Raw genomic sequence first — 144,179 nt, forward strand, 5'->3', positions numbered from 1 at the left:
AAAGAAAAGAGAACTAAACGAAAATGACTAGAAATCACAGAAAATAGAAAATTGCATTAGACAGATGGTGAAAGGGTTTGGACAACAAAACAAACAAACTAAACTGGGGTTACGAACCTAGAACAAACCTAGACAGCGCTAAATAGGTTACTATGACTAAACAAACTAGGCAAAATAAAAGGATAGAAAGGTTTGAGTCACAAGACAATATCCGGATTACAACCCTGAAATAACCCGGACATCAGAAATGACAACAAAATAAACCACCAAAAACTCCTCACTAGCTAACCAAGAAAAGAGCGTCTTTCCAATCATCAAACTCAACATATTAGCCACTGACTTCTGCATCAACAATACTAGGACCTTCACACGTCTCCATCACATTGTTCTTAACATATTGCCTTTGGGTTCCCTTTGCCTGCTCGTTCTTAGGATCAACCTCTGATAGCGCTGAAAGCTTAGTAGCACGTGGACCTCCGAGGCTCCCAGAAGAATTCTCACATTCCTTTTCCGAAAAAACCATACCCACCATATGCGTCTCGTTATGCACATGCGATGGACTTTGGCTAGTGTCTGCTACATCTGGATTTTGCACGACAATGTCGCCTGCATCAATAAGCTTCTGAATCGCATTCTTCAGATTCCAACACTTCTCTATGTCATGCCCCGGGGCATCTGAGCAATAGGTGCACCTTTGAGAAAAATCAAACTTCTTTGGAAGAGGGTTTGACATTTTTATCTGGGTCGGCTTCAACATGTCCAATTTCCTTAGCCTCTGGAACAGACTGGTATATGACACTCCCAATGGAGTGAATATTTTCTTCTTCTGTAACCTCTCGTTCTTAAAGGCTTGACTGGGCCGGAAACCTGATCCAGGGGGTTTTCGATAGGCTCGTGGGGGTAGATAGGCATTTTGTGGAGCTGGGTACTGGGAGAGTGATGTACGACTTTGGGAGTTCTGTGGAGAGAAGTGGCATTGGAGAGGATCATTTGGTGCATAAGGATATCCACGGGGACGATATCGAGGCTGGAAGTGTTGATCGGGAAAGCCCATTGGATCATCTTTTCTGTTTCTCTTTCTTCCACCCAAGCTTACTGGGATGTTCTGAATGTTTTTCGAACAACTCATGATTTTGCCTGACTTGATTCCCTCTTCTACTAGCTCCTCCATTTTTAACACGTCATTGAAAGGCTTCCCCAGGGCCGGGATCAAATGACTGATGTAGGTGGGCCCCTGTACTTGTAGGAAAAGCTCAACCATTTCTTCTTCACCAATCGGGGTATTGACTCGAGCAGCCTGCTCCCTCCATCTGAGCCCAAACTCTCTAAAGCTTTCCTCCGTCTTCTTTCCCATTCTAGATATGGAGGAGCGGTCTGGGTAACGCCTGATTTGTATTGAAAGTTTTGAACAAAATCTTGAACCATGTCACCCAATGTAGGCCACTTACCAACATCTTGGCGATTATGGTATTCCAACACTGCCCCAGTCAGGCTCTCACTGAAGTACGCCATCAACAAATCATCTTTCTTGCCAACACTTCTTATTTTACTACAATAATCCCTCAAATGGGTTACTGGATCCCCACACCCATTATACAAGTTAAACTTTGGAACTTTAAACCCCGCAGGCAGACGAACGTCGGGGGACACAGACAATTCTTTGTAAGACATGCTACCCTGGTCTCCCGTTCCTTGCTTGTTCTTTAAGGACTGTTCTATGCCTTTCAGCCTTCTGGGTATCCCATCTCGCCCCTTTCTTCCTGTGAACTTTTCATTTTCAATATGAGGCTCATCCCGCGAGCCCTGCTTGTATGAGTTGGGAAACTTGTGGGCAACCTCTGAGGGGTAATATTGGGCATCGTGAGCTTTGAGTGGGTGTTCATTGTTGGGTATGGTAGATAAGACCAGAGGGTAATTTTTGGTAAAGGTAATTGGAAGATGAGTGATGGAGATACTAGGGTGGTTGGGAAAGCCATGATAAGCGGGTGGATCTAGAGAGTATGGGGGATCATCTGACACTGTGACCGGTGTTTGGGTAAGGGTAGCATTTAGGAAGCTAGGTGGTGGCAGGGGTGGTGCCTTCCCAGTCATCCAGGCCTGATACATGTCCGCCATATGTTGTCTTAACATCCTCACCTCTTCAACCAACCTATTGTCATGTTCAACAAATTGCTTTTGGGCACCTGTATCAACCAACTCAGTTTTGTTGTTGTCTGTCATTGCCTTTTGACTTTATGTTGTGGAGAGGAGTTACTACTTCGAGGATCACAAACCAACCACCTTTCTGCTATGAAGATATCAAAAGGAACAAAATGGGGTCATCCCGTTAGCGTTAGGGCATTTAATACCAGAAATATCACATTGTGTGCAATGCACCTAGTAACAATTAATGGTTCTAGAATGACTTCGAGGGTCATAAGGTCACTTGGCATCATCCCAATATGTCCATTTGAATCTTCTCTTTTCTTTTCTTTTCTTTCCTCGCACTTCTTAGCTCGCTCATTTTGTTTCCCCTTTTCTTTCTGATTGTCGCTCTTTTCTTCCTTCTCAAATCTCACCTCCCATAATTTCACCATCTTTTTCTCTCTATTTTTCTTTTTTTTTTCTTTTCTTTTAAAAAAAATGATTCGATCGAACCCTATGTAGGTTGCCTACGCATCATGACGCCGCATGAATCAGATCTTTGCGTAGTTCGGGAAGATCAGGAATAAAGGAAACAAACTGACGTTCTCTGTTTCTTTTTCTTTTTCTTTTCTTTTTACCTTAATGACTACTCTACTGAGAAAAGAGAAATAAATGAAGCAAATCTTTTTTTTGAATTTTCTAAACTTAATGTTCTATAACTTATTTTAAACTCAAGCTTAACGGATTGTTTTTCTTTTCTTTGAAGCAAATACTCTATTAAGGAAAAACTCTAGAAGAGAAAGATATTTTTTGATTCCTTTTTTTAGGAAGAAAATCTAAAGAGTGAACCACAGAAAAATATTTAGAATTTTCATTTGATATTCTGATGCAAGGTTTCGAAACAAGCAATGAAAAAGATAAAATAAAATGTTTTTGGATTTCAATTTTGATTGCCTAAAGAAGAATTTCTAATGATAAACAAAGGATAAAATATATTTTTTCTATGTACAATATCCTAAAGTTCTAATGAAAATAAAAAGAATTTTTTTCATTTTTCACTAATTTCCCCAAGAAACACCTCAAAAGAAAATCTTTTTGGATTTTGGAATTAATACCTTAAAGAAGAATTTTTAAAGAAGTACTAAAAGAAAATTCTCTTTTTTTTTTGAATTTTGGTCCTAATATAGTAGAGGAAATATAAAAACAATTCATTTTAAGTCCTAGATATTAATTGCCTAAAGGAAAAACAATCTCAAAGGAGAATTTTTTTTATTTCTAGAATTAAAACGCAAAATTTCTTCTTTTTTTTCTGGATTTTCGACTTGTAACACATTTCCACATACAAAATAATAAATATAATAACAAAAGACTCGGAAAACTTAACCTGACTATTACAAACTCTAACATCACCTAAAAGACTAAATACTACTATATAGGACTAGAAAATAAAACAAAAACAATTGACTCAAAAACATAAAATGGCTCCTCGAGCAGCTCCTGAATGCAGTGATCCTGGAGTATCTGTCATGCTCAAACTCCAGTAAGTAGATCCACACCTGTATGAGAAAACTTAAACTAGCACTATGTGAGACAATAACATTCTCTAAGACACATGCAAGACATGATTGAGGCTATTTTTGCAAAATGGCTTATTTGGCCAAAAGGTGGCTAGAAGTGCAAAATTTGGCTATGACCCCGCAAAGCCAAGAACCTAAGATTCACTAGGAAGATCGGACCCTATGTGAGTTGCCTACGTATCACATCCCGAAAGACGAGAATCAGGTATGCGTAGTTCGGGCAGATAGGATACGGGCGAGAAATAAAAATAACAACTAATTTAGAGAAAATATGATTTTTTTTCTTTCTCTTTTTTTGAAAAATGATGAAACATGTAAACTCTTTTTTTTATTTTCTTTTTTCCCTTTTTTTATTTTTGAAAAATGATGAAAAAGTAAAAAATCTTTTGAATTTTCCAAGCTCTTTTTTTTTCTCTTAACAAAATGTAACAGAAATGTAAACTCTTTTGAATTTCTTTATTCATTGTTTTTTTTCCTTTCTTCATTTACCCTCAACTATCATTGGTCCGCCAAATGACCCTTTTACCCTTGAATAAATGCAACATGTAGCACATAAGATGCATCAGGATGGTTTTTTATTTTTTTGGGGTATATCTGTCCTAGACGGACCCAACCCTAGTGTTGAGTCCCATAAGTCAAGTGCACATGATGCAAACAAGCATTCCTACTAGGGATTCGGCATGAAGCTGAGTTATTCTGGGTTCAAAACCTGGGTATTTGTTCTAGACTTGTGTACTCGAGCGGACAACTCGAGCCGAAGAGGGGGCTACGTACCAGGAACCAAAAGACCATCCGGCTTAGTAACTTGTCCGAGCCTCTTTCTTATTTCAAGATATGGCACTAACAGATCAAGGAGTCTCGACTAGTGAGCATATCCCCGAAGATGAGAAAAGAAGGGTTTCGTAGCAGTTTATATACAGTTCAGATAATATCAAAGCGGTAAAAGCATCATTTAGCACATTAGGCCCAAGCATGTAATCAGATAACAAATAAATCCAAATACAACAATTCATCTAAGCTCGAATTCTGAACCCTGAATCAGAGATTCTGGGTTCGATCCTTAGCAGAGTCGCCAGAGCTGTCACACCTCTTTTTTCACTTACATCCCCCGAAAGAGAGTATAAGGGACTTTTTTCCAACTTAAAGTGACAATCGAAATGGGATTATTTATTAAAAGATTCAGAGTCGCCACTTGAGAGCTTTATGGTGTCCCAAGTCACCGGTTCAAATCCCGAATCAAGGAAAGATTGACTCTGTATTACAGTCTGCGAACCAGAAATCCAGATAAGGAATTCTATTAACCCGGGAGAAGGTATTAGGCATTTCCGAGTTCCGTGGTTCAAGCACGATCACTCAACTGTTACAATTGACCTATTATCTGATTTTAATACATCTTTGAAACCTATGTGCATTTTAAAACTATAAACGCTTTTAATTAATTTTAAGAATAATTCAACGTCACATAAATGCACCCGCAGCCCGCGACACATTTTATATAACGTTGTTAGGATTTGGATTTGGGTCACATAAATGCGCACCCGAGTTTTAGTAAGGTAAATTATTAACTAGCTCGCCTAAAGCAAGCTACGCATTTGAATTATTTTCCTAATCTTTGAGATTGTGATAAGGCCAAATTTATGAACAAGATATTATTGGGGTCAAAGGCTAGCTAACATGATCTATTACTTGGCCTAGACTCTTCATGGTTCAAGACACACCTTATGGCCCATTCTTATTCCTTGCAAAAAAAAAAAAAAAAACTCCAATTTTTTCATTTACCCAATTAAAAGCAATTATTCAAGAATACAGACTACACATATCACAATCGAAATAAAACTAATTAAAACAATTTAAATGAAAATTAAGACATACTACTCAAACAATGTAGAATCACAAATCAACCAACACGCGCACCAAGCTATCATAACACAATAAAATGAGAATGAAAATTGAGAGATTGACCTTTTATTGATGAACCAAGTTGAAAATTATAAATCAATCGGGTTAAACAAAGCAACAATCCTCGGACCGAAACACCGAAATTACAAACCAGAACCTCGAATCGACATTGTTCCAACTCCTAACACCCGATCGATTCTAAAGTTGCACACAAACTCCACCACGTGCAGCTCCACCGAGTTGAACACACTCACCTCCACGCTTTGTATTCTCCATGTCCGAGGAATATTACCACCAAAACATCCTCACTTTTTAAATTACTAGTACATCCTTACTTTTTAAATCAATTGTCTGTATTTATCTCGAAATTCGAAACTAATAGAGTAATTCCATGAAGGGAGTTCCAGTGGAGTACTTGTAGTTATAAAGTAAGAGATACAAATTAAAGGTGTAATGTAAATGTAATCACGAAAAAAGAAAGAGAACCCAATTTTGTTAAGAACCTACAAACGGAAAAAAGACAAAGAAAGATTCATGTCCACAGCTTTTCGTTACCCAATATTTTGTTCTTTGAATTGATACAAATTGAGAAGACGATAGCTTTGAAATCGGAAAAAACTAGAAATTTGAGGTTGAAATGAAGAAATTCAAGACCTTTGCTACTGACCGCAGCTTCAATTACTGATGCTGCTCTCTTTTTTAGTGTAGGAAATCTTTTTTCTTAGCTAGGTCTAAGTCTAGGAATTGAAATCTTAAGGGTAGGGTTTCTATAATTGGGTATTTTATATGGAAGTGGGAAGGGATGATGGTCATTGGATTAGAAGGAAATAGATGGCTAGGATTAAATTTTGCACTTAAATGGGTTAATGGGTTGGGAAGAATGGGCTAAGAGTAATTGGGTTGGACCATGTCTTTTTTTTGTGTTTCAATTTTGGGCTAAGAAGACTCCAAAAATTATTAATTAAAATCATAGCTATACTCCCTTAATATAAGATAACTATGCTACATGATGCAAAAATAAATTCTAATTAATTAAACTAAACTATATTAAAACATGAAACTATTACATATTTTTTGTATTTTGCAAGATTATATAAAGATAAAATTAAAGTACTGTTTTTTGTATATATTTTTTTACTTTATGAAAGGTACATAAAATAAAAATATTTTTTGTAATTTTCATTTTCTTGTAGTAAAATAAAGTAAAAGAGTAAAAATGAGTTGAAATAGCTATATTGGGCCTAAATTAAATATTTACGTGCTAAAATATGAAAAATCTTGGGGAGGGTCAAAAATCACATGTCTACAGTAGAAATAGGGAGTTCCCAAGGTACATGGCTAGGTCTGACAGAGCCTAGTGGACTACCCTAACCCTGAATCAGGGTGTCATCTAGCTGTCTCATCCACATATCTTTGTTATTAATGTATTTTGTACTATGTTGGGATTTCCCTCCTATATAAAGGGGATCCTTGTCATTTTGTAATTCCCTGTTGCTTCAGTTGCTCCACGCGAAATATACAAGAACATTTGCTTTGCTCTCTAATACATTCTCTTGATATTATTGCTTCCATTTATTATCTTCATTATTGTTCATCATTTATTGATTATCATTGGTCATAAAGTGCTTTCGTTGATATTATTATAAATGTTAGTCATACTTCGAACACCTTCAATAGCTCCCAGCCGAGCTCCGGAATCGACCTCAAAGCTCCTGAATCGACAAGCTCGAGGCCCCGATTGTTAACCTATCGGTTTGGTTATCACCCTACTCCTTACTCTTATCTCATTTCTAAACCTCACACATAGCATCAACTATTTACCAACTAGTATAAAAATAGATCACGTATTTTTAGAGTTCCATAATCAAATTTAATTATTATTACCTTTTTCACGGTAAACATATATTTTAGTAGGCAATAAGCCTTTGGTTTGTTTAATGCCACGGTTTTTTTCAAAAGTAGTTTTTGTGTGAACCGAGTGACTCGTCCCAATGATGGATGGCGTGACAACCTTCTTAAGGAAACGAGTCTGTTTGTGTTTAGGTGATAATAGTAGTAATAATGAATAAAAAGACCTGATTAATTCAAACTCGAAGAGTCAAACATGCTTCATTTGGTACTAGCACATTTAACTACGTGCTTATGGTTAGAGACAAGGATTTTTTTAAAGGAAATAGCTCTAATTAGTGACTTTGTGACTCTTGTGTTTACTTTGATACCATCGAGTGGTTTAATTGGACCATAGTGATCTTCAATCTCGAATGTGGTTGTTGTGGACCCTCAAATCTATACTCTTTAATAATCTAGTAGGGTGAGGGGTGAGATGCTTTGTTGCTAGTCCGAGTACTTGTGCGGAAGGTCTAGAACTTGCCTAGAATGTGTTTTAAGGCCAAATCGTAAGTTTTGCATGGCTTGAGAACTGATTGTAGGTTTCCTTGACCCGTTTGAGTTTTCTATTGCCTACCAATGATGTCATACCTAGTCAACCCCTTCGAGCCTTTAGCCTTTCTCATTTGGAAACGATGTTACAAGCCTTTACTCGTTCTATAGTGACCTCTCTTGGCACCCGAACTTTCCTTAACACTCATGTGAAACAATCAGCTAAAAACATAAGTTTTGGGGAGAGACGAGGAAATTGAAAAAAGGTATCAAGGCACAAAAAGAGAAAAAGAAATGACGAGAAGGAAAAACAAAAGAAAAGAAAAATACAAAAAGAAGAATGCAAAAAGTGAATAAATGAAAGAGTTGAAGGGATTCAAAAGAAAGGCAATGATCCCAAATATGGAGAAATATGCATGAAATGATCAATAAAGAGTGATGTTAAGTCTATTTAGTTCCCCAAGGAAAATAAATTGCCTCAAGGAATCGGCAAAGTGTGAGCCAAGAATTGAAAGATGGAGTGCTTAAGAAAGGTGTAACCATTTATCCATATTGTATCAATCCCTAATCCAAAAGCCTTCATTACATCCTGAAAGAAGTCCTACTTGATTTTGAGCCGAGTGAGCTACATTAGTGGTGATTTACATGAGAGGAAAGCTTATGGTACCGGAAGCCATATTTGTGGCCATCTCTTGAGAGAGATGAGTGAACCTTTCGTAAATTTTTGAATTGAGTGCTAAATTCTTGAGTGGGCGTGGAAAATGGAGAGTAGAGAAGAAGGAGTTTAGGATCCACCAGTACCTACAAGATAGAGCGAAAGTCCTTGATGAGCAAACTCAACTCTTGATGCTCGAATGTCACATTGGAGCTATATGTGCATAAATGTCTAACTTGTTGCCTTGTCAATAATGCATGAGTGGTGTGAGTAATTGTTGGTCAAAACCACTTTCTGACCGAGAGGTATTGAGTGGGTAATTGAGTGTTGATAGTTATAATACACCCCGATCAATACAAATATTAAGGTTTATATCCCATTAGGCAAACACTTAGGAAACGGTCATAGTCCTAGGCTTTTTACAAACATTGAAAAACAACAAAAAAATCTTAGTTTCATTTCTCAACTTAACAATCTTAGTTGAAAATAGACATAGAAACAACCCCAATTTGTGGAAGTATAAATTGAGATAGTTCAAACTCACATACTATAATATATACTCCTAAATCCTATATATAGCTCCCTGAGGAAATCGACTCTGACTCTTGTTGAAAATCGTCCCGACTCTTGTTGGATATTAGTATTGCAATCGACCGTTTCATATCCTTTATTTGAGGTGTGAATTGGACGAGATCAAAGATCAGCATCGGCATCAACCTCTTTATCTTTGCTTCTTTACGGACCTCCGCCGAAGAGAAGGCCAGATTTTTTAGAGGATTTAGTAAAAGAAGCCATGATAATAAAGAGTTTATGGGTTAAGAGAAAAGAAAGTCGGAAAGAGATAAAAGCAGAAGAAGATTACGAGCAAAGAAGGTAATAAACTTATGAGGGCTTTGGAAGTGAAAGAGGTAAGATGTTGAGTATAAGTAAAGGTATATACGGCAAAATTCATGGTTATAATTACCTCGAGTACGGGCAAAAATATTGTTGAATCGCGGGGCAACACGTATTCGGGGTATTAAATGCGAGGAGACATGCGTCTTATCAAGCGTTAGAGACTGTTCAGAAGGTTTCAGAAAATTTTCCGCCAAGAAAGGAATTTTCATCAACTTCACGATAATACAAAGATGTGCCACCAGAAAGCAGGTGGACTATCTTTATATCGTAAATTGATCTATATTAAATGATCGAATGATTGCATGACATGTGTAACCAAATGCAGACAGAAGATGAATCGAGTAAGAACCAAGACCAGGGATAACATCTGCAGTTGGTGTTGGATAGATCCCAAAGGGAAAATAATCAATGGGAGCAAGTCGAATGTTGTCACCAGATGGCATTTAATGAAGAATACTCCCTAGTATTAAATAGGCAGCCGTTGCAGAAACTTTTGGCATTCATGATCTGCCGTTACATATTCATCAATGGCCCTCTCTATTGTCATTTAAGAGGGGCTTGATTCTAGGATCTTATTTCCTAGGTATAGCAATAAATAGTGGCTTCAACAATCATTGTGAAAAACATGAAATCTTGGGCAAAACTTATGCTACATCCCATTCTCAAGCTAAAAGAATATAACTTTACTTTCTGTTTTATATTGCTATTATCTCTGTCCTCTGAGGCATCGCTCTCGGAGCCAGACCTACCATTTCCTTTGATTTATACGCTAAGTCTTGTCTTTAATCTTATTTATTTATCATTTTTTGATCAAATCGGTTCGCTTGTGTATAAACCACGTAACAAATTTAATGGTATCATTTTACGGGTAAACAGTTAAAATTTTAAGTTGTATGTATTGACGATTCAAAGTTACTAGCTCGAAAAATAAGGTGTATTACTTTTTATAATAATTTAAAGGCCAAATGCATATACAAATCATTAAGCTTGGCCCGATTTTTCATTTTGGCACTTTAACTCAGCCTTGTTCAATTTTGGCCCTCCAACCCCATTTCTTTTGTTCCACTTTGACACAAAAAATTTTCTCTCAGGTAAAAATGCAGCGCGTGCAAATACCCAGCTGCTACCCCCCTGCAAATTTTTTTTATTACTTTTTTTTGTAATTTCAAATTATAATTTTTTTCGTTTTTTCTGCCCACATCACGGGGAAAAAAATATTTTTTATATATATTTTCAGTAATAACTACGGGTTCAACTGAACCCATAACTTTCGACGCAGAGTAAAAAATTCGTATGTAAAAATTCATTAAAATTGTAAAAAAAAAAATAGATATAAACCCATAACATTTAAAAATATAATGGATTTTTTTGTTCCACTTTGACACAAAAACTTTTATCCCAGGTAAAAATGTAGCGCGGAAAAATACCCAGCTACTACCCCCACCCCCCGCAATTTTTTTTGTAATTTCAAATTATTATTATTTTTGTTTTTTCTGTCCCCTCCCGTGGAAAAAATATTTTTTATTTTATATTTTCAGTAATAACTACGGGTTCAACTGAACCTATAATTTTCGATGCGGAGTAAAAATTTGTATGTAAAAATTCATTAAAATTGTAATATATATATATATATAAACCCATAACTTTAAAAATATAATGGGTTCAATGTTAAAAACATTAAAATTGAATCCATAGGATATAAATTCTGGATTCGCCTCTACGTTGGGAGTATGAAATTTGGCTTAAAAATGGCTCTCACGCGCCTACAAGGATGAGGCAAATCACACATGGAATCTAGTCAGCTTTTGTGTCAAAGTGGAACAAAAGAAATGAGGTTGGAGAGGCAAAATGAAACAAGGCTAAGTTAAAGTGCCAAAATGAAAAACTAGGCCAAATTTAATGGGCTGTCTATGTATTTGGCCTACGTGAATATTAGTAAAAATATTCTTTATAAATTCGATGTATAAAAATTAAATTCCAAATTGGAAAAAAGAGTTTTAGAAAGATCTTTTGATTGTGAATCGGACAGAGCATGTGAACACCAATCACAATGTTTCCAATTAATTCGAAGTAACAGTGAATGCTTGCTGATCCAGTAACCTTGGAAACATCTGCATCTGGCCTGCTCATGCATCTGCTGTTCAATAAACTTCACATCCGAAATACTGGTAACTAAATATTCATTTATTGACTGGACTAGGATGAGTTTTTTTCTTAGTATTGAACTTAACTTTTAAGTCACTGGACCTTTCGATTGGGCACTACAGCAAAAGGCTCATTCTAGTTTGTTAGTTTCTGCCTTAATATAGTCCTACCAGTAGTGCTAGGACTATTTTTGTATTATCTTATTCATGATTCTTTGCTATTACATGTTGTGTCATTCGTGTATATTACCTTAATGTATTATTGTTACTATTGTTTGCTACTTGTTGCCTTATATCCACTGTGCCTTGAGCTGAGGGTCTATCGGAAACAGCATCCCTATCTTTATAAGGTAGAAGTAAGGTCTGCGTATACGCTACCCTCCCCAAACCCTATTTATGGGAATACACTGTGTTTGTTGTTGTTGTTGGATTTGCTCAAATAAAACACTAGCCTTCGTACTGCCCAAAAAAATTATGACATCATTGGGGCAAAAAGATCAACTCATTTAAATATACTCAGAAGATGTTTGAAAGTTATTTCTAAAAGAAACTATTTTAAGCTCCAAATAATAATTCTATCATTTCTTTTATGGCGAGAGAAGAATATTAGTTGGACGCATAAATTGGAATGGTTAATGTAATATATCGCATTGGGCTATTTTGTTTTTTTAGATGGTGTGGGAAATGAGACAACCGTCCCCTTTATGAATTTCTTTATCTCTGGATATTTTCCCTTCTCTCATTTTTGTTCCATAGAGGAAATATTTGTTTCTACTATTGATTATGGTTTTTTATTTGATAAAATTTAACTATTTCAATTAATTGTCTACATCTTTGCTCAACTTGCTACATCGTAAAGATTACAAATGAGTTATATTCTAGAGATGGGTTTAAGAATTTAAAACAAGTGGATGGATGGTCGAGAGTAACTCTATATCTACAACTCTTTTGTGAAAACTTAGTAAAAAGCATCCACACTTTTTAAATTCTTTTTTACATCCATTGTCTGTTCACAAGGCTAGCCTTTACAGGAGTTGTACATGAAAAATGTCGACGACTTAACCTAATAATTACTAACATTATTGAATTAAAAATTATCGAAAATTATAATATATATATATATATATATAATTCATATATGATATGTATGCAATCGTATAATTGATGTATAATTTCTGTATACAGTGACGTACGCAGGATTTTATATAAGCAATGTCACAAATTGAAAAAATAGGCAAATGAATAAATCACTATAACGAGAAGCAGTATCATTTTCTATACGTATCCCCAATATTTTTTTTTTCTTTTAAATATCTAGTGAAAAATTTCAACCAAGCGATTTCCGTGATACTACATGGTATTAGGTGCATATGCCTTCGTCTGTGTATAGACTAGAAAAAGTAAATAATAAATTTACCTTTTTGTGTAAGGATTCCAAATGTTAACAACTAAAATGTTTGGTGCTGTTCGGAGCCCGAGTATTCTAGCCCACACAAATAACAGCCTGGGGAACAAATGGGCCCATGATAAGTAATGGGCCTGTTTCCTAGTCTTGAGGGTGATTGACAGGAATGGCCTCCTAATGGGCTGGTCTTAGATGAGTGTCCCAAAATTGACGGTAGCATTTGCATCTATATTCGCTTTTTGTGTCAGATTTTAACTTGTACTCGTTTTGCAAAAAAAATTGCAAGCGTACCCGGTTTTTCACATAACTTCAGCATACGGGGCTGAAGTAGCAAAGACAATCACGCAAAATTTCAGCATTCTAGTACCCGGGCGTGAAGTTCAGCTCTAGAGTTGAAGTTTTTGTGTTGTAACTGGGAAACTTCAGCTCTTGAGCTGAAGTTTTTGTGTTGTAATTGGCTACTTTTAACTCCCTCTTTGTAATGCACATAACACATGAGTATCTGGCGAGCATGTTTACTTGACCAAAATGGGATATTTCTATAACCACCGTGTCATCGTCCGTGGGAAGTCGTTGCTTCCATGGTTCCCCATCTATCCTCATAAATGTATGCTCAACAGCACCATTGTGAAACTCAAATTGGATTCTCTTATCCTACAGATATATAATAGAGAACAACATTATAAATCCATGATAAAACCAAAGAGCATTAGCTTCTCTGTATTATGAACACTTATTAACCAAAGAACTTAACAAAATGCACTAGAGAAACACATTGACGAATTGATCAAACATATTTTCGTCTTAAGAATAAGAGCTGAAGTTATTAACTGCTACTCCCAGGGTGAAGAAAGATTTTCGACGCAAAATCAATAAAAAAAATAGGCTCTGCATTTTGTCTTTTGTTGAGAAGAAGAAAACGAAGGAGGAGAAGAATGAGGAGAAAGGGGCTGAAGTTATTTAAGAAGTGGGTACAAGTTAAAAGTTTTTTAAAAATGGGTATAGGTTAAATGGGGGCGACCAAATAGGGCGCCCCGTGCAATTTTTACAAATATAACCCGCTCATTCGCACATAAGTATTGCTCTTCAGCATTTCTCTATCGGATTTGTAGAGTTTTATGTTATATTTACTCTATTTATCTGTTAAGTTGTTCATCAAAGTCTACCGATTTGGCATGATTTTACTCTTTAGAGATTTCTCTATCGGATTGGAGAGTTTATGCTATATTTACTGTAGCTATTTATTAAGTTGTTTATTGAAGTCTACCCGATTGACATAATCTTTATGTATTATTTTAACAAAGTGTTATTCGAATTTGCAATTTTAATTTCGATGAAACCACCCCAAATCTACTCCAAATGATCTTAAATTTAAAATAAATTTAGCTTTCAAATACCAATACAAGCAGTTCCTAATCACCAATTCAGTCAAATAATACCAAATCAAACCAGTGGTCTTCTTCAATACTTTTTAAGGTCCAATAATGGAGTTCTGAGTTTTCTACAATAAATTATTAAGTTGGTATTTGAACTAAAATTTATGCATAAATTATTAATATTCAAACAATTTTAATTATAATGGGTCATTAACCTTCTACTTTCCACCACGAAACAGAAATTTCAAACATTAAATGTTAAAAAAAGTGGTGTTCAAGTAAAAAATAGGAGCATATTTTGCTAAGAGCCTAAGACCATAAAAAACATAGACATTCCGTCAAGGCCTATCCCATTGGGAGACACGTCATGCAATTTTTTGTAATCTCGACCCAATGTTCGTCATTTCCTTTATAAATTTATAAGCTAGCTACTTATTGGAGTTAGATTATAGGTTTTCTAACAAATGTTTCTTTTCTGCAATACATACCACTACGACACGACATGATAAATACCATAAAAGAATATAATTCTTATAGTGCTCTAAATTTTAGAAACGATTTGTTATTTATAAAGGAGATAAGTAATTAAGGTTGAGTATATAATCGGTTCTAACAAAGAAAAAGATAGACTTTGGAAAAGAAAAAGAAAAACAAACGCTGTTTGGCATTCATAAAGAGATTGTGTTCCTGCTTCAAACAGTATGACTAATTTTGTGTGAATAAATTTTTCTTCTGACATATTGAGTCGTAAGCCTCGATAGGTGTGTTCGTCGATCGGTAAAGTATGATATTTAAACGTTTTGATTTGGTATTTGATTTCTTAAAATGTTATATCAATATCATACAACAACAACATACTCAATATTATCCCACTGCTATACCAATACCATACTTAATTAATTATATAAATTCAATATGGTTTGGCTTTTTTCCTTTCGGTTTCGATTTATTCGGCCTGATAACTTCGGTTTGTTCGGCTCAAATATTAACTAGTGCATAAAATTGTAATATTTTTAAGGTACTCACAAATACGAAAGTAAAAATATTATAATATAGTAAAAAAAATGAAAACAGAAAATACTAAACCTAGGCGTCAGAAAGGTTGAAACATAAGTAGGGAACCATAGAAAACGGGGAAAACAAGTATAGTGAGAAAAAAAGTGGTAAAGTCAAAGAAGACTATAAAAATAACTGAAACTAAAATTTATTTCGGTATTTTATTTTTAAATACCTAATACCAATTTTTTCAACTGAAACTAATACTAAAATATCGAATACCAAATATTAATTTTTTATTATTTTGGTATGTTAATTCGTATTTACCCAATTATGCACAACCTTAACCCTAAAGTGTCAGTGGACAATTATTTTGAAGACAAAGAAAGTGGTTATCACTAGTCAAAACAAAAAATATCTGAGATAAAAAAAAGGAAAAAAAAAAAGAAGGGAATTTGACGACCACATCATTGAAAATTGCAGAAGATTAAAAGATTGGAATAAAAAAACTTAGATTTTCAACTTTCTATGACTATAAGGTATATATGAATGCAAAAAAAGAAAAAAGAAACGACATCTGTATGCATGCATCCACTAATTCATTGCTAGTACAGTTACAATTTCTTCAATCAGTTGATGTGCAGAAATAAAACATATACTTAAGTTCTAAACAGCAAAATTAATTAGGAACTTTAAGCCATATGTTAATTACTCACCTTATAAAGCAGATGAATTAATTTTTATTTATACATGTATAGCTTTCATAAAATTAAGCACTATCTTAAAGTGCAAGTAAATGCAATTATCTAAATCTAATTACCAGCTCTTCTGCCAGGAGAAGAGCTAACAACATAAATTTTAATGTCCGTTTCCATTTTCCAGTAGAGTAACTGATGGCTAGCGTATAAATGAAGCTTAAAATTAGCCAAGTTTCATAAATATATTAAACTTCCAAATTAAATAGGAATTCAAATAGCCATTCTATTAATTAATTTTTTTTCCTTATATATATGTAACTCAATGTAATTGTCCAGTATCAGTTTTTTTGGATAGGAAGATTGTTTCAAAATTCCAAGGCCAACTTTATACTTTGCTTTACTAAACCGAGGCATTAGGTAAGTTTGATGGGTTCTTTTTCTTATTTGTGATTCAACTTAACATGCTGACAGTACATAGTATTACGCTATTCGTATAATTTAATCTATTGTATCATAAGTCTTATATTTTACATAATATAAAATCAATTCCACTCATTATAAATAGTTGTTATAATTATTTTTAAGTGACCTGACAGTACTACGAAAAAATAAGAATTAGCTACCACTAGTCGCTAATACGCTGCTAAATACCCTGTCGCTAAATAGAATTTTTCAATAACCTATTGTCAGATAGGATTAAAAATGAACTTTTTCTATTTATCGACGTAATTTTCCCGTCGCTAATTTTTTGTTCCTTTTTCTTTTTGGTAGTGAGTGTTAAAAAATTTATGCTTAGTTAAAATTTTCTTTTCTCTCATTTTTGTTAGCATATTGGTTCTTTTATTCTTATTATTGTTAAATTTTTTTTTGGGTGCTTTTGTATAAAGGACAGCCGAATTCCACTAACGGAGAAGCAAAATATTACTACCATGCAGCTAAAAGAGATGAGACTTGGTTTATTTGCCTTATTGACAACATTATTCTGGGGTTTAGAGAGCCACTCTTCTTCTCATTTCGATGCAATAGTAGCAGCAGATGGAAGTGGAGATTTCAAATCCATAACAGAAGCATTACAAGCAGCTCCTAATAACAGTGAAACAAGATACAGCATCAAGATTAAACAGGGAATTTATAATGAATATGTTTTTGTTGATAAACATAAAACTAACATTACATTTATTGGTGATGGAGTGGATCTCACGATTATAACAGGATCTAAAAGCAATGGCACTGGCTTCAGAACTAACGAGACTGCAACTGTAGGTCAGTTGTCTAATGACCTCTCTCCTTTTAAAAAGAAATAATTTTTAAACTGTCAATGTATTTTATTCTTTTATACGATAACTTGACTTATTTTTGCTGTAGGGTATTAATCCCACTTTTTCTTATTAGCGGTTACATGCATGTAATTATCTTCTCTGTAATTTGATTTGATTCTTTTACACTATTAGTGCATAGGTAGAAACGAATTCACGATTTAAACTTGATGGATTCAACTTTTAATCGTTCTTAACATTAAAGTGTTTATATTTAAAATTATGTGTTCAAAATTTAATTTTCTTTGGAATTTAGTGATTTTTACTAGTATATATTTATGTTTTGTCGAAAATATTGGATGTAGTTAAACGTAGAGTATATAAGCTTCATCTACTTATGTTTATAGAAGTTAAAATACTATCGGTATAATTTAACATGTTGTAGTAAGTAAATTACCTTATTTCCTGTATGCATTACTAATCTCACTTTATAATGTAAAATTCTTATACACTAAACATCCAGACAATATATAGTAGCAAAGATCTAGCAACCCTAATACTACTACTACTACTACAATAACAACAACAACGATTAACCCAGTATAATTCCACAACTAGTGGGGTTTGGGGAGGATAGTGTGTACACAGATCTTACCCTACCCTGGGGTAGAGAGGTTGTTTCCGATAGACCCTCGGCATCCTTCCCTCCAAGAACTCCCTACCTTGCTCTTGGGGTGACTCGAACTCACAATCTCTTGGTTGGAATTGGAGGGTGCTCACCCTAATACTGCATGCATTAATGTTGTTTTTGAATTATTATGAAGATCATATAAATAATCTTCTTTTTTTATTTTTTTATTTGTTACCTTTCTCAAAAAATAATTGATACAAATAATCTTCTTTTTTGGTTAAAAGATGTACATGGCTACGGGTTCGTTGCACAAGATATCACATTTCAAAACACTGCTGGACCATCTCTGCATCAAGCTGTTGCAGTGAGTATTGAAGCTGACCATGTTGCATTCTATAGATGCAAGTTCGATGGTTATCAAGATACACTTTACACAAGAAAAGGTGTCCAATTTTTTAAAAATTGTGATGTCTATGGTACTGTTGACTTCATATTTGGTAACGCTAAGGTCATTCTACAAGATTGCAATATCTATGCAAGAAAACCTGAAGATATTCAACATGAAGTGACAATAACTGCCCAAGGAAGAAAACACAAAAATGAAACTACTGCAATTGTCCTTCAAGGTTGTACAATAAACGTCACACAAGATTTGCGCGAACATGAACCAAAGGTAATATTGAATTGTATTACCATCTCATCTAATTATATCCTTTTTTTTCAACCGTGTCAAATGTTGTCATAACGCCTACTTAATTATGTAATAATATTATGTCTCAAACAGGTACGAGTCTACCTTGGTAGACCTTGGAAAAATTACTCTCGTACGATCGCCATGTCAAGTTATCTAGATGGGTTCATAGATCCTCAAGGTTGGACTCTATGGAATGGAAAACCCTCAGATATATATTTTGCTGAGTATAATAATAGAGGGCCAGGAGCTGACACAAATCGAAGAGTAAAGTGGGAAAGAAATATTTCTGATTCTGAAGCTTCTAATTTTACAGTTCGAAACTTTCTTCATGGAGATGAATGGATACCCTCAGCAATCCCATACACACTTGATCTGGTTTAAATTTATAGAGCATTTACTACTCTTTCCATTTAGAAAATAAATATTTAGTTTCTTTACCCAAAAGAAGAAAGATAGGATGGTGCGCACTTTCTCCTTGTGTACTTTATGTTGTTCCACACGAAAATAAATGCAGAAAATTAATTCCAGGACCCCGATTTGCCACTTGAATTGGTGTGAAAAATCTTAGTTCAATTTCCTAGAAAATTTGCTCAACGAGAGGTGTTGGTAAAGCACTGGATATTTACGAATTTTGGAAGTTTTTTCCATAGTTACGTTAACTCCTCAAAATACCAAAAATGATACAGAAAAAACTTAAAAAGAAGGACGACTCTGCTGGGGATCGAACCCAGAATCTCTGGTTTCGTAGACCAGCGCCTTATCCATTGGGCCACAGAGTCATCTTATTGAATTCGCTCCTATTCTTTATTATAATAGAATTTTATTATATTCACTGGACCAGTTTTCATACACTGATCGTAAAAGAGAATTCTAGAGCCCGTTTGGACATAAGAATTTTTTCATTTTTTTCGAAATCAGTGTTTGACCATAAAATTTTTTATTTTTCACTTGAAGATGAATCTTGGAATTTTTCAAAAATTTGAAAAACTCCAAATAACTATTTTTCAAAATTTTCACTCAGGTTACTCATGAAACTTCAAAAACAACTCAAAATTATATTCATGTTCAAGCACAACTCTAATTTCAAATGTCATTTTCATTTAAAAATAATTACTTTTTTTTTGGAATTTTACAATTCTTATATCCAAACGCCCACTTAAAATTATTAAGGCATTTCAAATCCAATAGGACTTATACATGTAAATTGTAACTTTAATTTGTCTATTTTCTTATTAAAAAAACTGTCCGTTGTAACTAATTAGTAAGTGTGTTTCAAGAATATAGAAGAGATGCATGCCATGGTATAAGTGGTTAAAACTTTATTGGTAATAAAATCCTATTCACAATTAATCTTTTAATAAGTTTCTTCGCGAAAAGTATATACCTTCACAAATGACTTTACCCTGTCGCCTATCACATCTTTCTCTCCAATAAAATGGATGTGAGAATAACTTTTTTGTTACGAATAGAATTCTATTTAGAGTGAATGTCTATTTTGTAGAGAATTTTACTTTGTGGCTAAGTTATTTTTCCCTTATAAATAGAGGGGTCTTACCCCATTGTAAATTATTCCAAAATTCAATAAGAATTCTCTCTCTCTTTCTCTACAATATTGTTTTCTACTTTTATTGTTTTATAACACGTTATCAGCACGAGACTCTACCGTCTCAAGAAGATTAAGGTACAACTTTTCTCCTCTTTTAATTATGACTGATATTATGAAAAGAAAGTTCGTTGCCCTTGAAATTTCGGGCAAGAACTATATGACATGGGTGTTGGATGCTGAAATCCATTTAGATGCAATGGGTCTTGGAGACGCCATTAAAGACAAAACTAAAGCATCCACCCAAGACTGTGCTAAGGCCTTGATTTTCTTGCGTCATCACCTTAATGAATGGTTGAAAATAGAATATCTCACAGTCAAAGATCCACTTGTTTTGTGAAATGGCTTAAAGGAAAGATATGACAATTTAAAGTGGTCACTCTTCCACAAGCACGATATGATTTGGCTCATCTGAGGCTCCAAGACTTTAAGTCTGTTTCTGAATATAATTCTGCAATGTTCAGAATTACTTTTAAATTGAAATTTTGTGGAGAAACTATCACTGATTATGATATGCTTGAAAAAACGTTCACAACGTTTCATGCCTCCAATATGATCTTGCAACAGCAATACAGAGAGAAAGGTTTCAAGAAGTACTCTGAGTTGATTTCTCTTCTCCTTGTGGCTGAGCGAAAAAATGACTTGCTCATGAGAAATCACGAAAATCTACCCACTGGGTCTACACCATTGCCTGAAGTGGATGAGGTGTATTCCTATTATGCTAAGCGTGGAAAAGGCCGTGGCCCTATTCGTGGTCGTGGTCGTGGTCATGGTCGTGACCGTGGACAACGAAGAAATTTTCCTGGTGTTAATCACCCCCAAAGAAAAATAACCACCAAAAGTGGAAAGGGAAAGATGAGAAACCAAAGGCAAATGGTTCAGAAACCGAATGTTATCGTTGCGGTGGAAAAGATCATTGGGCAAATATTTGTCATGTACCAAGACATTTGGTTGAGCTTTATCAAGCATCTCTAAAGAACAAAGGCCCTGAAGCTAACTTTGTCTATGACAATGAATTTGGCATCACCCACTTAGATGTGGCAGACTTCTTTGAGCGCCCTGATGGGAAAATAGACCACTTGATCGGTGATGGATCCGTGGTTAAAGATGGTTGAGTAGTTTAATTTTTATTTTTGTCTATTCATAGTAGTTAGTGAATAAATATCATGTAATCATAGTTCTTTACATGAGTAGTAGTCATTAGCTTTATTTGTTTTATAAAATTGTGTTAGTTCGTTTCGATTAAATATTGTTCTACTATTCGTTTTAAACAATGTTTCAGTTTATTTAGTCTTCTGGTTTTGTTTTTAACAATGCGTGCTCGTTAAAAACGTTGGAACACTTTGGTTGCTGGTGGAAGTAGTAAAACGTTAGTATCCATATGTTGTGCATTCATGCATATATATGTAACGCACAGAACTTATTCTAGCGTGTGAATATATTGATAATAAAACTGTTATTTCATAATACAGTATGTATTGTAAACCATCAATAACTTTGTAACATTGTATGTATGTGAATACATGACTAACTTATTTTTAAACGTAAGAATTATAGTCCAATTGTTATCATCAATATTTAGCTATAAGTAAACTGTATAAACATGTTTCGTAAGTGATTTGCACACTTGATCACTTAAATTATTATAGTTATTTTTTGTTGTTGTTTATTTTACGATATTGTGATGGTATAACCAGCTTAATATGAATGTATAATTGTTTAATGTAATTAGTGTTGATACTCAAAAATCGGGAAACGGTCCATTCATTCAATTTTTTATTTTTCTTTATTAAATACAAAAGTAAATAACTTATACATGTAAATAAATTTGTTATAATTGTATTAATCATATGTGTTGTGTACTTATAATGGTTTCTGATCACGCCCAACTATGCTTTTTAAAAGGACAATGCGAACGTTGCAAATATAACCTGAGTATTTATGCCAGAGTCGAATTCACAGAGAATTAACCTATCAATTACTTTCGTTGGACTTACTAAATTCTTTAGAATCAACTTCCCTAAACATTGTGAATAACAGTTGATGATATATTTAATAACTAAGATTGAAAGTCAATAAACAGTTGTAAACTAATTAAGCTTAAGTTGTGAACAATAATGAGAAGGTTCTAAGGTAGTGATTTCTCCTATTGATGGAATCTCTTCTGTTTATGTTTCATATAGATTTACCAACACATCTCTATCAACCATGAACACTTTTTTTACCGTGAATCTCTCCCGAGTAATTACGATAATTTACTAGACGCACTCTCCCGAGATACGCTAGCTGGCTTTGTTTATTACAGTTCACTTTAGATTGCACCCAAGACTTCGTTATCCATAATCCCGCCTTTAAACCCGCAGTTATAGATCCCTCTTATACTTTGGGAGTGATGTTGTTCAACAATCACCTAAATATGCACTCTCTCCCGAGTCATGCACACTAATTAGGCACAGCTAATTGAGGATCTTGTCAATTAACTACAACAAACACGTAGTTTAACAAATAGAGATTAAACTCGCAAACTATATTAACATAATCAAGAAGCTCATCCTTCAATAGGTTCCATCAAAACCCTAGACAAAAGATTTAGCTACTTATGACAATGGGTAAATAAACTATGAAAATATTCATGATCAAAATTGCAAGAAAAATAAAGAGAAGAATAAAATATGATGTTTTGGGTGATCTCTCACACTTGTTTCTCTTGCCAAAGTACATTCTAAAACATTACATGCCTCCCTTGGACGAGTTCTATTGTTTAATATAGGGTTTTGGGTTAAAAATCCCGTGTTTTGCACTTCAGTCCCTCAATTTTCCGCTTCCTATCAAGGTCCTACCGTGGTTACGCCAGGACCGCGGCCAACTAGCCTCTCAGAATTCGCAACAGCCTTCTGCCGCGGTCCGACCGCGGTTACGCCGGGACCGTGGCAGTCCATCTCTAGTTCTGGTTTTGCTGCCTTCGCATGGTGCACTTAGCGGATATTGCAAGATTGGCCTCGTTTTCTCCGTAATTGATCCCAAAAGTACTCCATAGACTTATTTTATTGTATATAGCCTGCAAAGCATGAAAAGCACTAATCAGAGCATTTTGTTATCACTTTTTACCATAAAAACTATACAAGAAGGTGGTTCTTTAGGGCCTAATTATAGTCAAATTCACCTATTATCAACACCCCACACTTAAATCTTTGCTCGTCCTCGAGCAAGTTGAACCACACTTCTAGGCCTAATCGTTTGATGCATTACCCAGTTTATGTCACACCCGCCATTATGAAAGAACAACCTAAGCAGTGCAACAACCACACCTCAGATGAAGACTCTAATGACATGTCACACTCGTGCTTACTCTAGTTACTCTAAACAGAGGTAAAAACTCACTTTTTCTTCCTGAGTCACATGCCCTCACATCATATTTCTGAGAGAAGTTCCACACATATAAAATCAAGCAACAAGGAACTATAGATAGAACGAATCCACTCACTCTCAGCAAAGAACATTCACATGACACACAGATATACCATAAGCTTGCCCTTAGTGTAATACTCTACTAATCGAGTTGTTCAGTCCAAGATCAAGAGGTCTTTATTTGGTTATAATGTAGACTAAGGGATGGGTAGGATATATTTGGATATAGTGACTAACCTCCCTAAGCACTTTTAATACAATCGTTCCCTTTATTCCAATTTCCATGTTCAACCCAATCATTCTTCCACACTTGTTTCATAGTCTACCCTCACTTTTCTTTAGGTGCCACTGGCCTCTCTTTTTTTATCTTTTTTTAGCTGCCATTGCACCATTCAAGTATTTTCCTGATTTTCCTTTTCCCACTCCATTACTACCCCACACTTTGACTTTTATATGCTCTTTAACGATTCAAGTGCTTCTAGGAGGTACAAGTTCAAACTATTCAAACACAGGGATGTAGGTTATTGTAAGGTTATCAAAGAACAGGCTTCAGGCTCGAAAGGGTTAACTATGGCAATATGTACAGGTGGATTCATAATTATACAGCCTACACAAGGAACTGCCTCAATCATCTCTAAGGCCAAACAACTTCTATTTCGCTTTGCAAACACACAGGGCAAGTTCTAGGTATCGCATGCAAGCACAGAATACAAGTATTATCTCACACACACTTGGCATGTAACTCATTCCAATTAGTTTGTCAACACACTCACGTGAGCGTTCAAGAAAGACAAGGTGTGCAGAATTAAGGCATAAAATTACGAGTCTACAAACGAGCCTAGACATCTCACTCTCAAGTTCATTTTAGTTATTTGCAGGTGTGTACATTACGGGTTGCATTCTTACCTTCACCCATCTTAGTCCAATAGATTCCTAAGGGTCCTAAAAATATTAAAGAAAAATCTACCTAACCCGGTTCAAGAAAAGCCCTTGGAAAAGAATCGTGGTCAAAAGAAAAACCAAAGAGGAATTACTACACTACCTAAAAAGAAAAAAAATAATCTAAATGGACTACTTCCCTCAAGAGTACTGTCCAAGTGGTCCGTCCTTAGGAAGAGTCTCCTACATTTATTTATTTTACAACCAATGTATATGTACACTAACAATACACCACTAAATCAAGTCTCTCACCCCACACAAAAAGAATATAGCATGTCCCCATGTCATAACACAAATAAAGTGCAGAAGGGTGAGAAGACTTCCCTGAGCGTCACTCGAAGTCGGAGACGGTGCTGGGATCCACATGACAAGCCCTCCCCAAAGCACAGAACCAAGCTATCATCCGGCTCTCAGACCTAGCATGCTGCTGAGACATGGCATCCATACGCACATGCAGGCCATCCACCGAGGCGCGAAGATCTGCCACCTCTTCCTCCAAAGAATGCAACATGGGTCGGCTGGACTGTGATCTAGAGAACCCTGCCCCAGTATGGGGTCGCCGAGAGGATCCGGCTCCATCATAGGATCTCCTGGATGGTGCCATAGGTGCTGGGGCGTCATCCTCATCATCAAGCTCAATAGTTGTGGGTGCATCTCTGCCCACTGTGATCTTTGAAGCTCTGAATGCCGCTTTTGTAGGCAAAGCTCCATCTGTAGGATTGGTGGGGACACCATCCAGCAGACACAACCTCGTCACAAGTGAGGGGAAGTAAAACCCTTTAGATAGCAGAGGTAACCAAAGGATCATTTCATCTCCAATAATTCTCGCCACATCAAAGTCTTTCTTGGTGACGAAGCACCACACCAATAGAGCCTGTAGGTGGTTCACATCTGTCGTGTTGCCCGTGGGCAATAACTGGCTGCAAATAATGGTTAACCAGCACTTAGCCTCATGTGTGAACGATTTGGAGTGAAGGGTAATGTTTTCCTGTAGCCAGATTGGTCGACCCCCTGCGCAGATTGTCTCAATCATAGTGTCCCAAGTGACCCCTTGGGCGTCGTGGTAATGATCAATGTCACCAGTGAACTGGGGCAGCTGCAAGACCTGGCGAATCTTCAGAATTAAGGCATCTACCACCCTGCCCCGCACAATCACATACCGGCATAAATGTTTCGGGCAGTTTGCGTAGAACTCCCGGACTATCATCGGGGTTGCCATCTCAGGTTCATCAAACAAGAACTCCATCTCCCTCCATCTGATTTTCTCATACATGTCTGCTTTTTCCATACGGGGGGCAGCCCTGTCAACAGGAATCTCAGGGATAAAGCTTTTGGTGGCCTTAGCATGAAACGCGTCCTCTGCCTCCTGTGACTGGAACCTGGTGGGATCATATATTGGCATTTGGGAAGTGCTTGCCGAGCTCTTTTGCCTTTTTCGAGCCATATTACCTGCAGACAATTCAGGGTAACAATCAGATGCATCCTAATATGTGCCAGTCGGATGGGTACTCAGACTTCGCCACCCGATGGCACCAAACAGTTTCCTTTTGTCAAACAATGCCAGTATACCCAATTAGTAAGGTGCCCAAAGTTGACAACCTCCACTATTTCCCTCACACCACTATTAATTCTACAATTCCGCCATATAATACCCCACACAATCTCCCACAAGTGAATCATGTCAAATTCTACCACCACCACAAACTAAGAAGGGCACAAAGTGCTCAAAACTTTTACAACACACCCCCAATTTTCGGCCATTCAGACCCCTCCACCAAGCGTCACCCTAAAAAATTTGTTTAGGCCTCCAAACCTTCTAAAAATCACCCCCAAGTTAAGCACAATGAAAACCCAACCATTTAAACATCAATCATGGCCAAAAGAAGCAAATAATGGAGAAAAGGAAAGAAAAGAAAGAAAGAAAAAATAATAAAATATTTACACTAAAACACTACACTAAGTTATGTAAAAGAAAGAGAAAAGAATAGAGAAACTTACCTTGAGGATAAATGGAAGGGATAGGTGGTGGAGAGAGAGAGATGGAGAAGAAAGGAGGGGCAATAATGGGGGTTTGGGGGGTAAGAGAGTGTGAAAGAGAGAAGAGAAGATAGAAGGAGATGGGGGAATAGTGGGGGGTTAGGTTTATTAAAAAGAGGGGGGAAAAGGAAAAAGAAAAAGAAAAAAACAATTCTGCACTTACCTGGCCCACGCTGGTCTGTCGCGGTCCTACCGCGGTTACGTTGGGACCGCGGTAGACCCTTTTCAGAGGGGGTATTTGATCGCGGTCCTACCACGATTATGCTGGGACCGTGGTAGACTTATTTCAAAGAAGGTCCTTGACCGCGGTTACGCTGGGACCGCGGTTTGGGCATGTTCCTGCTACTACTTTTTTTTATGCATTACACTTACAACACATTCGTGGGTTGCCTCCCATGCAGCGCCAGATTTAACGTCGCGGCACGACGCAGATGAGCGTATTTAAGGCTCGCTCGACCTCTATGGTTCAGTCAGGTGTAGCTCAGACACTTCCTTTGGTTCGCTCATGCCCACATATAGTTTCAATCTCTGCCCATTGACTCTAAATGTACGAGAGTCTTTCTCTGTGGCAATCTCGACAGCACCTGAAGGGAAAACTTCGACCACTCTAAATCATCGTGACCTGAGTTTACCCGGAAATAGCCTTAATCGTGAGTTATAAAGCAACACCATATCTCCAGGATTGAAATTTTGCTCCACAATGTTCTTGTCGTGCAACCTCTTCATTCTTTCCTTGTACAACCTTGTGCTCTCAAAAGCAAGATGTCTGAACTCGTCGAGATCATGCAATTCTGTGATCCTCGTTGTGCCCGCAGCCTCGATGTCTAGATTCAGCTGTTTTAGTGCCCGCCACGCTCTATGTTCAAGTTCCACTGGCAAATGGCAGGCCTTCCCGAACACCAACTTATATAGTGACATACCAATCGGTGTTTTAAAAGCAGTTCTATAAGCCCAGAGTGCATCATCTAACTTTTTTGCCCAATCAGTTCTTGTGGCGTTCATAGTCTTGGTTAGCACACTCTTTATCTCTCTGTTGGACACTTCAACCTGCCCAATAGTTTGCGGGTGATAAGGGGTAGCCACCTTGTGGCGTACATCATACTTTGCAAGTAACTTCTCGAAAGCTCTATTATAGAAGTTAGTGCCTCCATCACTGATAATCGCTCTTGGTGTCCCAAATCTGGTGAATATGTTCTTCTTCAAAAAACCCCACCACCACTCTTGCATCATTAGTGGGCAACGCTGCAGCTTCTACCCATTTGGACACGTAATCCACAGCAACAAGTATGTACTTATTGCCATAGGAGCTGACAAAGGGACCCATGAAGTCAATCCCCCAGACATCAAACACTTCCACCTCTTGAATTGGGTTCATGGGCATCTCATGGCGACGGGAAATGTTCCCAGTCCGCTGACATTCATTGCAGCCCTTCACCCATTGGTGCACATCTTTAAACATTGTTGGCCAAAAGAATCCGGCCTCAAGCACTTTCGCAACTGTCCTGACCCCTCTAAAATGTCCTCCATAAGCCGATGCGTAACAAGCCTGCAAAACAGAAGATTGTTCTATCTTGGGGACACACCTCCGGATCATATTGTCACCACAAATTCTAAACAGGTAAGGCTCATCCCAATAATACATGCGGCAGTCACGATAAAACTTTTTCTTTTATACAGATGAAAGGTCATAGGGAACTATACCGCAGGCCGGGTAATTTGCAAAATCTGCATACCATGGCGCTTTCTCAAGATTAGTAGCGAGCAGCTGCTCGTCTGTAAAGGTTTCCAGAATATCTTCAACCTCAGCTGCATTTTCAGCTCCCTCAAGTCGTGATAGATGATCAGTGACTTGGTTCTCTGTGCCCTTACGGTCACGAATTTCAAGGTCGAATTCTTGCAGCAATAACATCCAACGAATCAGGCGCGGCTTAGACTCCTTCTTCTCAATCAAGTACCTGAGAGCTGCATGATCAGTGTATACAATTACCTTAGAACCAATCAGATATGATCTGAACTTTTCGAAAGCAAACACCACAGCCAACATCTCCTTCTCAGTCACAGTATAGTTCAGCTAGGCTCCACTCAGCGTTCTACTAGCATAGTAGATTGGATACATCAGCTTGTCCTTCCGTTGTCCCAGCACTGCCCCCACTGCGTAGTCACTGGCATCACACATGAGTTCGAATGGCTGCTCCCAGTTGGGGGCAACAATGATAGGTGTTGTGACCAGTCTCTTTTTCAGCTCCTCGAATGCTACCCTGCAATCATCAGAAAACAAGAAAGGGTGATCTTTTTCTAACAACTTACAGAGAGGGTTGGCAATTTTTGAGAAGTCTTTTATGAATCTCCGGTAGAAACCGGCATGCCCAAGGAAGCTTCTGATTGCTTTGACTGAAGTTGGAGGAGGTAGCTTTGCTATTACATCCACTTTAGCACGAACCACCTCAATTCCTTTGCTTGACACCCGGTGCCCCAAGAATATGCCTTCTTGTACCATGAAGTGGAACTTCTCCCAGTTCAGAACCAGGTTAGTCTCGATACACTGTTTCAGCACACGCATCAGATTTATCAGGCACTCATCAAATGAATTCCCCACCACTGAGAAGTCATCCATGAACACCTCCATTATGTCCTCTATCATGTCAGTGAATATGGCCATCATGCACCGTTGGAATGTGGCGGGTGCGTTGCATAGGCTAAAGGGCATCCTCCGAAAGGCATAAATTCCATAAGGACAAGTGAAAGAGGTCTTCTCTCTGTCCTCCGGTGCAATATAAATATGGTTGTATCCTGAGTACCCGTCTAAAAAACAGAAGTGCGACCTCCCTGCCAGTCTGTCTAACATCTGATCAATGAAGGGAAGTGGGAAGTGGTCTTTCCGGGTGGCTAGATTTAGCTTTCTATAATCCATGCAAATTCTCCAGCCTGTGACTGTTCTTGTAGAGATCAGTTCATTGTTATCATTCTTAACTACCGTCATGCCACCCTTTTTAGGTACATATTGAACTGGGCTAACCCAACTGCTGTCAGAGATTGGGAAGATAATTCTCGCGCCTAACCACTTTATTACTCCTTCTTCACCACTTCCTTCATGTTAGGGTTCAGCCTTCTTTGGTGTTCCTTGGAAGGTTTGTGTCCCTCTTCCAGTAGAATTTTGTGCATATAGTAGGCGGGGCTGATCCCCTTTATATCTGTCATGGTCCACCCAATGGCAGTCTTGCACTCCTTAAGTACCTGCAAGAGTTGTTGCGCCTACACATCTAACAAACTAGATGAGATAATAATAGGTAATGTGGAGTTAGGTCCAAGGAATTCATACCTGAGATGGTTGGGCAATGGCTTTAACTCCAGCTTTGGTGGTTCTTCGATAGATGGCTTGGCTGGAGGAGTCTCTCGATTTTCCAAGTGTAAGGGCTCAAATTCTAGAGTTCTATCCCAGAACCCTCTACCCTCTAATGCCAACACCCATTCCGCCACTTCCTCTCCATTCACCTCATCCAAATTCATCAAACATGCAGCAAGGGGGTCCTCAATGGTTAGCACCTCATCATCAGTCTCCACGATTACATCCACGGCATCAATAAGAGAACAATTGGCGAATTCACTTGGTCGCCTCGTAGATTTCTGCACATTGAATGTTATCTCCTCATCGTTCAATCTCATCTTGAGCTCCCCGGTTTCACAATCAATGACAGCTCTCCCTGTGGCCAAGAATGGTCTTCCCAAAATTATGGGAATCTCTTTATCCACTCTGCAGTCTAAGATCACAAAATCTGCAGGGAACACAAATTTCCCTACCTGAACTAGCACATCATCCAGTATACCAGAGGGTCGTTTCACTGTCATGTCAGCCAGCTACAACAACATAGAGGTGGGTCTAGCTCTTCCAATGCCCAACCTCTTATAAATCGCCAGGGGCATAAGATTGATGATGGCCCCTAGATCACACAGTACTTTAGCAAAAGCAAAATTATCAATAGTGCATGGAATTGTAAAGCTCCCTGGATCAGATAGCTTTTTTGAAATTGGTCTAGTCACCACTGCACTACATGTCTGAGTAAGAGTAACTGTGGCCAAGTCTTGGAAATCAAACTTTCGGGACATCAAGTCCTTCATCATTTTTGCATACTCAGGCATCTCCTTCAAAGCTTCAATCAATGGTATGTTTATCTGGATTTGTTTCAGCATTTCGAAGAACTTCTTGTATCGTTCCTCCTTTTGATACTTAGCCAGCCTCTGAGGGAAAGGTGCAGGAGGTCTCTTCTTCCCAATCAACTGGGATTGATCCTTATTAGCTGCTACATCAACTACTGGTTCATGGACTGTCTCAACTTCTTTCTCGGTCGCATTATGGATACTATTTTCTTCCTGGGCGGGCTGGACTGGCACCTCCGTCAGTTTTATTGACTCATCCAACTCAATGGGCACTGGTATAAGTGTCTCAGCTTGTCTAGTTTCTTGAGCTCTCTCTTGCTCTACATCCAGATCTCTGCCATTACGTAGACTTACCGCCATCAGCTGCTTTGGGCCTTGATCTTTTGGATTTATCTGGGTGTCTGTAGGTAGTGTCCCATGAGGACGATTGCTCAGAGACATAGAAATTTGGCCAACCTGCACTTCAATATTCTTGATTGATGCATCATGTGCATCCACTCCCTCATTAATATTTGCATTAGACCTAATAACCTGTTGCATCATTGCCTCAAGTCTAGCAAACCCATCTTTCTGCCTTCCACCATGTTGCTGCTGAGGAGGGTGATACCTATGCTGTTGATACTAATTATTATATCCACGTGGCCTTGGGTAAGGTGCCATATTGTTAGGGGGTCCCATACCTCTCATGTTTCCATTGTTGAACTGTGGATGGACTGGCCTGTATTGCTAATTTTGCTGGGCCCAATTCTGACCACCTTGTCTCTGGCCTCCATAATTAGACACATAATTCATGTCTTCAGGGTAGTAGTGATGATCATGTTCTGCATTCCATTGGTTACCGATTGGCTGACTAATGCAAGATGCGCACAAACCCCTATTGGTAGTATCTACGATGTGTACCTGCTGTTTCTGCCCTGACTCTTCCACCTTTTTGGTGAGTATACTCATCTGTGTCAATAAGGTGGCCATATTTTCAGCCATAGAGTTGGATGGATCTAAGGGCACTGAGTGAACCACTGGAGTGATAGGTGCATTCCTGGTTGTCCATCCCAAATTTTGTGCCATCTTGTCAAGCAGACTCTGGCCTTCTCTCCATGTTTTGCTCAAAAATGCTCCACCAGCTGAAGCATCAACAATGTTCTTCACGCTATCTGACAATCCCATGTAAAACCGCTGCCCCAACATCAGATCTGGAATACCATGGTGCGGGCATATAACCAGCATCCCTTTAAAGCGCTCCCATATTTCATGCAGTGTCTCCATTGGTCTCTATTTAAAACTCAAAATTTCATCAATTTGTTGGGCAGTCTTATTGGGTGGGTAGAACTTGTTATGGAATTGCCTGACTAACTCATCCCAAGTTGTTATAGAATTTATGGGAAGTGAATTTAGCCAAGTCTAGGCAGCTCCTGTCACTGAGAATGGAAACAATAACAGCTTGATTACTTCAGGAGTTACGTTGGCCTGCCTTTGGGTTTTGCAGATAGAGAGGAAGTTCTTCAAGTGCTGCTAAGGATCTTCGACTTGCGACCCCGAAAATAGTCCCTTGTTCTGCAACAAGTGCAGCATGTTATTCGTAATTTGGAATGACTCAGCCTGTATCTGTGGAACTACAATGGATGTGGACAGATTTTCAGCTGTGGGTTGTGCCCAGTCATAGAGAGCAGCCTCTGGCACTATTGGTACCGCTGGGTTTTCCTCGTGATCCCCCATGACTGTTTCAAATTGTGCAGTTGTTAGTTGTTGTTTATTTTTCCGATTAGCCGATTCAAGGCCTTGAAAACTTTCTCGGGATCTGATAATACTTCAAATACTTCACCAGATCTCGATGAGTTTCTAGGCATGCACCTGTGCAACCAAGTCAAAAAACGTTAAAATTTCAATGTAAAAATTTGGTATAGAGAAAAAATGACTACAATAAGAATTTTTGTACTTCTTTCAATTGTAATTGATAACACCGTTAATTCCCCGGCAACGACGCCAAAATTTTATCACGCCCAACTATGCCTTCTAAAAGGACAATGCGTACGTTGCAAATATAACTTGAGTATTTATGCCCAGATTCGAATCCACAGAGAATTAAACTATCAATTACTTTCGTTGGACTTACTAAATTCTTTAGAATCAACTTCCCCAAACGTTATGAATAACAGTTGATGGTATATTTAATAACTAAGATTGAAAGTCAATAAACAGTTGTAAACTAATTAAGCTTAAGTTGTGAACAATAATGAGAAGGTTCTAAGGTAGTGATTTCCCCTATTGATGGAATCCCTTCTGTTTATGTTTCATATAGATTTATCAACACATCTCTATCAACCATGAACACTCTTTTTACCGTGAATCTCTCCCGAGTAATCACGTTAATTTACTAGACGCACTCTCCCGAGATACGCTAGCTGGCTTTGTTTATTACAGTTCACTTTAGATTGCACCCAAGACTTTGTTATCCCTAATCCCGCCTTTAAACCCGCAGTTATAGATCTCTCTTATACTTTGGGAGTGATGTTGTTCAACAATCACCTAAATATGCACTCTCTCCCGAGTCATGCACACTAATTAGGCACAACTAATTGAGGATCTTGTCAATTAACTACAACAAACACGTAGTTTAACAAATAGAGATTAAACTCGCAAACTATATTAACATAATCAAGAAGTTCATCCTTCAATAGGTTCCATCAAAACCCTAGACAAAAGATTTAGCTACTTATGACAATGGGTAAATAAACTATGAAAATATTCATGATCAAAATTGCAAGAAAAATAAAGAGAAGAATAAAATATGATGTTTTGGGTGATCTCTCACACTTGTTTCTCTTGCCAAAGTACATTCTAAAACATTACATGCCTCCCTTGGACGAGTTCTATTGTTTAATATAGGGTTTTGGGTTAAAAATCCCGTGTTTTGCACTTCAGTCCCTCAATTTTCCGCTTCCTATCAAGGTCCTACCGTGGTTACGCCAGGACCGCGGCCAACTAGCCTCTCAGAATTCGCAACAGCCTTCTGCCGCGGTCCGACCGCGGTTACGCCGGGACCGTGGCAGTCCATCTCTAGTTCTGGTTTTGCTGCCTTCGCATGGTGCACTTAGCGGATATTGCAAGATTGGCCTCGTTTTCTCCGTAATTGATCCCAAAAGTACTCCATAGACTTATTTTATTGTATATAGCCTGCAAAGCATGAAAAGCACTAATCAGAGCATTTTGTTATCACTTTTTACCATAAAAACTATACAAAAAGGTGGTTCTTTAGGGCCTAATTATAGTCCAATTCACCTATTATCAGTTTCTTTTCTTTTATCTCTGAAATACTAATATTTATTCATATATTTCTTTTGTATGTCAAACAATAGGAAGCAAATATGGATATCTCACAAAACAAACTTGGATCAAAGTTCAATTGTAAAAATATTTGTTTAATTGATTCATGTACGACACATACAATATTCAAAGAGAAGAAATATTTCTCTCATTTAAATATGTGTAAGGCAGATGTTATTACAATTTTTGGTAGTAGTAAATTAATTGAAGGCTCTGGAGAGCTACTATAACTCTGCCTAAGGGAACAATACTTATCATAGAGAATGCAATGTTCTCCTCCAAGTCCAAGAGGAACTTGTTGAGTTTTAAAGATATCCGCCAAAATAGATATCATATTGAGACAATAGATGAGAATAATCTTAAATATCTCATCATTACCAAGAATGTCTCTGGCCAAAAGAGGGTTATTGAGAAGTTCTCATCTTTATTTTGTGGCATGTATTGGACAAGAATTAGTGCAATTGAGGCACATTCTACCGTAAACCAAAAGGTTATTGATTCCAATACTTTTGTACTTTGGCATGATCGATTGGAACACCCTAGATCAATTATGATGAGACGAATTATAGAAAACTCAAATGGGCATTCATTAAAGAATTTAAAGATTCTTTTAAATAATGAATTTTCTTGCACTTCTTGTTATTAAGGCAAGTTAATTATTAGACCATTACCAACAAAGGTAGGAATTGAGTGTCCTACATTTTTGGAACGTATACAAGGGGACATTTGTGGACCTATTCACCCACCTAGTGGGTCGTTTAGATATTTTATGGTCTTAATAGACGCATCTTCTAGATGGGACCATGTGTACCTATTGTCATCTCGCAACCTCGCGTTTGCAAAATTAATGGCACAAATAATTCGATTACGGGCACAATTTCCCGATAATCCAATTAAGTCTATTAAACTTGATAATTCTGTTGAGTTTTCATCCCAAGCATTTAATGATTATTGCTAATCAATTGGGATAAAAGTGGAACATCATGTAGCTCATGTTCACACTCAAAATGGTCTTGCAGAGTCTTTACTTAAACGTCTGCAATTGATAGCAAGACAGTTACTCATGAAAACGAGGCTGCCCACTTCTGTTTGGGGTCACGCCATTTTGCATGAAGTAATGCTAGTTCGTCTTAGACCGACAAATTATCATAAATATTCCCCATTGCAATTAGTTTTGGGTCATGAACCTAATATATCCCATTTAAGAATTTTTGGATGCGAAGTATATGTGCCTGTAGCACCGCCATATCGCACCAAAATGGGTCCCCAAAGAAGGTTAGGAATATATGTTGGGTTTGAATCGCGTTCCATTATTCTCTATCTTGAAACATTAACGGGGGATTTATTCACTGCTCGATTTGCAGACTGTTGATTCGATGAGACACTTTTCCCAAAATTAGGGGGAGAAGTTGGTGAAACCAAACGGAAAATTTTGTGGAAAAATCCATCATTATCTCATCTTGATCCACTTGCTTCTATTTATGAAAAGAGGTGCAAAAGATTATCCATTTGCAGAGAATAGAAAATTAAATGCCAGATGCATTTACGGATTTGAAAAGAATAACAAAATCACATATCCCTGCAGAGAATGTTCTAATCCGTATTGATGTCCCTGTTGGACAATCTTCTAGTGTCATAGCTAATGAGTCAAAAGCACGCCTAAAACATGGCAGACGATTAGGTTCCAAAGATCGAAATCCTAGAAAAAGGAAAACAAATGATCAAAATGACACTACGAAAGAATCTCATGAAGAAATCCATAATCTAATAAATTCTGAGATTCATGAGGAATCCACTGAGCCCAAGACTCAAGAAAATAAGGAACTATCAATAAATCCAATCAATATTGAGACAAATTTAAATCGAGTGGATATAGTGGTGGATTATGTCTTTGCATATAATGTTGCATCTAGCATTATACAAGAAAGTGAGGATCTTGAACCTCAATCTGTTGGAGAATGTCGACAAAGACTTGATTAGCCAAAATGGCAAGAAGCAATCCAATCAGAGTTAAATTCACTTGCAAAACGTGAAGTTTTTGGGCCTGTAGTCCAGACACCTAATGGTGTTAAGCCTGTTGGCTATAAATGGGTCTTTGTACGCAAGAGAAATGAGAAAAACGAGGTACAAAGATATAAGGCACGCCTTGTTGCACAAGGATTTTCACAAAGGCCTGGTGTCGATTATGAAGAGACATATTCACCCGTTATGGATGCTATAACTTTCCGTTATCTCATTAGTTTTGTTGTCCATGAAAAGCTTGACATGCATTTAATAGATGTGGTTACCGCCTACCTTTATGGCTCACTTGATAATGAGATATACATGAAAATTCCTGAGGGATTTAAAATGCCTAAAACAAATAATTCAAAGTCCCGGAAAATGTTTTCAATCAAATTGCAAAGATCGTTGTATGGTCTAAAGCAATTAGGACGAATGTGGTATAATCGTCTTAGTGAGTATTTATTAAAAGAAGGCTATATAAATGATGCCATTTGCCCATGTGTTTTTATAAAGAAAACAACATCGGAATTTGTTGTACTTGCCGTATATGTTGATGACATAAACCTTATTGGAACTCCTATAGAACTCCAAAAGGCAATTGATTATTTAAAAAAGGAACTCGAGATGAAAGATCTCGGAAAGACAAAATTATGTCTTGGTTTGCAAATTAAACATTTGGTAAATGGAATTTTTGTTCATCAATCTGCCTACATAGAAAATGTATTGAAACAGTTTTACATGGATGGAGCACATCCATTAAGTACTCCGATGGTTGTTCGATCACTTGATGTGAATAAGGATCCATTCCGACCTCAAGAAGAGAATGAAAAGCTACTTGGTCCTGAAGTACCATATCTTAGTGCAATTGGTGCACTAATGTATCTTGTTAATACTACAAGGCCTGACATAACTTTTTCAGTTAATGTCTTAGCAAGATATAGCTCTGCTCCTACAATGAGACATTGGAATGGAATCAAGCACATATTGTGGTATCTAAAAGGGACTATCGATATAGGCTTATTTTATGTCAATAATTGCAATTCTGATCTTGTTGGTTATGCTGATGCTGGGTATTTATAACCCACACAAGGTTCGATCTCAAACAGGTTATGTGTTTACCTGTGGAGGCACTGTCATATCTTGGCGATCGACTAAGCAATCAATTGCGGCTACTTCATCTAATCATGCTGAGATAATTGCTATTCATGAAGCAAGTCAAGAGTGTGTATGGTTGAGGTCTATAATACGTCTTATTCGAGATAAATGTGGTTTGAAATGTGACAAACTACCCACGATTTTGTATGAAGACAATGCAGCATGCATAGCTCAATTGAAGAGAGGATTCATAAAAGGAGATAGGACAAAACACATTTCACCAAAGTTATTTTTCACACATGATCTTCAAAAGAATGGTGATATCAATGTGCAACAGATTCGTTCAAGTGATAATATGGTTGATTTGTTCGCAAAATCTCTACCGACGTCAACTTTCAAGAAGCTAATATACAAGATTGGGATGCGAAGGCTCAAGGATGTGAAATGTTGCTCTCATCAGGGGGAGTTTAATGCGCGTTGCACTCTTTTTTCCTTACAAAATTTTGTCCCACTGGGTTTTCCTTACAAGGTTTTTAACGAGGCAACCAAAAGGTGTATTGTTAGATATGTGTACTCTTTTTTCTTTTCTAGAATTTTTTTCCCTATTGGGTTTTATTTTAGTTAAGGTTTTATCGAGGCACATTACTTATTGAGTAGACATTCAAGGGGGAGTGTTATGAATAGAATTCTATTTAGAGTGAATGTCTATCTTGTAGAGAATTTTACTTTGTGGTTAAGTCATTTTTTCCCTATAAATAGAGAGGTCTTACCCCATTGTAAATCATCCCAAAATTCAATAAAAATTCTCTCTCTCTTTCTCTGTAATATTGTTCTTCAACTTTTATTGTTTTATTACAAATTTTTTTGTTTTGTTTTGGTTATCGTTAAATTTCAAGGAACCTTAACTTTTGCAATTCATTTAAAAATAAATTTAAGAGAAGCAGTGAATGACCCTAATAATGTTCATATTATTTATCTTTTATAAAAAATTCAAACCTTTTGAAAAAGACATTTAGCAACTTAATTTAACCTTAAGAGTATTTGTTTGAAATACCGTTTATCTCATATTTAAAATGTCGCACTTAATTAATATTTCACTAATTTGAGCAGTAAGGGTGGATCTTAAAAAATAATAAATGCGTTTTCTTTTCTATAAAGCGTCAAATATTTTAAAATAAATTTAATTTGTAAAATAACTAATATTTGGGATGAATGTTAAAAAGTTCATGAAAGTTGTAACTGGGTTGAAGCTCCAATATTACTTTATTTTTGTGACTCACTTTTCTTTTTAATTTGTTTCTGAAGAGAATGTTACCTTTATATATTTAATAATAATTGGTGTTTAAACTTTTTATTTTATCCTTTATGATGATTCATACCTACAAAAATATTTATAGCATATTTTAAACCATAAGTTTCAAAAGTCTTTTTTCTTTAACTTTGCATCCAATCAAATCCGTCAAAAATATTAGAACAGATGAAGTAACTGATACAATAATAATTTGAACACCCATATTTAAAATCTTATTAGATTCATAGTTTTTTGTCCTTTTAAGATGTTTGCACATCCCTTAAAAAAAATATTTAATAGCCCTAATCACGATAATTTTGTGCAAACCACCCTTTATCTCTCTTAACTATATGTCACTTGAGTAACGCTCCATAAATTAACAGTCATGGCAATTTATTTTTTTTTCAAAAAGGTAATAAATCATTTTTTTAACTTCAAATATTTCAAAACCACTAATATTTGGAGGTATTATTACTTTTAGCCCGCGTCAGAAACTATTTACGATTGATAACCGAAAACTATATAAAACTTATATAATTTTTGTATATAATATACAAAATGTATATAGTCATTTTTTTCCCCCTAATATTTGCGTTTTGAGGCGGGCAAAGAGGTCCATCCGCAAAGGTTCCTCTCTTCTTGTCTTGTAGCGTGCGGCCATGTGTGAGAGGTAGTTAGGATGGCAACAACTCGGATGATAAATTATTAAACAAGATACGTATAAATTTTAAGACCAAGAAAAATCAAACTGGTAGTTGTATCGAATAGAATCAGAATTAACGAATTAGAACAACACAAGCCAATATTATTTAATTTAATAAACCAATTGACTCTCAAAGTCAGTCACCAAAAACCAACTCTTCCATTGTTAAACATCTACTATATTCTATACTCACAAAACCCAAGTCAAAGTCATCTTTGTTTCTCTCCCTACAATCTTGATCTCTTTGTTCATTTGATAGTACAGCAAAACAAAATTTACATCAAAGATCTACTTTGTCACAGCCTTTTTAGGCATTATTTCTTGGCTACGTGAGGCCAAGAGGATTTAATTGAATATATACAAATTGTTGACTTCCCTTAGAATAAGAAAAGATTTCACTGCAGTGACAAAGTGTTGATGGCGGATATAGTGAAGCAAATCCTGGCAAAGCCAATCCAATTGGCAGATCAAGTGACTCAGGCAGCTGATGTCGCAACTTCATTCAAGCAAGAATGTGCTGAGCTCAAGTCCAAAACAGAGAGGCTGGTCGTGCTGCTTCGTCAAGCAGCACGAGCCAGCAACGATCTCTACCAACGCCCCACGAGGCGTATCATTGACGACACTGAACAAGCCCTGGAAATGGCTATATCTATCGTTACCAAATGTTGCGCTCAGGGACTAATGCAGCGCGTATTTACCATCATCCCGTCTGCATCTTTCCGCAACCTGTCTTCACAGCTAGAGAATTCCATAGTTAATGTTTCGTGGCTCCTCCGTGTCTCCGCCACAGAAAGCGGAGATGAGTATTTGGGCCTTCCTCCTATTGCCGCTAATGAACCTATATTGTGTTTTATTTGGGAACTTATAGCGATTTTATATACTGGTTCGGTCAATGATCGATCTGAAGCTGCTGCATCATTGACTTCACTAGCTAAGGACAATCATCGGAATGGAAAATTGATCGTTGAAGAAGGTGGAGTTGGACCATTGTTGAAATTATTGAAAGAAGGAAAATTGGAAGGTCAGGAGAATGCTGCAAAGGCAATTGGACTATTAGGACGTGACATTGAAAGCGTCGAACACATGGTGCATCTTGGTGTATGCTCAGTGTTTGTGAAAATCCTCAAAGAAGGTTCAATGAAAGTTCAGGCTGTAGTGGCTTGGGCAGTTTCTGAACTTTCTGCAAATTACCCAAAATGTCAGGATCTCTTTCATCAGCATAATATAATTAGATTACTTGTTAGCCATCTCGCCTTTGAGACAGTCCAGGAGCATAGCAAGTATGCTATAGCTAGCAAAGCCACGTCGATTCATGCTGTCGTTTTTGCTAGTAATAATAATAATAGGGGTAGTGTGACTAGTGTGCACAAGGTGAATGATAATAATGATGATGTAAACCATCACCATCAGCACAGTGTTTCTACTACAGGGGTAAGTAGTAAAGGGCGAGAACTCGAGGAGTCTGTTACTAAGGATTATATGAAGGCAATGGCTGCAAGAGCTCTATGGAAACTAGCCAAGGGAAATTCATCTATTTGCCGTAGCATTACTGAATCAAGAGCACTGCTTTGCTTTGCAGTGCTGTTAGAGAATGGGACTGAAGATATTCAGTACAATTCAGCTATGGCAGTAAAGGAAATCACAGCTGTGGCGGAGCAAGATTCTGATTTGAGAAAGTCAGCATTCAAGCCTAATTCGCCCGCTTGCAAAGCTCTTGTTGATCAACTTGTGAGAATCATCCAAAAAGAAGATTTAAATCTGCTTATTCCGTGCATTAGAGCTATTGGGAATTTGGCTAGGACTTTTCGAGTTACAGAGACGACGATGATTAGCCCATTAGTAAAGCTGCTCGATGAACGAGAAGCAGAGATTTCAAACGAAGCAGCCACTGCACTCGCAAAATTTGCGTGCAATGATAACTACCTTCACATGGATCATTGCAAAGCGATCGTAAGCATGGGAGGGGCAAAGCATTTGATTCAACTTGTTTTCCTTGGTGAAAAAATAGTTCAGAGTTCTGCATTACTTCTGTTATGTTACATTGCATTGCACGTCCCTGATAGTGATGAGCTAGCTCAATCCGAGGTGCTTTCAGTGCTAGAATGGGCGTCGAAGCAGGCATACTTGAACCAAGATGAAAAGGTGGAGACATTGTTGCATGAATCCAAAAGCAGGCTTGAACTCTATCAATCCAGAGGATCAAGGGGATTCCGTTGATTGCATCTGTGACTTGATGTGCATAATTTGCATTTTGTTAGATGAGATATTCTGTTTCTTGTTTTTAAATGTCTTCCTATTTCCTATGGTCATGGAATGTATATAAAATAAACTTTTTTTCCTGCAAAAATTTTGTTTAAGAAGACCTCAGGAATCCCCTCTGCTCTGTTGAAATCCCCAACTCATTTGGGACTGAGGCGCAGTAGTTGTTGTTGTAAGCTGTATTATTGTATGTAGGACTAGGATACAGAATCTGTTACTCTTGCAATATATGAATAATCATTTTCTTCGGCTTTGTGATTTTCCTTTCATTCTGTTTAAGGGTATTCACTCTTTTTTCATTAGAGTTGCTGAAATTCACCATATGAAATTTTAACGATTATAGTGATGTAAATTGTAATGAAAATAATCGCGGGGCGAGAACAATATTAGTATACCTATCAACGCAGCGGAAGAATTGTTGAATTCACCATCAAAAGAATTGCCCCAAGTCGAACTTTGAATCTCTTGGAAACAAAGTTAGAATTTCACGAACTAAATATCTTCTTGTATTGATTGAGAAGAGATTTTTGATCTCACTCTTACTTTTTTGTCTCTATCGTCTTTCAGAAAAGAAGAAAGTATGTTTATATGGAGAGGGACCACTACACTTAAACGTGTAGTAACCACTTTGAAGAGTCCACTACACTTAAACGTGTAGTAACCTCTCTTTAAAGAGGTTATTTTAAACTCTATCTCTTCTAAAATTCTTTCTTTTCCAAATGGGTTGGGCCAGTCCTCATGGAGCGACCCGATACCCCGATCAAATATCCAACAACATGCTCATTCCAAAAAATGGACTTCCTATACAGGCGTGAATTATCCAGCATTTTAATGATTTCCAAGTGAAGTCCGTGTCTGAACATAACTGCCCTTACAAATTTCCTTTTTCCAATTTCTAACTTCAATTACTTTTTTTCAACTTCAAATCGGGTATTGTCCAGACGCCTATGAAGATTTGCGAGTGAAAAACCAATATTTCACTTTGAATGCACCTTCGAACCAATATATCAATATTTTGTTTGTGTAATAAACAAGGTATGTGAGAATAAACCGATATTTTATTCTATGGGGTGACAAACATATATAGTTGTACATGGAGTCCAAACTATGGAAAGGAATAAAGAGTCTACATAGGGAATCCCTAACTATGGAAAGAAATAAAGAGGAAAATCCTACAGATTAATTATCAATCCATGTAATTATACTATCTATGTATAGTATATGAATATGACTACGTTCATTTTTAACACTCCCCATCAAACTGGAGCATAGATATTGATCATGCCTAGCTTGTTGTAAATATAATCCACCCGAGTTCCATTTTAACGCCTTTGTGAATAAATCGGTTGGTTGCTCTCCTGTTTTCACGTAGCCAGTGGAGATCAGGTTTTACTGAATCTTCTTGCGAATAAAATGATAGTCAACTTCAATATGCTTAGTTCTTTCATGATACATCGGATTTGACGCAATATGAAGAGTAGCTTGATTGTCGTACCAGAGTTTTGCTGGTATTGGATGCTCCAACACAATTTCAATCAAAAGATGATATATCCACATAATCTCACACGTAGATTCTGACATAGCTTTGTACTCAGATTCTGCACTGGATCGAGATACAACACTACTCAAATTCTGCACTGGATCGAGATACAACAGTTTGCTTCCTACTCCTCCACGATACCAGGTTCCCTTCAACAATGACACAAAAGCTTGTAGTAGATCTTCTACCAATTTTGGATCCAGCCCAGTCAACATCTTCAAACACTCAATATGGGTATGACCGTGATTGCTATATAATACGCCAAGTCCAGGAGCTTCTTTCAAGTAACATAAAATATGTTCCAAAGCTTCCAAATGTTTGACAGTTGGTACGGACATGAACTGGATAACAACACTTACCGCAAAAGCAATATCTGGATTAGTCACAGTGAGGTAGTTTAATTTTCCAACTAACCTCATGTATCTCTCTGGATCATCATAAGAACCACTATCATCTTTCATAAGGTGCGCATCAAGAACCATTGGAGTACTGCAGTGTTTAGCTGCCAACTTTTCCGTTTCTGCAAGCAAGTCAATAATGTACTTTCTCTGAGACAAAAGAATTCTCTTCTTGCTTCTACTTATTTCTACTCCCAAAAAGTATTTCAACATGCCCAAGTCTTTGTATGAAACTTAGTATGTAGGAAAGATTTGAGGGAAGAGATCCTCGTGATCTCTTCCTGTGATAAAAATATCGTCATATATACAACAGGAGAATAATGCCAGTTGTTGATTGCCGATAGAAGACGGAGTGATTACTCATTTTCAGCCCAAACTCCTAAACTATCTCGCTGAACTTGCCAAACCAAGCTCGAGGACTCTGCTTCAATCCATACAAATACTTCTTCAAATGACAGACTTTCTCATGCTCCCCCTGAGCAACAAAGTCGGGTGATTTCCCTATATACACTTCCTCCTGAAGATCACCATGAAGGAACACATTCTTGATATCCAACTGATGTAAAGGCCAATATTTGGAAATATCTAAAGAAATAAATAAGCGGACAGAAGTGAGTTTGGCAACCGGGGAAAAAGTGTCGGAATAATCCACCCCATAAGTTTGAGCATACCCTTTAGCTAGAAGTCTAGCCTTAAGTCTTGCCATATAACCATCTGGATTAACTTTAACTGTGAAGACCCACTTACATCCTACTGGTTTCTTTCCCTTGGGTAAATCTACCAAATCACATGTGTGGTTATCCTCTAAGGTATGTATTTCCTCTAGCATTATGTCAGACCATCAAGGATGATTCAAAGCCTCCTTCACTGTTTTGGGTACCGAGATGGAGTCTAGAAAAACAATCATAGATCTTGATGTAGAAGATAAGTGGTCATAGGAAACAAAATTAACAATACAATATGTGGATTTGCAAGTACGTATACCTTTGCAAAGAGCAATAGGAAGGTCAAGTTTTTCTGTAGGGCCAGGCATAGGAGGATTAGGTGACAAAGGAACTGTTGTAGGACATGTATCATTCGACTCTCGCCTCTTCAAATAAACTTGAACAATTGGTTGTCTTGCTAACACAGTCGGATCAGGTGCTGAAGGCACGTAGTCGATTGGTGCTCAATAGAAGAACAAGGTAAAGGAGAAACATCATCTGGTTGTTCTGTCAAAGCATGAGTCTTATATACTAGCCACTCATCTTCCTCCCCCTAGCTTGTAGAAATGGGAGGTGCATAGAAGAATGGTGTAGTCTCTGAAAATACCACATCAGTTGACACCAAATATTTTCCAAGCTCAGTAGAATAACATCGAAACCCTTTCTGGAGGCGAGAATAGCCCAAGAAAATACACTTTAACGCCTTGGGATCCAACTTGGTAACAGATGGACGAACATCTCGAACATAACATGTGTCACACCTCCTTTTTACCTACACCCCCGGAAGGGTATAAATATAGGGGAGTTTTTCCAATTAAAAGACAATCGAAACGGGATTGTTTATTTATTAAAAATCAGAGTCGCCACTTGGGATAATTTATGATGTCCCAAGTCACCGGTTAAAATCCCGAATCAAGGAAGGTTGACTCTGTTTAACAGTCCGCGAACCAGAAATTCGGGTAAGGAATTATGTTAACCCGGGAGAAGGTGTTAGGCATTCCCGAGTTCCGTGATTCTAGCACGGTCGCTTTGATCATACTTGGCTTATTGAAATTATTTAATTACTAACTTTGGACCCTATGTGTATTTATCCTTTACCGCTTTTAAATTACTTGATTATTCGTAGTTAAAGGATCGAGTTACGCGTACGTATACTCTTTCCCTTTGGCGCGTCAAAAATCATGTCACGCGAACGTGTCCACAATTAATAACACTTTATTATTATATATGAAAAGATTTGGCCAGAGTTGCGCGTATCTAAAGCAAACTCTAAACACTTGTCATTTTGTATGATTAAATGGTATACGACGCACCTCAGACTATATGAGCTAATTTAATTAATACCCTACGAAACCCCGTTCTACTATTAAGAAGGTTTGCTCGAAGTTGCGCGAACGCATACTCCGAATTAGTTTTTAGAATTGTAATCATGTCACGCGAACGTGTCCACAATCACAATGTTAATATCAAATATTAAATAATAGATGGAGTAAAAGAAAATGCATTAAAATATAAGAAAAGCCGATTAAGACTTATGCAATTCTACGATGCACTACCTTGACAAGAACTTATAAAATCCACCTAAACCAAGTCAAATACTCCCGAGACTATCCAAAAGAAATTCTGATGCACAGAATGATAAATTCTCTTCAACATTGTAAATGAGCACATGAACTCGTGAAATGGATAATGCTAAATACCTATGACACAACTAATTCGATCCACTCAACATATAACAATATTAATTTTCCAATGAAGTGGTAATTTAATAATCCAAAAGAAAGAATCTTAGCACAGACGTGTATTTCGAATCACACTTCAACAAAATTCACACCCCTGCTCCGTACAACTCAAGCCATCGTATGTGAATTACAATTCCAGATGCATACCCTTTACATATCGGTGAGAACAACTACTTCATGAAGGGATTAATTAAGCTTCTTTAGCTTTTCGTGAAAACGAGTCCCAGCTAATATCTCTTCCATTAACAGTGATTTCAAACAAAAATTTTATCAACTATGAGTGCCTAATAAATTATTTGAATTAGCTCACATGTAACTATTGACTTGACAGATATCACCATGGACCTAACCAAAACATCAAAAGTGATTATTTTATTTTTTATGAACTATTCAAAAAGAAAGAAAAAAAATGGGATTGACTCTGATTCGTCAATCCTAAAAAAATCACTTTCCGTAGGCGTAATTCTGTTATATAGATATATAGGTCAGTTGCAAAGGATATGCACAATTTGGATTCGCCATTGACTTTTAGAGAGAGAAATAAGAGAGAGAAAATTACAAAGGGTTATGCACAATTTTTCAATAGGCCTCCACTTCAACAACAATAGGCCTCCACTTCATTCATTTTCAACTGGATATTTTCATACATCGAGTTTCAAGATATGTACCTGGTATGTAGAACAGAAAAATGGGGTAAGCAATCAGCAACAACAAACAGCAAAATACAACAGCAGAAAGCTCAACACAGTAGCTTCAACACCTCAATCCAGAAATCCCAGCAACACGGAGAAAACCAGTAAAAATGGAGAAGAAAAATAGTCCGGAAATCTCTCTTTGTTTTCTCTTTCTAGATTTGAACTCTCTCTGGTGTTCTTCCGCTCTCAATATTTCAGAAAATTTGGTTCTATCTTTTTTATTCTCTCCAAAATGAATTCTGCCCCTGTATATCCAGTGTATCCAGAGTGTATATCGAGTGTATACCGCTTTCTCCGCCCCCTTCTTTTTTTTCTTCTCCTCTTCAGAATGTCCCTTCTTATAGGCACTCAATTAATGTCATCCCCATTACTAGTGTCCCTTCCTTTATTTTAATTATCCCCACTAACTTATTTTCTCTAAATTAATCAATTAGTGTCATTCCCATTATCATTTTCAGATTTTTATTTCTTAATTGTCCACTTAAACTAGCTAGTGTAATTCTAACCCTACCACTATTGAAAAGCTTCTCAATTAGGTGAATACCCTTTTTATTAAACAATTCCCAATATTACCCTTAAGTTTCTGTTTTTAACAATCTCTTAAGTTCTGAATTATCACAAATACTTAAATGCCAAATTAAAAGAAAATCACACAATTTGACTAAAATTACAAAAATATGTTATTATTTTTTTTGAATTTTCATTTTTGTAAAACACCTAATTATTAATTAATTCCAGAAAATGTAAAAATTAAATCTTAAATGTCAATGCTATATTTTTGTATTTTTAATGCATTAATAAAATTAAACATGCCCACAAATCTATGCAAACAATCAGGAAAATCGCACAGTAATTCCTAGAATAACACATAATTAAAGAAAAGACCTAATTTTGGGAATTCTTTTGGAGTAATTCGTGTGAGACAAAAATCACGTGCTTACAACATATACATCCAAATACATTAGGTTCCACTAGAAATATTGATTTGTTTGGGAAGAGAAAACTGTAAGGCATATCACCACCAAGAACACTAGATGTCATGCGATTAATTAAAAAATAAGTTGTGGAGACCGCATCAGCCCATAACTGTTTAGGAAACTTCATTTGGAACAAAAGTGTCCGAGTTGTATCAAGCAGATGCCTATTCTTCCTCTCAGCAACTCCATTTTGAGAGGGTGTATCAACACGTGAAGACTGATGTAGTATACCATGTTGTCTTGTGTAGAACCGAAATAACTCTGACACATATTCTTTAGTGTTATCACTCCTCAGAATACGCACTAAAGCATTGAATTAAGTTTTAATTTCAACAAAAAGGCAGAAAAGTGAGTAAACACTTAAGAGTGGCTCTTCATAAAGTAAATCCAAGTCATTCAAGAAAAATTATCTACATAAGTGACAAAATACTTATGCATAGTTTTGGAAACAACAGGACATGGTCCCCAAACATCAGAATGGACTAGCTTAAAGCTGACTCAACTTGCTTATTAACCCTTAGACCTAGTGAGATGCGATGGTGTTTTGCGAATTAACATTACTCACAATTCAATGAAGAAATATTCTGAAACTGAGGATAGAGCTTCTTCAACAAAGGTAGAGAGGGACGTCCTAATCGACAATGTGCTTCAAAAGGAGACACAACACAGGAGCATGCAGCAGGCAGTGGCTCAATTTCATCAATGATGTAGAGATCACCAGATAAATATCATTTACCAATAACTTGCTTCATTGTAAAATCTAGAAACAGACAATGATTGGGAAAGAACGCGATACAACAATTAAGGTCTCTGGTGATTTTACCAACGGAAATCAAATTAAAGTCCAAGTTGGGTAAACTTAATAAAAATGACAGGGTAATAGAGGAAGTTGCTTTAACAACCTCAAATCCAACACTACTATAAGTTGATCCATCAGCTACCATAGCTGGAGAGGGTTCTTTCTGTGAGCGAAAGCTAGAAAAAATATTTAGATTACCTGTCATGTAATTTATGGCACCTGAATCAATCACCCATTTATTTGAAGATGTGATAAGACATATTTTATCTAACCTAGTAAAAACAGTAACTGAAGAAGATTTCATAATTGATTTATGACATTGAAGGAATTTTATAAACTTATTTGAAACTAAAATTGATGGACTAGGATCCATAGCCATACTAGTCGTGAGTTATCTATCCAGCTGTATATTGACAAAACCAATCGAATTCCAGCAACAACAATAATAATAATAACAGTTCACAAATCAGTAAACAAAAGGATCTTCACCAAATCTGACCACAACCAAAAAATAGAAGTACCACTGTAACCCAAAAAAGAAGAAGTCCAATATACAGAAGTCCCCTCAAAATTTAATAGAACTGAAATTTCAAATTTTGAGGCACGTAAACTTGGTTAAAGTAAATTGTGAACAGAAATGGAAGACAAAGCCAAAGTGTAGGCCGACAAAAATGAGCCACAGATCTCTCCAAATAAACTAAATTACCAGAGTAATACCAAGAATCACCAGAATCAAGAAGATAAATATGGACTGTCGAACAAGTATTGTTGCTGACAATCCACGCGTCAACGTTTGGTGAACACTCGCAAACTTCAAATGGCACGTAAGATCACACTCTGACAACGTAGTCGCCGGAGATGCTATCTCTAGGACAAAAATCCTTTTCCACCTCCTAATATAGTGGATGTGAGGCAAACAGTCACTCCCAAGGGTGACCCAAAATGAGATTGAACCCTTTCTCCTAATACAGATAAGGGATTCGATTTTTCGAGAAAGGTTTTGAGCCTTAGTGGCTCTAATACCATGTAATAAACAAGGTATGGGAGAAAAAAATGATATTCTATTCCATTGACTAACAAACACATATTGATGTACATGGAGTCCTAACTATGGAAAGGAATAAAGAGGCCATACAGGAAATCCCTAACTATGGAAAGAAATAAAGAGAAAAATCCTATAGATTAATTATCAATCCCCATAATTATACTATCTATGTATAGTACAAGGAATATGACTACATTTATTCTTTAACAATTTGAAATTCAAATATGCGAAGTTCAGTATTTACAAATACTTATAGTCAAACTAGTATATTTCATGCCCAAATAATATCTAAATCAGACATGTGCATCGTTTCAAAACTTTCCTTCGGTGGACCTTAATATTCAGAATTTAGACTATATAGATTTTATGCAACCAACACATAGAATTGGGAAATTATTTCAGATCCTAGTTATAATATAGAAGATTTAGAAGAAAGAAGGTTCTAAAGCACATTGAAGGAACATAGTATATTGATAAGTGACATATGTGTGTACGGGTAAAATCGGGAACAATATTACTCTTGATTCCCTACTAAAGAGACGAGAGGAAGCACGATCTAATGCAACTTCAAGCGAAGCTGAAAGGTCCCTCATATCGGAGCTCAAGAGGGATGAATGATGTAACTGGCATCGAGTGCGACTAAATAATGGATCTGGGCCAGGTTCGTTTTCGAGACCACGGAAAAAGTAAATGGTTGAGTATTACAAGTAGGGAGCCTTAATATTCACTCTCAACTGGATATTAAGGTGCAAATATCATCCAATATCAACTGGGGATCGATATTTACCGGGGAAAAAATATTTTTACTTTATTTATACTTGTACTAGGATTGAAATTCCCCTACTATATAAAGGGAAAAAATTGTCATTCTAAAACGCTGTTGACATGCATATCAAAGCAATAAAAGTTCGTTTTTGTCTTCTAAATATTATTCAAAGTGTTCTTCAGTTACTCTCTTCTTTAATTTCAACCGAGCCCATATCGAGGGTTCGATTGAGGTTGGATTTTAGTGTTCAACTTAAGACCGGGCTTGATTGTTCCATTACGATTGATTTGATCGTTCATTCTCCCTTTAATCTAATTATTTGCTATTCTCAGATCATTCATATTGAATTAAATCATGTATCCTTTAAACCGTGTACAAATTTAATTATTACTCATTTTTAAAGGTAAACAGTTTGGCGCTCACCGTGGAGATAAAGATAATAGTGGTGATTTGATACAAATCTCCATAACACACCTTATTTTACACCTATTATTTAAAGTTTTGATTTCAGGTTAACCTAAGGATGTCAAATTCTCAGTAAGCTCACTTGAACGTTGATGTCGAGTCAGGCCACGACGACAAAAATAATAACGTGGTACCTAGCAATGAGGTGCCTACTGTTGATCCTAATGGTGTCCCAGTCGCCGACCTGATTGATGCTAACTCACAGGTTTCCATCAACATCAATCTGTAACTGACCCCGAAAATAGCATTTACGGGGCACCCACATCGGCTCGACATGCACTCGAAGGGGAAGGTGATGAGGTTAGCTTGTGGTTGATTTTCGAAATATTGCAAGCTCAGCAAGCAAGAATAGCGCATTTACAGAACTAGAGTCACGTCCCTAATAGGATCAAGCCCGAGCGGATCGGGGGAAATACTCGGAAGGGATGAACAAGTTGTCCTGGAACCAGATGAATTCGGGCCCGGGGAAACTTTCGAGGTGATAAAGATGCTTGAAGCATTGCCAAAGCGGGTGGAGTCTAGCGAGAAAAATATAGAGGCCAATGATAAGAAGGTGGAAACTTATAACTCCAGGGTCGATAAGATCTTGAGAGTACCCCAATATTGAAGGGGTCGACTTTCAAAAAAACCATCATAAGCCTCCCCCCTTCCCCGAGCTCGGAAGCGAAGCCGGTCCCGAAGAGGTTTCAAATGCCTTACATTCCTAAGTATAATGGGAACACATATCCAAATAAGCATGTAACCTCCTATACATGCCCAATCAAGGGAAATGATCTGGAAGATGATGAGATCAAGTCGGTTTCGTTGAAAAATTTGGGGAAACATTGTCCAAGGGAGCAATTTATCACAACTTGCCTCCGATTTCTATTGATTCATTTTCTATGCTTGTAGATGTTTTCGAAAAGTCCTATGTTGGTGCCATCAATGTTGAGATGAGGAAGTCAGACCTTTTCAAAGTCAAGCAAAGGGATAATGAGATTCTTAGGAAGTTCGTATCGAGGTTCCAGATGGAATGAATGGACCTGCCCCGGGTCGCGGATGATTGGGCCGCATTTACTCAAGGGCTCAACCCCCGAAGTATTGTGGCTTCTCAACAAATAAATAAAAACTTAGTGAAGTACTCGGCGGTCACCTGGTCCCGACGTCCACAATAGGTATTAATCGAAGATCAGAGTCGAGGACGACCAACTAGGGGACCTCTCGGGGTTTGTTTACCCCAACAAAGCAAATGATAGGTCAAAGAGAATCATCAACCAGGAGCTAAGGCCGGTTCGAGATCGATACCAGTCATACGGTAGATCGGAGGGGAAATGAATTTGGGCACTACCCAACAAGGAATGACAAGAGAAATAATCAAGGACCAAGCATCCGAGGCCTAATGAGCAAAAATGGTTTGGACAGGTTACACGGGGGTAGGGAAGCGCCGAGATTATCGGAATACAATTTCAACGTGGATGTTGTAAGTATAGTATCAGCTATAGGGCGCATCAAAGAGACTAAGTGGCCTAGACTACTGCAGTCCGATACCGCTTAGAGGGATCATAGCTTGGTGTGTAGATACCACGGTACTCACGTCGGACCAAATACTATCGACCAGCAAGAGAAGAAGTAGCTCAGTTATTCAAAAATGGGCACCTTCAAGAGTTCCTAAGCGAACGGGTCAAAAATCACTTCAGAAACAGGGACGCCAATAAACAGGACGAACAAAAGGAGCCCCAGCACGTGATGAACATGATCATTGGGGGAGTGGATGCCTCCAAGGGCCAATGATAAAATGCACCAAATTTTCTATCACGAGGGAAAAATGCACCCAAGATTATGTCCCGGAAGGGGCCATCTTGTTCACGATGAAGACAATGAGGGCATCATCCAGCCTCACAATGATGCACTAATAATATCGGTACTTATCAATAAATCTCGGGTTAAACGTGTGTTGATTGATTCAGGTAGCTCGGCCAATATCATTTGATGGAGGGTCGTAGAACAACTAGATTGTTGGACCAACTCGTACCGATGGTCCGGGTATTGAACGGATTCAACATGGCATGCAAGACAATGAAGGGTGAGATAACTTTCTCGGTAAACACTGTCGGGACCACCCAGGAAACAAAGTTCTACGTGATCGAGGGGGATATGAGGTATAATGCCCTGTTCGGAAGGCCATGGATTCACAGAATGAGAGCAGTGCCTTCAACCTTACATCAGGCGCTGAAATTTCCGACTCCAGAAGGTGTTAAAACAGTCTATGTGGAATAACCGGCCGCAAAGGAAATGTTTATTGTCGATAAAGTAATCCTAGTGCTCACGGTTTCGACACCAAAAAACAAGGAACCTGCCAAAGAAAAGGAAACCATATAGCAATCAACGATCCCGACCTTAACTGGGCCGAAAAATAGGAGGAGCACGTGGCAGGGGAAGAGGATGATTACGACATCCTAAAATCTTATAGTGCCCGATGACACCGATGCCACTAAGTAGATAATCTAGGAATTGGAGCAGGTTATACTGATCGAGCACCTATCAGATCGAGAGGTATACCTAGGTACGAACCTAACTCCCGAGCTCAGGAAGAAACTTGTTGATTTTCTTAAAGCTAATGCCTATTATTTCGCCTGGTCCTATCTAGACAAAATAGGGATCCACGGGAGATAACAGTTCACAAATTGAGCCTGGATCCAAAGTTTAATCCGATCAAATAGAAGAGAAGACCACAGTCCAAGATCGAATCCACATTCATCAAAGACGAGGTATCTAAACTTTTGAAACCATATAGAAAATCACTGGGTCTCTAATGCTCGTACTTTACTTGCTGACAATTTAGACACCGAGCCATATATGCCACTATATCTGTCTTCATTCTCCTCCACCAATAATGCTGTCGTAAGTCCTAATACATCTTGGCGGCGCCCGGATGAATAGAATACCGAGAACTGTGGGCCTACTCTAGAATCAACTCACAAAGTCCATCTACATTAGGCACACAAACATGACCCTGCATCCTCAAAACTCCATCATCTACAACTGTAACCTTCTTGGCATCACCGTGTTGCACTATATACCCAAAGACAAGCAAATGAGGGTTATCATATTGTCGTTCCCTGATGCACTCAAACAATGAAGACCGAGCGACTGTACAAGCTAAAACATGACTAGGCTCTGAAACATCCAACCTCACGAACTGATTGGCCAAGGCCTAAACATCTAATATAAGCAGTTTATCACCGACTAGAATGTACACAAGGTTGCCCATACTCACTGACTTTCTACTCAAAGAATCATCTACCGCATTGGCCTTCCCGAGATGATACAAGATATTGATATCATATTCTTTCAATAGCTCCAACCACCTTCTTTGCCTTAAATTGAGCTCCTTTTGCTTGAACAAATACCGCAAACTCTGATGAACCGTGAACACCTCACACGACATGCCATAAAGATAGTGCCTCCAAACTTTCAGCGTGTGAACAATGGCTGCCAGCTCTAAGTCATGGACATGGTAATTCTTCTCGTGAACCTTCAGTTGTCGTGATGCATATACAATCACCCTGTCATCCTGCATCAATACCGTACCAAGTCCAATACAATATGTGTCACATTATACTGTATAAGGCTCGGAACTTGTAGGCAACACCAACACCGGTGCCCTAGTCAAAGCAGTCTTGAGCTTTTGAAAGCCCGCCTCACACTCGTCTGACCATCTAAACGGGGCACCCTTCTGGGTTAACCTGGTCAACGGGGCTGCTATAGATAAAAACCCATCCACAAATTGACAAGAATAACCCGACAATCCTAAGAAACCCCGGATCTCTGTAGCTGATGTGGGTCTAGGCCAATTCTTGACTACCTTAATCTTCTTAGGATCCACGCGAATACCCTTTGTTGATACAACGTGCCCCAAGAAGGAGACTAAGCTCAACCAAAACTCGCATTTTGAAAACTTACATATAACTGGCTGTCTCTCAAAGCCTGAAGAACGATCTGAAGGTGTTGTTCATGCTCCTCTCGGTTGCGGGAGTAGATCAAAATATTATCAATAAACACAATCACAAAAGCATCCAAATAAGGATTGAACACCGGGTTCATCAAATCCATAAATGTTGTTATGGTATTTGTCAAGCCAAATGACATTATTAGAAACTCATAATGCCCATATCGAGTCCGAAAAGCTGTCTTAGGGACATCAGATGCCCTAATCCTCAACTGATGGTAGCCAGACCTCAAATCGATCTTTGAAAAGACCTTGGCACCCTAAATTTGATTGAATAAGTCATCAATCCTCGGCAACGGACACTTGTTCTTGATAGTGACTTTGTTCAACTACCGATAGTCTATGCACATCCTCATCGATCCATTATTCTTCTATACAAATAATACGAGCGCACCCCAGGGCGAGACACTAGGTCTAATAAAGCCCTTATCAAGCAAATCTTTTAACTTCTCCTTCAATTCTTTCAACTCTGGCAGGGCCATACAGTATGGCGGAATGAAAATGGGCTGAGTGCCCGGGGCCAAATCGATATAGAAGTCAATATCCCTGTCGGGTGGCATCCTCGGCAGGTTTGCAGGAAACACCTCTGGAAACTCATGAACGGTCGGTATTGAATCCATCGAAGGAACCTCTACACTAGAATCGCGGACATAATCCAAATAAGCTAGACACCCCTTCTCGACCATATGTCGAGCCTTCACATAAGAGATAACCTTGCTGGTAAAATGGCCTGGAGTCCCTCTCCACTCCAATCGAGGCAACCCCGACAAGGCTAAGGTCACTGTCTTGGCGTAACAGTCCAATATAGCATAATAAGGTGATAGCCAATCCATCCCCAAAATAACATCAAAATCAACCATATCAAGAAGTAGGAGATCTACACGAGTCTCAAGACTCCTAATGGTAACCATACACAAATGATAAACACAATCTACAACAATAGCATCTCCCATAGGGGTGGACACATACACAGGGGCACTCAAAGAATCACGAGGAACAACCAAATATGAACTAAAAAAGGATGACACGTAGGAATAAATAGAACTCGGATCAAATAGAACTGAGGCATCTCTACTGCAGACTAAAACTGTACCTATGATAACCGCATTAGATGACTCAGCCTCAGGCCTGGATGGAAAACTATAGCATCAGGGCTGGGCCCCACCACTCTGAACGATATCTCGAGGACGGGACATGTCTGGTTGGCCTCTACCTCTAGTAGCCAGACCTCCACCTCTAATGCCCCAACCTCCACCTCTAACTATTTGACCCCTACCTCTAGCTGGCTGAGCGGGCGGTGAATCACCCGGTACCGGAACCATGGCACGAGAACCCTAATGTTGAGAACTGCTCGATGCACGAGGGAAACACCTAGCAATGTGCCTCCGGTCACCACAAGTATAACAAGACCTCTGCTACTGAGACTACTGACCTTGAAACTGACCATGTCAGCCTAAGTAACCACCCTAAAAACTCTAGAGCGGAGGTGCACTAATAGGAGCTTGTGGTGGGCTAGCTGATCGAAATAATCCATATGAGGGCCACGGCCACCTGAAGCACCGTGAGAAGCCTGGAGTGCTAAATGAAATGGCCTAGGCGGATGGACTCTACCAAAAGTGCCCCTGCCTCCAGACGAGGCACCACTGATTCCACCAGAATGAGGAGGTCTCTTGTCAGATCCCTGACCACTCCCCTAAGCTAGTACCATCTCGACTCGCCTGGCAACATTGGTTGCCACCTGAAAAGAAACTCACTCCCAGTCTCCTTAGCCATCTGCAATCTGATAGGCTAAGCAAGTCTCTCAGTAAACCTCTTCACTCTCTCTCTCTCTCTCTCTCTCTTTCTCGGTAAGTTGTAGAAAAATAGCACGACGGGCCAAATCTACAAATCGAGTCTTGTACTGAGTGACATTCATAGAACCCTGCTTCAAACACTCAAACTGCCTCCGATAGTCCTCTCTCTGAGTGATAGTAAGGAACTTCTCAAGAAATGCTGAGAGAACTGGTCCCAAGTAAGAGCCGGTGATCCAGCTGGACTGGTCAACATATAATCCCTCCACTATTTCTTGGCGGAACCCGACAAATAAAATGCAGCAAAGTCGACCCCATTAGTCTCCACTATTCCCATGTTTCGTAACACCTCATGACAACTGTCCAGATAGTCTTGGGGATCCTCTGAATATGCACTGCTAAAATGAACTGGGAAAAGCTTGGTCAACCTATCCAATCTCCACAAAGCCTCAGAAGACATAGCTGATCCATCACCGGTCTGTGCCACAATACCTGACTGAACTACCCCAACGGGCTGAGCTTCTGGAGTCTGAAAATGAGGAGCCATCTGCTCCGAAGCATTGGTAGCGGGAGTCTATGCTCCTCCCCCATCCTGAGAGACATCTGGTGCTACAGGAAATATGTCGGTCTATGCCACACTCTCCATGAGGCCCACTAGACAGACCAAAGAATCCTGAAGTACCGGGGTGGCGATGAACCCCTCTAGGACCTGAGTTAGTCATGTTGGAATGGTCTGGGCTGGAGCCTCCTCATCAATCTCAACCTGAGGCTCCGCTGCTGGTGCTGCTACTCGAGCTCTTGGATGAGCTCTGCCCCTGCCTCGACCTCTGGCACGGCCTCGACCTCGTCCATTGCCCCTTGTAGGAGTTTCCACTAAGGGATCTAGTTGTTGCTCAACTGAAGATGCGATACGTGTTCTCGCCATCTGCGAAAGAACAAAAGTAGAAGAGTTCGATTAGCATTGAGAGAACAAAATCGCACGATAGAGAAGAATAGAATTGAACTTGTTCCTAAACTCTATAGCCTCTGAGAGATAAGTACAGACGTCTCCGTACCAATCCCCCAGACTCTACTAAGCCTGATCGTGAATTGTGATACCTAGGTAACCAAGTGCTCTAATACCAACTTGTCACGACCCCGAATTCCTACCTTCAGAAGCGTGATGGCGCCTAACATTTCACTTGATAGGCAAGCCAACGTTAGAGAATTCACAAGATCATCTTCAACCAATTTTTACTAACAGAATTAATTAAGCTAAACAGAGTTTGCGGAATATTATAAAATCCAAAATATTTGAAATATTTAGGATCTGGAGACACAACTTACGAGATACTACGATTAACAGAGTCTGAAAGATAATACAATGTTTTGGAGGAAAAGAAACAGTAAAATATCAAGACTAGGAAGAGACTCCAGGGTCTGCAGACGCCAACAGATCTATCTTGGTCTCCCGATGATCAAGTCCAGCTACTAACATCGCGATCAGCTAGGGCCGGTACCGTAATCTATATAGAAATGCAATGTAGTATCAGTACAACTGACCCCATATACGGGTAAGTGTCGAGCCTAACCTCGGCGAAGTAGTGATGAGGCTAGGACAAGGTACCATAAACAAACTCGTGCAATTCAACAGTATATGTACAAAATAATGGCAAGCAAGAGATAGACAAATAATATCAGAAGGGGGACATACTGAGCAGATTACAAGATAAAGGATCACAGCAGTAAAGAAACTTGATCAGCTAATACACCTTGAACCAATAATAACAAGTAACACAGTAACGAAAAAATGCTCGGCATCACCCTTTGTGCTTTTACTCTCAACCTCACCAGATAATTAATAGAAACGGCACGGCATTACCCTTCGTGCATTAACACTCTCATAACATGGCATGTCATCACCCTTCGTGCATTAAACTCACAATATAGCACGACATCACCCTTCGAGCATTAACACTCACAAAACATGGCATGACATCACCCTTCGTGCATTAACACTCTCCCTCACCTAAAAAAAGAAACAACAACAGGGAGCTAGAAATATCAAGAACAAGTCTTACTTTAACAATTGGTTCCACAATACCAACCTCAACTTTGAATCAATACTCAATCAATACCAAAATCCATAAATATGATATGAACGATCAACATAACGGTAAGTTAAGCTAAGCATGGGTAATATGATCACGGAAAGCTACAATTTCATGAATAAGACTCACTCGCATGCTATGACTCGACAACAACGCATAGGTACTAGTCACCTCACCTATGTGTTGTACTCAACATTCAAACATGTAGTAAATAGGCAAATAAGACCTAATCCCTCAATCCAAGGTTAACCATGACACTTACCTCGCTCCAACGCCCAAACTCAAAGCTCAATCACAACTTTTCCCTTCAAACCTTAGGAACTACCGATGATTGCAAAGGATCCAATTTAGGCTAATATTGAAAAAGTCAACAAAAGTTAATACTCGAGCCCGCTTGGTCCAAACCCAAAATTTGGACCAAAACTCGATTACCTATTCACCCCCGAGCCCGAATATGTAATTGGTTTTGGAATTCGACCTCAATTTGAGGTCTAAATCCCCAAATTTTGAAATCTCTAATTTCTACCCAAAAACCCTCAATTCCCCATGAAAACCTTAGATTCTAAGTTGAAATCTTGTAAAATAAAGTGAAAGATTGAAAGAAACTAGTTTATAATCACTTACCAATGTTTTGGAGAAGAAGTGGTCATTGGAAAATCGCCTAGAGGGTTTCTTGTTTTGAAAGTTTTGAAAAATGAGAAAAAATCCCGTCTATGTCTAGTTTTACCAACTGCAGATGTCGCGAATGCGACCTGGGCTTTGCAAATGCGAAGCCCACAAATGCGAGAAATCCATCGCATTTGCGAAGATTCTCACGTTTCTGCTATCTTCACAAATGCGATGAAAAGTTCGCAAATGCGAACTAAGCTAGCCTCAAATGCGACCCCAAGATCGCAAATGCGAAAACTGCCCCCCCCCCCCCAAATACCCATATCGCAAATGTGACGAGTACTTTGCAAATGCGAACTTGTATGACCCATCTTCTTTTCATATTTGCGATGAGTATCTCGCAAATGCGAACCCTTTAGAGGGCACAATTGCGATACCTGATCTTGCAAATGCGAGATCAGAGGCCTGTAACATGATCAGTTACACCAACAAATTTTTCAAGTTCAAATCACTCTGTAGCCTATTCGAAACTCATCCGAGCCCTCGAGGCTCCAAAAAAAACATGCACACAAGTCTAGAAACATCATACAAACTTGCTCGCGCAATCTAATCGCAAAAATAACACCTAAAACTACGAATTTAGAACTAAATCAAATGGAATTCTCAGGAACACTTTTAAAATTTCTATTTTCTCAACCGAACGTCCGAATCACATCAAACCAACTCTATTTCTCACCAAATTTTACAGATAAGTCATAAATAGGGTATTGGACCTATACTGGATTTCGAAACCAAAATACGAACCCGATATCCAAAAAGTCAAACCTTGGTCAAACACTTCCATTTCATTAAGCCTTTAACTTTCAAATTTCAACAAAGTCCGATATCTCAAGCTAGGGACTTCTGATTTCGATTTCGGATATACTCCCAAGTTCCAAATTGCGATACGGGCCCACTGGTACCGCCAAAATATGAATCTGGGTCTGTTTACCAAAAATACTGACCGAAGTCAACTCAAATGAAGTTTTAGGCAAAATTTCTTATTTTCAACAATATTTAACATAAAAGCTTTTCGAAAATACGTCTGGACTGTGCGTGCAAATCAAGGAGGCTAAAAATGAGATTTTTAAGGCTTAAAAGTGTAGAATTGAGTTCTAAAACACAAGATGACCTTTCGGGCCATCACATTTGTTGTCACCATCAGGGACTTTGCTCCCCTTCAAAATGGCTAAGCATAATATTATTAGACTTTGATCTTACAGCTTGCCACTGGAACTGGCATTGCTCCTTTCCGTGGATTCTTTGCGGAAAATGTTCTTTGAGAAGCATGAGGATTATAAGGTACACCAGAGAAACCATTAGTATCCCGTCATCTTTCATTATTGGTTTCATGAACGCATTGAGAAAGGAAAAGGCTTCATTGAGTATTTTATCTATTCACGGGCAATTAGGATAAAAGTGGAACTAGAGATGAATGTAATAGAGAGATACTAAGTGATACATGTGTTACAGATGAATATGCTTATGCAGAAAAAATTAATTTTATATGTATAAAAAGAGCACACCTCATCATAAATTCACTATTCTAGATTATGCACTCGCCTCCTTTTCAACTTACACTGCTGCTAGCAGAATTTCTCGATGGAGTCATATGATTCGACTTTTAGCGGCATTATCTTGTGTTTTCTTATTACTTCCTTAAATATGGCTTTGAGTTTATGTAGTTCAATAGTTTGGCTTGGCTTTTCTTGGGTGTTCCAACAAGTAGCTCACTGCTTTAAAATGAGGTAATATCAATCTCCATATTGCAGGCTCTCCTGCATCAAAGTTATTATGTAGCAATGCAGGATTAAGATTTATAACTTGGGGATTTTGTTGTAGGAATTCAAGAAAATGAAGGAGAGGCACCGGTAAACTTCATACTAGACTTTACTGTGAGCAGGGAGCAGACTAACGAGAGAGGCAAGAAGATATATATCCAAACCAAAATGCTCAATATGCTCAAGAACTATGGACTTTACTCAAGGAAGACAACACATTTGTTTACATGTGTGCACTCAAGAGAAATGTTCAATTAAGCGCTCAAGAGAAGGGTGTAGGGCGTTGAGCAAGGCTATTTAGCGCCCAGAAGTACACAAAATACCGGCTGGTACAAAGCAGGTCAGGAAGTAGAATTGATGACATACTTCACTTGTTGAAAGAGATGGCAAGATAAGTTAGAAATGTATCAATCATTTTTCACATATCAAACATGCGAATGTAAAATGTCTGTAAATGTCTAGATCCACCAGAAAGATAAACCAAAGCTTAACCTTATTTACCATGTTTTTAAGGCATTAACTGGGCAGATTACAAAAAAAATAGTTGAAGAAGGCAAAGTAATGGAATATGAAAGTCTACTAAAAAAATTTAGTTTCTTTGTACAAAATATGAAACAAGTTTAAGTTTTTTTTGGTTAAACTGCAAAATTTTATTTAACCAAGTAACTCAATATGTACAAGATGACTCTCCTGGTCTATAGAGTCATTCATCAATTACAATTAGAACCGCTATTTCACGATGTATTCACTAATTTCACTTGAACTATACTCACTAATTTCACTTGAGCTTACAGGGTAACTATTTAACTGTTCTAACTCTTTCTTCCACTTGTGTATTTTCTGCCCTTTCATATGCAGTTATAGTATGATCTCTCTGATGAGCTGTTTGCTTTCCAGTTTCTGATTGGTAAACCTGCATCTATTTCTTTCTGCCCAGATATGGTAGATTGTTGCTGCAAATAAGAATCCAGGGTACTTGCCTTTGGTCTGCAATTGTTAACTTTCCTGGAGTGCCATGTCACCTCCCCATCCTAGTTGCCAATTGATCTTATTATCCGTGCCCATCTTGTTAGGATCCACCACATGTTGTTTGAATATGGACAGGAGAAGAATAGATGTTGAAGATCTTCAATAGAATCAGTCTCACATAGCACAGTTTTGAGCAACCTGCACCCTCCATCTCTTTAGTCTGTCTAGTGTGGATAGTCATTTTTGGACAGCTAATCATAATATGAATTGGTACTGAGGTAGTAAGCCTCTAGCCAACATCAGACTTTTCCATGAGACCTCTTCATACTGAGGCATAAGAGATCTGTAAGCTTTTTTATGCTAAATCTGCCTTTGTCAACCATTCCTTCTAACATTGTGATAGGATCTTCTGCTTCAGCTAGCCATTGCCTTGCTTCACAAATCTTTATAACTAGCCAGCTAGCTTGTTGTGGTGTCTTCATTTGCATTAGATCTTGCGCCTTGATGTAGATACCATGTATCCATTGTATTCATAATCTGTCCTCTTTCAATGCTACTGCTCATAGTAGTTTGCACAAAGCAGCTTTATTCCACTTGAAGATGTCAATAATGTTAAGTTTCCCAGCAGATCTAGGCAGGCATAATTTATCCCATGTCACAAGGGCTTTCCTGGAGTGATCATGTAGATAAGTTTAAGTTTTTCTCATCTGCATTCATATAGATAAGTAATTTTTTCCTTAGTAATTCATACTTTAGATTTCTCATTATGTTTTTGTTTCCTAAAAAGTTCGTCTTTATTTCTTATTGTGACAGTGTTTATGGCTGCACCTTTTGAAGTTGAATTTTTGAGGGGCTAGGTATGGATGAGAAACATATAACTGGATGAACCCTAATATGCAATTTTTGTCCCTATATATGTATGAACTTGAATTTTTTGTTACATACTTAATACAATAGAGGAGCATAGTGGAAATCAAATATAAATTTGGGCGGAAATGTACACCACTATATAGTTACAGGATCGCTTCGACGGAGCTACATGGAAGTTTTAAAGAGATACCAGTCATGTCAAGTCAATAGTCCTATCAAGCAAGTCTAAAACCTGAGCCCCACAAGACCCTTAACGCCCGCTTTGGCTACAATGGGTCTTCTAATAACTAATTTGTAACACTCCTTAAATCTGTAAAAGTTTCAAGACATGCTAAATATAGAATTTAAATTTATTTTTTTGAAAATCTTAAATTATACTTCTATTACGGATTTAAACCCTTGTGATTGAGTTTTGAGTTACTTTTCTATTTATAAATAATTGTATATACAATTAGGAAAATATTAATAATTTTAATATTATTAATTATTAAAGGTGGGTATCATTAATTATTAGTTAAGTTAAAAAAAAAGGCCTAAAATGCCTGAAGCCCATAAAATGGGCTGTTGGAAAATAAAACTTCAAGCCTTAAGAAAATAGAACAAAGTTCTGTCATCCACGAAAAAGGTTAGAAGGCAAAAGCCTTAGACAAAAACCAGAACTAACTCACGAAACAGAGAGCCACGAAACATAGGCTGCTTACTCATGCAGGCAACAGAAGATCTAGGGTTCTTTATAAATCACTAATTCATGAACTCGGGTATGTAAAATTCCCTATTGTCAATTACCCTACAGTTGTAATAGGTAGGAATTGAATAGTTAATTTCCTTCTTTCTCTATATCAACAATAAATTTCATGTTTAGGTATGAAACTTTAAAATTAATTAAAATGACTGGTTGTTGTAGAATCAATTATTTGACGGGTATAAATTGGACTAGGGCTTACGTATTGGCTCGAGGAGTTTTGAGGTGAGTTGATATAATTTGTCCACCCTTTCTTAAAGACTTCAGTTGTCTTTGCATTTGAATTACAATTAAATTGAAGTTTCAGGGGACTTTGTATTTTTCTTCTTTTTTTTCCCTGTAATTTAATGGTACTTGTAGAACACCAGAAAGACTCCCAATTATATTGTAGTGGGAAATAAACAACATGAGGTCCTTAAACTTTACTAGATAAATTAGAGAAAGCAAAATGTTCTGAGCTTTCTAGGCGTTTAAATTATTTTCTTTTGGAACTAGGCATATTTGAAATTTTATAATCTAGAATCCAAATACAGGTATAAATACTCATCAAATTTTTTGTGTTCAGAAGTTGCAGTAATGAACTATTGATTTTGTGAGTGTTTGGTGAAGAGTTATATCTTTTTTTCCATCTTTATTCTAATTTTGTAGTGATATTGCATGAAGGAAATTTTTCATTAAAGTAGTTTAACTCACAAAAGCACGCATACAAAGTGTTTGACGAATTGCTTAAAAGAGTTTATATGTACTTGATTGGGGCGAGTAAGTACCTATTAGTTTAGAATTATTTTCAAAGTTTAGATGATTATTTTGACATATGTGCATAAATTCTCAGATTTTTTTTGTTATTCTCATATGCCATTTTCATGTTGAAAATTCATGAAGAAGCAAGAACCTTTAGAAATAATTTTGAATGTTCATTTCATTCTTATGCCATACCTTACCTTTAAGGATTCCAGAATAAGTTTGTTTGAAAGATTTAGACTTGAAAAGTCACAAGAAGAAGTTTTAGAAAGAAAAGATTTTTGGGAATATCCTTTATTCTGAGAAGGGGTCATCGTCCAGGTCGAGTGTCCTGACCAAGGCGTTGACTACTTGAAACTACTTGTGCCAAAATGGGGAGCACATGAGCCGAGGGTCTCGTTGCTGAGAATTTACTTAGTCATGCTAAGGTATGATACATGAGCGCTGAGAACCATGAAGCGAGTGGCACCTCGTGGATTGGGCCTATTCGATCAGGTTGGGATCGAACCCGTGCCGATCACACGGTGACTGAGACAGAATTAAGTCAGGATAGTTGGAACTCCCAAAGTATAAAGTGAAGTATATTTTTTGTTAAAGAAAAAGAAAAGAATTTCTTTTAGAATATTCATAAATTACTATTATACAATTATTTTAGAATTATTCTTATAAGCTTTATGTTTTACATGCATTTAGAACCTTTGCTCGTAATATATATGTTATCAAAGTTTTGTCCCCTGTCATTGAGACTCACTGAGTACAATGGATGGTACTGACGTTCTCTTTTTGGGAACCTATGTTGGTCTACGGTACAATGTAAGAACCGGTTTTGTAGGCGAGCAAGCTACGGGTTAGGACTTCCCTCACTTCCAGTACTAGTGGTGAGCTCCGCTTTTATTCGTGGAGTATTTCTTAAAGTCATCTTTATTTAGCTATTTTTTTGTTTACTTAGAGAACTGGCTAGAAAATCTCATGTTCTAAGCAGTGCATCAGTTTATCAGTAAAGACTTCATAAACACAGTCGGTGGGTTAATATTCAGATATTTTGGATAATAACTTAGCAGTATTTCAGTAGTTACTATGAATAAGTTTGGAGTTAATTTATTTTAAATATTTAAATTAATCAAAAGTATTTGGTTAAAGTATTGCCTTGTTACATATAAAGTTTGAAGTTATAATAGATTTGATAAGCACAGATGGTTCGCTCGGTCATGTTTAGTGATCGGGTGCCGGTCACGGCTTGTTCTGAAAATGAGTCGTGACAAACTTGGTATCAGAGCCTCAGGTTTATTGAGTCCTAAGGGTCTATGAAGCCGTGTTAGTAGAGTCTTGTTTATGGGTATGAAGCGCACCATACTTATAAATAGGAGGCTACAAGCATTTAAGAAAAGTCTTATTTTTTTTATACTTTAGATCGTGCAGTAAGTCCTACCTCTAAGAAATTTTCTAATGTATTCGTTTCTCCAAAACTCGCAGAAATGGCTCGTACTCGCAACTCTGACACCGTCACTCGGGATGTTTCTCAAGAAACTATTGCTACTATTGTGGCTCAAGGTAGAACTAAAAAGGCTTCAACTAATAAAAGGAGCAGTGAATCCACATAGGGGGTCCAAGTACCCCGAGTTGAACAAGAAGGAGGGGTGGAGCATGATGATCCAGTACCTCAGGATCCAGTATCGCCCCCAACAGCAGCTCCGACTTTGACAGCTATATCTCCAGAGGTGGGTCAGATGTTTAATGATGTCAACAGTGCTATGGAGATGTTTAAATACTTCATGGCCAATCAGAACGAGAGAAGAGATGAGATTCCACCTCAATCAAATAGACAGAACAATTTTGAGTCCTCAAAAGTGAATGAATTTTTGAAGTTCAGTCCTCCATTGTTCCATGGTTTTATAGCTGATGAAAATCCAATGTTGTGGCTGGAGGGTGTCAAGAAAGCCCTCCGAGCGATGAAAGCATTTGATGATGAAGCTGTGGAGCTAGTTGCTTACCAGCTTAGAGATGTGACTGGCACTTGGATTGAGATGTGGGAAAAGGAAAGAGATGAAGATGATGATCCACCTACTTGGGAAGAATTTGAAGAGGCCTTCATGGCTAACTTTATCCGGGAAAAGGATAGTGAAGCTAAGGCTATAGAGTTCGAACAACTCAAGCAAGGGAATAAAAGTGTGCAAGAGTACTACATGGAATTCATAAGGTTAGCTAAGCATGCTCCTCACATGGTTAAGATAGAAAAGGCAAAGATTCATAAGTTTGTTGGCGGTTTGGCTTACCACATTAAGGATACGACATCAGTTGCAGTGGTAGGAATGATAGCTTTCTCCTCTATTGTGGGATTCGCCAAGTACTTAGAAAAAGACAGGCAACAAAGAAAAGAAGAAAAAAAGCATAACAAGAAAGCTCGGACAACGGGCAAGTTTAATGGTATATCCAGCAGAGGGGGAAGGGGTCCCTCCAATAAGGAGTCATTAGCACCAGCTCAGTCCAGTCGTCACTCAGGTGGTGAGTCTTCCTTCATACGTACTCATAGTTATGGAAACCATTCTCGCCAGGATCAAAATTTTAGGACATCATCCTCACATAGCCAGAGTCATGCTGAGAAATATTCACACCAACAAGGTTTTTGTGGAACATGTAAGCGGCAACATTCAGGTCAATGCAAGCTCAGGTTTCATGGTTGCTATCATTGTGGAGACATTGGTCATATAAAGGGCAACTGCCCAAAGTTGCGACATAATTTCAGTAGTGGATCAACTCGTCCTCCTAGTTCCTCCGCTAATGCAGTTGCACCACCTCAGGCTCGTGGTTCTCATAATCAGACTGGGCATGGGAAGGCGGAGGTGTAGATCGAGTTACTCAAAGAGGAAGGACAACCCCGTTTGTCTGCTACACTTGATCGTCAGAGTGTAGAGGCATCTTCAGAAGTTATTACAGGTATACTTTTAGTTTGCTCACATAATGCTTATGCCATAATGGATCCAGGTTCAACGTTTTCATATGTGACTCCATACTTTGCAATTAACCTTGGGCTAGAACCTGAACAACTTAATGAGCCATTCCTAGTATCTACTCCAGTTGGCGAGTCAGTAAAAGTCAGAAGAGTCTATAGAGGTTGTATAGTTTCAGTCCAAGGTTGCAACACCAAGGCCGATCTCATAGAATTAGAAATGGTGGATTTCGATGTGATCATGAGTATGGATTGATTGTCTTCCTGCTATGCCATGTTAGATTGTCATGTCAAGATAGTCAGGTTCCAATTTCCAAATGAAAAAGTCTTAGAGTGGAAGAGTAGTTCAACATTGCTTGTAGGTAAGTTTATTTCTTACCTTAAGGCACAACGAATGATCGGTAAGGGGCGTCTTGCCTATTTGGCTCACATCATTAATACAGAATTAGAACCACCAACTCTTCAGTCTGTGCCTGTTATTAGAGAATTTTCAGAAGTTTTTCCAGATGACCTTCCCGGACATCCTCCTGAAAGAATCATAGACTTTGACATTGATCTCATGCCAGGCACTCAGCCCATATATATACCTCCTTATAGGATGGCTCCGGCATAACTTAATGAGTTGAGAGAACATTTGAAAGACCTTCTTGACAAGGGCTTCATCAGGCCGAGTGTTTCACTGTGGGGTGTCCCCGTCCTATTTGTCAAGAAGAAAGATGGGTCTCTCAGAATGTGCCTCGACTATCGGCAGTTGAATAAAGTTCCATTAAGAAAAAGTACCCACTGCCAAGAATTGATGATTTATTTGATCAACTTCAGGGTGCAAAGTACTTTTCAAAGATAAACTTGAGGTCAGGGTACCATCAGTTGAGAATCAGAGAAGAAGATATATCTAAAACAGCCTTTAGAACTCGCTACGGGCACTATGAATTTCTAGTGATGTCCTTTGGGTTGACAAATGCTCCAGCTGCACTCATGGACCTCATGAACAAAGTTTTCAAGCCATTCCTTGATACCTTTATTATCGTATTCATAGACAATATTTTGGTATACTCTAAGAGCAAGGATGAGCATGCAGACCACCCTAGGATAGCCTTGCAGACCTTGAAGGAGAATGAGCTTTATGCCAAATTCTCAAAATGTGAGTTCTGGTTGCAGTCAGTGGCATTCTTAGGCTACGTAGTATCTAGTGAAGGTATAAAAGTAGACCCTCACAAGACAGAAGCAGTCAAAAACTAGCCAAGGCTGACAACGCCAACTGAAATCAAGGGTTTCTTGGGGTTAGCTGGCTACTATAGAATGTTTGTAGAGGGATTTTCCTCACTTGCAGCTCCATTTACTAAGTTGACCCAGAAAGCAGTTAAGTTCTAGTGGTTAGATGTTTGTGAGCAGAGTTTTCAAGAGTTAAAGAAGAGGTTGACCACTGCACCTGTGTTAACCTTGCCGACAGGTTCGGGTGGGTTCACAATGTATTGTGATACCTCTAGAGTGGGTCTTGGTTGTGTTCTTATTCAAGATGTAAAAGTTATTGCTTATGCTTCCAGGCAGTTAAAGAATCATGAAAAAAACTACCCCACTCACGAATTGGAACTTGCAGCAGTGGTGCTTGCATTAAAGATATGGTGACACTACCTTTATGGCGAGCATTCTAAAGTGTTTACAGATCACAAAAGCCTCCAGTACATTTTCAAGCAAAAAGAATTAAATTTGAGTCAGAGAAGGTGGCTCGAGCTATTGAAAGATTATGACATCAATATTTTTTATCACCCGGGCAAAGCTAATATGGTAGCAGATGCACTTAGTAGGAAGTCAATGGCTGTCTTGGCCCATCTTGCAGTGCAAAGGCAAACTTTGGGTCGAGAAATTCAAAAACTGGCAAATGATGGAATTAGACTGGATGAGACCGAAGAAGGAGGTATAGCTACTTATGCCTTAGCGCAATCCTCTTTAGTTGCGCATGTTAAGGCTAAGCAAGATGAAGATGCGTACTTAGTGAAGTTAAAGAAAGAGTTAGAAACAAAGAAATCATTACTTTCACTCTAGGAAGTGACAGAGTTTTGAAGTTGAATAATCGGTTATGTGTGCCTGATGTAGATGGTCTTAGGAAGGCCATAATGGAAGAAGCTCGTAGTTCGAGGTACTCTATCCACCTAGGTGCTACCAAAATGTATCTGGATTTGAAAGAGTTGTATTGGTGGAAAGGCATGAAGAAGTAAGTAGTTGATCATGTGGCTAAATGTTTGAATTGCCAGCAAGTCAAAGTCGAGCATCAGAGGCCTAGTGGCCTAGCTCAAGATATAGAGATACCACAGTGGAAATGAGAGATGATTAATATGGATTTCGTAGTAGGTCTACCTTGCACATACCATAAGCATGATTCAATTTGGGTTATTGTAGACCGACTAACAAAGTCCGCGCATTTCCTACCGGTAAAGACGACAGATTCCGCAGAGTAGTATGCACAGTTGTACATCAAAGAAATAGTCTGATTGCATAGTACTCTAGTTTCAATCATATCTGACAGAGGCCCTCAGTTCACAGTGCATTTTTGGCAGGTATTTCAGAAAAGATTAGGTACCGAGGTCAATTTGAGCACCGCTTTCCATCCACAGACAGGCAGAAAGGGTCATTCAGACTCTCGAAGATATGTTGCGAGCTTGTGTTATAGATTTTGGAGGTAATTGGGATGATCACTTGCCGCTTATAGAATTTGCTTACAATAACAGCTATCAGGCTAGCATTGGTATGGCTCCTTATGAAGCGTTGTATGGGCGAAGATGTAGGTGTACAGTGGGTTGGTTTGAACCAGTAGAGGTGACGTTGATTGGTCCAGAGTTTATTTGTGAGGCTTTAGAAAAAGTTCAGCTAATCAGAGAAAGATTAAAAGCGGCTCAGGGTCGTCAAAAGTCCTATTCTGATAAGAGGCATCATGACTTAGAGTTCATGGTTGGTGACAAGGTGTTTTTGAAGGTTTCACCAATGAAAAGAGTTATAAGGTTTGGTAAGAAGGGAAAACTTAGTCCTAGATTTATTGGACCTTATGAGATTATAGAAAAGAAGGGAAACGTGGCATATGAGCTAGCGTTGCCTATTGAGTTGTCCTTTGTTCATCCTGTCTTTCATGTGCATATGCTTAGAAAGTACATTCATGATGAGTCACATATAATACCTACCGATACCATAGAAATTAAAGAAGTCTTGACTTATGAAGAGGTACCTATAGAAATTCTCGATAGGCAAGTAAGAAAGTTGAGAACAAAGGATATAACATCGATAAAAGTTTTGTGGAGTAATCATGATTCAAAAGAGGCTACGTGGGAGGTCGAGGAAGATATGAGAAAGAAATATCCATATTTATTTGAGTAACAAGGTATGTGAAACTAGGTTTGGCTTGACATTTATATTTCATTTATTAAATACAAGTTAGCAAGTGTTTATGTCCTTCCTAGATACTTAGTTGTTGTAGTAATTTAGTTTATGCCAAAGTATATTTAATTCATTAAATTGATTTACTTGTGCTAAAGTATTGTGCTTTAGATTCTTTTCGGTTATTGTGGTACCTCCTTTTTGGAGTGTGAGTAATTAATTTATGAGCTGTGTATGGTACCTATGAATGGCCTGTTATGGTATATTTGGTTGTTGGTGGTGTAGTTATGGTATTTGTGACAGGAATATTTTTTTTGGATAGTCCAATTTACAAGGAAAACTCTGCCGAAAATTTTAAAAATTTAGGGAGTTAGCCAAAATTTTGAGTCCCTTGGAAGAGTGAGTAGTTCTAAGAAAACTTAAGAGGTTCAAGGACCTAAGGAATGATTGTTAGCTTAAGAATAAGGCTCTAGCAACATTCGAGGACGAATGTTTTTAAGGATGGAAGATTGTAACATTCCTCAAATCTATAAAAGTTTCAAGACACGCTAAATATAGAATTAATTTTTTTTATCTTGCCTTGAGTGCATAAATTTTTTACTATACAATTAGGGAAATATTAATAATTTTAATATTATTAATTATTAAAGGTGGGTATCATTAATTATTAGTTAAGTTAAAAAAAAAGGCGGGGGGAGGGCCTGAAGCCCATAAAACGGGATGTTGAAAAACAAAACTTCAAGTCTTAAGAAAACAGAACAAAGTTCTGTCATCCACAAAAAAGGTTAGAAGGCAAAAGCCTTAGACAAAAACCAGAACTAACTCACGAAACATAGGCTGCTTACTCATGCAGGCAACAGAAGATCTAGGATTCTTTATAAATCACTAATTCATGAACTCGGGTATGTAAAATTTCCTATTGTCAATTACCCTACAGTTGTAATATGTAGGAATTGAATAGTTAATTTCCTTCTTTCTCTATATCAACAATAAATTTCATGTTTAGGTATGAAACTTTAAAATTAATTAAAATGCACTGGTTGTTGTAGAATCTATTATTTGACGGGTATAAATTGGACTAGGGCCTACGTATTGACTCGAGGAGTTTTGAGGTGAGTTGATATAATTTGTCCACTCTTTCTTAAAGACTTCAGTTGTCTTTGCATTTGAATTACAATTAAATTGAAGTTTCAGGGGACTTTGTATTTTTCTTTTTCTTTTTTCCTGTAATTTAATGGTACTTGTAGAACACCAGAAAGACTCCCAATTACATTGTAGTGGGAAATAAACAACATGAGATCCTTAACTTTACTAGACAGATTAGAGAAAGCAAAATGTTCTGAGCTTTCTAGGCATTTAAATTATTTTCTTTTGGAACTAGGTATATCTGAAATTTTATGATCTAGAATCCAAATACAGGTATAAATACTCGTCAAATTTTTCGTGTTCAGAAGTTGCAGTAATGAACTATTAATTTTGTGAGTGTTTGGTGAAGAGCTATATCTTTCTTTCCATATTTGTTCCAAATTTATAGTGATATTGCCTGAAGGAAATTTTCCATTAAAGTAGTTTAACTCACAAAAGCACGCATACAAGGTGTTTGATGAATTGCTTAAAAGAGTTTATATGTACTTAATTGGGGCGAGTAAGTACCTATTAGCTTAGAATTATTTTCTAGCTAAAGTTTAGATGATTATTTTGACATATGTGCATAAATTTTAAGATTTTGTTTTTGTGTTATTCTCATATGCCATTTTCATGTTGAAAATTAATGAAGAAGCAAGAACCTTTAGAAATAATTTTTAATGTTCATTTCATTCTTATGCCATACCTTACCTTTAAGGATTCCAGAATAAGTCTGTTTGAAAGATTTAGACTTGAAAAGTCACAAGAAGAAGTTTTAGAAAGAATTTTTTTTTGTGAGTATCCTTTATTCTGAGAAGGGGTCATCGTCCAGGCCGAGGGTCCTGACCAAGGCGTTGACTTCCTGAAACTACTTGTGCCAAAGTAGGGAACACACGAGCCGAGGGTCTCGTTGCTGAGAATTTACTTAGCCATGCTAAGGTATGATACATGAGCGCTGAGAACCATGAAGCGAGTGGCACCTCGTGGATTGAGCCTATTCGATTAGGTTGGGATCGAACTCGTGCCGATCACACGGTGACTAAAACAGAAATAGGTCAGGATAGTTGGAACTCCCAAAGTATAAAGTGATGTATATTTTTTTGGAAAGAAAAAGAAAAGAATTTCTTTTAGAATATTCATAAACTGCTATTATGCAATTATTTTAGAATTATTTTTATAAGCTTTATGTTTTACATGCATTTAGAACCTTTGCTCGTAATATATATGTTATTAAAGTTTTGTCCCCTGTCGTTGAGTCTCACTGAGTACAATGGATGGTACTGACGTTCTCTTTTTGGGAACCTACGTTGGTCTGCGGTATAACGTAGGAACCGATTTTGCAGCGAGCAGGCTACGGGTTATGACTTCCCTCACTTCCAGTACTATTATTGAGCTCCGCTTTTGTTCGTGGAGTATTTCTTAGAGTCATATTTATTTAGCTATTTCTTTGTTTACTTAGAGAACTGGCCAGAAAATCTCATGTCCTAAGCAGTGCGTCAGTTTATCAGTAGAGGCTTCATAGACACAGTCGGTGGGTTAAGATTAAGGTGTTTTTGGATAATAACTTAGCAATATTTCAGTAGTTACTACGAATAAAGTTTTGGAGTTGATTTATTTTAAATATTTAAATTAATCAAAAGTATTTGTTTAAAGTATTACCTTATTGCATATAAAGTTTGAAGTTATAATAGATTTGATAAGCACAGATGGTTCGCTCAATCATGTTTAGTGATCGGGTGTCAGTCACGACTTGTACAGAAAATGGGTCGTGACATTATTATATTTTAGCAAATAAATACATGAGGGATCAGGTGTAATACTAAGATTGCAGCTATTAAAACATCCAACTATAACTTTTCTTACCTTCTTTCTCTTTTAATTTTTTCTTTTATTTTTGCTTTGAGCTTCAATGTGAAATGAAAAAATTTGCACACTGTCATGGCCTTTGTGATAGATAATTTGGTTCATCCTTATTCCATTTATATGATGGTGTTTGATACTAACATTATATTATTTGCCGAGAGATAGCCAATTGAGAGATAGCCAACTTCTGTTGTACTTAACCCATTATATTTATACAAAAACATACCAAAAGATATTGGTGAGGTTAACCAGAGGTCTCGAGTTCGAGTCATGAATATAGAAAAATTCTTGGTAGGAAGCGCTTCCCTCCGAATGAGGCCCTACGCAGCACGAATCCAGAAATAGTCGGGTTCCAATACGAATATCGGACACCGAGTGGGAAACCAAAAAACAAAAATATTAGTGAGGGGGGTGAATAATCAAAGCTAATCTAATAATCTATTAATCTATCGGTAATGCATCAACCAAAAAGAATATTGGTAATAGTTATTAATCTATCGATAATGCATCAACCAAAAAGAATATTGGTAATATATTGCTAAATTACCAACCAATCTAGTTTATTGGTGAATATGTTGGTAATTTTTAGTTCTTTTAGTGGACTTATATCACGATATAAAAATTATAGCTTCAAATCAAATTGGAGGGAAAAAAAAAAGCATTTGCTAATAACGTTAACAAAAATGACTTTTTAAGCAATTTTCCTATATAAACATGTATCAAGAAAACTCCACTTATACTCTCATGTGAAAAAATTACCAACTAAAGCCATAGGAGAAAATGTTCATTTAAATATATAATAGCATAAAAATTTCGACGAATCTCAACCTAAATTTTCTCAACAATTTTGTAATAACAATTCGCCACCAATAACAGATATAATAGTTACATATTTGTCATTAAAAAAAATATAACCACAAGCTTATCGTTTTTGTAACTAATCATAAATTCTTGCCATATAACCGAACAATGATAAACTTTTAATTACAAATACTTTTATATCTAAATGAACATAATTTATAATAATCGTAACAATAATTGTCTCGATGACAAAAGATATAGCCACGAATTCAAGCTACAATAAAATTACGATTTTGATTTCTCAAATTAAACATTGTACAACTATTTCTTCACCATATTTATTATCTCAAATATTTATTTTAAAGCAAGAAAATCAAATTAATTGGAATACCTCCTAGAACTTTTAAACCTTCTATCAAATGTCTTTCTGAAAATTCAAAACCAAGTCGTCAATTTTTTAAGAATTAATTTGAACATTCATCTATTTCTAATAATTTGATTTTAATATTACAATTATAGTTCTCTATTTCATCTGAAAATGAGAGAGAACTGACAATATTTACTTTTTCTTATTAGTTCTACATTCTAAAGTGATGATGTAAAATTGTTGTTGTATTTTTGTTTAATTCTTCTCACCCCTACTATAAACCCCACGCCCGGCTCCGGCGAGACCCAACACAACAGCTCGGCGGTCCGGCTCCGGCAAGACCCTCTGTAAGTATCTCTTAAATCGAACTCAGTGAGGAAAAAATAAAAAACCCTAATACTAATTCAGATTCTTTTGCAATGTTAATTTTAGGTTTGTGTATCCCTAACTCTACAGTAACTAAGGATCAAATTGTGAACGGATAGAGCAGTCTAGGTGAATTCATGATTGTTAAGGTTCTATTTACTTACTAATTTTGGAGATCATGGAGAAAAGAGCACATTTGATGCTGCTCATTGATATAGTATGATACTCTAGTAATGACTTTCTACTGAATTAAGCACAAGATGCATTATATAAACAACTTAAAAACGTTTTTTTAACGTGTGTTTTGCTGTTGCTTATGATGAGAAAACGAAATGATTCATCTGATCATAAAAGTTTTTTTTTTTTTTTGAATAATGGTGGTGTTTGGGCCAGCTTGCCCACACCTTGACTATACCACTGGGTAACTGCCCACCAAGGCTTATGCAGATGACAAGAAATCACCTAACCCCACTTGTGAGATTTCACTGGGCTTGTTGTTGTTGTTTTTTTTGTTGTCTCTGATGGGTTGTTCTGGTCTTTAGTAGCAGACTGCACAAAATCCTGCGAGTTTCAGATAAGCATTAAGCAAACAAACTGAATGTAAATTTAGTGTTTTTTTAAATGCTTTGTGGCTTTATTGATTGTATGTAAAATTATTGGTTTTTTTTTTTCTGGCAATCATATTGTTAGCTGTACTAGAAACTAATTTTTCTACCGGTAAAAAGAAGAAAGAAAATGGAAGGATAAGAGAATAAGAAAGAGATAATTTGTATTAGAAATACTTTTGTTGTTCTTCTTCAATAAGAATTTTGATAAGTCATGCATGCGTGATGTATTTAGATAATTAAAATCTTGTATGCTAATTCATATTAGATGTGTCATATTTGTGAACCTAGTCTAGTTTTGATTTGGAAACTTGATATCTTGGTGATAGGAAGGGAGCGGAAAAATGGGCATGTCGGCGGCAAGCTCTGTCAATGAAGCTATGAAATTGTGCATATTTGATTTGAGAAGGGGACAACATGAAGGGCAGGAGTTGGACAAGATTTTATTTTTCTTTCCTGCTGATTTGCCTTTCCCAACCCAACTCTCTGTGATAGGGCTTAGTGAAGGGCTCATAACATTCACCAGGTTTGTTGTGACTGGCACTCACATATCTGCACCTGTATCTATTAACGAGTAGAAATTCATGTGATTCTTTTTAAAGCTCTTTCTTAAAGATGGGATAACTAGATTGGTTGCTATGATTTTTACTTTCACATTACTTCTTTCACGCTGTCTTGATAACTGATCTGCAATGTTATTGAAGTCTGTATTCTTGGATAGAGCTTTTAGTTCTTAGTTTGAGGAAGATCTTTCCCTCTGTTCATATCCTTTTATCAATAGACATTCATTCTTACCCAAAGGATTCTTCAGTCATATCATTAGGTTGATAGATAGTTGAGCTCATGTTTCTGCATTCTCATATTAGAGGCATTAAAGAGGTAAAGAAAAAAGAGCTTGAAGCTTGTTCCTAGTTTGAAGTTGTTGTGCTTAATGAAGAGCAATGGGATTCTTCAACGTGGATATGTTAATTTTTAAGGCTAAGATTTCGTTCATCTTCCATTTATCTTCTTTTTCTGCTCTGAAAGATAGGTAATCTTTGATATGTATGACTGTGCCATCTGGATGCTGTTGTCAACTTCTTGCAGTTTTACGATTCATGGATCTTTCAAGTCATATGGTAATATCCTCTATACTTTTTTTTTGCAGGATATTCTCCCCAGAGGCTCCGTGTGAGGTTATTGACGCAGAGATGCACTCACATGTTTTCTATGAGGCAGAACGTGATATTTGGATGGTGATGGTATGATTTCTTGCACTTATATTATCACCAATAAACTTTACCTGGCACTTCATGACGTGGTTGAATTTTAATTCTTTGGTGAATTGTATGGAGGATAATTCTGCCACTAATCGGATTAGATAATAATGTGTGGTGATCACTTATTATCTGTACTGATTTGGGAGATTGTACAATGCTGGTCTGTCCTTCTACCTGCTAAATTTGAAAGGATGATCATATGGAGGCTGGATATAAGCTCACTGATGTAATTGTTGCTGTATATAAGTGGATACATAACTCACAGATGTTTTAAATCTGATGCTACATCCGTACTCGCTTCTTGGATTTTTTTTGCCCATACTTCAATAGTTTTACTTCAATGAACAATTCCAGGACTACCACCTGCAGTGAACTGAAGCATAGAAGGTTGAGGACTAGGTTAGGAAAGATGAAAAGACAAGTGGTAACTCAGGAAATTTCTTTCCATAATACTGCTGTTTGAAGTCTAAATAAACTGTTAAATATCATAGTTGGCGAACTGCACTAACGAACCATAGGCGGGTCCCTACTTCGTGGCATGCTCAGACATGTGGTTCAAACAATGGAGTAACGTGGATCTCATGTTGGACATATGCATAACAACCTTGAGATACACATAGTGCTTTATGGGTTTGTATCTATATTTCTATGCTTTTGATGAGTATAATATCTCAAATTCTGTAGGTTGCTTAATATAATACTACTATGGTTTGTATATGCAGTTGGCTCTTAGATAGATTTCCCAAAAATTCTTTAAATTACTGGAGAAGATAGGATGATTAAGCATGACTATCATTTCTTGTTGGTTAAAAGCTGAGTATGACTTAATGGGAACAACAAAGTTCAGATACAGAAATTTCTCGGACTAACTCAAATTTCCTCACATTTTTATTGCCATTGCAGAAGAAATTTGTTATGCTTTGTAACTTTTATGTTATTTATTAGCTTTTCTGGTGGTATACCATGTTTAGGTGGTGGAGAAAAGTGAGTCAGAAGCCATATGGCGGACTGATGCTTTACGAAATGTTCTTAAAGAAGTTCACTCTCTCTTTGTGATGTTTCACGGGTCCATCAGAGCATTACTCGATAGAGAACCGAGTGGAGGGCTTACCAGGACGCATTTGTATTATTTTGTTATGGATTATTTAAGTGGTGAGGCTTTATTACGTACCTTGAAAATTTGCATTTCATCTCTTTTATAAGAAGATATTCCTGTTCAAATTATTTCATTGCAAGTCATAATTGCCAGCATTTGAAAAGCGACCTTCATTGGAATTGTGCTGCTGGGGTAATACTATAGCTTCTGTATCTAATAATTCCATCAGTTTGTGCAATTTGAGTATTAAACAGCCTTTTGAATGCTTCACTTATTAATTTTTCCCTGTGGCAGATTTTCTTTCTGGCAAGAAGCTTCACTTGCCAAATTTCCGTGACTGTCTGAAGGAGCGTGGAAAAGTACAGATGTTGACTATTGGGAGGGAAGCAGCACTTGAAGTTCAGGTTCGTTATTGGCAGTTTATTGCATGCACTCAGATTGTTGAAGCCCAGGGCAAACTGGAGATGAAAAGATAAACTTTGGATTTATTTGTTTTGCTGGATTTATTCATTATGTTGCTCAGATCTGTGTGTCTTCCGTGCTCGTCTTGTTGGCAAAGTGGATGGGGTTTGCCCTAGATAGGATCAAGTTTTGGCTTCTCTGGCCGAATCAAAGACACCATAGCCTCACTCTTTTCACATGGTAGCTTCTGCCAAAAGTTCATGGCATCTAAATGTCCCAGAAAAATAAAGAAGCAAAATCTCAGCTATTATCTTTTTAGAAATCTGTCCTGACGTACTTATGTGAAACACTTTGTACTGTTTCATTTGCTGAATAAAGATCAAGTGTGTTAGTCAAAATAAAGATTATTAACCCAAGCATTTAGGTTTAGACTTAACATGTTTGTTCACTACTTTTACGCTTTTACCTGTCCATACTTGATTGCCATTGATCTTCATTGTTGTAATGGAATTTACGTTTGAGGAATAAAAGAAGAATTTGGTTGCCCATATGTAGCTGGAGGAATAGTTACCCAAAAATCCAAAGTTATCAGCATATCAAACATCTGGTGGACTTGAAACCGAGTCTTTTATCCTCCACCATTATCATATAGACTATAGCCTCATTAGCATTATAAATGTTTAGAACTCCGAAGGTAAAACTTTAGCTATTAGCTGAAGGTTTTTTTTTTTTTTTTATTCTCAAAAAAAAAAAACTTTAGCTAATAGCAGCTTTAGTGTTAAACAACTGTAGTTTAGTGCTCTCTCTCTCTCTCTCTTAATAAGATGACTGTTTTAGTATTAAACTCTCATCTTGAGTTGCCTAAAGGATGTTGCCTACAGCTGCTATACTACATTACAGTAGAATAGACAATCAGATGTAATTTGGTTTAATCTTAGATGGTAAATCTTTTGATGTTTTCATGTTTTTTTCACTCTTCCCATTTCTTGTTTTCTTCTCCCTTTTGACCTCAAATTATTGCTTTTTTCTGTATGACCGAGAGATCCCCGAGGGCTAATGGCCCCCAGTTCGAAAATCAATTTATAAGGTGTAAAATGGATCTCTGAGTCATGAAGCAATATTAAATCAAGCTGGGTATATGTCGTAAGAGTGAAATTAACTAATACACGCCATTATTATTTCATTAATTTCATTTTTATTCTTTAATCTATATTCTGATTATGAGTATTCATGTTTAATCTTGGATAGATTCTTCTTATATTGTCACACTTCTGCTCCGACTTTTACTTGTTGCACTAGGGGCGGAAATGCTTGCGAATTAAATTGAAGATTGTGCTTTTAGTACCAATATATCTTCTCCCAAAATCTATTTGACCAACTATAACAAAAACACGTGAGTATATCTACCGCAAGGAATTACAGAAAGGGTGTAACTTAATATATGGCCAGACTGATGATTTGAACTCTATTTTTATGTCCCCTCTTGATTGACATGTGGTGTGAAATCCAATGCCTGAGGGTAGAATTTTGTTAATAAGGCTGATGTTGTTGTGTAGATGCCATAATCTTTTGGTGAAGACATTATCATTCTAACCACAATTTCTTGCATTTTTTGGCATTCAGTCACTAGTAAGAGTGCTAGAATCGTGTGCCGGCTGCACACAGTGCTACTCACTGATCATGTTCCAGGACCTGCTGGTTTCCACAACTCTTTCTCCTGTAGGCTTCTCTCTCTCTCTCTCTCTGTCTCTCTCTCTCTCTCTCTCTCACTTGTACTTTCCGTCTTTATATTGTCTTTAGTTAGACCTGGCAACTGGACCGGGTTACTAAGGAAACTGGCCCACAAAATATAGGCCCAGTTAGGTTAACCGGGGCTGGGCTAGTCCAGACCTAAATTGGGCTTGGGCCAGTTCAGGATTCTAACTCATGAAGTGGCTCGAATAGGGACCAACTTCCTTATCTGACCGGCCCTAATTAGTAGGAAAAAACTGAAATTAATGGTTCTAGTTTATACCATTGCATCTGAATATACTTCTAGTCGGGGCCAAATGAACTTACTCTCAGGAAATACTTCAGAGGTGGTTGTTCACTTCAGTGTTCTAAAAGGCGTGGGCGTATGTCTCAGCGAGACGTAAGCCCCGAGGCACGGGGCGTAAGCCCCATGAGTATTTAATTTTTAATATTTTATAAAATAATATAATTACAGTAAATATTTATAAACAGGTAAAATTGCATAAAAATTGAAGAAAACTATAAATATGTGAAATATATATATATATATATGATCCATTCCCACAAAAAATTAGTCAAGTATATGCTACTTACAAGCACAAGTAACTTGAGTCTAAAATACGCTACTTAGAAGCGCAAGTAACTTGAGTCGAAAAGAATAAAGTTTTCTACATGGAGGAACAAAAAGGATGACTAACCTGCAGTTTGAACTTTGAACTTGCTGCTATGATGGAAAATGGAGTTCTCTGTATTTTTTTTTTTTAAAAAAATTGAATATTTGTTGCTTTTGGAAGATATTAGCAGACTAGCGGACAAGATAAAGAATTGGGAAAGACCATGAATTAGGGCTTCAATCAATAAAAAAGGTCTTGACTTTTAAATTTAATACATTCAAGTTCTTTTTTAACACTTTTGAGTAGTTACCAATCTGAATTTTGAGAATTTGGGTATTATATGAAGGACTTATTCAACAAATTTTGTTTTAATTTGAAAAAGTTTCTGGGGCTTACGCCTCACTAAAAAAACGCACCTCAAACGCCCGAGCGTACGCCCCGGGCGTACGCCCCTTGAGACTTTCTCCCCACACCATCGTCTCGGGGCAAGCCTTGGGGCTCGTCTCGAAAACGCCTTTTAAAACACTGGTTCGCTTAAAAGATTGGGTCAAGGCTAAGTAAGAATTCAAGTGGTCGACAATTATTCAAACTCAAAAGAACTTATATATCTGAACATGAACAAACTATGAGTATATTTGAATAATATATTAGATTGGGATTACATGGTTTCCTCCACTATATTCTTGTTTTAATTAACAAAGTATTAAACAAATAAACAAAAACAATGCTAAATTTACATTTTTTAAAATTTAAAACGTTATATTTTACATGCTTCAAAATAATTATTCTTAAAACTCCATTTAAATAAATTCAATTGTAAGAGGTAAAACTCCCGGTTGGACTGGGGTGACCCACCAAGAACTGGTATAATTAGTTGGTGGTCCTGGTCCTGGGCCGTTCTTAAACCCAAGAATTTTCAACCGGCCCTGCCCGGCTAAGTCGAAACTGGTTTGGGCCAGTTCAAGCCTGGCCGGGCCCAACTTAACTAGGCCCGTCCTGGTTCGGTTAAGCCCGGTGGCCGGTTTATCTTTAGTAATTTTGTTATAGAAGCAGTTATCGTTCAAAACTAAAGAAAGATCTGGATAAAACGAATATTATCTGCATTGACAAACTATCTATGGGGAACCTTTGATGTTAATGGTCATGTCTTGCTCCAACCATGAACGATTACTATTCTCCTTTTCAGGATGACTTGATTAACCTATTCACCTATACTGTCATGAGGTTGACCCCAAATGCTCTGTCTGCTGGTGCTGGCTCCTGGTCCTATTTACGCAAAGGAAGCTCTACTTCTAATGCTTCTGGTTCATTATTGGCAAGCTCTACCTCTGTCCTGGACCGGTACTACAGCTCACGGGATACTTCTCCAGTTGGAGTTCGTAGCTATCAGGTTGTTAGACCCTTACAGCATGACAAATGGTCCAAAGGGAAGGATGGTTTCCTTGTTACTGATATCTGGGGCACAGAAGTTGGCAGCTTGAGTCCCAGCAGTCCAACAATTTGGCTTAAGCAAACAGAGGAGAGGATGTATCTTTGTGCTTTTCAGCATAGGAGCCTCACCATAATACTTTTCATTCCCGTCACATCCGTACACAATGGAGAGCAAGGGTTATCGGTGGTGAAGCAGCAAATTCTGGAGAATGTAAGTCGATACAACAAATGAAAGCATACTACTATCTTATTTTTGCTGAAATATAAGTTGGTTCTTGTTAAACGTGGGCTCTTCTCTTGATCTACCCTAGCCTCCTAATGAGGACCTCTTTGTTAGGACATCTTCTATGTAAAATGGAACTTATCACAGTAGGGTTTGCAAAGGATCTACAATTAGCTCCATTTTCTATGACCTATTCTGAAACATCGAAAGAGAGACCTTAGTGAGATAAAACTATAACACCACGTCTTAATTTTTCATTGACTGCGGATAAGGGTTAAGAAATATAGTCGTATCTGCCTGGTTCTTGCTGATTTCTGCATTTGGTAAACGTTAACAATGATGCTTGTGCGTAGTGATTGCGTCAAGCAGTGTTGTCAAAGGCAAAAGCTCTAAAAAGGGCTCTAGGTCTCTTGAGGCTTTAAGCTCAAAGCGTACTTAAATTGTGGGCTTTAGTAAAAGAAAGGTGCAATGGCGGAAAAAAGATAAAAATATATATGTAATTCAAGAACAAAGTAACAAATTCATTCATAACGCTTCTCTTAGCAGCTAATACACATATTTTCGATTATACTTGTTGTTTACTACCGCTTGATTCAACAGAGAACTCATGGGCTATGAGGTCCACGCCTTAGTGCTTGCCTTACACTGAAGCGCAGCTTAAGCGAGGTAAAGCGCCCTTCTTGAGCTTTTCTGAGCTTCAGGTTTAAGCACGCCTTAAATGAGCCTTTGACAACACTAGCGTAAAGTCACTATGGTGGGCCAGTTAGCAGCTTGAACCTTTTATACCTCACGCTTTCTATATAAGGAGGAAGGTGTCTCTATTTTCTCGCTTTTGTTGGGCCAGAAGATATTTACAAGGGTAGAGGGTTAACAACGGCGGGTAGGAGGATGTTGGAGTAGTTGCTGGCAAGGAAATGGGTTAAACCCTAATTTATCTTGCTGCAGCATAGTCTATCAAGGAAATAAATGTTTATTGTCTTGTTACAGCCGGGATGAACAAAGAAATGGGAAATGCCAGTCTTTTGTGAGCAAGAAAAGGGAATTCTTTTTTTGTTTATATTGGCTGGAGAATAGAAAATTTTCCTTCATGGCAATCCACAGCAACTCCCAGGCCAGTTTATCTCGCAGAAGTTTTAGTTGTCACGGACACTAAATCATCTCACCGATTCTTCATTTTTGTTTCATTATATGAAATCTTGCGTTTTGTTATAGGTTGAGACTCACACATTGATGTCAATCTGACTGCAAATACAAATGAAAGGAGATTTGTAATATGTTCTTCCTTGGCAAAATTAGAAGCTACCAACGACTAAATCATTCTGATGTGATTAAGATTGGTTAACAAAATTCTTTGCTGTACAAAAGCTAGAGTCAATCATAGACATTCTGTATCCCATGCTTTTTTCCCCGTGAAATCTCTTGACCAGGAAGGGAATAAACTGTTTAATCCTCATGTGTACCTTTTATTTTGTTGACAAACTTTTTACTAGCATTAACTTAATTGCATTCTAGCCTGAACAAACCCTCAGTAACAAGCTCACGTTTTAGATCCTGGGTTTCCGTGGTGGTTATGTGGTGGTTATGTGTTTCCTGGGTTTCCGTGGTGGTTATGTGCCTTTTTTTAGTTGACAAATACACTAAACCATCTGTATATTGTTGCTCTAGGTTTTACAAGGCTTCTTCAAAGACTTAAAATGGTGGCTCTAAGTGGTTTGTGTTGTATTAGCCAAGCTAGTGTTTGATTTGACTCCTCATAAGTCGAGTGGGCACAAGTAGAAGAGACAATGAATTGATGCAACAAATATACGACCTCAAGCGAAAATGAATCAAATAAATATTAGTTATGGTGCTTTTATCAAGATATTGTTTCGTGTGTTCTCTCTGGTTTTTCCTTTCCATTTCATTTGGTGAAAATTTATTCTGCTTTTGAGATTAATAGCCTTTCTCTGGCGAGCATAATTATGATATATAAAATTATTATCTTGGTCAGTTCATTACATGTCTTGTTAATTTCAGGCATCACCCAAGATATTCAAAGTTGAAGAGAAACTATCTAGAGGATGGGGTGGCGAGAATGCATATCATGTGAGTGGTTACCGCTACTTACTTGTAGACGGTGATAGATGCATCTCTCGGGCATCTCCGCCTGGAAAAGTAACAACTCTTACAAAGGTTAGATAACTTCCTTTTTTCCTTCTTTTGGTTGTCAAAAACTCAAAACTTTCATTTCATTTCGAGAATCCACCTATTGTAATGCTTGCTTTGCTTTTTTGACTATAGTGGAAGTTCCAATATATGTACCTATTTAATAGCCATGTGAAAATAGTAAAGATTTTAAAGATTATTTCGTCTCTCTAAGTGCGGCAGCTATTTGCTCCTCAACTTCAATTACACTTTGTCACATTATATGGGTACTCCAACACATTTGCTACTAACAGATGCAGCAGGACACATCAGAGAAGATGAAAGCTTTTAGAACCTCATTATTATTGTATTTGCGAAGATACGATTTTTATTGGAGTTGTAATTGTGGGGGTATAGCTGACGAAGTTTGACCAAGTTGGCATCTTTTTGTTGCTTGCAGTCAGAAACCTTATACAAAATTAAATATTGGTGCAAGGCAAAGTAAAATTAATATAGTTTCATGGAATATGTTTCTTTGGATATGTTATATCGTAATAATTTGATTTGTTGGAGACTTCTTGTTCCTAGCTTCGTTTGGCAGTGAGGTGCTTGTTGTGGTTACCGTGATGCGTAGAGTTTTTGCATATGGCTCACAGTGAGGTGTTTGGCTATCTTGCACCCTTAATATGAGCCCTCTGCCACAAGCAAGTAAAACTGAAAACTAGAAAAAAAAAACCAGGGTGCTATAATAAATTTGTCAATTAGACATTAACAATTTTGAATTTATTTGGTACACAGTTTCATAAATTTGGATGGTTGGTTGTTTGTTATTTTGAAAATTCTCATTTATTTATTGACAAACATGTTTTATTTAGTAGTTTCTTTTAAAGAAATACTAAGTCTGCACCTAGGGTACTTGCACTAGGGGACCTATTAAGCCCCATCTCAATCAATCTTTTGTCAAATGTGATTAGATAGCACACTGCTTCTAAGGGTGTGTGTGGTATGAAGGAAAACATTTAACATGTTTTCCAATTTTTCCATGTTTGGTTGGCTTAAATGTTTTGGAAAATATTTTCCTTGACCTCATTTTCCTCCAATTGGAGGAAAATGTTTTCCTTATCAAGAGAAAGGAAAATTATTTTCCTAAAAAACATTTTCCTTCGCACCAAACAACCCAAGTATTCTCTGATGTTTACCTTATTTGCATGATGGCCGGTTTTACTTTAAATATATTTACCTTAGGACCAGTTTTCTTGTTAAGTTCGTGAACATTTGTTTAATGAGGTAGTCATTAACTGGTAATATTCTTTTCTCATAGAACGATGTAGCCATGGTAATCAAATTTGTGTACTGTAATAACTAGATTTGACTGTTGCTCTAAATAATCTGATAATGCATGCAGGATTCTTTAGTTGCAATGAATAAGCTCCGAGAAGAGGTTGACTTAGAAAAGAGCAGAGCTAAATGTGATGGATCGGACTGCGAGAAAGACCAAGAAATTTGTATTAGAGCAAAAAATGGTGCTTGGGTGATTTCGCGGGTGACACGAGGGAAGGAGCTCTATATGGTACTTGAGAAAGCCAATGAGACCCTTCTTTATGCCTCTGAAGCTGTTGAAAAGTTCAGTGACAGGTAAAATTTCCCAAGGAAGGTCTAAGATTGAGCATTTTTACTGAAAATTTTCACGTCTAACCATCAACTACTTAACTACATCATAAGGTTTTTTGAACCCTACATGTGCCTCAACATGTCCTTTAATTCCTTGTTTTCATCAGTTTCCAATAGGATTTAACTTGCGTACATCGACAATGTAAAAGTCAATATCTCAACTTGTAGTAGTAAGAAACCTGGCTTATTTTTCAGGTTACTAATCTCACTTTCTATGGACGATCTTACGGGTCTTTAAAACTTCCTTTGGAATAGTGTTCGTCTCATGTTAACTTTCTTAAACCATGCAGGTATTGCAGTGGCGCTTTTTCTTTGTAAGAGGGAAACTAGATTTTGGTATTGCCGAGACACAGGATTCATACAAAAGACATAGCTACATATCTTATGTTGTTGTTAATTCAACTTTGTTTGTACTGTTTATAAATAAATAAAAACTTGATCCTCTCCTCTTCCACTTGGAAAATCTAAATCACTTGTATAGTTTATGCATTTTTTCTCCCTATATTATTAATCCTTGCATTACAATTTCTGTATAACTTGATCTAAACCTAATGACCCTACGCGTTCTCTTTTTGGATAAAAATTTTAGATATATAGTTCCTGTTGAAGCTGCTTGCCATATTAGTCTCCTAGCTATAATTTTCCTTCATTCAGATAACCCAATCAAGGAAACAATGTTATACCAAGACAGGACTTATCAGACGAAGAAGATGAGCTAGTTGGAATATATGTTGAAGATGAATCAGTGAGTCTGTACCAATTGGAGAAGAAACTTTTCTTCTAAGATTTTAATGGAGTTTTTTCTCTTATTTTCTACACAAGAACTAGAATAATTTGTCTAGTGGACAACTGCTTTGATGTTTTCCCTAAGTTCATTTCTTCACAAAAAAAATCTAAAGAGAAAAATCATCGCTTCATATATAACTTTGATGTGCGAGAATAGGGCCAGCAAATAAGTATGTTAACTGAGGTAAACTCAGGCAGAACCTTTTTTTTATTTATTTATTTATTACAGTATTATTTTAGTTTTGTTATTAAATTCCTCTATTTCTAAATAATGATTCTGGAAATTAGAACGTTAGCTTATAAACGCAAATATAAATAAAACAGAAATTAATTCGAGCTCACTGAATTCACAGTGTTTCCTTAAGGAATTTAATCCCCTCCTAGTACCCAAGGTTATAGATTATTTCCTCCCAGGATAGAACGAATTACACACTGGTGTAGCGGTACTTCAAATCCCAGTGTTTCAGCGAACACAAAGTTCGGCAGCAAATCACACTTACAGATGCTTTGTTTGTAGTTTAAAACAATGCAGAACAAGGGAGGAGAACTCAGAAGTCGAATGGAAATTCTGAGAGGAAGACATGCAATTTATAGCCGATGTTGAGTTCTTACTGAAGAGGATATCAGTAGTTCTGTAAACTGAAGAGGAACGATTTCTTTCTGTGTGTCTTCAACAAGCTGCTTGCACCATCTATTTATAGTGCAGTTAGCTTCTAAACACAGATCCGCTGCCACTTATTTAGTGGAGCACTTGGCCATGGTGGACGGAACACCAGGCTGCTAACTAATGGAGCAATCACTTGCTATTATGGAGCAAGCATTTCGCAATGGTGGGAGACGCATTAGCCTGCTGGAACAAATCCACGGATTGGAACATATCCGTTACAAACACAGATATTATTACGTTAATATTTGCTATTAACAAATAAATTTGGTCTAAAAAATTAATCAATCAATCATTTGACCGAAGCCATAGCCATAGCCAAAGCCGAGCGAGCGACGACAGCGCGAGGCTTGCCTTCTTCCTGACTCTTTAAGAGCTACATGAAGTGCATTTGTATATAAACCCATCAAACTCCTTTTCCTCTACCAATGAGGGACAATGTCTCATTAAAAGGAGAGAAAAACTTAAAATTTTACTCAAAATTTTTAATACCTTTCTATATTAAAAAGAAACTCAACAAGTTTAACCAGAATTTCTTTTTATTCACAGGATTCCAACTCAAGACATTTATTTAAGGATGCAAGCATTCTACTCATTCTACTACAAGGTCCACAACCTTTGGATTTGTTACCTGTCAATTAATTACTAAGATTGTTTTATACTTTAAATTTTGAAATTTAAAAATCATAAGAGTATAACAACACAATCAGGTGGTTGATTATTCCCTTCGATCCACAATAAGTGACCAATTTGCTTTAGGCACATCCATTAAGAAAATACTAAATTCTAGACAAAAATAGTTAGTGTGACTAAACTACCCTTAATTAAAATTTAATGTGAGGAGTAAAAGACTTTTTAGAGATACGTATATAAGGGTAATTTTGAAAAAACAAATTAAATTTTTTCTTGATCATATAAATGGATATATACTTATTTTGGACTAAAATAAAAAAGCAAATTGGTTATTTATTATGGACCGGAGGAAATAACACATAAACTGTTTGATTTCTTTTACTTTCATTTGATTAATTATTAAGACTAGATATATCCTTATTTCCCTCCAGCATGAAGGAAAATTAACAAACGAGAAATTTATAAGCGGGTGAAGAAGAAATTTCGTATGACTAATCAAGTAACTTAAAAGGAAGCAAATGGAATATTTTAATTTATATGAACTTTGGTCTAATTCAAAAAAAAATTTGCACCACTTAAAATTTACTATGTTTAATTTTTTGAAATAAAATATATTTTTACCCAATCGAAAAGCAGTATCGGTACTTACGCGGGAAATTACCAAGACAGTTAACAGAATTTAATATCCAAACTACCCATTTTACGCTATTAAGTATTACTGTACCTTTTCTTCTTCTATTCATCTCTACTCTACTCCATCATCTCTTCTTCAATGGCTTCCCTAGACCCTAATACTTCTAGAACCCCAAGTAGTCATTGACCAAAATACCCCTTCCTCCTCCTCCTCCCGTCAAAATCTCTACCCGACCATTGACATGAACGACCTCGTAGAAAACCTCTTTCCTGAAAATGACCAAATTACCCCTAACGACCAGCATGATACACCGTCTGCCCCTCTTGAAACCCTACTTACTATCCCCGGTTCCATGCTCCATTTGATCGACACACACTACTCCGTCGAACTTTCCGCCGGAGACTTATCCGTTCATCGTCTCCGGCAAGACAACAGCGTCGTCGCTGTCCTCGTTCGTGTCGGAAACGAAATCCAGTGGCCGTTGACTAAGGACCTTGCCGCCGTAAAACTCGACGATTCGCGCTACTTTTTCTCATTTCAAGCTCCTAAAGACGATGAATCGGATAAGGATTCGTCAGCTAATGACTTGGCGAATGAATCGTTGAATTATGGTTTAACGATTGCTTCCAAGGGACAGGAGAAATTACTAAAGGAGCTGGATGGCATTTTGGAAAATTATAGCAACTTTGCGGTGCAGAAAGTGGAGGAGACGGCCGCGGCGGTGTTGGGCGGACCGGTGGCGAAGGAGTTGTCTCCGGCGGATTTGAAGTCGGAGAAGAAGAAGGAAGTGTTGGAAGAGCGATGCGCGGCATATTGGACCACGTTGGCGCCTAATGTGGAGGAGTATAATGCCTCGGCGGCAAAGTATGTGGCTTCGGGGTCAGGACACTTGATAAAGGGGATTTTGTGGTGTGGAGATGTGACTGCAGATAGATTGAAGTGGGGTAATGAGGTATTGAAGAATAGGTTTAAGACAGGTTCGAAAACTGAGGTTAGTCCTGAGACATTGAAGAGGATCAAAAGGTATGGTCTTTTGCTTGATTGTCAGCTAAATATCTTTGTTTTGCAATTGTTGGTTATCATTTTGATTAGCAATCTTGTGAGTTCTTGAATATTTCGCAAAGTAAGATCAAGTATATAGTGAGACTGACTACTTGTTGAATTCTTAAATGGGCTACTCCCTCCGTCCCATTTTATCTGATGATCTTCGACTAGACACACATATTTTAAGAAAGAAAGACACGTGAAACTTGTGGTCTAAAACAAGTCATGACATTTGTCTGGATAAATCATCTTATCAAGAGTAAAATGAAAATTGTAAAGTTGAATTCTTTCTAAATAGAGAAAGGTGTCATCATTTTTGAGACATACTAACAAGGAAAGAGTGTTACATAAATGAGGAATTAATAAAATGGACTATGAAGTTTAAATGTGAAGGGAAGTGCTTTTTTCCCCCTTCACATGGGAAAGCAGGAAAGTTGAAGGAGGATATTTCTTACTGCCCCACATTAATGCATGACTCCTTTAGTATTTTAAAGATAGGGTGAGTCAGTGAAAGGTGTGGAAGTGTTGAACTAGAAAAATTTAGCCTCTTCTTTTGTGTACACAAGGCTTTCTCTTTTGTTTTCATGTGATGAAGAACTTTCATTGAATGAGAGGATATAGAAGGTAGAGATGGTTTGTTTGATATTAGGGCACTTGGAGTGAAATTTATATTTTTCTCGTTACAAGGTAATCAATTATGACTCTAAAGAAAGGGGATGTCCTTATCAAAAAGAAAAAGAAAAAAAGTTATGACTCTAAAGAAACGGGATATATGACGGGAAATGTTCTCAGCGTTATAGAGATTTTGCTAATCCCAGTGAGCTGTTGGACTATGAAACTTTTTGATTTTCTTAACTATTTTGGCTTCAAATGTCTTAAAACTGTTAATCGGTTTGAATATGTCAAGCATCCTTAAAGAGCATCTACGGACCAAGATAATTTTGATTCGCCTAAATGTATCTGGTTTCTATTACCAATAATGATGCTTGCGTTGTTAACGCAAAATTCCTATAAATTTTGAAACCTGCTATAACTAAAACTTTAGCATGAGAAGCTGCCATGTGAGACTTTCTTTGATAGAGTAATACAGAAATAAGTGACTCAAAATCCTGCCTTTTCCCTCATTTCCACTCTTGGGAAATGGAAAATATCATAAACCTGGGTTCTTTTTTTTTAAGCTACCGCTTGCTGATGGACATATACATCCCTTTAAGAAGATCAGGAATACTCATGTGAATAGTTGGTGTAATATTTGTGACTTATTTGTTCGGCTGTGTTTTTCAGGGTTAAGAGAGTAACAAAGATGACTGAGAAAGTGGCGGTTGGAGTCCTTTCTGGAGCTGTGAAGGTTTCAGGATTCGTTACCAGGTCAGTTGCAAATACCAAAGCAGGAAAAAAGTTCTTTAGCCTCCTGCCTGGGGAAATGGTTCATGCTACTCTTGATGGATTTAGTAAGTCAAATATCTCTCTTTCTGACTCATTTTGACATCTTCTGGAATCTGTATGTCTCTAGGTTCTGCTATTTGCTTTTCTACCTTTTCTCCCTACTGCTTCAGGTCAGATAGAAGTTCAATTGCAGCGTTATAATACCCATATTATCACAGACACATGGATTAGCTAAGACGTCATTTTTAAACAGTGTAGGATTCATGGCATCAAGGACATGTCTGACAGGAATAGAATAAATATGTATAGGTCTTCATCAATTGTCTTTAATATAAAGGCATAATACCTCAGGACTCCCACTTGGCACCGTTTATTCAATGCACACCTGAACTATTTTGGACATCTTACCACTTGTGTCTCATTAGGAGTTTAAAAAGGCAATTGCTAATCGTAATACACGGGTATAGAGAAGAGAGAAAAGGGTAAGAAATCCAGTTTTTGTATTTGATTCTGCCTTAAGATATTCTTGATCGATATGTTTGGATTAAGAGAAGAGAACCCCCCCCCCCCCCCAACCACCACCACCACCACCACCACCTCTCTTTTTTCTTTTGCTTTTGATAAGCTAAGAAAACTATGCAGAGGGAAAGGGAAGGAGGTAGGAGAAAAGAGAATAAATCAAGTTTTGTTTTGGGTTTATTATGAATAATTTGACATTATAAAAATACCCATTTTATTCATGATGCAAAATTCCCCTTTTAGATTACAAAAATTTGAATAAAACAGGTTTAGTTTCATACTTTTTCTGTTTAAATATAGGTGGAAATGAGATTCAATCTTTATTTCATTACCTTGCCATTCCCATCTCTCTTTTAATTCTCTTTCTAAAATCTATCAGAACTTAAAATTCTTTATCTCTCTGATTCCCCTCCTTTCCTTGCTCACCTAATCATTCAATTCAGACGTAATATCAATCTTCCTAGATCAGAAAAGTATTACCACTGCATGCTACAGGAATTAAGTAAAAGCTACCACCGTGCACAATGGGGTAGTATGCAATGTTTTGAATGGAGGAGAGGGCAGTATAATTCATTGCTATAAGGTGGGACTTCAGTTCTTTATATATCTCTGGATTCTGATGTTTTCTTTTTTTGTCCTCCATGGCAAGAATGAGTTGATTACCAGTCGGTGAGGAAGCGGTAGTCAATTTATGATATGATGACGAGCTTGGTCGAAGCACTTTTCTGCGTAGAAAAAGGATTGAGTCAGTTTCACTTAGGCTGTCAAACGGACAACTTTGAGTAATTGTTATATGTTTGAGTGAAGTGCTAGTTGTAACCCTTGCTTTTAGATGGTTGCTCCTGCTTCCTCCCTCTCACACGGGAGTCCAAGTGGCACAAAGGGGACATGGAACATTAACTTTATGCAGGTGTTACAGTTAGAATACAATATGTATACTGTGCACTCTTAAGATGATAGCTGGTGGTTTCAACTTCATAAGTATGTGTGCTACTTCTCACAGCAATGTAATTTGTCTTTGGCACAAGTAGATGCAATTTATTTGTTTTGTTTAAAATTAATGATTAAATTTGGCAGAAGTCTAATGCCGATGTTCTTGTTAATAGGCAGAATATGTGATGCTGGTGAAGTAGCTGGAAAGAATGTGATGTCTACGTCAAGCACTGTCACGACTGAATTTGTTTCTCACAGGTGAAGCTCAGTTGTTGTACAGTTTTCCAATACCTGAAAAAATTGCCGAAAAAAACTAGATAATCGTCCAAATGGGTAAAAAAGGGTTAATCAAAGAAAAATCTCTCCTTTCCCTTTTTCCTACAATTAACTAAACATTTATGATCGAGTGTATGATCAGTTATCTTGGCTACATATGCTTTTTTCTGATATTTACAAGGAATGAAAACTAGGACTTTCATATGGTAATAGACCTCCATCTTTTCATTGCAATACATTTTCATTCATTTTGTCGCCCAACTAAGTGCTAATATGCTATGTCATTGGGGTAATACACTAAAAGGAAGATATGTAGCTCTAATTATTCAGATATAAATTAAAACTGAATTTGCCTTTTGCAGGTATGGAGAAGAAGCAGCTAAGGCAACCAGTGAAGGGCTTGATGCTGCAGGGCATGCTTTTGGAACTGCCTGGGCTGTGTTTAAGATCAGACAGGCACTGAACCCCAAGAGTGCCTTGAAGCCCACTACCTTAGCCAAATCTGCTGCTAAAGCTGATAAGAAGGCTAAGAGTTCCAAGTAGTCACCGCCGATTATTGTTGTTGACTTCTCCAGTAGAGGTACTGCCAATTAGAACCCACTCTTACATATTTCAGATTTATTGAAGTTATTAGTCATGATAAGAAATATAGGTCTATATTGTAGATATACTGTTGTAGAATAAATTGTAAGTTCTCCATCTCTACCTTCTATCCTCTGGTTTTAAGTACTATTTTTATAATGGGTAATCTGCTCTGGCAGGCAATTTTTGCATTTTGTTTGAGCAATAGCTTTCATCATTAGGTTAAATCACAATGTTAGTGGGTTGCAATCATGCTGCTCTTTTTGTTGCTCAGAGATTCCTCAAGCTTTTGATTCTTTCTGCACACTTTTGTTATTGTGCTTGTTAGTAGTTCAGATTTGTTAATGAATGATAGTATTGTTAAGGATGATACACTCATTTCTGTTCAATAGGAAAGGAATGTACACATTAGATTGTTCATAGGGAGTGAGGGAAAATTATTGGTACCGGGGTAGATTTGGAGTATAATCAAAGAAAACTGAGCAAAGATGGAATTATGAGGTTACTTAAGGGTAGCTTAGTGTTTGATGAAGTAGGTGTAAACCTTGAAGACCACGATTCAAATACTAGCAGAGACAAAATATCTAGGTGATTTCTTCGCATCTTTCTAAGCCTCGATGGACAGAGTTACTTGGTACCTGTGCCAGTGGGAGGTAGCAGGAACATGGTGGAGCAGTCGAAGTGTGTGTAAGCTTGGCTTGGGAGGTGGGGGGAGGGGGTAACTCATGGCCCTCATCCTTTGGAGTTCTTTGGTTTGAGTTGTCTATGTTGACTCCAAGTGATTAAAGTGAGTGTCGCTAGCAATGTATGGACTTATTTACTGGAAAATCTTAGAAGTACATAGATGTCCATGTTTAGGCTGCATATCAGCTGACATACTCCTATTCCAGAGCCTCTGATGTGGATTATATTTGGTGCTATAAGGAAAGCTCTGTTTTGATTTCAATGTGTTCTTAATTACTTCATGCAGTCTCTTTGCTTGATATGTAGATATGAAGCAAAATCTGGAAGTGCATGCCAAAAAGCATTTTGTTCGAAATTTAACATATGAAATAGACACCATTTAGATCTTACTTACTATCTTGCTTTTCTGTGCATATTTCGGCCCCAGATTCGTGTGAAGTATTGGTAGCAACGCGGTATTTCCTTTCTACTTGTGAAGCAGTATGTTGTCGTGGTCCATGGGAAGGCTCAACTTGGCTGTGGCTCTGATCAGCAAGCTGATTATTGCAAAAAGATTTGGGAAGTTGTGAGTGGTGGAGACGAGCAGATTGGGCATTAGAAGAAAACATTGAGATAACAGGCAATTGGGGCCGTCCTCTTCATATTATTTTTGTGTCTGTCTATGTGTGTACAAGTGGGAGTCTGCTGTAAAATGTGTGAATGAATACTCTTTTCCTCATGAACTTGATACTAACCAGTTGGGATTAAAATTTGATTAATTATTACATTTACATTAGATATGGAGTTTGTTAGGCATGTTCTTAATCTTGTTATATACTTGTATGGCAATGTAAATAAATGAGTCACTTCAAGAATCTCTAGTCTAAGAGAACCTATAATTTGTCCTAAAAGATAAATTATATTCAATATTGAAATGAGTAGGTTCCCATATTGTAAAATACGGAGTGAATATTTACTAGTTTGTGATTGAGATATAGTTGATCAATTGATGGACCATTTTTTTTCCTTTTCGAATTGCACCATCAGCTAAGCTTCTAATGGCGCTATAAAATAATATACTTAATTGCAGAACAACAGTTCACCTCACTCATGCATTCGTTTAACAAGTTTTTCCTTGATCATACCAGACTAGTTAGAATTAGGGTTCGTTTGGTAGGATAATAATGCATGCATTAGCTTTGTGTATTAATAATACATTGTTTGGTAGATATTTTGAACCTATGCATTAGTTATACATCCTTTTTGGTATTATCCTATGCATAACTAATGCATAGAAAACAATGGTATTAGCAATGCAATGAGTTTTAATGCATGCATTAGCTTAGTTAAAGATAAAATTGTCCTTCAACATTTATGCTTGATTAAAATATGCTAGTTATTATATTGATGGAAGTTTAAAATAATCCAAATTGTGAGAAATAAAATTATAGCCCTAGTAAATAAATAAATACTTAGCATATTTCCTTTTTTATAAATAAATATTTAGTTCTATGTTACAATAGAGGTAGACAAATTAAAAAGTTTTTTTAAAACTTTTTCATATAAAAATATTTCTCAACATATATTTCATTTAGAAAGTTAAAGTGATGGACTGATTTTGAGGGCGTTTTTGTAAACAAACAATTCTTTTAGAAATTGCACAATGCTTTAATACATCAAATCAAACAATGGATAAGAAATATGTCAGCATTACCAATACACCCTATTCAGTATTATTCTTATGCACCCTACCAAAGTGAGATAAAAGTACTTTTTAAGATGCATAAAAAGCTGTAGCAGTTCTTCTTTTACCAACACACCATTAGGAAAATCGCCCAGATGTCAACTGGTCATGCACCCAACGACATAATCTCTGTGGAAAGACAAACAAACATGTGTGATTTCAGTAGGTGTTTGGATGATATTTGAGTTGAAAAGAATCCGCGCAAGTGGAGCTGCTTTTAAATATGAATTTTACATTGAAGAGAAGCTTGTAAAAGTTGAAGATTTGTGAGTAAAACTACTAATAATATTTAATTTGGTTGTAGTTCTTACCACTTAATTTATCTTTTTAAACTTAGAGAAATATTTGGCTGCATAAATTATGTTTTTTAGATACCAAAGATTGATGGATGGCTGTGAAGCAATTATAAAGGCAATAAGAAGATCAGAGAGATGAAGCAAAATGCTTAAAAGCTCTGTATCTGTTCAGAAGAAATTGTGTAACACATTGGTCGCTGACTCGTATTTATTCGATTTTTCGAAGAAATTGTGTAACACATTGGTCGCTGACTCGTATTTATTCGATTTTTCCAGCTATAAAGCTTAGTTTACTGCTGCAAAAGGGCAGAAAGCAGGTTAAATATGAAGGAAAAATAAAACAAACTTGGCCCATGCAGGTCTCGAACCTGCGACCTTGGCGTTATTAGCACGACGCTCTAACCAACTGAGCTAATGGGCCTCGATGCCCCTATCCCCGTCTAAATTGTATAGTTCCAGATTAAGCAATCCCTTTTTACTCCAAATATAATTTTCTTTTGATGAACTTTTATAAAAATATTTTCGTAAATTTAATTCTAAACCTAATTCAGATGCCATCTACGTTAGTCATATATTTACCTTATTGAATAAAAAACTGCTGTAGAAAAATCCTCCAAAAGTATTAAAAGAAACCAAGATTATAGCCATGATGAATAGTTAAAGATTTTTCAAGGGAGCGCCTTGTGTTTGAGTCCACGAGCCTAACTAACATTATGGATTATTTTAACTTTAATATAATTCCATTTTCAAGTTAGTTGGCGTAAACTTGTTCTCCTTTAGGAGGGGAAAGTAGTAGTAATTGATCTGGTGCCTCTAAAATTCAACTTTTGCCTCTAGGGCACAAATTTGCACTCGACTAGTTCTATCGCCCCGCCTCGGTTAGTTGCTACCTCCCACAAGTACTACGTAACTCTGGCTTTGACAGATGAAAAAAAACACACCTTTTATGTCTCCGTTGGGATTTGACCTTTCATGATTGAATGGATTCTTCTTTTTCGTTGTCTTACAATACCGAGGAAGATGTCTTGGCTCCAAGCAAGCAATACTTCAGGCTTTGCCATGGATTGGAAGGTGGAGTGTACCTTTGCCAGAGGCGGATGGACTATAGAGCATAGATATAAATGTGAAAAATCCAACAAATATTTTGAATGACTTATGTAGCCATAATTTTAAAAACACAATGGGTTAAAGGTTGAATCCCTCATATTTAAATGCCGGATCTTTTCTTTTATGAGTTAGTACTTGTTAAAATCAGGATTTTTTGTTTTTGTTTTTCATAATACAAAAACTAGGAGTATGATGGATCATCCGTAACAACTAGATGCCTTATGAACCACGGTGCTATTCATTTTCACCAGAACATCTGGAACTCACTCATATTGCTGATGTTTACGTGCTCTCCTTTTGACTTCATACAAGCAACTAAATGCTATCTTGGTCGGACTCTCCAAAAATATCGTCGGGTGCGTGTCGTATCCTTCAAAAGTAGTGTATTTTTGAAGGATCCGACACGGGAGCTACAGCATTTTGGAGAGTCCGCACAACATAGAGTCTAAATGTCACAACTGTTGCTGCAACGGCAACTCCAACTGCAATTCCTGCCTTATGATGAATAGAAACAATTGCCACCTTTGCATCTAATGCATAATGAGTGGGCTTAATTTTTAACAAAATGCTTCCTCCTACAGCAAGTTTCAACTCTCTGAAATCTAGTCTTACTCCTAGTTATCAAAAAAGAAAAAAAGGAGAAAGAGATAGAGAGATGAAGCTTCCACCTTTGTAAAAACCAATAATAAATGAATCAGTTGAGATAGGATATTGCTACTTAAATATATAACAAAATTAGTCGGACTTGTCCTTTTAACTTAGGGAGGACCGGGAGAATTTGCCAACCAACCATGTCAGCCGCTTCTCAACTTTGAGAGATAAGAACAACTCCCTAGCAGCACGATTGTAGAAGAGATCCAAAGCAGCATAATACACTTGGTCATCGACACCTTCCAATTCATCCAAAGCTCTAATACAGTCGGTTATGCTGAAATTTTCATTGCACTTGTTCATAGCAGATGCTCTAAGTCTTGAAGCAGCAGCCATCTCAGATATAGCTTTTGCAATAGCACCATCAATCCCCTTACGCCCTCTCTTTCGACATACTATATCAGTAGGTGAGCTCACAGACTGAAGAATTTCTTGCTCATTGGTATCGGGACCTTCTTCAGACTCTGAATATGATAAGTCTTCCTGAGACAGTGTTGAACCAGGGAGACAGTCCTTGTGTCTAGTAGATCCATTATACGTCCCTTTACTTCCAGAATCAGCAAATATCACGCTCAGTTCCTTGTAAAATGGGCAGCCAGTGCTCCTTATGGTTTCTGCATCTGGATTATCCTGATTAGTACATGTCAAGGAGAGTTTTGTGACGGATGATTTCTGAAGAACAACATCTGACTCTACTAAGAAATTACAAGCCCTTGACATGAAAAATTTTGCTAAGGTAAACCGTGATCCATCCATAGATCACACAGGCATTGGAAAAGAAAGTCTTATGCCTGTGCGTTAGGAGATAAAAGAAAACTAAACTGAAAAGGAGATTTCAACTTGCAAACACAAATGACAAATGTGTCCTAGCGGCTAAAGGTGTTTTTGTTCAAAATAGACAACACGGGAATACAAACCTTGATGTACTTGTCCCAAGCTTCATCTGTTGCTGTTACTAAACCTGTAATTTCCTCCCATTTGAAATCACTATGATTAAGTAGCAACTTCATAGTAGCAAACTGCTTTCTTAGTGCAGCATATCGATACTTTAATTGCTCCTTCTCCCATGTAAGACTAGTTCTTTTATGGAACTCATCACAAATGCATTTCCATCCCTTCTTACTAAAAGACTTGTTTTGCATATGCCCTTCATGAACTTGGTCGACCATTACCTCCAGCATTGTCTTGGTAAGAGATGTGGTCCACTTTGCTCTACACTGGGATTCCCGCTGCTGCATAGATTGCTGTGTTTTGGAACGAGTAGACCTCCCACTCCCAGCCATCTATTTGATTGAGTAAAAATGCAATGTGGACAAGTTACAGCAGTATTATACCTAAAAATGACAAGTAAGATCAGATCACAGATCACAGAAATTCAAGCATGACTGCATAAATATTTATATTTTCTTTCGTATAGCTTTATAAGCTTGAAAGAGCGGTTCAAACATCCAAGTAACGTTCTAACTTCTATCACAAGAGAAAAGCTTTTTGTCTTCATAGATTAATACAGGTATCACCAAAGACACTTGCATTGACTATTTAGTATTTACCCAGGGGTTATTCACAGAGTAATGCAAACCGGGGGCGGAGCTAGTAAGAGGGAATGAGATTCACTTCCCTTCATCGAAAAATTATATTGAGCAACAACAACAATAGCATACCCAGTATTATACTGAGCAAATAGGGTAAAAATAATTTTTTATGGTTATATACGAATTGTTGAATCCCCGGGAAAATTTTAGTATAGTGGTAAAGTGGGTTAAAAAGGCTTTAAAGTCACAAGTTTGAATCCCAACTATGTCATTCTAATAATTTTTTGAATCCCCTTATATAAATTTCTAACTCCGCCTCTAATGCAAACTACACCGAATTCAGAAATAGGACTCGTATAACAGTTATCCAAAAGGCATGAGAATTGAGAGACAACAGGTAATTTACTTGAAAGGAGAAAACCGTCTACTTTACTTAACCAAAAAAGAATATACCCAGTATTATCCCACTTCTCTATCTCCAAGTTTTAATTTTTCATGTATATACAGCTGCAAAATAAACCAATTAGCTCTTAAGCCTACAACAACAATCTGCAGTCCCAGGGTAATGTTGACCTTTTTCAACAATTTCCATCTGGTAATTATGACACATTAGACATTAAAAAAAAAAGAAGGAATACATGCATAAATATCAATTTCATTCAAAAAGACCAATCAGCTTTAGAGATTACAACTTCACTCTGGCCACTTAGGTACATGATTCAAATCTCGCCTTACCCCTCTAATCTCGCGCCAAAAGTTAACAAAATCAAAGAAACCTTATTCGATTTTAATTAGGCCTTAATCCAATTCTAGAATTTAAACAGCTTGTGGGTTTGATCCTGTTGCAGTGAATGTTCCCAGTTTATACAACAAGACCCTTGTTGGTTCAAAATCAAATTAAACGCCAATGGCAGGGCCATAATTGGCTATAAAGACAACCCTAGAAATTTTAAGACCGAAAGACTTTGTAATATTTTATATGAATAATAATCTATCGAACAGAAAAAAAAAAAATACCTCTGAGGAAACTGGTGCTGTAAAATTGTCGCACTTAGGTTACAGTAAAGAGCTGATTTCCCCGTAAACGAGAATTTTGGGCATCCAAACAGGGCATTGCCTTTTCTCCTCGTGCGGGTTCGAGAAAATATTTAGCAGTTTTGTTTAGGAGCCCGCAAACTTTTATGAATTTGCACTTATACCCTAAACTTTTGACGGCAGTGAAAAATGGGCGGAGGTTACTACGCTTTTACGACGTTCACGACTTTGGTTCTTAACCTGCCGGGCATATATCGGGTAAAACCTATAACTCAAACCAAAAAAAATTTATTGGATTATTAGGTTAATAATTCATTAACGATTTAGTGGTGAAAATAGCACGGTCTAATTAGTTTTTGGATTGGTAATCAAAAAATAACTAGCATTTGTAAAATTATTAAAAATAGCCACTGTTCTGAAATACAGATACTTCCAGCTAGTGACGGATTCAAAATTTTCAAATTATGAGCGCTCAACTGCTTTTAATGAGAAGTTCATGAAGAGAGATGGGTGCTCAACAATAAATTTGTGTGTATCATTAGTATCTCTATATAAATAAATAGTGTAGTATTCCAAATGTAATGGATGCTGAAGCACCCAAATCTATCAACGTAGATCCGTCATTACTTCCAGCATAATGCTGAATTATGGAGTTCGACCGTATAAACTTCTAGTTTATTATGTTGCAATTCCATCACGGAAAATTTTAGCATAATTATGTTGGACTATGGAGCTCGTCCATTTAAAGTTTTCGCATATTATGTTGGAACTCCAACACATTATGAAATTCCAGCATTATACTGGAAGCATATGTAAAAAATTCGAACTCCAACATATTATGCTGGAATTTTTCTGAATTTTTAAGGGTGCTTTTGTTCAGATTATATCTTACATAAAAAGGTGGCTTAATTTTGATTACTTTTAAAATTGTGGCTATTTTTCAATTACCAATTGTAAATCTGACTATTTCTAATTTTTTTCCTTGATTAGTATTATTAGACTATTGGATTATCTGTTCAGTTCTCGGTTTGCCCAATTTTATTAATGGTTTAACCTATAACCAAATAAGCTCTATCAAAATTATAATTTTATTCGTAAGTATATAAAGTCACCTTAGGGCTTAATTCTCTTTAATACTATATTTCGTTTAAATTTTAAGGTGTAATTGCTACTACTATTTTGTGTTGTTTTTACTGTATTTGGATAACTGGACTTGAGCAAATCTCTTAAATTCCTGATATGAAAGCGCTTTTGTACTTATGATCTAATACCCCGTGTTCAGCATAGTCTTCTAATTGATCCTCCTAATAGATCCTCCCAAATAGTCTAGAGTACGTGTGCCACTTTTACTATAAATTTTTGATAAATGCATTTCATGGTATCAATATGTTTAGTTTCTCTCTTAAACGTTTAACATTTGTTATGTTTATGAAAAAATTAATAATGAGTTTTTCAATCATTGTCTTGGTAGGATGCAAGTTAATATGGTGAAGCCATCCTCTTTCATTTTATAATCTCATTTGATGTTCATTTGCATGTGAATATATGAAGTACATTTGAGTAAATTTTGTTATTTATGATTGGACAAACTTTTAGAGGAGGATAGACATGTGTCCATGAAACTTTTCGTTCACCCTTCAAAATAAAATTGAAATGGGTCAAGTTATAAGATCAATTAGTGTTATACTTGCTTTTGTTAAATATAAAACCTTCATCGAGTTAACACTAATATCATTGATAAGCTTAATTAGTCAATTGTAAAATGGAATTTTCTAGTAAAGATATGTTTTCTGTAAATTGAAAAGGCAAAATAAAGAGGTAGAATTGTTGTAATTCCACGGTTTTTCCCTATAGGTAAGTGAAACAGTTGCTCCTTTGTTAGAAACATTAACTAGAACAATATTATAATTATAAATTTATAATCTTATTTCGAAAAACTCAACAAATAATTGATATCTGATTCAAACAAAAAATTAGAGGTGTAAATCCTCATATTCCGAATTCCACCATTCCTTTTGAAAGGAGTACTAGTTTGTGCAAGTTCAACGATACGCCCATCAATTTTGGTAGTGGAGATGGAGCAATCAAATAGCCAGAAGTAGCAGGAACAATTACAATAATATGCCATCTGTTATGATAAATATCGTATTACGGTGGATGTCTACTCTTCAAATGCTTAATGACATATTCAATGACATATTTTATATGTTCAATGACATATTCCATGACATATTTTCTTCACTTTTCATGCATATATAAAGGCCTTGTAATAGATAGGAAAATACACGCAATTAAAGAAAAAAATCTCTTCCTTCTCTCTATCTCTATTTCTTGTTCATATTTTACTAAATTATTTTTATTTCCTTGTTCCATATTGCTACTTTGAGTTATATTTCATAACACCATCATTTTTTTTGCATAAATAAAAATGTTTATTACTACTTGATTTATAGCCTGTTTGGTCAAGCTTCTCCAATTCTATAAGCACTTTTTTTCTTCAAAAATAATATTTTTTTTTCAAAGTTAAAGTGTCTGACCAAGCGTTTGGAAGAAAAAAGAAATTCTTTTGAGGAAAATTAGAAACAGTTTTGGAGAAGCAGAAAAAAATAGTTTTTTTTTAAAAGCACTTTTGAGAAAAATACACTTACAAGCAGTTTTTAAAAGCTTGGTCAAAAGTGCTTTTCGAATTAATTAGTCAAACACAAACGGTTTCTCAAAAAAAGTATTTTTGAGAAACACACTTGTAAAAAAAAACGCTTCTCAAAATAAATTGATTTTTACAACTTGACCAAACGGACTATTGGAAAAGCCAAGTGTTAAGTTCCCTTTTGGTTAATCACTTAGTTGAATTATTAGACCCTTTCTCAAACCACGAATCACAACGCACCGAGTGAAAGCCTCAACTCGGACAAATATGTTATGTTTCTGGAAACTTGAGATGTAAATAGATTTGAGTCTAAACTTTGACCCTTATTCTTTTCACATGGTAAAGGGGAGCAAAGAGATGACTATTCAAATTTTAAAGTATTCGGATGCATGTGCTTTGTTAAAATTTTATCTCCTGTACAAGACAAACCCAGCCCTACATCTCACTTTGTGTTTTCTTTAACTGTAAATAGGAGTGACAAATGGGTGGGTTGGGCTGAATTTGGGCGGGTTAAAATGGATTAAGTCAATAAATGGGTCATTGCCCAACTCAACCCAAAGTACTTGGGCTAAGATGGGCTGGGTCAAGATGGACCAAACAATGGGTCATAACTCAACCCGTCCAACTTGACCCATGTTTTAAAACCATGTTCATCTTGCATAAAAAAAAGTCTTTTACCTTAAATGTGTTAGTCGAAAAAAAAAGTCTTTTACCTTAAATGTGTTAGTCGAAAAAAAAATTAGGGGGAGGGAGGTTGGTGGTGCAAAAAACTAAAAATACAAAAAAAGGAAAAAAATTCTTTTTGAGGGGAGGGGCAGGGTAGGTGGATGGTGCAGAAAAACAAAAGAACATAAAATTAAAAAGACAAAATAGCCTTAAATACCTCTACTTATCCCGTTTTATATCTCGATCCCTATATTTCATAAGATTTCATCCAAACACTCGTGGCTGTTAAAACAACTATTTTAAACCCTCCCTACCTCGCGTGTTCTTCAAATGCACAATGTGAATGACACGTCGTCCTCCACATCAGATTTTTCATGACACATCATTATTTTTTCACTTTAATTTCAAAAAAAATAATTTTTTTTTTCTTTTTCGCTCAGGCTCCTCCCCCACCCTTACCATCTGTCTTCATTTTTCACAGCAGAAAGCAAGAAACAACATCTGACTTTCTAGCTTTACTAGCAACAATACCACCATGGATAACCAAAAAAATCATCATTCTCCAATTTTCCATCGTCCATCTCTCCCTTACAAATATTTTTGTCCAACGCCGCCACTCACTACTTCAATCCACCATGTGAACCACCTTGAACTCCTTCCTCCATTGATGCCAAGGCACCACCAGTGAAAATACTCAATATACTCATATGTTCACACAATTTTACGGTGTACATCCCACCTAATTCCGCAAAGACCTCCATCAACCACACTCTCCAAAACGCATCTCAAGAAACTCACCCTAAACTGTCAAAAAAAATCAGGTTCTCTCGATCAAATAAATTCGCCATTAAATATCGACTCCACAACCTGAAAATCATAGTTCCAAAACGGTCCTTGCCCAAAACAGATTCAACACTGTAATAGCCATAGATCTAATTCATCTCAAAAACACTAATGGTGATTGTTCTTCAGAAAAGGATTTTTAATATATTTTTCTCAAATGTTGGTTTAAAGTTTGTGAAAATGGAAAGGATGAATAACGGGAAAGGAAAAATGGGGAACGAGAAAAGAGATGGAGGAGAGGTGTTGAAAGAAGGGGAAAGGGAAAAGGGGAACTGTAGAAAGAGAAAAGGAAATGGGAGCGGCGTGGGGAAGGAGGCATATTTGTTTTTATTTTTTTATTTTTTTATTTTTTTATCTTTTACTTTTTCTTTTTATTTATTCTTTGAATAGCCTAAATGACACATATACTTGTGTCACTTTGTCATCCCGGTTTTACCAATCGAACACTTACACTTATTCAAATCGTGTATAATAAACGCTTATGACAGGAGGCTGATGTGAGTGTAATACAATCTCCTACACGTAGGATGTCACGGTCATTGCTAGTGCCACATAGGAAAATAAATGATTGACTTTATCTTATTTTTTCCTTACTCCACCATCTCTTCTTTTTACCACCAACAACTTCATTGTTATTGCCGGAAAATTCCTCCGGCCACCGGAGAACACCATTAAAAATCTTGTAGTGTTCATTCAATTCTAAGAGTCTTGTAGTATTCTAATGAACTAATGGTGCTGCTGATGACATATACACACAAAAAGAAACAGGAAAAAAGAAAAAACAAGACATGTTTACAGTGGTTAGTCTCTTCAAGGGGGGTGCGGGTTGTTGGGGGGTGGGGTGGCGGGAAAGGGAAGAAAGAGAAATAGAAATGGGAAATGGGTTTTAGGGAAGAACGGACGGGGAGGTACGTGGGGAGAACGGGAAGGGGAAGAAAGAGAAAAATAAATAGAAATAGGAGATGGGTGGGAAAGAACGGGAAAGGGGAAGGATAGAAAGAGAAAAAGAAATGGGGTAGGGGGTAGGGGTGGGGCTGGGGGAAAGAAGGAAGAAGAAAGAGCAGAGATATTTTAAATTTTCTTATATTTTTTGTCTCTTGCTTTTACCTTTCTTTTTATTTTAATCATTTTTAGTATAATTTTTTTATGTTTACTCTCGTTATGTGCGTGAAATTCACGTATTGTGTCCAACTCAGTCATGAAGTTGTCACATAGGCTTGGTCAACGGTCAGAGGGGTTTAAAGTAATGGGTTTTGAAAATTATGAGTGTCTAGGTGAAACTTCGTAGCGTATCGGGACCGGGATGACAAAGGGGGACAAGTAGAAGTGTCGTTTAGGCTATTCTACCTTAATTATTTACAGTCTAACTTTTTATGTTCACGCTCCTTGTACACGTGAAATTCACGTATTTTGTCCAACTCGGCCATCAAGTTGCCACATATGCTCTGTCAACGGTCAGAGGGGTTTAAAGTAGTGTGTTTTAATAAAATAACTACAAGTGTTTGGATGAAACCTTCTAAAGTATCGGGACCGGGATGACAAAGCGGGATAAGTATAGGTATCTATTAGGCTATTCTACCAACTAAAAATACAAAAGAAAAAAGTAAAATTGGGCCAACTAAATAAATTTCTATATAAGTTGGGTTGAGATACCTTTTGTTTTGGGTGAGTTTCATAGGTTGTATTTGGGCTGATTAATGGGTCAGAATGAGCTAAAATATAATGGGTTAACTTGGGCTCAACCCAAATTAACCCATGAGCTAAAATATTTGTAACCCAACTCATTAGCCTCTGGACGGGTTGGGTGGGTTAGATGAGTTTGGGCTCAAATTGACACTCCTAACTGGTACTATACTCAGGTGGGTGTAACTAACGAAACAGTAGACTTGGATTACGAGCCATTATTACATGCATAACGGTATTGCTATATGAAGGTTAACCACCTTGTTTTTTAAGGATGGTAACTTGACCACCTTGTGAACACAACTATTTCATCAGATGCTTATCACCTCTAACCATCACAGGTATGCAATAACTTTGTCTATCAAGACTTGAACAGGTAAAAAATATCACGCAATAATTTTTTGTCTCGAGTAGGATTTGAACATCGAGCTAAGCAACATCCTTGGCTCTGAAGCTTAACTGCCTTAACACAACGTGCAGTGCCAACAAGCAGGAAAGGAGGAGATAAAAATGACATGCCTGGTTTATATCATTATCCTTTGGCAAGGTTCATTAGGCATAAAGGAGCAGACAAAAGTAACATGATATATCTATTCACAATAGAAGCTTGAAAAGCTCTCCACAACCTAATAGCAAACATGCATGCAACCAAATTCACTGTTTTCACCAACCATTTTTTATCAACAAATTCCAAAGCAATTACACAACTTTGGTCTAGAGTTCCTAGTAGGCATATAGAGCCAATGGCGTATTTTGTTGCATAGTTGAGCTCATTACTTGTTTTGCCATCTACCTTAAAGAGTCAAGGGAATGCCCTTAGTTCAAATTACTACGCTAAAACATGTTCTCATGCCGACCCGTCAAAGATGGAGAAAACAGTGCCTGTCTTAGGATGCATTTCATGATGTTTCATCCATATAATAGTTACACTTTCTCACACTTTTCCCTCCCATTGCTAAGCAAATTGTTCATTTTTACCCCATGAACCTTCTTGAAGGTTTGTGATGCTTCTGTTATGCTGAACTCCAAGGGAAAGAACTTGGCAGAAAAAGATGGTCCCTCTAATGCTTCTTTGCTTGCATTCTAAGTCATTGATAATGTGAAGAAAGCAGTTGAAGCTCTTTGCCACAGCATAGTCTCATGTTCAGATATTTTAGCCTTTGCTGCGAGAGATGCAATGGTGATAGTAAGTTTCCTTTCCCCCAGAAAAAGCACACAGAAAGAGAGGACACAAATGCACTGGTCACTTCTATTGATGTGCAGGTGATGATTAGTTGATCACAAGTTATTTACATCGAAACCTGAACGATTACAACCTATGGAATCCTTTAGAAAATAAAAACGAGAAAAAGACTGCAGGAAAGATTTCTAAAGAGTGCTATATAGTTAAATTTTAGATCACTTACAATGGAAGAAGTAAAATATGTAAGCAGGACCTAGTATTTGGCACCATCACACTTGAGTTCAGTCACATCAATTTTGTATCGTCTCTGTTTGCTGCGTCCAAAATAATCTCAGCCAATTGAATGTTACCACTCAAACTAGACGTCTTGTGTGATGGCATGAATGAGAACCCATCAAGAAGCTTAACACACTTCAGGCCCCATTTCACCATCAAGAATCCAATTAGGTGATGCCCACTACACATGGTTTAAAGCAATCAGAGGAAACATTTCCCTCAGGAGTTGGATCATCTCTACATCTGAATGAGCAAATTACACAAGAAAATAATCCTTAGCTGAACCTAAAGTGAGAAGAGAGGTCAGAAACATACCTTCTGTTATGATATGTAGTAATAAAGACGGATGATGGGCAATTCTGGAGTAAAAATGTCACAGTTGCAAAGAGATCATCAAAGGCTTGGTAAGCAAGCAAGAAAGACATTTCAACTTCAGTAGGCAGATTCAGAAAACAAGGAAAGAACAAGATATATAAAGAAATAAACCTACCACAACTGTCATATAGGACATCAGCTCCAAGGATAATGTTTGGGCACAGAGAGAAGGTTTGTGCATCCCACACACCCCAGGTAAGTCCACGTATCTAGAAGATAAAATGAAAAAAACACTTCAACAACAGTACGAGCAATGTGAAAATGGAAGACTTCAAATAGATATCACACGCAAAATCAAGAAAAGAAACAAGACCTTCATAAAGCCTACGGAGGAGAAATGCATAAAACTATCAATGTTCCAAGAGGCCCAAATTTTTCATATTATCAAATACCAGATTTAAGTTTCATTGCTTTTTCGACGCTATTTAGAAGAAGAAAAATAGAGGTTATTCAGATAAAAAAAATTCATAATAAATATGCAATATGGCAAAAAAAAAAGTTTGACGACAACAATGATAATAAAATAAATACAAACAACGTCTCTTGTAATATCTTTTAAAGTAGATTATCTTATAAAGAGTAGATCAAGTCTTTTGTTCAATTTCAAATACACTTAAACTATTTTAAATGTATTAAATTATTTTAACATCTACTTAATAGTACAAAATTAAGATCATTAGATGATGGGAACTTACAAAATTGTATCTTAAACGCGGATGTTTCTTATAAAAGGATCTTTGAAGCCTTGGTGAGTGGAGTTACTAGATGTCTTCAATGGTGTGAGCTAGCAGGTAGCCGAGTGAAGGGCCAAAATACGTACAAGATGATCCGTAAACCATTATTACAAAACAAAAAAGAAAAAAATCAAATAAGATTGAATATATATAATTTATTACAATAAATTTAAGGTCTTTTCTTAAGCTTTAGGTCACAAATATCGTTGAGCCGCCTCTGTCCAAGGCATTCTACACGCTCTTAGATACTCAAGTAAAACTCACACAACTTTACCCTTCTACACAAAATGTGTCATGTGGAATGACAAGTTGCATATAGCAAACAAAAGCGTGTGGATTACCTTGCACTTGATATCATTTAAGTCGCATTGTCTTCTCATATGAGTGACCACCTGTAGTTCCACAAACAAGCAGTTATAGTAAAACTGATAAGTATCAATTTTGGAAGCTCAGGTGCTGACTAATAATTCCCACAAAATTTTGAGACGTTCTTATTCAGGGTAGGTGCTTCCTACCCTACCTACTAACATCTATAGCTTAGTCATTCAATTACATCAGTCACCATTGCACGTTCAGATTGTTGTTTAATAATATTGAAGCAGCAGATGAGTGTGGGAGAACAGGGTCAATGGCAGCTCTATTTCCAAAAAGCATCCTTGGACAAAACCTACAAGTTAAAACCCAGAACAATTCAACAGTTTCTGTAAGCATATTACTTTGAGTTACCAGCACGGTTGTCCCTAACTTGTTTGGGACTGAGGCATTGTTGTTGTTGTTGTAACCAGAATTGTTGTGAGGACAACATATTTTTTATGACAATAATGGCCTCAAAGATACACGGATGCTCCAAGGTAAGAAATAGCTAAGAAAATAAAGAAGAGAAAAGAAAAGGTCAAGCACTTCTTTGTTATCAATAATTCCTAATACTCAATTCCCGCTGCACATCAATTCTATGCTCAGTTCTTGAATCCAATTATCATACCAGTAATATAGATATGTAATATATCCATGGTTTGAGCACCCGGGTTTGAGCACTGTCTCCACGACTATGATCAAATAATGAATTCTCAATCTGGTGTCTATTAGAAAACTACTCAAAAAAATAAAAATAAAAAATCACACCTCCACTCTGCTTGAATCATCAGTGAGCGTTACAACTGCACCCACTTTTGCAGCAACCAGCCCAGGCAACGAGGTCCCTGCCCCAAGCTGTAATATGATGAACAAAAAGGAAGTAAATATAACACTATTCAAACTAAAACTAAAGCAGAGTACGCAAAGTAGGCAACAGACAAACAACAACTACTACTGCTGCTGCTACGCGTCAATCCCAAACTAGTTTGAGTCGGTCATATAAATCTTTAATATTCATTTCGCTCCTTTAAACCTGTTTCAAGTCCGTATCGAAGAAACCAAACAATAAGAGTTCTTAAGTTATGTAGACCATCAGTTTAAGGAATTTTACACCATCCGTCAAGTAACGTGTCTTATTTTCAAATTATATATCTCACATTTCAAATTATATATCGGAAACAGTCTCTTTGCCCTTCCAGCGTAGGGGTAAGGCTGCGTACATACTACCCCCCATCAGGGGCGGAGTCACAGTAGAGGGTGTGGGTTCAGGCGAACCCAGTGACTTTTTCCGAGACTCTGTATTTGTATTGAAAAATTTATTGTTTATACATAAATATATCATACCGAACCCAGTAACAAAAGAGGTTTGGGTTCAATGGTAAGAGTTTTGGGTTCGCTTGGAGAGCACGTGGGTTCGAATCCCTTCAAAAGCAGTGTGCTATTTTCTTTTTTTTACAATTTTTCTTTTTAAGAAAGCAGAAAGTAAACGATGTCGTAATCCCAGACAACTTCAAAGTCTAAATCACGCTTTGCCTTCCTTTAAACTACTCCATTTATTCTTTTTAGGGAATAAATAAACCATAAGGTTGTCTCTTCTAATCTTCTTAACTCCAAAATCAAAAAAGCTAGGGTATGCTCTTTCTCCCTTAGAAGTTGCACCCTATTTTTCTTCTTCAACTCTTCTTTTCTGATTTTTTTTCTTCATGTTTTCCTCTTATATTTTATATTTGACAATTTATACGAAATCTGATTTTTAATCTTTGATTCTAGGGTTGCCCCACATTTTGAACTTCATTCTCTTTGTCAATTTGTGCTTTGATTCTTTCCAAAATTTTAAACTTGAAGTCTGTCGCCAGACAAGGTATGTGGTTGTTGTCCTACTTTCTTGTTTTTAGTTTCTTAGTGAGACTAACTTGCATTCACATGGAGTGGTCTTATGCCCTTATTAAGAAGAAAACACTCATATGTAGTCAGGGGCGGAGCTACAGTAGTAGAAAACCCAGTGACTTTTTCCGAGACCCTGGATTTGTAATTTAGAACCCATACACCTTAAATCCTAGCTCCGGCTCTGCTCCCCATAATCCACTTGTAAGATTACACTCGGCTGTTGTTGTTGTATATTTTAAGGAGATTTCCATGTAACTATCCTTTGGTTGAGCTGATAGTGTAAAACATGACAGTGTGTATAACTAAAACTCAACAATATATTGAGGATTCATTATAAACCCACTAGTTTTACAATAGAGTTACTTACTGCAACCGTCCTCCTTTATTCGAGCTAAAGACCAATAAAAGGCAACGAAGTTATAAAATTTTCAATAAGTAAAACAATAAAATGAGGTTCCTTACCTCAACCACAGTAGCGCCAGTAAAGCGTGATTTTTGTTGCCAAATGTACTCGGCTAGAACAATACTGCAAGGCCATACGAATAAACCGTACTCTTCTTTCATGTTCTATTTACATGCCAAAAAGAAGTTAGCTGTATGGAGTTCTTTATCCTTTGTTGTTGTTGTTTGAATTTTTATATAATATAGAGTGCTGAAATTAGAGAAATATACTAAAAGAGAGGAAAGACCTCGATGATGGTGACGGAGAAGCCGTCGTCGGTGTTTCCAGAATTTCCGAAATTGTGGCGAGAAAATGTAGTCATTTCTTCTTCAGCTGGAGATTTCGCCGCTGGTTCGCCGTCGTCCCCGTTCACTTCCATGCCGCCGTTAGGAACCTCCCAATTTGATTTTTTTTTTCCCCTCTGATTCGTGAACGGGAAAAAATAGAACACTATTGACTTGTTTGACTTTAGAAGTAGATGAATACACGACATATAGGTCAACTAGTGTTATGACACGCGTGCACACTATCTCCATGGGTAAGTTTTTAAGTTTTTTAAGAAAACCATATCAATACTAAGAAAAAAATATTTGGTGGCTAACTTAGATGCTTAGATTTAGGGGCATTCGATTTATCGATTCGATTTTGACCTTATCGATAATTACTTATCGATTTGTACATATGCTTATCTTTATCGTTTCAATAAGATTTCGATTTGTTCGATTCCGATTTATCGATTTTTGGGACTTATCGATTCGGTTATCGATTATACAAATAAGAAAATTTGCGGGATTCCACGGAAAGTATATCGCTATAAACACGCCTAACTAATATGGACAAAAAGAAGCTAAATAAGACGAACACCGTTTATAACATAAAAATTGTGTCAACACGCACATGCAACGAAACTAAAGTAAGAGATCAAATGTATGACACCAACACTCCAATGGTATAAAAAAACAAAACTAACTACATTATCACGGCTAATTCTGTTTTCCATTAATTTGAACTTCATTCCCTTGAGCTTTAAATATGATCATTCCTTAAATGTGGTCGGGGAAATAAGAGTTAGGGATTTAGAGTAAAGGAAAGGGTATTATATTTTTTTAGTATATCTTATCGGTTTATCGATAAACCGATAACTGAAGAGGACAAAATCGAAATTAAAATCGATAACCCGATAAGGAAAATTTCGAAATCGATAACAAATAATCGATTCGATTTATCGATAAATCGATTCGAATGCACACCCCTACTTAGATTATTAACCTTTTTTATTATACCAGAGAATATTTATTACTTTTTCCATCCCACTTTAATTATTCAATATTAATTTTTTTATTATTATGAGAAGATAAAAGAATAGGAATTATTTATATATTTTTTTGAAATAATATTTTTTTAGGAAAATAAAGACTTCTAAAGAAGTCATGAACGCCCAATTGTAATTCCTTCTTCTACCGTATGTTAAGAATATTATAGTTATGAAAAGATTTAAATTCCTAAATATTAGTAGTTCTTACATAATTCAAATAAGAAGAGATTTAATAGCCAAAATTTTAGTTAATTTAAAACCTAAATATTAGGAAAATAATAAGATAATAATGATTATTTTGTCCAGTGAGAACTCTATTATAAAAGAGTAAAAAGACGAACGATATTTCACGGGCTCTGTACGCACGCTGCGTGTGTAGGGGAAAGTGCACGGTTAGCCACTAATAACACATGTATTTACTTTTAAGCCACTATTTAAAATATCATTAGTCTTTAGCCACTATTTTAATAAACTTTAACTGCCCTATTTTAATAAACTTTAACTGCCCGGACGAAAATACCCTTCTGCTCATGTCCTTAACTTTTGAACTTAACTTCAGTACTTCGGGATTACATGTCCTTAACTTTTGAACTTGTAACTCTAAGTTCAGGACTTCAGGACTACATGTCCTTAACTTTTGAATTTGTAACTCTAAGTTCAGGACTTCAGGACTACATTTAACTTCAGCACTACATGTCTTTAACTTTTGAACTTGTAACTGTAAGTTCGGGATCAAGTGTCCTTAACTTTTGAGCTTGTTAGTCTAAGTTCAGGACCTATTGTCCTTAACTTTTGGGCTTCTTAGCCTAAGTTCAGGACCTATTGTCCTTAACGTTTGAGCTTGTTAGTTTAAGTTCAGGACTTCAGGACCTATTGTCTTTAAATTTTTGAACTTGTAACTGTAAGTTCAGGACCTTTTGTCCTTAACTTTTAGGCTTCTTAGCCTAAGTTCAAGACCTATTATCCTTAACTTTTGAGCTTGTTAGTCTAAGTTCAGGACTTCAGGACCTATTGTCCTTAACTTTTGAACTTGTAACTGTAAGTTCAAGACATATTGTCCTTAACTTTTGAGCTTGTTAGTCTAAGTTCAGGACCAAGTGTCTTTAACTTTTGAACTTGTAATTCTAAGTTCAGGACCAAGTGTCCTAAACTTTTGAACTTGGAACTCGAAGTTCAGGACCAGGTGTCCTTAACTTTTGAACTTATAACTGTAAGTTCAGGATCCATAACGTAGCAGAAAACCAAACATTATTTGTATCTTTTCACAAATAAATAAATAATAATAATTGCAATTTACATATAAGATTGATGTCAAATGAAGTGCACAAAATTCTTCCAGAATCATCGTAGTTTTCTATTACCTATGTTCTGCCCCGTTTTTGTTACTTATGTACTAGATAGAGACAGTCATGACACTCATCCATTATAATCTATAGGAAACCATACATTCTTGGCAAAAATTATGAACAACGAGCAGTCTACCAAAGATTGTGTTAAAAATCAGTGAGAAATTAAAAGAGAGAAGAAAACTCCCACTTGAACGAGGGAAACGTAAACTTCCATGCAACAGTTTCCTGCGCTTTACCTTTATGAAATTATGAAAGGGTAATACTGTCTTTTCATATTAATTTTAATAGACTAGTGGCTACTTTTGCTCAGCATTAAAAATACTGGATAAAAACTAAATACCACTTTAAAAAGTGGCTATCCCATGCAATTTTTACGCGTGTGTATCCCGTGTCATGAATAAACTTGTTAAAAATCACAAAAATATTATTATAAAAGTATCTTGAATTATAAAATACAAAGATAAAGAAAATGGTGTAAGTTCCTTAAACTAAAGAATATTGATTGTGTTTATCTAATTCTATATAAAAAAACATTTAAAACTTGTGTTAACATTGCTCACAATGTATCTCAGCTCGTCTATAACCTTTAAACTTCTTTTAAGAAACAAATTAAAAAGGTAAACATGGCTTTCAAATACTTTTTTTTAAACTTAACTTCAAATACTACTTTTTCCTTACAAATTCATGTCCAACTTCAAATTTCACACAGAGAATATGCTTTAGTTTGACCTATTATTTATTATAAAGTAATTTTATTATTTTAGATGTATATTATTTTGAAAAAATAGTACGTAATTGAAGGGTAAGAGAAAATGTCAATATTACAAAAATATGTTTATCCATAAACAATAATTGAAGTTATAATATTCTTTTTTTTGAAAATAAATTTGCATTAAAACTAATTTTACGGAGATTTAGCTAGAGTTTGGCCATAAATCCCAAATTTATTTTGAAAAATCTGATTTAGGTGAAGTTTGGTTTGAAGATGAAAATGTGTTTGGACGTGTTTTTCAGAACATATTTCACTTTTTATTTGAAAATATGAAACATTAACTTATATCCACAAGTTCTAAAAACTATAAAAAATACCCAACAGTACCAAACAAATAAACTTGTTATATTGTATATACATAACCTTCATCAATAACATTCATTATCATTATCACAAACCATATTCCTGAACATAAATAAGTTTGGTACAAAATTATCATTTTTAATAACAAACACAATTACTAGCTATTACAATTCGTCAAATTGCAATAATATTACAAGATCCATGAGTCCAAAAAAAATGATCGTAACTAGCTATAAAATTTAAAGTATGTTACCCTATTAACCGGTAGAGACAAGTGAGCAGATATGGTTTAGTTGGGCTTAATAAATGTGGGCTCTTTTATAAAATATAAAAGTTTGGGGTAATATTGAGAATTTTAAAAAAATATAACGGTCATATTTTGGCCCAAAATCAGCTTATTAGCTGATTTTGGGATTTGAAATATGGGATTTGGGTTTTGGGCAAAATGTGGGCAAAATTTATGGCCAAATATGGGTTTTGAAAATAAATTTCAAATTTATTTTGGGAAAATGTGTCGCCAAACGGGGCCTTAAGGATAGCTCTTTTCTTACTTGAAATTAGACAAACTTGCCAAGTGCAAAGAACAAATTAAATTGTTTAAAGCAGAAACATGGATGGCTTACAATCTAAGATGTAAAAGAAAAGCTCCTAATTTTTTGTTTGATAATTTTTCGAAAAGTTTTCTACAGTACAAAATGTAAAAGGGGTAAAGAAAAGTTCCTAATTTTTTTGTTTGACAAATCAGCAAAATTGCTGAAAAGTTAGAATTTCTTTTTAATAAGGTATAGTATTTTATCTATGGAATCAAAATGTCACAAATATTGGGTCACCAATATGTGACGATTTTCATATTCGAAGTATATGTACTAGCAACAACTTCTAGTTTTATATAATATATATCCATATTGTCAAAAAAAAAGGTATAGTATTTGATTCCTTCTTGGAAATATTTTTTTATATTTAACTTAGACTTAGATAATTAAATGATTATTCCTAAATAGTAGAAAATTAATTAATGACTATTCCTAAATAGTAAAAAAATTAAATGCCTATTTCTAAATATTAAGAGAATAATCAAATGACTATTTTGTCAAGTGTGAATTCTATTTTAGGGTAAAAAAGGCGAATACTATTTCGTTAAAAAATTTCGTGCTTTTAATATACTATAGATATAGATAGATAGATTCAATTATTTATGTATTTTCTTCAATTGGAGGGATTCATATGACAAATGGTGTTTGAGATAGCTTATTATATATATGTATTATTAATTAATAATTATGAAGTTATTAAGATTGGAATTCATTTATTGTAACAATTTCACCTTTGAAATGTGTTTTTAAAGACGTATGATATTAAGGTTGGATAAAAGAATAAAATGAGGGGTGCGCATCCGATTTTCTAATTTGTTGTTGTATTACAGTTTTGTTCAATTTAATTCTTTTTTCGATTTGTTTTTTGACTTTACTTATTCGCATTTTTCTTAGCTATAAGATTGATTTATATCAAATTCTGAATGTACTACATCATATATTAAATGGATATTAACTAGTTTAATATTCATATTGAAATCGGAAAGATTCTGATATGTCCATATCCTATTATACAAGACTGATCAATATAGGCGATATTACTATCTACATATAGGCAATAATACTACTACCTATAATGTAAGTGCTACATAAGAAGAAAAGGAAAAAAATATCATTCAGTGTGTACGAGTAATGCTAAGTGCACATGTATTGATGTTAGATATGTTTGATTTGGATTAATGAAGTTCACTTAGATAACACATCATACCTGGCATTGAAAAGGTATACATAAGCAACATTTCACATTAACACACCATCAGATTTACTAAGTGGAGACGTACACTTTCAAAGAGACCGAAGAAATTTCAAATAAATAACATGAAAACATTTGACTCAAAGATAACAATAACGATGAAAGGGAATTATACAAAATGTTTCAATAAAAAAAAGTTCAGATTCGACGTAGAAAAGAACTTCATAAAAAAAGAAGAACTTTATCAAAAAAGAAACAGAATAGTGAAAGCAAATGCTCAAAGGAATCAGTAAGTACACAATAACATAAGATGGACATGGCATATCATCAAATACCATATGTGCATAGTCTAATTCAATATTTTTTGTTTCTTTGTCACGATATAGGAAAGATTGGCTCCTTTAGCTTAATCAATTTCAGCCAAATTTATCTTTTTTGTCTGAATTGTTGCCCTTCCTTATTATCTGATTGGCTTAGGTATACAAATATTAAAACGAATTGGGGGCTATTCCGTGAATTGATACAACGGAAAATCTATAATTCAAGTTTTTTTGTGAAGTGTTATCGTCCACATAAGAAAGGTTCATTTTTGATAGTTTGATGAAAATTAACCCAAAATTAAAGGGGAAAAAGTACCCTGGAAACTATAAGCTAGATATAGGTCTTGTGAAATAGAGATAGAGAAGAAAAGAAGACAAAAACATAAGAAAACAATAAATAAATAAAAAAGTGTACCTTAAGATGAAGAAGTATATTAACCCAGAGAAATTAGCTTATGGAGAGAGAGATTGAGGGAATGCTTCTTAAAAGAGAGAGACATTGATTGAAAGGGAAAGATACGGATTATGGAAAGTTATCCCTTGTTATACTATCGGACCATAAAATCCTTACCGTCTTACTATCCACATACATTTATCTTTAAGTGAACGTAGGGGATACATGACAGTCATCCGTGCCTTTTTTTTCATCTGGTATTATTTTGACTCGACCAATTCATATTACTCGCTACCCAATCCAAATTAACCCGTAAATTATAACTCAAAAGAAACCCCAACCCTAAGTTATACTCCTATATTCCATTAATCCCTCTATGTTCTAAGCTCCATCAAGACCGCCGATTTCAACAAAATTCATCATTAATTCCTTTTTTGTTGTTGATGGTAAAAGCGTGTCAAATGTCGGATTTTAGTGCTACATCAAAGAGGAGGTGCTATTGTGGAGAGATTTCCAACCACTTTCGACCGACCACACCTCAAAATACGGGAAGGAGATTCTATAAATGTGTTAACCTGAAGTAAGTTAAAAAAAATCATGTGTTGAGTTTGTTAATTGTTTTGTACAAAAATTGAATTTTTATTTCTTGTAACATAATTATTGTTCATTATTGTTAGAATGAGTTATGAGGATATTGAGAATGTTAAGACGAGCCCTTTCTGAATCGAGTGTTGATAGAAATCAATAAGTTACAGTAAAATTGAATGTTGCTAATGTTACAATCAATATGTTGAATCAATTGTTGGAGTCATACAATCTAGAAATGGACAAATTATTGGAAAAAGTTGAAGTTTTGGAGGCTGCAAAAAATTGAAGTGAACAAAGCAAGAAAAATCGAAGATAAAGTGGTTAAGATGGAGATGTTTATTTGGATTTCAGTTGTATTTTTGTTAGATTTGTTGCGGCAATGTGGATAAATTAAATTTATAAAAGCAAGATGGCATCTACTCCATATTGATGTTCCTAGTTCTTGTAAAACTTAGATGTTTATATCTACTATTTTTTACACTCCTATCTACTGAGTTTTGATATTCTTAGTCATTGTAAAACAATGACATCAACTGTTAATGTATGTTCCAAGTTATTGTAATATAATGATGAAACTTCTTCAATTTGTATTATGCGTAATTGTTTATGTACTAGTTGTGCTACAAGTCCTAATCAACTATAGACACTTCTTACAACTACAACTTGAAGCTATTGGCACTTCACAATAACTTGTGACACTCTTATCCGGTGAGGCATGTGTTTCCTTCGGCAAAGCTTTAACTGAATACATGTTTTCTTCCAATTTCATTGAATACATGTATTCGATTAACAATTAACACAAGGATCATAACAGGAACTTGAAGATAATTCTTACAACATATAACTTATAACTTAGAACATATAACTTCAATATAGCAACTTACAACTTCAAAACATCAGTTCGATTAATATGACATCCAATTTCAGTAATTACATCACAAAAATATACACACCAAAAACAGTAATTACATCACCAAAAATATACACATCCTAGATCATAATATGACATCCGATTTCAACATTATGAACCATTATTAACAGAATACTAAATGGGAGATAAATATAATTAAGTTTGCAGTAAATACATCTCACACAACACACAAAAATTCCAGTTGTGTCATCATTCTTTCCCTTGATTTCAGCTTCACAATTCTCGCTTGCCCTTGTTTTTCTAACTGATTTGCAGTTACATCAGCTTTTCCCTTCCACTATAATGTTGGTGCAGAGTATTGAAGATTTGTTGGAACGCTAACACTCGTGTAATCACCAGTGAAGTTGATTGACCTTGTTCCAGCTAGTATTTGTACTTGTTGTCTCATCATGAGCCTTGTATTGAATTCTGATATAACTCTTGGCCTAAGTACAACATTTTATTCATGTCCAACTAGAAACTCAAAATATTGATCCATACTTGATTGTCCAATACCTCGAACTCTAGGTGTTGGCATGAACCTAAGACTACTGGTCTAATTTGGTTGAACGACTTGAGGTGCTGCACATTTGATATCATGTTCAACTTGAGGTGTTGAACTGTCCTGACTTGTTTAAGTTTCATGATATATCAAATAACTTGGCCTCTTCCTCTATTGCTTTTCTTTTGATTTTGTTGCTTCGGGTGTTGAATTGGTGGCAACCTACTTAGTTCTTCCACTCTTTCTTTGCTTCTTTCCCTTTGGTTGCTGTTAAAAAGACAAGTTAGAAAATATAAATATGTTCTAGCATTTAAAACTTTAATGCTTTGAAATTCAAATTATATAAGCAATTACCTGACCACAAGTCCTAGCATTATGAATTGTTTCTCCATATTTGCTACAAGTTATGATTCTTTCTTTTCAGGACTGTGACCACACTTCTTGCCTTTTAATTGCCTCATCCTTCTATCTATCTATCTTAAACTTAGGTCTGCCAGCCACTTCACAAACTCCAGTGGCTCCATTGCTTGAGATGGTCTAATCTTTCAAAAAAATTCTCCCCTAACAGGCTGGATCTTGTGTCTATAAATCAGCAAAAATACTGTAACGATTTGGTCGGTCATTTTGTGAAATTATACCCCGTTACATACTTTTTATGCTTTACATATGTGTATTTATAATTTTATGACTTGCGGGGTTGGTTAGTTTCGTTCCGGAAAGCTTTCGGGTTATTTTGGACCCTTTGATTCTTGGCTTAGAAACCTAAGTTAGAAATATTTACTTAACTTTGACTATTATGAAAACCACTCTGCAACAGTATTTTAATGGCCCCGATAACTTCCTATCTGAATTTTGGACTTGGGAATATGCCCGAAATTAATTCAGAATTCCGTAGTTTGATTTTTGTTATTTTCGCCAAAATTTGGTAATTTGACGTTGAAAAGTTTGACCGTAGGTTGAAAAGTTTGACCGTAAGTTGACTTTTAGCTATCAGGTTCGGAATTTGATTTTGATACTTGGAATATGTAGCAATCCCTTTAGGTGGGTACTACTTACGAAACAAATCTAATTTACTACTTACAACATTAAGAAGATATTAGTCCAAAAAGACATTCAGAATAATTTCGTAGCGGAAATAGGCCCATGCGATAAAGGTTCAAAGTGTAATATTTTTATTTTTGAAAATACACTTTGTAATTTTTTAAAATAAAATATAATGTCAAAATATCAACATAAGGTGATCCAACCCTTCTTGAACAACCAACATGTTAAAGCAGTTTCCCAACAAAATTTATACTTTTCGTTCAACATCACTGCATGTTCATATTGTACATGAATTTCAAACTAGGGAGTAAAAGAAGAAAAACTAGTCTTCTCCTTTGTGCATTTTTACAAGACAAAGTATAAATTCAGCATATTTCAAGACTTGAGTTATTCATATATCCTAAAACAGCAAAACAAGTCACCAAATTACATGTTACATAATTTTGGCCTTGAGATCCAACAAGCCTCCATAATAACATACATAAGTGTGACATATATATCATGTGCAAGTCTCAAAATTATACAAAACCTAGGTGCATATGCAAATTTGATATCCATGTGCTCCCAAAAAGACTACTTGATAAGGTCGTCTTCAAATCTCATCCCGTACATTACCTACAATACAAAACAACTATCTCTAAGCATAAAGCTTAGTGGCATATAAACTTTGGGTTTGGAGCCATTAAATTCTCTAATTCTCCTTTTCAGTCATAGGTAGCTCAAATGAAACATAATTTAAAACAAGTAAACAAATATATCAAAAGTATCGAATATCAAACCTTGAAGTATTTCCAAATATCAATAACAATGTTCAAGATTCAAGAGTCGAGAAAGCGCATGCTATCAATCTAAGAGAGTTTGCCAAATATCTATTTTTTGCCCAATATGTACGTCATGCCGTCACACTAAGTATAATCAGATATCAAGGTGGACCAAAGCCCTAAATCAATTAGGGTCAAAACCCAATAGCCAAGAGAATCAAGAACCATATTAAAAATGGCTTTCTAGTTCGTACTTAACACGGGCAAGTTCCATAATTTAAGACGAACTACAAATCCAAAGTCAAGATGGAAAAAGATCCGAATCAAGAGGCATGCCAAGATGAGTGATAAAGTCATTGCCACAAGAAAGACAAAGTCCCAACAAGAATGCAAAATGATCAAGCAATCCGTACGAGTGGGCGATTTAGCAAATATCTTACAATACTTGATATAACACGAATACAATGCTATTAATTGAAGACAAGGAAAAGAAAAGCTCAAGTTATTTCAAAACATTCCAGCAAGTAAAAAGAGTACAACTTCATGTCTATACACAAAACTTGGTGTTTTATCAAAAAATAGTTCAACCACAACTTGAGGACGTTCGAATCGTCCACGCCATAGACCAACCAAATCCGCCCACTTTCTCAAGTACTTCCCCTTAAATTTTACAAGGGTATATATACCTTAAATATATAATCAAATATCTATATAAGTTCAGTGATTTAACATGTCAAACTAAATATGATACTGGTGAAAATTACCCTACATTTTTTAAACCGAAATTTTGGACAATACCACTATCTAGTATTGTGGCTCAGTTTTAAAGATTTAAATGAACAAACTAAACTGTATAGTCTCCATGAAAGTCATAGACATATGGCTTAGGGACTCAGTAAATCTTGAATCACCCTAATATCAATTTTTTACAAAAAGCTATGCTAAAATTACTAACAGTAATACATGGAGGGTTTGTAAAACAGAAAATCTGGGTTGCACCTGCCATGTACTTCATCACCCATTTTCGGGTAAATAAAGACAAACCAATGCCTGAATAAGAGTTATAGATCTACAAAATATCTTTCCAGCAAAGCTTGGATCACTTACAACAGAGCTCTATACAAAACGATATATAAGAAAACACTAGTAGTTGTCTAGTGAAACAACGGGTTTAGTAACTTACCATAAAAGAGAGGAGCAACTTCAGCTTCACCAAGAACTAGTTTTGCTGGTTGGTTTAGTGAATTTTTTTTATGGTTTTCATGAAGTATTTCAGGTGATAAGAAGGAGAGATAGTAGGGGTTTTCGTTAACATGAAAGAATGAAATATGAGAGAAGGTTATGGAAAAGCAAGTCACAAAAGTAGTTATGAACTTTAGATAAGTATGAAATAAAAGTGCTTGCCAAAACTACTAAATATCTTTAGATAAATACAAAGGGGTGGCAGCCCAAAACCTTAAATATCTAATGTATTTAATAACAATTCATCAAAATGATATTAAGTATTGCACATAGCAACACCATGGAACTTCTTTGTCAATATTAACACAACCTAAAGTAAGCAATTTTCATATATTGTCAATTTCACATTTAGGAAATGCTAAGTAAATTCTATCCTCATTATAAAGATGCTCAATCGAGAATGCAAATATTAGTTAAAACTTTGGGGTGTTACAGAATAGGCACGTTATGCTATTTAGAAGTTGTCTGTAAAATTTGGTATCATTTGAAGTTGATTTGGTATGATTCGGACGTTTAGTTATAATTATAAAGATTTTTGAACTTTACTTTGAAATTGCGTTTTAGTGTTCGATTAATAGTTTTAGATGTTATTTTTGTATTTTGATCATGCGAGCAAGTTTTTAATGATATTTTTAGACTTATGTGGATATTTGGTTTGGAGCCCTGAGGCCCAAATGAGTTTCGAACATGTTTCGGAATGGTTTTGAACTGAAATGAACTGTAGGTTCTGCTGGTGCTCAGTTATCGCAATTGCGAGCACCAGCCTTGCAATTGTGAAGGTGATAGTGGGGGCTCAGATGTCGCAATTCCGACTTCCCCTTCGCATTTGTGAAGTTTTCCGACTTTTGACTTAGTTGCATTTGCGAACATTTGTTCAGTTTTGCGAGGATCATAGCTTCGCAATTACGAAGCCTTTTGTCGCAATTACGATAATGAAGGAGGTTGTCAGAGTTCGAAAATGTGAGCCCTGGTCCGCAATTGCGAGGGTGTGCAAATGCGAACCCTGTGTCGCAAATGCGACAACTGTAGCTGGTACAAAGGGCTGGGAGACGGAATTTTTCAACACATTCTTTTATTTTAGGACCCTATACTCGGTAGGAGGCAATTTGGATAGGGGATTTTCATCTACAAACTTTGGGTAAGTGATTCTAATCTAATTCCAATGATAGTCCATCAACATATGTTAGATTTCAACATCAAAATCGTGTGAATTAAAGTGGAAAATTGTGAAACTTTATCAAGTTTTTGAAAATAAGATTCGAGTTTTGAGAGTCGATTTGGACTCATCTTTTGAAACTAATCACATATATGAACTCATGGGTTCATGGGTAGTCAGAATCTACCATTGGACCTACGTTTTGACCGGGCGATCCCTGGTTGACTTTTGTTGACTTTTTGAGAAAAGTGTAAAGATCTTAGCTTTATCTATTATAATTGATTTTTCTTGTATTGTTTGACGATATTAAGTCGATTTTGGTTAGATTTCAGCCGCGTGGATGCAAATTTTAAGGTAAAAGCTATTTCCGAGAGTTGAATTGGCCTAGTTGAGATAGGTATCTTGCCAGAACTTTGTGTAGGGGGAAACTATCCCTTAGGATTTGGGATTGATTGTGTCTTTTGTGTTATGTGGAGGCCGTGTATGCAAGGTGACGAGTGAGTACACGGGTTGTACGTGGTATTTGATCGGTTTAGGCTACTTAGACTCTTTCCATGCTTTAATTGAAATGTCATATTATGTTCTAAATTCTCATAGTCAATCTATTCTTATATGTGTTAGTCTATCCTTACATGCATTAAATGACTTGTTTAACACTTATTCTACATCCTACTTGATGAATTGCTCTGATGCTTTAATTGAACTTGTTTCCCCTTTTATTGTTACATGTTATCTCTTTCATTATTGATTATCATTATCTAAAGTCATTACACATGTTATCTCTTTCTTTGTTGATTGTCATTATTTGAATTCATTGTTACATATTATCTCTTTCAATGCTATTATTCTTATTTGAAGTCATGTTATCTCTTCCATTTTGAGTTATTGGTATTTAGTTCATGGTTACACATTATTTTTTTTATTGTTGAGTTATTGGTGTTGAAGTTGTGAAAGTCGTATCACTTGGAGGCGAAGTTGTCAATTGTTGAGATATCTTTCTTGTCAAGAATTTTACATTTATAATTATTGTTGATATTCTTGTACACGTTGTGATGGATCCATGGTCTATTGTTGTTGAAATATTGATATTGTTGGTTGTTGGCAAGTTGTGATATATTGGGCACTTGTGGTGCAAGTTGTTATTGTGATGTGATATTGACACACATGATGCGGTATAAGGTTAGGGGTTAATGTGCATGTGGTGGCATAAGGTGGGACTTATGTACGTGTTACTTGTAAGGTTACTATGTGAAGTCACACGACGTCATAAAGTGGGCTAAAGTGCGTGTAGCTATTTCGGACAAAAATATTTTCAATACTATTTAAATGTAAGGCTCACGCGGTGTTATAAGAAAAGAATGTGATTGATATTGTGAATACGAGGCAGTACCTCAGTTGTGATTCTTGATATATACACGAGGTGGTATCTCATTGTGATTCTTGTTGATTATCTCTTGTTGCAAAGAGTTTTGGTGGGAACACTTCTTATTATTTTTTTCTTCCTTGGTCTATCAGTTGTTGTCCGTATATGATCATTGTGGTTCCCTTTAATTGATTTCTTTATGTTATTTCCATGCTACAAATTCCGGTATTAGTTCATGTTATTCACTTGTTTCGTATAAGTTATTTCTCTGTCTTCCATTATTTATCTGTATTATGATTTCATACTGCTTATTTACATCCTAGTAGATGTCTTGACCTGGCCTCGTCACTACTCTATCGAGGTTAGGCTTGTTACTTATTGGGTATTATTGTGGTGTACTCATACTACGATTTTGCACATCTTTTTGTGCAGGTCCAGATACGTCTGCTCGTGCTGGACATTAGTGATCATCTGTTAGCTGCTTTATAGAGACTTTAAGGTATGTCTACTCGGTGTCCGCAGGCCTCGGAGTCATCTTCCTTTATCTTTATTTTCTGTTGTATTTTCATTCATACAGTGATGTATTAGACATTGTAGTTTACTCTTTAGAGCGTATATCTCAGTTCCACGTGTTTTGTGGAGTGTATTGTTGAGATTCTATTTCGGAATATATTATGAGTTTATTAGACTTGCTTTAGTATTTCTATTAATTATATCTGTCAAGTTTTTATCAAATATTAGGCTTACCTAGTCGAAGTGACTAGGTGCCATCACGACATCCTAAGGAAGGAAATTGGGGTTGTGACAAATACCTCCTAGCTATACCACCAGTTGATTTCTGTCATTGGCTCACCATCGCTGTGAAGTATAGCTCTAATAGTGTTTACCCTAAAAAATGAGTAACAATTAAATTTGTACGTGATTCAATGGATATGTGATTTAATTCAATATGAATAATCTAAGAACAACAAGTAATTAAATTAAAGATAAAATAAAAGCTCAAACCAATTGGTTGAGCAGTGAAATTTGACCTTGATCGAACCCTTGAATCTGGATATAATCTCGATCGCGCATAAAGAAGAGAATGGCTGAAGAATACTTTGAATAATAGCTAGAAGATACAAAATGAACTTTTATTTTTTTTGATTTGCATGTTAATAATGTCCTCAAATAAAAGAAATTTTCCCTTTATATAGTAGGGAAATTTCAGTCCTAGTACAAGTCTAAATAAGGTAAAAATCTTCTTCTTCCGATAAATGTCGGTCCGCAGTTGATATCGGACGAGATTTATACCGTAATATCCGATTGAAGGTGAATATTACGACTCCCTACTTGTCATGCATAATTGTTCCCCGCGTTTCCCGTAGTCTAGAAACTTTACTTGGTCTAGGTTCATTATTTTATCATGCCCGATCCTAGATACATCGTCCACTCCTCTCGGGTTCCGATACGAGGGGTCTTGCGGCCTTGCTTATAGTTGTGTCGAACCGTGCTTCCCTCTTGTATCCTTATATGGGAATCAGGGGAAACATTTACCCCAATTTTACCCATACAAAGATAGTCCTCTCGCCTTTTGGAGGGCAGGTTTATCGAAGCGGCAAGAAGCGATAAATTAACCCCGGTTCCTTTTTCCTTACGCTACAACCGAGTTCACGGGTCAGTAAAATGTCCCATCAGTCACATCGTTCTGACTTCGGACATGTGTTAGCTGTTAGTTGACAGTCCCCGAATGCGAAACGTCATGCATTGATTATCCCTTCTCTATAAAAACTTCAGTCCCCTTTTTCACTTTTTACTTTCCGATTCTAGAGCTCCTTAATTTAGCCCCGAACTTTTCACTTATTCTTAACCCCTTCAAATCTTCATACATTGTTCTACAGACCTTCATATTTCCATCTTCCCATCTTTAAATCTTCATACTCCATCTTTAAATCTTCAAATCTGACCTTTATACCTTCATCCTTATCTTTAAATCTTCATCCTCACCTTCAAATCTTCATATTTCCCAGAATTCGATGGCAAATACATTGAAATTTGTGCCTCAATAGACTATATTTTCAACTTCTAACCTGGCCACGAATACTGAGGTGGTCGTACCCGAGGTGGCCTTGGAACCTCCCTTGAAGAGCTTCATCCCCGGAGGCTGCTCCATTGAGAACAACTTCAAGGTCGAAAAAACCTCTAGTCAACAGGACTGAGGGGAGGGGCTATGAATGTACATATGCTCCATTACTGAAGATCCACTCCCTACAATTTGGGAGGACTACAATTGGGAGGGTAAAGAAGTGGTCGTCCCTAGTCTCGATGAGGATATTATCACTCCTCTAGAGGGGTATCTAAGTGTTTACACTTACCTCTTCACACTTGTCGTGGTGGATCCCATAATCCTTAGCTTTTTCAAAAGGTACAAGGTTTGCCTCGAGAAAATTCACCCGTCTTTTTGGAGGATGATAATGCTTCTTTGCCATTTTGTCAACAATACCGAAGCACCTCAATTTACTATCGACCACCTGCTTCGTCTCTACAGTCCCCGAGTTTTCCAAGAGGGGTTAATCAAGCTCGTTCGTCAGGTAAGTAAAGCTCTATTTTTGCGCATAGATAAAGATCGGGATCGAGACTGGTAGGGGAGATTCTTTCGGGTAAAAACTAAGGATCTCATCCCCTCTGAATTTTTGTTGTTCCCTAAGAAGTGGAACCTAGCCCGTAAGTTTCTTTCCCTTCTGAGTACTCAAAATTTCTTTTGTTCTTTTTTCTTATTTCCCGCTTCTACCATTGTGCAGCGGTTACCCAAGTTCCCAATGCAGTTCCTCGATTCAAAGAGTGGGTCTAGGGGATCTGCAAACAACTATCGTACTTTGAGCGCGAATGGCGCAAACTATCAAAGGGCAAGTGGGAGGCTTGTTCCCATGGTAAGTGCTCCTCTCGACCAAGCCTATTCTCATACTCAACCGTCATTTCCATTAAGTTCTCTTTATTTAATGGGTTTGCCCAAGACCACTGAACTTTGGGAATCAAATGAGGATGAGGCTCCGTCTTTACTCGATAAACCCCCCGCTTCGTAACAACATGGAGCTGCTGCACAGAGGAGAAAAAGAGAAAAAATAGGAAATCTTTGGGCTCCTCGAATGCTGAATCCAAGAAGAAGAGGGTCACAGTCTGGGTCTGTAAAAGCAACAAGAAGAGTACTTGGGCCAGGGTACTGGATTCTGACTCCCTCCACCGGCTCAAGGATTACCCTAAATATGATAATCTAGAGTTCGTTGCTAGTGAGCTGGCCATTGACGAAGAAGATCAGACAGCGCCCAGGGGAAGTGACCAAAAGGCCGACCCCTTTTAGCTCGGGAGCCAGAAGGAAAATCAGTAACTACGGTATCCCAAGAAGTTACCCATGTTCTGATAGGAACCACCGGTGTCATTGACATCACGAAATTTCCATCCCACACAAAGTCCTTGTTCGACAAGTTTCAGGCCATAAAGGAGAATACAAATGAGACGGCGCGGGATGTAGATGAGGCCCTCAACCTTTTCTTTGATGGTGGGGACATCGACGCATTGGAGGATTACTCCGGGTTTGGTCATCTAGAGATCCCAAAGAAAGATTTGTCGTCGGAAGCAGATAGGCTGAGATCAAGCCTAAAGCTGATTAAGCAGTCTCCTATCCTGAGTGTGGATCCCGACCGTAAAAGAACGATCATATTTACTATCCAGTCGGACACCCGAGTATTGTCCGTATTAGTGAGTGTGGCCATCTACCTTTGCTTCCTTGTGATTGAAGAGGACCGGGCGAAGATGAATGAGGGAGAACATCGAGCCTCTTGAATGAGGCACAACAAGCACTAAATCGAGTAAGTTTTCCTTTCCATGTGCCCTTTATGCTTCTCATTTAACTTCATCATATCCTCATGATCTTATCGATTCATTTTTCAGGCTTCGGTTCTCCATCATGAAAGCTTCCACTGGTCTCGGATGGAAGTCAGCCAGCTCGAATTTGAGCTCAAGGAGCAAGTCCGACAGAGGGATATGTACAAGGCCCTCAGCGAACAAAAAGATGAGGCCCTCATGGATCTCCCCATTCTTTAAGACGAGCTAGAAAAAGCTCGAAGGGAGGATTCGTCTGTAAAACGGGAGCATGCCAAACTGGTTGAGAAGGTAAGGATACTTGAGATTAAACACGAGAGGTTGATCGTAGTTGCTAACGATGCAACCTCGCAGGTCCAGGAGATGGTAGACTTGATTGACCAGTTCCAGGCCGAGATGAACGAGTTCAAAGCTTCTACCGAGACACTAAGGAGCAGGATGAACCTTCTGGCCTCGAAAAAGGAGGCCAACAAAGAAAAGTTGGCATCGGCCAAGGACCAACTCCGAGTAATAAGGGAAAAGACCGACAAATAGTCTCAGCTAAATGATGAGCTCTAAGCTCAACTACGTTTAGCCATTTCGGAACAGGACGACCTCTGTCAGGAGTATACCACCCTAAAGTCCAAGTTAAAAGTGGCTTCGATTGATTCCTCCAAGGTCGAGGAGCTGCTGGCCTAATATAAAACCGACGTGGAAATGGCCGAGGCCCTCTTAATAGCAAAGGCTAAGTATGTAAAGTAGCTATCATGGAGGGAGACCCTCAAGGAGATTCATGCCCGAGGTTTTGATCTGTCGGTCGAGATTGAAGAGGCCAAGAGGCTTGAGGCCGAGGCAAAAGAGTTACATAAGCCTGAGGGTTCCGGTGTTGAGTCTGGCTCTGGTAAAGATTAGGCGGAGATGCCTTAGATTATTTTTTGATTTCTTTTGTACATTTCATTTTTATTTAGAGGTCATTTTATCGTGCTTTCGTAAATATTTTTTGAATATATAAAATTTTCCCCGGGCTATATTGTGAGCCCGTTTGGATGAGCTTGTTTTATGTGACTTTTAAGCCAAAATAGATTTTAAGTCATAAGTTAGGAATTCTAGCTTTTGGCTTGTTTTTGTCATTTTAGCTTAAAAACAAGTGCTTAAAAGCATTTTTTTTACTTTATCCAAATACTACAAAATGGCTTAAAAGAGATTTTGGCTTGAAAGCACTTAAAACAAGCCAATCCAAATGGGCTCTATGTCTTTTACTTTTCAGTATCTGTTTGCAACTTTCTATCTGAAGATTGTTATTAAAGCCTCAACATAAAATTGGAAATAGTCTAGAGCACTCGTTTCCCCGAAGCCCGAATAAGGCTCGATTTTGATAATAACTCTAAGTTGCTTAGGCTTTGAAATACTTGATTAAAATGAAGCATTGTAAGATACTTGAATATTTTAGTCATACACGATGGTGTTTTGCCGAGGGCAATCTTTTAATAGGTTTAAATCATATGTAAGGACCTTACTTTCTGAGTATGGACTTGGACGTCTTTGAGATGTTTTGAGTTGGCCGTAGCCTTTCATGTTGGGGCCCTGCCTGATAGGCTCGGTGCCCTTAGGCTTCGGGACCGAGTTGTCCGATCTTTTTATCGAACAACAGTCCCCAACTCGGGGTGGACCGTAGGCTCAAGGATTTAGAATCCGCTATTTGTTTTAAGTAACTCAACGAATATATCGACGGTATAAATGCGACGTAATAGAAACACGGTTATGGCTCATTTGACCATTTGAAACTTACAACGAATTCTAATAATAGAGCCTTGGCAAATAATAACACCTTCTAAGGATACTAACTTGGGGGGAGGGGGGGTAATGGCCCCTAGTATTTGAGACCAAACTTGTGAAGGCACGAATACTATAGGTCTAGTACGGGTGATCGACAACTCCGATTTAGGCCGGCCTTCGAAACTAAGGTAGCACATTTTACTGTTGCCTCATTAAAAACCTTTCGTAAAATCCACTTTGGAAAAAATCGGTTCAAGGAAAAAAGAGTATAATACGTGCTTTCAGACCTAATTGTCACATCGGCACTTGGTCGGTTACCTGCATAAGTTAGTCTATAGTATAACAAATTTCAAAAGGGAATTTTATTTGTACCTTAGCAGTAGTACCGCTTTAAGCGTGTCACGTTCCAGTTGTTCGGTAGTTGTACAACATTTTTGGACTCGAGTTTATACGAACCTTTTCCTATTATTCTGGAAACTCTATACGGTCTTTCCTAGTTTGGACCTAGTTCTCGTCGCTTGGGTTCTTGGTGTGTAGATTTACTTTCCTTAACACTAAGTCTCCGACTTGTAAATGTCAAAGGTTAGATCTTTGGTTGTAGTACCTCCCCACTTGCTGCTTTTGGGCAGCCAACTAGACCAGGGCAGCTTCTTGCCTTTCGTCTGATAAGTCCAAACTTGTGGTCATGGCCTCGCAGTTTGACATTTTGGACACATATTGGAACTTTAGGCTTGATTCCCCAATCTCAATCGGGATTAAGGCTTCCTCCCCATAGACAAGAGAGAACAGGGTCACTCCGGTACTTGACTTCGAAGTCATTCGGTATGCTCACAAGACTTCGGGCAAGATATCTTTCCACTTTCCCTTTGAATAGATTAGCCTCTTTTTCAAGTTTTGGAGTATAGTTTTGTTCTTTGACTCCGCTTGTTCATTCCCACTAGGGTGGTAAGGTGTTAAAAGTATCTTTTTGATTTTGTGATCTTCGAGAAACTTACTTACCTTGCTCCCAATGAATTGCTTTCCGTTGTCACAAACGATCTCGCCTGGTATCCCAAATCAACATATTATGTGATCCCAAATGAAGTTGATGACCTCCTTCTCCCAAACCTTCTCGAACGTCTGAGCTTCGACCCACTTCGAGAAATAATCTTTCATGAGTAGTATGTATTGGGCTTTACTGGGCGCCCATGGTAGGGGGTCGGTGATGTCCATCCCCCATTTCATAAATGTCCTTGGCAACAAGACCGGGTAAAATATCTCTCCCGGTTGATAAATCATTGGGGTGTATCTTTGACACTCGTTGCATTTTCGTATGAAGTCTTTCGCATCTTTCTCTATCTCGTTCCAATAGTAACCGGCTATGATTAACTTCCGTACCAAGGATTCTGCTCCCGAGTGGTTCCTACAAGTGCCCTCGTGCACCTCTCTCATAGCGTAGTCAATCTCCCTGGGACCCAAGCACCTATCTAGTGGGACAAAAAAGGATCTTCTAAATAATTTCCCCTCGACCGAACCTGGCAGCTTTGGTGCGTAGGGATCTCGACTCCTGGGGATTCGATAGTAATTTTCCTGTATTCAGGTAGTCTATGTATTTGTTTCTCCAATCCTAAGTCAATCTTGTTGAGTTTATCTCGGGGTGACCTTCTTCTACCATCGAGTTCATCAGTTGTACCACTGCCTAGAAGTCGAATTCATCGCAGTCCACAGATGACCCCAAGTTGGCCAGTGCATAGGCCTCATTATTTTGATCTAGAGGTACGTAATGTAAAATTCATTCCTTGAATTGGTGTAAGGTCACCTGCAACTTATCCAAGTACCTTCGCATCCGTTCCTCTTTCACTTAGAACGTCCTGTTTACTTGATTTATGACAAGGAGGGAGTCACATTTGGCCTCGATCACTTCGACCCACAAGCTCACAACTAGTTATAGACCTACAATTATAGCTTCATACTCGACTTCATTGTTAGTCAATTTTACAGTTCTAATAGACTGCCTAATTATGTTACTTGCAGGTGCTTTTAACACTATACCGAACTCGGACCCCTTCGCGTTGGAGGCACCATTCGTGAATAGAGTCCAGATCCCCGAGCTAATCCTTAAGGTTAGCATTAATTCCTTCTCGACTTCGGTACCAAGGACGACATAAAGTCGGCCACAAAGTCTGCCAAAATCTTAGATTTTATGGCAGTCTAGGGTTTATACTCGTTATCGTACCCGCTAATTTCTATGGCCCATTTGGCCAACCGGCCTAAGAGCTCAATTTTATGCATGACATTTCTCAGCGGGTAAGAAGTCATGACACATATGGGTGGCATTGAAAGTACGATTTTAATTTTTTGGAAACGCTTAATAAGGCAAGCGCTAATTTTTCTAAATGTGGATACCTCATTTCGGCATCGCCTAGGGTTCTACTAACATAATAAATAGGAAATTGTGTATCTTCTTACTCCTGGACCAGGACACCACTTACCACCACCTCGAAAACCACCAAGTAGAGGTATAGTTGTTCGTCTGCCTTCGGGGTATGTAGTAAGGGAGGGCTCGATAGGTATCGCTTGAGTTCTTCTAAGGCTTGTTGGCATTCTGGGGTCTAAAAGAAGTTCTTCTTCTTTATGAACAGTGAGAAAAACTGATGGCTCTTATCCAATGATCTCGAAATAAACCAGCCCAATGCGACTATCCATCCGACTAGTCCTTGTACTACTTTAACGTTGTCGACTATGATGATGTATTCTATGGCCTTTATTTTGTCCTGTTTGATCTCTATTCCCCGGTTAGATACCATGAATCAGAAAAACTTGCCCAAGCTGACCACAAAAGCACACTTCTCTGGGTTTATCTTTATATTGTAATTCCTCAATATATTGAAGGTCTTCTGAAAATGTTTCAAATGGTCCTCTACTCGCAGAAACTTAACTAACATATCATCAATATAAACTTCCATTGATTTCCCTATTTGTTCTTTGAACATCTGGTTAACTAGGCGTTGGTATGTGGCACTAACATTCTTTAGTTCGAATGACATTAAATTATAACAGTAGGTACCGAATTTTGTTATGAAAGATGTTTTTTCTTGATCGCCCAGGTCCATTCGAATTTAGTTGTGCCTAGAATAAGCGTTGAGAACACTCTGTATCTCATGTCTGGTCTTCGCATCGATCATTCGATTGGTGTTCGACAAAGGGAAAGGGTCCTTCGGACGCTTTGTTTAGGTCCTTATAATCTACTCACATCCTAAGTTTATTTCCCTTTTTAGGTACGACTACCACACTAGCTAACCAATCCGGGTATTTAACTTCCCGGATGGAACCTATTTTCAGAAGTTTAGATACCTCGTCCTTGATGAATGTGTGTTTGATCTCGAAGTGTAGCCTTCTCTTCTACTTGACCAAATGGAACATTGGATCCAAGCTTAATCTGTGAGTTGTCACCTCCGGTGGGATCCCTATCATGTCTAGATGGGACCAAGCGAAACAATCGGCATTAGTTTTAAGAAAATCAATAAGTTTTTTTCTTGAGCTTAGGGGTTAATCTCGTGACTAGGTATACCTTTCAATACGGTAGGTGCTCGATCAATATAACCTGCTCCAACTCCTCAATCGTGGATTTGGTGGTGTCAGTATCATCGGGTACTATAAAAGATCTCAGGACACCATAACCATCCTCGTTGTCCGCTCCGCGCTCTTCCTTTTTTCCCGGCTTTGTTGAGGCTGGTACTATTGATGGCTATTTAGTTTTGTTTCTTTGGCCGGTTCTGTTACATTCCATGTTTTCGTATGTAAAAGTGCATCGTAAGTAAACTAATGTAAGACCAAAAATGAGATTATATTTTGGAAGTATATAAAGTAAGTTATCATGTTACCTCGTATGTTACATATATTAAAGATCATGAACAACAAGTACAAAGAAGGTTGGAAGGTTTATGTCATGACCCAAATCGATGGGCTGCGACAGGCATCGGGTACCTTATTCCACTGAGTACCAACATAACGTATCCTTTCGCATCATGCCATCATAGATAACTGAGCCGGAGAGGCTGCGGTGAGATAAATAAAATACAACATTTAATACCAACTTATACATAAGACATACATGCCTATAAGACCAAAATAACCACTCATATATTGAACATAGGCCGACAAGGCCATACAATCTTTTGCGTACATGACATCTGTCTACAAGCCTCTAAGAATACATAATTATCATAAAGGTTGGGACAGAGCCGCGCCATACTAAACAATACATGTCTAAATAATACTGACCAAACAAGCAACTCCGGAGTAATTGGAGTGCACTAACACCTTCCACTGAGCTGATAGCCTACTAGGAGGACTCTTGACCTGTCTATCGGGACCTGCGGGAATGAAATGTAGCGTCCCCAGGCAAAAGGAACATTAGTAAAAATAATGTACCCAGTATGTAAGGAATGAAAATCGGTAACTAATAGACATGAGAGAAACATGGAGTAAAAGACTCGACATATAAGTCTGAATAACTCTGTAAATCATGAAAGACTCATAGTGGCATGCATATGCATATGAATGTCATATCGTGCGTAGGTACATGTGTTCATAACATCATCAAACCTCTAAGGGCATCCCATCATATCATCTCGGCCACTGTGGGCAAAATCATCAACGTATACTAGCTGATCAGGTGGTGGTGCGTATATACACCATAACCTTTCCCATATCCTGTATACATATATATACGCGTATATAACTCCATCTGGTCATGGGTCAATGTGCATGTATAAATGCATGAAATGCACATGAAATACGTTAATAAAATATCTCGGTATGTCATAAGACCATTATGCCTCTAGTTAATATCATGAAATAAACTTTATCAACTTACGTATTTTCTAAGACCCATAAATAGATGATAGAATAATATGACACATGGAGAATCACGAACATAAGTATCTCTAGTATTTTTATGAATAGAGTCATTTATGGAAATTGTGCATTTACTCATTTCGTTTGTACCATATATACCTGGGTCAATTCTCTTGACAGTCCTCTAACACACGTTAATTACGACAAAACACGGAACAAGTTGTATAAAAAGCTTGAAGCAATCTGCAAGTACAAAATTACTCCGATGAAAATTTTGGATGGGGAACTACTATTGATTTTCTTGTGGAGGGGTTCCCGTAGCAAAAGTATGAAGTGTTTATAGGATGATTATGAACCCCAATAAGAGACAAGACATTGCAACAACAATAGATTCTTGGATAGTGAAAGCTTTGTCTATAAGCTTTTCTTTGCAAACTTATGTAGTTTCAACAATAGATTCTTGGATAGTGAAAGCTTTATCCGTAAGCTTTTCTTTGCAAATTTATGTAATTTCTTAATTTATACATAATAATCCATGTAGGCCACCAATTCTCCTACACATGCCACATAGTGCACAAATGAATAGTCATCCTTTGGACTTTGTATGGCTGCCATATCATGTCTAAGAATTATCCAAAATCATTATTAATTACCAATTTCTTAATTACTTGGTAATTTCCCATAAATCCAATAATTAACTAATTATTCATATAATTAAGAATTATCTCAAATTACTTAAAATACTGCTCATTTTTAGCACACTTTATACACCTCACTATCACGGTCATGGGTACCTCATATGGTACTAGTTCATAAATACCGGGTATTTTAGATCGGGCCGTATTTTATCCCAAAATGTCAAATTTCGACGAAATTTATTTTCTTCAATTTTCTTATCCTCTCAACTTCACGAATTTACTCATCACTTGTTTGAAATAGCATAATGCTTGTATCCCAAAATAATCTCACTCCCGAAATTATGCCGATTAACTTACGATGAAACTTTAAAGTACGAAAATGCGCGATGTAACATCTCCTTTCCAAGCTTTCATCAATTTACTTGTGGCGTACTTTCACGTATGAAAATATGGGGTGTAACAGTTTAGAAGCTAAGGAATTGAAGAAAATAACATTTCGTCGAAAGTCGACAAGTTGGGAATGTTATAACATGTACTTTTGGAGTGAGACTAGGGTGGTTAACATGATAAGGAGGTTATGTTATGAGTTATGCTAGTTGTATGATAGTCCTGTGTTATGTTTTGAAGTCGAGCGAGTTGTGGAACAAAAGTTGGAAAAGGTCATCACAAGTCCCATTCATAAATATATGGAAACTTAGGTTAAATGTAGTTGAGATTTTCTCCCAATATACTTAAATTAGGGGATGATATACTTATCAAATTGAAGGTATATGAGTCTATTTTCTAATGCATTAAACCGTTTGTCAATACAACTTTGGAGTAGAGATATATATGCATTTCCGTGAGACTGCGCAGACTGCTAGGTGACAAGTATGTGTGTCACTTGCTTAAATGAGAGTCAAAAAAGGGGCTATTTTGGGTCAGGTAAAGAGCCCATTTAAGAGCTTATATCCTGCAATATAACACTCAATTATATAACACAATAACCAGACCTAAACCTCTATAAACATCCTTTCAAAAATTACCCACAAACCCTAATTGATTTTCTCTCCTTTTCAAGTTCTTATTGGAGGTAAAACCTAGAGTTGAAGAACCAAGATAGGAGCTGAGCTATTCAACAAATAAGGTATGTTTACTGCTCTCTTTCATCCATTTTTTCTGCTGGAGATGTATGGAAAGTCAATCTATAATTTTAAGAACTCACGGGACGGTGATTGGAAGCTGTGGGTTCGAGTTATTCACTTGTAGCGAACTATTTTGTGTTACTATTGGATTGCATGTTTTATTACTGTTTTCTGGAGTTTTTGAGGATGAAGGGTGTGGATAAACACCACATAAATTCAGGTTGGAGGTCTGGCCGTTCGTCGTAACATATTGGGGTTGTTTGACACTACTACGGTGGTCGTTTTGTGTATGAAGAGATTGGGGTGTGTTGGGATGTTTTGTAGTATTTTGTGGTGTATATAAGGTTGGAAAATAATGTATATGTTGATATTGTTGTGTTCTTGTGTTGTTGGTGTTATCTTGAATTTAGAGGAAGTAAGGATTATAGGGGAGATGCTGTCCGTTTTTATACAAGATAAGCTTGTCGTCCATTGTGCGATAGTTGTACCTTTCGTAACTTAATGATAGTATTATTATCATTATTGTAGATTAAGGTGCGAAGAGGCGAGTTCAACTTGGTGATTGGAAATATTGTGATAAGGTATGTTAAGGATAAACCTTTCCTTCATTTTGGCATGATCCATTAACTACACATGTTTGATAACGAGACATAAAGAGAAGTTCATATTCCTAAATTTTAGTACATTGTCCTAGTCTCATAAGTTATAGCATTCTCCCTTATCAGGACTTCATATTCAGTTTAGTTTTATCTTCTTTTAGCCAAGAGAGCAGAGAGTTTATATATATATAATATTACAGTATTTTCACCACCATCGAGTTATAATCCATAGGCAGGCCCCTATTGGGAAACCTGAGATTAGATGGTAAGTTATATATCGAGCCTACTATGGCCGAACACCTATGAACGATCCTAGAATGGCCAAGATACAGAGCCTAGTATGGTCGATCGCCTATGAGCGAGCCTACTACGGCAGAGCAGTTAGACATACTGAGCCTTATAAGACCAGACAACTATTTTACTTACTATATTGAGAGAGTTGAGTTAGTATCACCAGGTAAGCATATCTTCAGATTATCTTTGACTTCCAGTTACAGAGTGGTATGCTCAGGTCGAATATGGCATCGGGTGTCGGCCACGCCTCTTCAGGTTTAGGGCGTGACAGGTTCCCTGCTTTTTGATGTCAAAACTACGAACACCGGGATTACTTCATTGACAACAAACATTTCCTTTGTGGTCACTTGTTCCCCATAGACTGTCTTGACTCTTCCTGGAGTGGGAAATTTCAGCACTTGATGTAAGGTCGAAGGCACCGCTCTCATACTGTGAACCTATGGCATTCCGAACAAGGCGTCGTATCTCATATCCCCTTCGATCACGTAGAACTTTGTTTCTTGGGTGGTCTCAGCAATGTTTACTGGTAAAGTATCTCACCCCTTGTGGTCTTGCATGCTATGTTAAACATGTTCAATACCCGAATTGCCAGTACGATTTAGTCTTGCAACCCAGTTGTTCTACGACCCTCGATCGAATGATGTTAGCCGAGCTACCTAGATCAATCAACACACGTTTAACCCAAGATTTATTGATAAGTACGGATATTACCAATGCATCATTGTGAGGCTGGATAATACCCTTGGCGTCTTCGTTACTGAACGAGATAGCTCCTTCTAGGACGTAATCCCGAGTGCATTGTTCCCTCATAATAAAAACTTTGGTGCATTTTATCATTAGCCCTCGGGGGACATCAACTCCCCCAATGATCATGTTGATCACGTGATGGGTCTCCTCTTATTTGACCTGTTTACTAGCATCCCTATTTCTGAAGTAGTTTTTGGCCCGCTCGCTTAGGAATTCCAGAAGGTGTCCATTGTTGAACAATCGAGCTATTTCTTCTCTTAATTGTCGATAATCTTCAGTCCTATGACCGTAAGTATCATGGTATTTTCACATCAAGCTATGATCTCTATGGGTGGGACCAGACTGTAGTGTTCTCGGCCACTTAGTCTCTTTGATACGTCCTATGGCTATGGATGACACTATACTTCTGGCGTCTACGTTGAAAATATACTCCGACAATCTCAGTGCTTCTCTACTCATGAATGTCACGACCCAAGTTCGTCCTCTATGAACTGTCGTGATGGCACCTAGTCTCTATGACTAGGTAAGCCTAACAATTTACGAATAAAGAAATGAAAGATAAAAACTAGTCAAAAACAGCAGAATAAACATAAATAAAACATTTAAGATGTCACTCGGCATATACAAATATAAACTCTCAAACTGAATCAACTCCCAAAACCTGGAATCTCATGAAATCACAAGCTGTTGAATAACCACAAGTGTTCTAATCTCCAGAATGTCTAAACAAAAGTAAATACAGGAAAGCTAAAGCTAGAGGGGAAAATAGAGAGGGACTCCTCGGTCTGCGGACGCGGCAGATATACCTCGAATTCTCTGAAGTTCTCCTCGCCTCATTGATGGTATGGTTGAGTCGAAGAACCTGGATCTACACATGAAAAACATGCGCAGGAAGGGCATGAGTACACCACAGAGGTACTCAGTAAGTGCCAAGCCTAACCTCGGTCGGGTAGTGACGAGTAAGGTCAGGGCCCCACTGATTATAGATGAAAAACAAGGTAAAACAGTATAGAATACGACAATATAATTAAATGCTAACAGTATGAAGTAACACATGATAATAAGAATAGCAACAAATACAACGGAGAGAAAATCACAAAAAAAACGTAACTCCATACAGAGATAGCAATCGTGGATCTACCAGGATACCGTCATGTAGTCCCCAAATATAAATATCCAGTGGATCTCCCGGGTGTCGTCCCGTAGTCCAACTCGTAGTGCACATGGGATCTACCGGAATACCAATCCGTAGTCCTAAATGTAAAAACCCAGTACTGGGGGAATCTACCGGGTGTAGTCCCATAATTCCAATATAAATGTGCAGGGGATCTCCTGGAATACCAATCTATAGTCCCAAATAAACAGGGAAGGGGGATCTACCGGGATATTGCCTGTAGTCCCAAAGTAAACACACAGCAGCAACACGAAGAATATTCAATTCAATCCAATTTCATACCAAGGTAAAACAAGTATTTCTAACCTAGCATGCCGCACAGAATTCAAATAAAGCAGTTTGAACAAGTAAAGAAATTAAGTCACTTAGACATGCTTCTCTGAGCTAACAGTAGGCTTAAATTACAAGTAGTATAAACATGGAAGAAAACACAGTTGTAGTTACTTAATGAAAATCGAATTTTCAACAATTAGCACATGTATGCACTCATCACCTTACATACAAGGCATTTCATATATCAATAATATCAAATCCTAAGGGGAGTTTCCCCCCACAAGGTTAGGTAAGTCACTTACCTCGAACCAGCTCAATCAACTCGATATTGCGTTCTTTCCACGAGTACCCGACTCCAAACGGCCCAAATCTATTCTAATGAATTGCATAATGTAAATATAATTTCAAGTAACTAATTCCACTAATTAATTCGAAGCTAACACGTGAAATTAAGAAAATTGCCCAAAAAGTCTAATGTTAGCTCCAAAATCTACTGCGGTTATGACAACACTTCAGCAGCTGAAGCTGCTCCCAAATCTCCCAATTTCTTCCGTCGACCTTCCGAAATCATCCTGAGGCCCCCGGGACATCAACCAAAAGTGCAAACAAGTCATATATCACTATTCAAAGTTGTACCAATCTTCGGAACACTTATTCAAGCCTAAGGATTTCAAAACTTTCAATTTCCGCTTTCGATCAAAAAGCCTATCAAACCTCGTCCGAATGACCTAAAATTTTGTACGCATATCCAAATGACACAACGGACCTACTCCAACTTCTGGAATTCCATTCCGACTCCGATATCAAAATCTCACTATCGAACCGGAAACATCAAAAATTTGACTTTCGGCATTTCAAGCCTAATTAAAATACAGACCTCCAAAACACAATCCGAACACGCCCCTTAGCCCGAAATCACCCAACGGAGCTAATGGAAGCGACAGAATTCCATCTGAGGCCATCTTCATACTACTCCGACTGCGGTCCAAATTTTAAAGCTTAAGCTCTCATTTAGGGACTAAGTGTCCCAAAATACTCCGAAACTCCAAACAAATCCTCCCGGCAAATCACAATAGCAGAAAACAAACACACGGAAAGCAGTTAATAGGGGATCGGGCGTTAATTCTTAAAATAATCGACCGGGTCGTTACATCCTCCCCCTCTTAAAACATTCGTTCTTCCTCGAACGAGCATACAGACATACCTGAAGTAATGAAAAGATGAGGGTAATGGTTGTGCATATCCTGCTCGGTCTCCCAAGTCGCCTCCTCAACCGACTGACCCCGCCACTGAACCTTCACTGATGCAATGTTCTTTGACCTCAACTTTCGAACCTGCCTGTCCAATATCGCCACCGGCTCTTCAACGTAATATAGATCCTTGCTCAACTGGACTGAACTGAAATCCAACACGTGCGACAAATCACCGTGATACCTCCGAAGCATCGAAACATGAAATACCGGATGAACTCCTACCAAGCTGGGAGGTAAGGCAAGCTCATAAGCAACCTCCCCAATACACCTCAATATCTCAAAAGGACCAATAAACCTCGGACTCAATTTCCCATTCTTCCCGAATCTCATAACGCCCTTCATAGGCGAAACCCGAAGCAAAACCCGCTCTTCAACCATATAGGAAACATCACGAACCTTCCAGTCCACGTAACTCTTATGTCTGGACTGGGTTGTATGGAGTCTATCTTGAATCACCTTAGCCTTCTCCAAAGCATCCTGAACCAAGTTTGTGCCCAATAATCTAGCCTCACCCGGCTCAAACCAACCCACCGGGGATCTACACCGCCTACCATACAAAGCCTTATACGGTGCCATCTGAATGTTGGACTGATAACTATTGTTGTAGGCAAACTCCGTCAGTGGAAAGAACTGATCCCAAGAACCTCCAAACTCCATCACACATGCACGGAGCATATCCTCAAAAATCTGAATAGTGCGCTCGGACTGTCCGTCCATCTGGGGGTAAAATGTTGTGCTCAACTCTACCCGAGTACCCAACTCATGTTGTACGACCGTCCAGAACCGCGATGTGAACTGAGTACCTCTGTCTGAAATGATGGAAACTGGAATACCATGCAGACGAACAATCTCCCGGATATAAATCTCCGCTAACCGCTCCGAAGAATAGGTAGTACACACAGGAATGAAGTGTGCGGACTTGGTCAGCCGATCCACAATCACCCAAATGGCAATGAACTTCTTCAAAGTTCGTGGGAGTCCAACTACGAAGTCTATGGTGATTTGCTCCCACTTCCACTCTGGAATCTCTATCTGCTGAAGTAACCCACTAGGTCTTTGGTGCTCATACTTTACCTGCTGACAATTGAGGCACCGAGCTAAAAACCTAACTATATCCTTCTTCATCCACCTCCACCAATAGTGCTGCCTCAAATCCTGATATATCTTCACGGCACCCGGATGGATGGAATACCACAAACTATGGGCCTCCTCTAGAATCAACTCCCGAAGCCCATCAACATTAGGTACACATACCCGACCCTACATCCTCAATACCCCGTCATCACCAATAGTCACATCTCTGGCATCGCCGTGCAGAACCTTGTCCTTGAGGACGAGCAAATGAGGGTCATCATACTGACGCTCCCTGATACGATCAAATAAGGAAGACTAAGAGATCATGCAAGCTAGAACCCGACTGGGTTTCAAAAAATCCAATCTCACAAACTGGTTGGCTAAGGCCTGAACATCCATCGCCATGGGCCTCTCCGCTCCTAGTAAATAAGCCAAACTCCCCAAACTCACCGCCCGACAACTCAAAGTATCGACTATCACATTGGCCTTGCCCGGGTGATACAAGATAGTAATATCATAGTTCTTCAACAGCTCTAACCACCTCCTCTGGCTCAAATTAAGATCCTTCTGCTTGAACAGATGCTGCAAACTCCGGTGATCGGTATAGATCTCACAAGGAACACCGTATAAATAATGACGCCAAATATTCAAGGCGTGAACAATAGCAACTAACTCGAGATCATGGACAGGATAATTCTTCTCATGTACCTTCAATTGTCTAGACGCGTAGGCAATCACCCTACCGTCATGCATCAATACCGCTCCAAGTCCAATCCTCGAGGCATCACAATAGACAGTATAAGACCTCGAACTTGTAGGCAATATCAATATTGGTGTCACACCTTCTTTTTCCTACCACGAAAGGTACAAGGGAGTCTTTTTTAA

The 144,179-nt window shown here is 37.1% G+C and overlaps 6 protein-coding genes and 2 non-coding genes across 18 annotated transcripts; 4 read left to right on the plus strand and 4 right to left on the minus strand.

The window, feature by feature from the left end:
• Positions 1-19,437: 19,437 nt before the first annotated feature.
• TRNAR-ACG (transfer RNA arginine (anticodon ACG)) lies at positions 19,438-19,510 on the minus strand. The gene has a single exon. It is a non-coding gene; the product is annotated as a tRNA-Arg (tRNA).
• A 19,837-nt stretch (positions 19,511-39,347) lies between these two features.
• LOC107760133 (uncharacterized) lies at positions 39,348-41,758 on the plus strand. Its single transcript, XM_016578149.2, has one exon. It carries the CDS (start codon positions 39,705-39,707, stop codon positions 41,502-41,504), a length of 1,800 nt encoding a protein of 599 aa, XP_016433635.2. The 5' UTR covers positions 39,348-39,704; the 3' UTR covers positions 41,505-41,758.
• Positions 41,759-67,268: 25,510 nt separating this feature from the next.
• On the plus strand, positions 67,269-67,856 carry LOC142176388 (uncharacterized). The gene is made up of 2 exons (XM_075243910.1): positions 67,269-67,488; positions 67,606-67,856. Exons 1-2 carry the CDS (start codon positions 67,269-67,271, stop codon positions 67,854-67,856), a joined length of 471 nt encoding a protein of 156 aa, XP_075100011.1.
• Positions 67,857-74,774: 6,918 nt separating this feature from the next.
• LOC107820245 (vacuolar fusion protein CCZ1 homolog B) lies at positions 74,775-86,750 on the plus strand. 2 transcript variants are annotated; one of them, XM_016646506.2, is made up of 11 exons: positions 74,778-75,112; positions 76,066-76,262; positions 76,884-76,977; positions 77,967-78,147; positions 78,245-78,283; positions 78,386-78,495; positions 80,117-80,212; positions 82,025-82,480; positions 84,509-84,664; positions 86,022-86,251; positions 86,578-86,750. In XM_016646506.2, exons 2-11 carry the CDS (start codon positions 76,081-76,083, stop codon positions 86,603-86,605), a joined length of 1,572 nt encoding a protein of 523 aa, XP_016501992.2. In that variant the 5' UTR covers positions 74,778-75,112; positions 76,066-76,080; the 3' UTR covers positions 86,606-86,750. The 2 variants fall into 2 exon arrangements, with proteins under 2 accessions (XP_016501994.2, XP_016501992.2); XM_016646508.2 differs by lacking the exon at positions 78,245-78,283 and having other exon boundaries at positions 74,775-75,112.
• A 2,377-nt stretch (positions 86,751-89,127) lies between these two features.
• On the plus strand, positions 89,128-95,240 carry LOC107820244 (protein EARLY-RESPONSIVE TO DEHYDRATION 7, chloroplastic). The gene is given in 6 exon segments (XM_016646505.2): positions 89,128-89,171; positions 89,173-90,027; positions 91,333-91,499; positions 93,060-93,144; positions 93,525-93,742; positions 94,856-95,240. Coding segments are annotated over 5 exon segments (1,317 nt in total). The 5' UTR covers positions 89,128-89,142; the 3' UTR covers positions 93,706-93,742; positions 94,856-95,240.
• Positions 95,241-96,794: 1,554 nt separating this feature from the next.
• On the minus strand, positions 96,795-96,868 carry TRNAI-AAU (transfer RNA isoleucine (anticodon AAU)). Its single transcript has one exon. It is a non-coding gene; the product is annotated as a tRNA-Ile (tRNA).
• A 1,334-nt stretch (positions 96,869-98,202) lies between these two features.
• LOC107820243 (L10-interacting MYB domain-containing protein-like) lies at positions 98,203-100,892 on the minus strand. Of its 4 annotated transcripts, none has more exons than XR_012707591.1 (3): positions 100,755-100,892; positions 99,123-99,539; positions 98,203-98,819 (listed from the first exon to the last, which is right to left on the minus strand). XR_012707591.1 is itself a non-coding variant. In XM_016646503.2 (3 exons), the coding sequence occupies exons 2-3, from the start codon at positions 99,486-99,488 to the stop codon at positions 98,308-98,310; spliced, it is 894 nt and encodes a 297-aa protein (XP_016501989.1). In that variant the 5' UTR covers positions 99,489-99,539; positions 100,755-100,892; the 3' UTR covers positions 98,203-98,307. The 4 variants fall into 4 exon arrangements, 2 of the variants coding, with proteins under 2 accessions (XP_016501989.1, XP_016501990.1); XR_012707590.1 differs by having other exon boundaries at positions 98,203-98,825; XM_016646503.2 differs by having other exon boundaries at positions 98,203-98,835.
• Positions 100,893-107,271: 6,379 nt separating this feature from the next.
• LOC107820241 (uncharacterized) lies at positions 107,272-112,379 on the minus strand. 7 transcript variants are annotated; one of them, XM_016646490.2, is made up of 8 exons: positions 112,110-112,379; positions 111,883-111,987; positions 110,302-110,388; positions 109,521-109,571; positions 108,561-108,654; positions 108,386-108,470; positions 108,018-108,251; positions 107,272-107,774 (listed from the first exon to the last, which is right to left on the minus strand). In XM_016646490.2, the coding sequence occupies exons 1-7, from the start codon at positions 112,353-112,355 to the stop codon at positions 108,080-108,082; spliced, it is 840 nt and encodes a 279-aa protein (XP_016501976.1). In that variant the 5' UTR covers positions 112,356-112,379; the 3' UTR covers positions 107,272-107,774; positions 108,018-108,079. The 7 variants fall into 7 exon arrangements, with proteins under 7 accessions (XP_016501976.1, XP_016501978.1, XP_016501977.1 ...); XM_016646492.2 differs by having other exon boundaries at positions 107,272-107,912; XM_016646491.2 differs by having other exon boundaries at positions 107,272-107,927.
• Positions 112,380-144,179: the final 31,800 nt, after the last annotated feature.

This window comes from Nicotiana tabacum, chromosome 3 (genome assembly GCF_000715075.1).
Source record: "Nicotiana tabacum cultivar K326 chromosome 3, ASM71507v2, whole genome shotgun sequence".
NCBI lineage: Eukaryota > Viridiplantae > Streptophyta > Magnoliopsida > Solanales > Solanaceae > Nicotiana > Nicotiana tabacum.

Coding starts and splice junctions, on each gene's coding strand:
- LOC107760133 (XM_016578149.2), top strand. CDS start 39,705: ATGGCGGATATAGTGAAGCAAATCCTGGCAAAGCCAATCCAATTGGCA.
- LOC142176388 (XM_075243910.1), top strand. CDS start 67,269: ATGGATCCAGGTTCAACGTTTTCATATGTGACTCCATACTTTGCAATT. Junction 67,489..67,605: donor GGATTTCGATGTGATCATGA/GTATGGATTGAT, acceptor CATTGCTTGTAG/GTAAGTTTATTTCTTACCTT.
- LOC107820245 (XM_016646506.2), top strand. CDS start 76,081: ATGGGCATGTCGGCGGCAAGCTCTGTCAATGAAGCTATGAAATTGTGC. Junction 78,284..78,385: donor ATTGGAATTGTGCTGCTGGG/GTAATACTATAG, acceptor TCCCTGTGGCAG/ATTTTCTTTCTGGCAAGAAG. Junction 86,252..86,577: donor GTTGAAAAGTTCAGTGACAG/GTAAAATTTCCC, acceptor TAAACCATGCAG/GTATTGCAGTGGCGCTTTTT.
- LOC107820243 (XM_016646503.2), bottom strand. CDS start 99,488: ATGGCTGGGAGTGGGAGGTCTACTCGTTCCAAAACACAGCAATCTATG. Junction 98,836..99,122: donor CTTGGGACAAGTACATCAAG/GTTTGTATTCCC, acceptor TGTACTAATCAG/GATAATCCAGATGCAGAAAC.
- LOC107820241 (XM_016646490.2), bottom strand. CDS start 112,355: ATGTCGTGTATTCATCTACTTCTAAAGTCAAACAAGTCAATAGTGTTC. Junction 109,572..110,301: donor ATGATTCAAGCAGAGTGGAG/GTGTGATTTTTT, acceptor GTGGAACTACAG/GTGGTCACTCATATGAGAAG. Junction 108,655..109,520: donor TAAATGATATCAAGTGCAAG/GTAATCCACACG, acceptor TTTATCTTCTAG/ATACGTGGACTTACCTGGGG.